Below are 144,179 nucleotides of genomic sequence, written 5' to 3'. Positions count from 1 at the left end.
ATACGGCTAATCTAATTCTCACTAAACGTTACAGCAGTTTTAATATTGGCTCCAGCAGGAGTGGAAACATGGAGTTGTATTTAGCATCTAACCATGACCTAGTGTTCACAAGGTCATGGAGAGTGGAACTGAGAAGGAGCTGCCACTTCTTTAAGTTTACTCTCATGCAAAGAAGCTTCTGGTGTTTTTCAAAGAGCTTCTTTGTGGATGTATTTAACCAGATCCTTGGGAAATCCTCCTAGTGCTAAAATTAGGATTCGAGGAGCCGAAAAGACAAAAGTTTCAGTAAGCCTGGGTAAAAGTTCATGAAACAAAGTTCGTGTTCAGCCCGGTTTAGCAGAGCCCGTCTTTAGCCAACAGCACACTGCCATCGTGTGGTTCGGGCTGCCACCGGCAACTGGTGAAATACTGGGATGTTTTCACAGAGCTTTCCTGGTTTTAATTTCTATTATGTTAACAGTGTACCAACTTTACACTTTCAAGGTATTTATTGACAGGGTTTTTTAAAATTAAGCAATTAATGTGATTCCCTCTTCAGGCTTGAAGAGTCAAAAATGTTCAATGACATTATTCAAAATGAACTGTATTTTGTTTTCTTTACCTTAATAGTGAGCTATTTCTAATGCAGACTGCTGCCATCATTCCATTTCCTTCAACTGATCCAAAAATTGTTATTTAAATAATTATATTATTTTTACAAAAGTGTCTTCACGCACATAACTTTACTGATCTGTTCAGTTGCTCCTCTAAACTGAGAAAGAGCAAATGGCTTTCTCGTCATTCCTTCCATCAATTTGGATCAGTCTTCTAATAATAGCTTGCCACTCCTCTCCCAGTTTATATTCGTGACAGGTTTTTCTACATCCTAGGTGCATGCTCCAGCATTTGGGATTGTCAAATTTCATCCCATTAATCATTGCCTGATGCTCCAATCTATCAAGATCTCTCTACAAGGTGTCTTGCCCTTCAAGAGAGACAACAGCACCTCCCAGTTTGGTATCAGCAAATGTGCTCATGGTGCATTCCACTCTTACATCCAGATCATTGATAATCAACATATTGAACAGAACTGGCCCTAAAACTGAGCTCTGAGGAACACTGATGATATTTTTTTAGGAATTTGAGTTTGAGAGGGTAGGCTGTCCCCAGTTGTCACTCATAACTGTTACTGCACAGTGAACAAGCAACAGCTCACTCCAAAAGGCTGGCTTTATTTTTATTCAGAAGGATTGCAGTAGCACCTCCAAGGGACACTCAGTTGTTACTATCAAAAAAACCAGCTTGCTTGGAGAAGATAGCATTCAAAGCTCATACCAGGTATTTGTTATCACGTGTCCATGAAAAAAGGTCTTCCTGATTCAGTCACTACCACGATTACACGGCATCCTGGAATATATTAACGAATATTTTTCTGAGCTGAAATTAATAAAAAGTCAAATCTGCTTTCCTTCTGGCACTTCTATATTCAAACGTGTAAAACTCATTTATATGCATGCAGTTATGTATATATAAACAAACACATTTACATTACCTTTGTATATTCAGTTTCTTTTTTTTTATAGTGTCCCCCTGAGGTGTTGTACTGGGAGGAGAGATACACTGGAATACCCCCCAGGTTGTTCGGTATGTTATGCCGTACACTGTATGACATAATTTCCCGTTATGCTCCAGAAAACAGAGTTTATTAAGAAGTCTCTATAAAGACTTTCTAAGGACATACTGCGCCCTTCCCACCGGCGCTGTCCCGCTGTCTGCGCTCGCTGTGTGACGGACGCGCCGCCGGACACGGCGATCCAGAGGAGGGCGTGCTGTGGCTTCGGAACGTGGCCGAGTCCCCGGAGCCCAGCGCTGGCACAGAGCAGGGTGAACAGCCCCAAATCAGCAGCCAGGAGAGCGCATTTCCCTCTCCTGGGCACACCGAGTGCCCGCTGTGGGCCGGGCTCTGGGGGATGGCTGCGCTCCCGCATCCCCGCTCTCCCCGGCAGCTCAGAGCTCTCCGGCTCTCCCAGCCCTTCCCTTGCTCTTCCTCGGACTTCTCCAACCAAATCATCACACGACCCCTGGATTTCCAGTGAAAGGTGAAGGTTTTAATCCTGGTCAGCTGTCTGAGCTGCTAAACACCAATGGTTTCACTGAATTTTGGGCTGAACTCGCTGAAAACACATATTTAATATTGAACTCGAGCCAGTTCCTATCAGAAAAGAGGTCCCATATCCCTTTACGAAAAAGACTGTTCAAAATTGGACACTCATCCTGTCGTACAAGCATTAAAAAGATCTCTTTTGCAGAAACAGCAAAAAGAACATCCCAAAGATGAGCTGAGGCGGTCAGAGCGTGGTGCTGATAACACCAAGGTTGTGGGTTCAATCCATGTAGGGGCCATTCATTTAAGAGCTGGACTTGATGATCCTTGTGAGCTACTTCCAACTCAGAATATTTTCTGTAAAATGTTATGAAATTTTGGGACAGGAACCAACATAAAAAGCTTATCAGAGGATTTGGATCCCTGAATTCCAAAGAAAATATCTGTACACTCTGTCTTCCCCAACAATTTATGAGATTTACTTTATCAATCCTATGCCTTTGGAAACCCTTAAGAATCATAAAGAAAAGAAATCCTGGCTTTGAGTAAAAATTCTATTTTAAGTTTAACACCTTTTCTACAGTAAAAGAATATTTTTAAATGGAAGAAGCTAGACTTGTTAGAAAAACTTCACTAACAGCTGGCAGGAGCTGTTTTGCTTAAAAGATATATAGATAAAAGATATATATATTTCAAACCATTCAGTGATGAAAATAAAAGAAAACATACAAGAATAGTATATTTAAAGAAAATTATAATGTAGATGAATGTTGCATTTTTAAAGTATGAAGTATTTTTAACATTATCAACTTAACAATATAACTGTATTATGCAGAAATAACTATTATAGGCATTTTTAATGTTTAAATTCTATTACTTTTCAATTATTTGATTTGGATTTTTATTAAGTGAAAGCTAGGATAGCTTTCATGTCTTCTATTGCATTTTGCTGTTGTATAATTGAAGTTAATGGCAGCTTTTTCCACGGACTTGAGTAAGAATTGAACTTTACAGTTCTAGTCAGTGAGAGGGATCTTAGTTCATCTTGATGAAAGGTCGGTACTTTGAATTGCTAAGTATAGTTTTTGATAACTTTTGGACAAATGAATATCTTGAGGCACTTATCAAAAGACTAGACAATATCATACTTCGTTGCCCTGAAAATATGCACTTTTACCTTTTCAAGGTCTTTTAAATCTGGATTTCCTGTCTTGACCTGTGAACTGTTATGATACATAGTTAAACAGTCACGAGCTTTTATTTCTGTGATGTTTCATTCCATAAAACCTGCATTTCAACACCTCACATGCTGGTGCTGTGTCTGTAGCACAGTTTGCAAAATGCTCTGAGTTCCTTTCAAATGAAATATAGTGTGGATTTAAGATGGTCAAGCTGACCACTGTAACACATCAGAGAGCTGGCATAGTCCATGACATTTGACCAATGAAAAATCCTCATTCTTTCCACAATATTCAGCAGGTCCTGCAATTTTTCTCTCAACAGGAGACAAAATGTTAGGTTACAGAACCCTTAAAATTCCCTGCTGGATCTCACAGAATCTGCAAGTCCCACCCCGCGGAGAATGCCACTTTGTGGCAGTCTCTGCACATTCCCTGAAAGAGTTCAAATTCTTTACACCAATTGAACGCATTTCTGTCTCGTTTGAATGGCAGAGTGAATGGAGACACTTGAGAGTTCTTGGTTGCAGACATTCTAATTGATCTCTTGGCTGCAGTATACTGTAATTTGTATGGAAATATGCATTTCTCTCTGGAGGCTGTCCTGCAGTGGACTAAGCATAGCCATGTCACCTAACAAGAGCACTTTATGAACCATAATTTTCTCTGTTCAAATTATATCTCTCAACTTAGGACGTGCATGAAGAACCTTTCCATATACACACACACACACAGGAGAGAACCTGTCAAAACATGTAGCTTTGATAACATTGACTCAAAACCTGAACGCTTAACAAGAGCTCTCCACGAAATAAATGCAGAAGAGACTAAAAATCATGTTCTCTTAGGCTAAACTGCTTTCCACACTATCCACAAGACAGCCTCAGCTGTGGTGTCCCTGGTGCAAATCTCATTAGATAGGCTGGTAAGTTATGCACGCAGAAACAGACTTCTAAGGATTGCTCTGCCAAGAGGGGGAATTGGCAGCACACAGAGCACTTCCCTTCCCACTCCCCATGCTGTGGGATCTGGTGAATCCCCAGCTGTGCTCTAAAGCAGACCTGTCAGGTCTCATGCACTGACGCACTCTTTTGTATCACACTCTGTCACCGCCGGCATTGCACATTTCTCCACGGCGGTACCGCGGCTTCTCTGCCGCTTTTGGATCCCACACATCAGATGCAGGTGGTCAGTGTGCTCCGTGATTATCTGACCAGCTGCATCTGAGGTGAGGGTCAAGGAGCAGAAGAAAGGTCACAGTCCTGGCACTGCAGCTGGGGAATGTGCTCTTTAGCAGGACCCAGTGCTGACAGGAGCCCTGCTAGAAGGCATGCTCCCCTCTCAGGGCTGTGTGCTGCAGGATTTGGCTCTTTAATGACTGGACAGATGCTTGGCACCTAACCTTGCACTGCCCCAGCACATGGAATCTCATGTCTGAAAACCAGAGACTTAACAGGTTTGTTTCACAGGCTTAGCTTTCCCATAAAATTTCTGCAAGAGACACGACGAGACCCCAGAGATCTGGCTGGTATTTCCACAAGAAACCTTTTGCTGACCTTACCTTTACCCTTGTGCTATTACTGATCAGCTATTGGAGACACAGAAACAGCAACATGAATTCTGTTGTTTTGTTTTGCTTCATTTTAATTTTATAATAAAAAGGCAATAAAGAAGTACTTACGGTAAGGTAACTGTTGTGGACTGATTTATGCCCACTTCTGAGCCTCCTTTGGTGGCAATCAAAAATTACATTTCATAAATACATGTTTGTATACAGTTACTTAAAATGAAAAAGGCAAGTTTTCCATTCCTGAGCTTTTAAATGTCATCCACCCAAAAAAAGAACTGTTAACATTTTAGCTGCCCTCAGTAGAGGAGGCCAGTGACTGACATATGAAAAGCCTCTAGGCTATAGTTATTTACAAATTTTGATTTTCTAGATTCTTCCACATGTTTAATTCTGGTCCTCACCATAAACCTTCCCACTGTATTTCACTGACTGACATTTTAACAATAATTTTATTTATTCCTAACATTTCTTTTTCTGGCCTGATTTTTCATCTCCTTCAGTACTATGTCGAGGAACAACAAGAGCTGGGAAATGTCTTTATGCAGAAAACTTCAATTTGGTCTTGTGTACCATTTATTCCACACTGATGGATGCAGCAGCTTTTCACTGCTGCACATGACCCTCTGTGGTATTTCCATAAAAACAGGAAGAGCACTGCCTAAAAAGAGGCATAATAAATTAGCAGAATTTAACAATTTTGCTCACAAATGTAGCTCCAAAATCCAGTAAAATAAGACTGAGGAAAAAATTAGATAGGCTGTGCTTTACATTAATTAGAATCTTATGTTTCATTTGTCAGAAGAATTCTCTTTGGCCGAATTTCCATTGACAACCACATGTTGTTCAGGGTATCATATTTGTTGGAACATAGATATCTGTTCTTAAAGGCATTGAATCTTACATAATACATGAAAACTACAGTCCTCACATGTAAGGATCAAATCTGATCTTAAAGATTTATAATTTCTATTACATTTCCTGAATTTCAACTAGTAATGTGCAATTGCATTTATTTTTATGTACTGAGCCCTAAACATCTGCGAGGCTGGAAAATCTTAGTGCATTTTTTAAATTTCATTTCATCTAGAGGTGCAAACACAAAAAAACTCATAAGAAACAATAAACAGGCCACCTTACCCAAATAATCAAGTCTACTTAAAATAATCATATTATTTTGTATGGACCAATGGATAAATCCCAAGCAGACAATCTGTTTAAAACTTAAAAATAGTAATTCATGGTAAAAGAAACTTTTAAATGGAATGAATGTTTGCCATCCATCTTATAAGGTAAAAAGCAGTGGCAAAGCAACGTAGAAAAGATTTAAAAACTGTCAAATACTCCAAGAATTTAGAGTTGTTTCAAAGACAGGTGTATTAATAACCCCCTTGGTGTGTAAGAAACATGTATCTGTATTCATAGAAGTCATTAATTATGCTTAACCTTCTATAGCAAATAGAATAAATATTAGCCCCTGCAGATATCATTCACCCTCCTTTTTCCTGTGGACAAATGAATCCAGAGATTCAAGAGGAAAAGCAGCAATCAGAATTCCACACAAGATCTAAATCCTCAGTTGTCAGGTTCCACCCAAGAGCTTGAACCTTCCTCTTCCCATACCCGTATTTGCCATATTTCACCCATTATATTCCACTTGCTGCCTTTCCATGTGCTACCACCAGCTATAAGTGGGTTTGCTATTGTCATTTCACTAACCCTAAAGAAACTCAATTCTATCTTCAAAGTCGTTGTATGGGTGGAGTCTGAGGCAGCTCCCACAACGTGGCTTCAGTAAAATAAAGTAGAAGCAGATGGGAACTTGCTGGGCATTTTTTCTGTGTGTAAAGTTGTAACCTACTTGCAAGAAGATCTCAAGAAACCTTAAATTCTCCAGAGCCAAGCAACCCTTCTAAAAAAATCCCCACCAGTTCACTTCTTCTTTCTTAATTTTGCTCACAGTTTCAACAATAGTTGATCTTACACATCTACTTTAACACCAGTGGAAGAAAGAATGGGATCTACATTTCCCAGGCATTACTCAGCTTTGGAAAGGTTTGGCAGATGAGCCACCCTATGCAAAAGTCAAAATTTTAAATATCTTGTTGTCTTAGTGTTCCCTGCACTGCACACATTGGAACTAAACCCAAAGGAGCAGCCTCACTTCCCAGCCCTCAGCAATCTTCTCTCCCCTTCCTCCCTTCTCCCCCCAGTATTCCTAGTGAGTTAATCAGCTCTTCCACACATGCACAAAGGACAGCTTTTAAAAAAATCTCATTATTACACTGTGCAGTACATTTCAATGGTGATAAAAGGAGCATCTTTATATTTAGCCTTAACTGGCTTCTAGATTTCAGTCAAAAAACAGCTTAATTTTAAGGGTGATTCTTGCTACCTTCTCATTATTACATAAGATTCAGATATTACATTTCTGTCTTTATTAACTGATAATCTATGGTGTTCTGGATGTCCAGTACTTTATTTTCCCAAAGAGAGAATAAACTATTTAATTCCTGAAAGCTTTCTGATTTTTCCCTCCCCAATTTCTGTGTTTGTTTTATTGTGCTATTGAACGTGAAAGAGATGGACAAGAAAAAACGAGAATGGAAAGAGTGTTCTAGTGGCCAGGATTAATTAATCAAAGAAAGATGAGAATAATGTTTCCTGCTGGCAGGTTTGCAGCTCTGTATTTTGCTTCAGTGGATCCTTAGCAAAATCTGGAAATAAACACAAGACAAGGAAATGAAAAGAATGCAGAAGCTTCTCTGTGTTTGGGATATTGATTCTACTTCCTGCTATTTATTTGCTCTACTCTTTGAAAATAAAGAAAGAAAAGATGCACACCCCATGACTTTATATTTATTTCCAATTAAAAGAAGATTTGCTCTTCTTTTTTTTTTTTGAACACTCAACTAAGCCACTGTGTTTAGGTTGCCCTGAGTGCTCCACAGAGATTTGTTAAAGATATAAAATAGCACACCAAACAATGAAAGAGCCTGTTTCCCCAATCATTTCTGTTGAAAGCTACTTTGTATTTGTTCCTATGCAACAAAAATTAAGTTTATGTGTAGGTGTTCCATGTTTTTACAAACTCGACACTCCTTAGTTGTTATAAGATTAAAACAATTTTCTCCCTCAGTAAATGCTTCCCTTGAAAACCACTGGAAGCACATAATTCATCTGTCCATTTATAGCTTCTATTTTCTTCTAGGCACTGAGAAACTACTGATTGTGATTGTTGTTTTCCCTTTTAAGAAGCTGATGTTGAACAAGTGACAGATAAGACAATTTAATGTTTTGGTGACCATACAGATCGATTTTTCATTTATTCTGAAGTTTAAAAGACAAAAAAGACAAGCAACTAAGGTATGATTGCAGAGATTTTGTTTAGCAAATTACTCTTCTATACCCAGAAAACTTAACAGGCACTCTCATTAAACCTGCAGGGAGTTTTAAGGTAGCTTTAGTACCAATATTTTTCAAAAAATGCAGTCAAAAGATTTTTTTCCCTGAACCATTTTCTTCTTTATGGAATCTCTCAGAACGGTTTGGAGATACAGTAGGAGTCTTTAGGTGTGAATAATAGAAAAAGAGAAGGAAAAAAGAAATTTATTACCACAGGCTGCAGAAGGTCTCAATAAAAAGATAAGTGGAAAGGGAACATTTTGGGGTTTCTGAATTGGACAGAGAAATGGAAACGCCATACAAATCTGGGAAGGTGTTTACGTGGAAAAGACAGGGATTGGTATCACACTTCACATGGTTTCAAGCACTAAACACTGCTGAAATCTGCTGTTCTGCATGAAGAAATCCTTCCAAGGAGAGCAGGGGGCCTTGGGTATCTGACCTGGCTGTCCTCAAGAAGTTTAAGAATGAAGAACACCTAAGTCAAATCTTGTTTTTCCATTTGTTCTTCAGGAGACTAAACTCGGATGCCAGAACTGTTAATCTGTATCCAGTCCTGATGTCAGGTAAGGTGGCACTTGCAGGAACTTAGGCAGTTTTCGTATTACACAAAAATAAAAACTGGGATGACTCATCAACACTGAGTAGTCAACAGAGACATTTAAATTGCTGTCAGTAATATCCTAAATAGCTTTCAGTCGTATTTCAGTAGTAGCCACCATTTTCAGCTTACTGGATATTTGCAAGAAATTTTAAAATTATGTCAAGGATTTGACAGTGATGTCCCAAGCACTTCTAGAAATGTTCTTATTGCTTTCACAGTGTTGAACATCAGGGAACCACAAGAAAAACCCCAGAATTTTAGAGTCAGAAATCCCATAAGTAATCCTAGGACAAGCCCAGTTCCATCTATCTATCGATAGATAAGGTATAAAAAACATGAAGCTACTAAAAATAGCAGAAAATTCCCATCTTCGTTCTTATGAAGCAATTATTTTCCGTCTGCTCATTTTACTGGTGGGAAGTAGAATTTTACATCCCAGGGATCAATATCTGTGTGAATAATTTAGAACATGTGTCTATAGATAGTAATTTTGCACAAGTATTCATTATGTGGATTTTCCATGGCTTTTAACTGTTATTCTCATTATTAAAAATATTACAAATCTTAAACCACGTTAACTTCTATGCAAGTTTTGCAGTACAATAGAATTACATCACTATCAGTATCCTAAAAATAACCATTGGCTCTGCTAAATGCTAGAAGCAGATTTTATTGCCTCATATACTACTCTTGACCACTTAATTAACTACCACAAAAGCTAATTAATTAGACATCACAGTCTCTAATCATTCTGGAATTTGCTCTATTATGTTCAGCTGGAATATCCTCTTTCCTCAACAGACCCCCTAAAGTTTAGATGAACACAATAAAGCACTATGGGGTTTTTATTTTCATCTTTCCAGATACTCAAGATCAGGATTGAATATTTAGACTGATTCTTTTTTTTTACATTTTCCCTATTTAACTCTGTCTTTATTACAGCGGATGCTTTTGTGAGCTTTAAAGGCTTCAGCCTGTTTTGGTGTTAGTGTTCCAGCATTTTAATCTAACATTGCCAAAAAATGATTCTTAACAAGGCAAGAATTTCATCAGCTTAACTCAATGACTGCCTACTGCTTCTCTATCACAACATGCATGTCACATGCACAGGTATTTTATCAAGTGACTTATCAATTAAACTCAAAAGCTGTACCTCCAAGACTCTAAACTGTTTTGTCAACAAGATGCAGCCGCTCTTGGTAAAGTCAGCCAGTGTATCGTGCTGGAATGAAAGTACCAATGAGAAACAAGCTGATAAATTGGTTTGACTAATCATTAAAACCCATCCAGTATAATCGTTTTAGCTGATCTCGTTTAAGTCATTCCGTGGAGCTGCCAAGAGAGTTCAGGGACAGGTCGATCTTCTATTCGCATCATGCAAGGATCAGGCAGATAAAATCCGATCAGTTACCTGACCATTCTTGCATTTATTTGTAATTATTCCCTGTTGTTTTAAAGCTTCCATCTGGAGGAAAGAAATCTGTTCTGCTCCTGACCTTTTCAGACCTCATGTCACTGTATTTAGCTTTAACAGATGGATTCTACTGATCTGATATGAAAATAGAAATAAGAGATTGAAAACATGAAAAGAGCGGAAAAATATAGAATCATTAAAGCCCTGATTCACTGCTAAGTGCAGGTCAGTGGGTGAATCTTCACTGGATTCATGGGTCATTGGTCAGGCCTCACAGCTTGTTCCTGCCCTAAACTGCAAAAGAATTAAAGAGACTCTATTAAGAAGGTGACTGGCACTACCTTCCTCTGAGTGGGAGAGAGCAGCAAGGACTGTTAGCACACACCATATCCCCAAGGTCATGACTACTTCTAACACACAGCTCCAGTCTAAAGTGCCAGTGCTGAACAACACTCAGATCTACCTTGTGGCCGTGAGAGTAACTGCACAGCAGATTTCTGCACAAAAGCAGAATTCTTCCTGCCCATGCATGTCTTTTTGTCAATTCCTTCAATTTCTTATTCAGTTTTGCTGAATGCAAGAGAAGAGTATTTGTTGTCTCCAGAGTGGAATGTTTTTTGAGTTGTCTCTCGGATCAGAGATAAGGGCAAATAAAATAAATAAATAAAATTTAAAAAGGAAGTGTTTAACATCATTAATAAGAAGGGATGCAACTGTTTCCTATTTTAGTCTTCCTGTTTAAAAAACCCTACACACCCTATCATTACAATATGGCTACAACTCTCAAGTGATATGATTTCCTTTATTGTTTCCTGCCCTTAATATTATTGAGCATTATTAACCTGTTGTCTGTTATTATGTAACTGCTGCCTTTTACTGCAGTAGTGGTTTCACTCCATAGAGGCCAAAGCAATTCCTGCATGTAGTGACTTTTATGTAAATGGGGAATGGTTAAATTCATCAGCCTAAGTTTAGGAGTAACAAATCTTAGTTGCAAGTTCTATAAACCAGACACTTTCTGGAAATTATATTCACCTCACATTGAAGAAATACAGTAAATTATTTCACCCTTCATCAGTCTAATGCTTTGCGCCATTTCTGGGTGAACCAGTTTGAAAATCTTGACTTACTTTTACAATGGTCAGCAATGTGTTTATGTTTTAAGGGTTATTTTATCAGTTAACATAAACTAGCATAACTCAGCTGAAGTCAAAGTGCTACTGACTAACTAAGTGAAGATTTATGCTTTAAAAAGCTAATGCTCCAATAAGTTTTTGATCCAATTTTCAAGACTCCTAAAACTGGCCAACTGTTCCAAAGCATGTGGCCACATAGGAAGACAGTCAGTGTTCCACTAAGAAGCAGGTGAGGTCAAAGGAAAACCATTTATTCTATTTTTGTTGCTATTTTTAAGAAACTTTTTCTCCTATAGCAGTGATGACATAAAATTTTAAACATGTTCTGGGCTTTTGATTGTGACTGCAGAAGGATTTAATGTTTTTAAGTCTTATTCAAGGTGTTTATTTAATATACATTAATAATAAGGAATAGGTTTGCAACAAAGAAATAGGAGGGATATTATTTATGCAAGGATCTGCATTTATTTCTTTTCCTTTCCATATCTGGACTGCTCAGTGTCTGGCTTCTGGAACCTGTCCTGTTTCTGCACCAGTGCCTAAGGTTTATTTGGGGAGGGGAGAAAGAAGGGCTGCTAATGGTCTCCCAGAGATAAATGAAATTGCTGATTTAGTCAAGCTCATTCTTGACCTTGACACAAGATGGGACAGGCAAAGGGAAGAGCTCAAAACAGAGCAAGTGTAAGGAAGGAAGATCAAACGAATGCTCAGGTCTGGCCAAGACCCCCCCTACATTCAGCTAACACCTGGCTGAGTTAGAAAACATGACCAGCCCAACCTTCCTGTAGGAGCCGATTGAAGCTGTCAGCTCCCGGCTTGTCACCCACTGCATCAGGAGGCCCCTGGGCTGCCACAAGAGCCCTAATTAGGCAGAAATGGCACTTCGGCAACTGACCCGCCAGGACCTTTGGCAAAGCATTTAACATCATTAGTTAACATTTTTATTAAAAAAAGTGTGAATGTAAATGAACAGCCAATGCATTTCAATAGGGTTTGTCGGTGGCATTGCACGCCCCCCCACTCTCCCAACCACACACACACTTTTTTGCATGAATAGTTCACTTGTTTTCTCTAAAGGGGGATGGGGAGGTAGAGACTGTTTTTCAAAGGGAACGAGACATGTTCAAAGCAGAAGCAAGGCCTTAAACAATCAGACACAAACTCTTGCCTTTTGGGAAGCGTGTTGGGGAGTGAACAGCTAAATGCAATCCTACCTGCAACATGCCTAAGGGGACATCTGAAAGGGAAAGCAGGCATAACCCACACCTGAGCACAGAGATACAAAATCACATGTCCACCTGATTGTTCTAAGGGTATTCATTGTGTTCTTGTTCTTTTCTGTTACATCCAAGAATAGGTGCCTAATCCAGTAAGCCTGCAACCCTTTGCCACAGCTATCAAATACTACAGCAGCGTAAAAGAATGAACATCTAAGAATATACTGTCCTCCTCTTTCTTTGTAATTCCTTTATTCATTGCACATTACCTTTGACAGATTACCAAAAAATACCACTCAAGCACATTAGCAACCTACCTTAATTAAGTCCCCCCTAGCAGCAGTTTATCTGTGTAAAGTTTTTTGTTAATGCAGAAAAGTATGCAGCCTTGAGGCAGTTAATCAATGCTCCATTTTTTCTCCAGGTTCTTTAACTGAAGAGTTTCCATAATTTATGAATACCTGCCAAAAATCCTGGGACAGATTTTGGAAATAAGAGAGATGAAAATTAAATTATTAAAAATATACTTGCTAATAAAGAACTGGACAGGACTGGGAAATGTGTACTGCCCTGTGATATTTTATGTCTGCTTCCTATGAACATCCCCCAGTCCAGGTAACTTTTATTTTCTCTGAACCTATTATCTCCTTCTTCCTCCAATGGAAGTGACAAAATTAAGCACTAGGGCTGATTCCTTAGCCCAGATAAAGACCATATTACCCCAGATTTTGGAATTTTCTCCCTCAGCCTATAACAGCTATATGTTGCCAGCAACACTTTTTTCCCACAAAAGAAAATATTTTTTTCATTTGTTAGGAAGTCATTCCATTACATTCTATGTACATTCCATCTACATTCTAGCTACATGGCCTCTTATTTATGCTTTCTAAATAAAGCACCAATGTAAGAAGAGATTAAAATAGATCTCTCACAATTTTGGACTCAGGTACTGAAGATACTGCTTCCAAACCCAACTCCTCCTTGGTCTGAAGCCCATGGAAGTTTGTCCTTTTTCTCAGCACCTAATTTTAAAAAATGAAATAATAATATTATCATTTTATCACACACTGGCCTACCCAGAGATTCCAGTCCCTGACTGTTTCCAAGTCATGCACATACCATATCAGGATAAAAAAAACCAAACCCAAAACTTGGCTATGCATCTCTCCTGCTCTTGGCTGGGATAGAGCTCGTTTTCTTCCTAGTAGCTGGCACAGTGCTGGGTTTTGGATTTAGCATGAGAATGATGCTGATAATAAACTGATGTGTTTAGTTGTTGCTAAGTAGTGTTTAAGTCAAGGACTTTCAGTTTCCCATGCTCTGCCAGTGAGGAGGTGATCAAGAAGTTGTGAGGAAGCACAGCCAGGAAAATGAGCCCAACTTGCCCAAGGGATATTCCACATCACAGAACTGAAGGGAGTTGGCCAAGAGCCACTGGTCACTGCAGGAGGATGGGCTGGGTATGGCTCAATGGATGGCAGGAAATTGCATTGTATCACTTGTTTCTTTCATAAATGCTCTGGGATCTATAGATTATGTCATGTAAATTCTTACTCTCTTTGTGTGTCTATCTATACACAAACACGTGTTTGCATTCTCTTTTCAAACAAATGTGTGTAGCCTTTGAAACAACATGGAATTCTAGATATACATTTTTAAAGCACAATAATGAGTTTAGAAATCCATGTAAGAGGCCTGGTTTGATCTTTTGACTCAGCTGTTGACAGCAAGTGAGCAGATAATTTTGGCAGCAATGAAATAATTTTTACCGGTGAATTAACAAAACCAAAATCCATATCTTTCCTTCTAGAGCAGAAATAAGATGAGATAGATATTTCATAAAAATATTTGCTAATGATATTCATCTGGTGACTTCTCTGTCCCCTTGATGCAGGTTTTTAGCTTGAAAGCAGTATCAGAAAAAAAAACAACCAAAAACCAAACCAAAAACCAAAACCAAAACCAAACAAAAACAAACAAACAAAAAAACCCCACACCAAAAAAAACCCCCACGCCACCCAAAAAAACAAGAAACAAAACCTGGGAATTGCCCAAAAAGAGGAATCATCCAAGCCTCAGAAAGTTGGTAACTGTAAGGACTCTATCTGTGACCCCTTTTCCCATCACATGACTGTTTTCCAGTCTAGTTCTTCAGTATGGCTTCTCCTCTCCCGCTGGGAACTCGAGCGGTGGCTGAAGGGAGAGAGAGAGGTGACAGCTTATTGAAAAGCCAGTGCTCCCTGCCTAGTTTTGGCACATTTTCTGCAGGTGCCTCGCGCTATAGCCACAATAGGCTCTGGAAGAGAGGATTCAGACCTGTCAACAGCTACAGGAGGCAACTGCACGGCTTTGTCTTCCAGGCTAACTTCATTGTCTGCCGTTCTGAGGCCGGCAGCACAGGCACCCGTTAATGAGATGAGCCCCTTTTCCCTCCATTTGTCCTTCCCTCTGTTTCTCCTGCCTTGCTGTAATGATTTAACTTGATCGCATTGGTTGCTTTCTAGTGGGGATTGCTCCAACAATCAGATAAGATAATTGCCTGTAGAATACTGCTCAGCAACAACTATTACTTCCTTTGCTGAAAATGTCAGAGCAATTGAAAGCTCTTAGTGAAGTTCAAGAACGAGGAGGCAAAGAAGAGGCAGCTCCTATATAGGTGCCTATCTGGGTGCATTTAGCGAGTTTGCAGTGGCCAGCTCTCCTGGGTGAACTTACTTTATAAGCAACATTTTGAGCGTACTTTATATTTTCATGACTTTTAAAACAACCTAAACAATGTAGGCATACACACTTAGTGTTTCTCACGTTTACTTCAGCTTTGGAAGACTATAATGTAGAATTGCCTGGTTTGCATTTCCCCCAATCCCTATTCCATTTCTAGAGCTCAAACGAATGCAATTTCTTTGTAATCTTAAAATTTAATCTTAAATTATTTTCTTCATACAAAAGTTTCTGAGCTGAAACGACAGCTGACAGAAAAGTGACATACCAAAAGAAAGTAATTTAACTATTTCGCTCCAAATTTAAGTACAATTAAAATACCAGAAATAGTTTGGGCCACTATTTAATTCACTTCTTCACCTGAAACACACACTGTCACTGCCAAAACCCACGTGATGTTACGCCCTGATGAACAATTCAAGAGCACACCCACAGACATAATGCTTTTTATCACTAAAGTATACAGGCTCTAGAGATTTTGTATGACATCAAGATCTCCATTTATTTGACTGACAGGGCAAATAAGCAAGGGAAAAAACCCACACATGCAAAAATTTACTCAGAGCACACCTGGAAAAACTGCACAAAAACTCATCCTTTATCCTTTTCCATTTCCCACTTTTCCCATACTGCATGTGCACTGTCAACAATAATACACCATCACATAGCCATAGCCATCAATTCTTTTTACTGTGAATTTCATAAAGAAAAAAATAGCTTTTGAAAGCTTCTTAGAGTTCTGTGAAAAGAGTTGAGAGCTGAATCAGCAGCTGGATCATTACAGGCCATTCATATGCTGAATTGCTGAGGAACCAACATAGGGAAATTCCTTATTCTTTGGAAAGGAACTCCAACATAGGCAACTATATGACTTGTTTTTTGTAGCATCACAGGATTACACCACCCAAATCAGTGACTGATATCTGGAGAGATAAAGGCCTCAGTCTTGCAATATTATTCAACCAAACTTACACCAGTTTAACTATGCAGAGAGCTAGATGTACAACTTGTTTATACATTGGATGTTTCAGGAACTGAACACTATTTTAGACCTATCTTCATGGTTATGTTTTGCTATATAAAGCCATGTGCTGTAGGTGTTACTCCTTGAAAATCTGAATTAATCATAGTGTGAGTATCCAACTAAACTCAGCAATGATTTCTGAAGTCCATTTTATAACTTCTTAATTACTTAGAGGCTTTTGCTGGATAAGTTTTGCAATAGTGAAATAAAAGGATTCTGTAGATATATGAAATATAATTTCCTCTTATTATTTTTATGAATATAGTTTGAAAAATTGATCATTGCAAGGGGAACTTTTTTTTTTTCAATAACATCATAACTTGTTTATCAAAATTGAAGTTGAAATTCTACCTAAAACTTCAACATGAGGAACTGTCATATAGGAAACTGAGAGTGACTGATCTCTCTTTGTGTCTGAAGCTTAGGTTAGCAGTCTGACTCTGGAGCCCTTGACAAAAACTCACACTTCTGGAGAAAAGCTGGAAGTGGTAATTGCTACTGATGCTTGTCCTGAAACAACTTGGCCTTTGAATGAACTCTCATTACAGGGCAGACTAGTGCAGGAGCTTCACAAACACTTCATGATGATCCTGAAAAAATGATCCTTTTTAAGCAGGAAACACAAAAGAAAAGCTCTGCTATCTTCTGACAAGGAGCCAGGGAATTTAAGATGTTCCTGTGCTCTTTTTCTTGATTCTTATCCTCACAGAATATGGGTAGAATTAAAACAAAATTGAGAGCCATGTTTATTAAGATGTTTTGCTGCAAGCAGGCAGTAATCCATCTTAGATTTAAGCCTAAAAGCCTTTCAACTTGTAGATCATATGCTTGATAAACACATGAGATGAGGAGTAGATGATCCAATAGCCTTTTGTGGATTCCAGCTTGTAAGTGCCAGGATACCATTTAACTTTTAAAACAGAGCAATAGTAAGCACTTCTCAAAATAATTTCAGTGTGTCACCTACTTATACACAGAATGTTCTAGTCTGTGTGTGATGGACTGCTTCTCTCCCCATGCATGGAGCAGGTAACTGAGAATTAATAAACTGGCACAGTCAAAATACCTGAAGGTTTTACACTCAAAGGCAACTATGTACATTTGGTACTACTCTTGGCTTAATCACTAAACATCAGCGAAAAAACCCAAAAAATATATATCCTTTTTCTTTGCTGAGGAAAATGATGAATTTTATGATGGCTATTTGGGCACATTAGGTGTAGTGATTATTTGCTGGTTGAAGCCTGATGAGTTTTACATACAGTTCTCCTCACTGATTTAGGTGCATTTCACAAAACATACAAATGCAAATTTACCATCTCCTTCCTGTTCTGCAAAGTCTTCTGTCAAAAACCTCTTTTTCTCACTTCTCCCCTCATGTTGTTTCATCAGCTATTTGTAAGAAATGGAGATTAGAAAGGAGCAGATCTGTATAAAATTAAAGGTACATTCCTATCAGTGCAACAGACAGGGAGTAGACAATATTTTTTCAGTGGATAGCAAGCAGATTTTCTAATAAACAATACATCCTGACAGAAATCTGACACTGAATTCTATTCTTCAGCACAATTCCACTTATTCTCCATTGAACCATAACTTTTCTTACGCTAATATAATGAAATACACTGTATCAATACACCACAACCAAACAGGGCTGTGCAATTCCATCAGTGCAATTAATGCAAGAAAGAGAAGGACTTACTGGAGTGAGTCCTGTGCAGGGCACAAAGATGATTAAGGGGCTGCAGTGTCCCATAATGGCAGAAGCTGAGACAGCTGGAACCCTTCAGTGGGGGAAGGAGAAGGCTCAGGGGGCTGTCAGCAATGTGTGTAAATACTTGATGGGAGGGAATGAAGAGGAAAAATTCAGAGTCCTCTCAGTAGATCTCATTGGCAAAACAAGAAGCAATAGGCACAAATCAAAAATCAGCACATTCAGTGTAAGACAAGAAACTAAATTTTACCATGAGTGCAGTCAAACACTGGAGCAAGTGGCCCAGAGAGGTTAAGGAGTCTCCCTCTGGGGACATTCCAAACCTGACTGCACATGATCCTGGGAACCCTGCCTGAGCAGGTCCTGAGCAGGACCCTGCCTGAGATGGAGTAGCTGATCTCAGAAGGACTCTTCCAGCCTAAATGGTTGTGAGTCTGTAATTTACATCATAGCATAGAAAGAAAGATCAAGTTTTGTGAAAATTCATTTGAAAGCTGCACCCTTGTGCTCTAGGAATCTGAAATGCTAATATTAAACAGCATTTTCTTTATATATTGGAAATTGATGCTGTTCTTGTTTATTTTACCTGCTGTGGAAAGTCATCATGTTAATTACCCAATTTATTTCATAGAGCTTTCGACTGTTCAGTTGAACCAAAAATATTTTCTAAAACCAAGCCACATTCAAGATTAGAATATTTCTACATTGGTTCATATGTGTTTGAATTTTGAAGCATTTTTATCAGTGTCTGAGGACAATGAATGCAGGTTTTGTGTTAGAAACATTCACTATCTTCATGTTTGTATCAGCCACTGCTTAATTTTAGAAAACAGAGATACTTGAAATCTGAACTAATCCCTTCTGTGGAAATGCACCATGCCTGGTTATTGCACCAAGAGTCACATCTCTTCCAAAACACTACAAACCCACCAGACTGACCTCATGGTCATGGAACTCTTTAATTTCCAGCCTTTCTGTCAGAAATGCTATGCATTTACAAGTGTCATCGATTTTCAATGGAAGTCAAAGGTGCACAGGCTCACTCAAAATCTACTGCTTTGAGACAAGCCACACAACGAGCTTCTAATGGGATTCTCTCAGTACAAAAAATTTATAAAACCAGTATTTCATGGATGAGTACACCCCAAGCACTAATGCCAGTCAATAGATTCTTTTCCTACAAAATAAGGTATATTTCATTGCATGAGCTGGATGTCATTCAAACATATGTCTGAGTGTCTTATATGAAACTGTTAATATTATGTATCCTTCAGAAGTCAGACTTGGAAAAGCTTTTCAGTTTACAATCACATCTCACTTCAAAAATTTATTTCCTTTTTTTTTTTTTTTTTTTTTTAATTAACTAAATGAGTCTTGAAGTGAAGAAAACAATTAAAGATAACAACAGAAATAGGGGAACATAGGGAATTTTGCCTCCACAGCTCACACAGCATTTCCCTAGCCCCAGGGGAGCTATTTAAAATTTGTTTGTAGCAAAAAAGGGACTAAAATGGTTATAAATGTCATGTGACTTTCATAAGAGAAATGAAAATTTTGCAGAGTTGTGTAAAAATACCACAATGGGAGGCAAGTTTTTTGAAACAAAGCCAAACAAACAAACAAACATTTTTTTTAATTAAAGAAACTTGAATTAGTGAAATGGAAGAAATTAAGTCAGTTATAAATTCATATGATCTTATGGGCTTATCATGAAATGATAGTCAAGCTTTTGCTCCAGATGGTGCAATAGTGCTTGTGACATCCACTTTGAACTGCAATCTAGTTATGTGTCAAGCAGGAGAGTCCATTATTCACTGCATCAGTGCTGGGGAAAGAAGGTTAAAAGTTCAAGACATGCCCCAAGTGATTAAGGTTGTAAAAATCAGGAGATATACCATGGGGAAAAAAATGTCACTCTTCCTCTTCTTCCATATTCAGTTTGCTCCCAAAATAAATGTGTTTAAGCAAAAACAAAAACAAGAAAACCAACCAAATAAAAAAAAAACACCAAAAACAAACAAACCCAAACCAAACCAAACAACCAAAGCAAACAAACAAAAACAACCAACCAAAACCCCCTAAACCAAACAAAACACCAAAACCCCAAAACAACAACAACAAAATAACAAGATGCAGGAATACGACAATTCCCTACAGTAATGTACAAATTATCTTTTTCATTTGAACTCCTTAAACCATTCTACTACCAGCTTCATTTTAACTAGAAAGAAGCATAAAAGCTTCTCTTAAAATCTGTCCACAAGTTACAGAATTTGAGAACTCAGTAAACACTTTCTCCCTCATTGTGATATTCTTTTCTGCTATTACATATTTGTAACTAACACAGATTTCAAACTTTATTTTTCATGTATCCCATAGATCACCAGTTCTTCTGCACTAGTCAGGCTTCACTTCTCAGTCACATAAACCTTTGCTCTGATAAGCAGTAATATAACCTACAAATTGCTTCCCATCACCCCAAAAGTTTCTGCATTTCGAACTGCAGGCGCCACTTCTCCAGTGCCTGAGCAAATTTAGATTTCTAATTCAATATAAAAAAAGAAGATGCAAAACATGAAAGGTGAAGCTAATAAAATTTCAATTAAAAAAAATCTGCAAAATTCAAATTTTTCATAGAGAGAGTAATGAATGGAAAGTATTAAAAAAAAAAAAAAGTGCTTTAGTGCTCAGAACCTTTGGAAAGGTATGAAGTAATTCTTTCTAGGAAGATTTCTTCTTTCAACAAACAGGTAGAAAAGAGTAATTCCATTGTAACAAATTTTCTGTCTGTCATTCTCTAACTCTGTTTATGTCTAAGTTTGATTGCACTTTTGTATAAATTGTATTATGTACTATGAATGTATTATTGCTGCGTCCTCTTTGAAATTAAGTCAATACCTCATATGCAGTAACTGGTGTATTAACACACATTTTCATCTAAAAGAAAACACTGATTATGAATTTCACAAAGCCTGATGACATTCAGACTCTGTATATATTTGTAAGTGTGTTAACATTTCGGAGTAGCATATTGACAGTGCAGACAAAACTCCCTGTAATCCATCCCGTCAGGGTCCTTGAATGATGTAGGATTTAGTAATGGCCTAAAGTTCACAACAGTTACTTCAAAATGCACACACAGAGAAATCCTGTAGCAAACTCCTGACATCCAAGAGTAAACCTAACATTCATCAATAACCTGTGCATTAGATTAAAAAAACCCCACACACTACAAAACCCACCTAATACCCCACAAATCTGAGGATGACCTTCTGTAAACTCAAAACTGGGCTCAAAACTTGTCTTTAAATACTGTGTGTTCCAAATCCCCTTTGGAGTCAGAGTGATAAATCAAAGCCTGTGAGCTCTCACCCTGCAGTTCAGCAGGCTCCTTCGGACACGGCCAGGCTCACCCCTCGCACAGCAGGAGCTGAACAGACCCACAGGAAGGATCCTCAAAGTTTAGAAAGAAATTAGTACGAAAGCCCACTCAACTTGAAGTAACCATTGGAGCGGAGAATGATTACTCAAGGCAAGTGAACTCTAATATGAGTACTTGGGAAATTAAAATAATAGTGCTGGGGGAGTTGGGGGAAGTCTTAAATAATTATTAGACATTTCCAAATATGCAATATATATATATATATATAACTTAAGTACTTGTAAGTTTTAATCTAGATTAAAAGTCTAATCTAAATGTTGTGTTCAGCCATGTCCAAGGACAGAATGTTTTGTTTAATCTTATACATAAAGCTTTATTTAGCTTTGTTACTTCAGGGAGTTTTTTCTTTAGAGGATATAGAATATTTAGAATAAAAAGAAACACTACAGAAGCATTTTACGTATAAAAAGAAAAATCATTAAAAAGGCTTTTGTTAAAAAAAATGAAATGTCTCAAAAGCAGTAACATATCTGTAGAAGAAAATTTATATCACCAAGGTAAAAAGAGAATCCTGATTTTATTGGAAATGTCATGCAGTTTTATGTACTGAGAGCTGACTTCAAAGAAGCCCTTGTTGGTGGAACAAACACACATTACTCCTCTGTGAAATCCTACAAGAACACAGATGGCAGTGAGACCATGATCTTAATTGATTTAAGGGTCAAGTTTATATCTTTAAAGATGCATTTTAGAACAGCAAAAACCAAATCCTTCGTGGAACCCTTAAGCATGCGGTATTGTACTTGAGTTTAGAGTGTGCCTGATTAGCACCACGTATTTATATCCAAAGGAGATGCATGTGAAAAAGGGAACACGCACAACACATCATAAATATCATAAACAAGGAAAAGCTGATGGCAATTTGTTTCCTGGCACAAGAGTTATAATAGGGGCTTGAGCTGAGAAAAAACTGTAGTTGCTCTCAAAAGAAGCACAACACATTTATCTCTGAAACCAAAAGAAGAGGTAGTCTAGAAGATTTGGGGTAAAATCTGTTGAGAAAACATCAAAATATGATGTCACCCCCAGCTATGTCATGATTGCAATTACACAGATGGGGTTTTAATGTATGTGTTGATATAAGTGAAGTATCTTCACAGTTTAAAAACAAATAAAAAGAACTACTACAAATAAAAAGAATTTGTACCCAGTCATTTTTCTAAGGCCAGTGTTACACCAATCACAGGCTTTTCCTCACTGGGTTTGTTCCTTGGCTCTTGCTGCATATAGTTTGATTAGAGAGTTTTTAATTACACTTTAGCCTGTTAGCACCATGGGGCCAATAAAACTAAGAGAAATAGAACTAAATTCTTTTCATTCAACACAACTGGTAACTAAACACCAATTAATTACACCCACACAAGCCTAATGAAGATAATGGGGTTGCAGAGAGTTCAGGGATGGTATGAAGTGGCTTGTGGTATCCTAACCTTAATCAGTTAACTACTTTTTAATAGGGAAGATCACAGGATAAGCCACCCTCTTTCTACATGCTTACAATTACTATTACTGTTAATGGAAATTACATGGCTACACAGAAAATTCATGTAACATTTACTTGATCAGGAAACAAAAATGATAAATACTTGAGAGGACTCCCTACTAGTATCTCCAACAGTTTATTGGAAACAAGAGTGCAGGGTTAATAAATGAGTATCATTCTGCTTCATCTCATTGCTCCACTTAAGACAAACCTGAAGGATTTCTTCCTTTCCAGGGAGGGGGCATCTACAGTGTCTCTGGGAAAGCTGTGCCAAAGCCTCACCAGCCTCACAGTAAAGAATTTCTTCCTAATATTTCATCTGTATCTGTTTCAGTTGAAGTCCATTACCCTTTCTTCTATCACTACACAGTCTCTTTCCATCATTCTTGTGGGGGGCCCTTTTACTGGCAGGGGTCTAGAGTTCCCCTGGAGTCTTCTCTTCTCTAGGCTAAACAATGCCAACACTCAGCCTGTCTTCAAAGCAGTGGTTCTCCAACCCTTCGAGGATCTTAATTGCTCTCCTCTGAACTCACTGTAACAGGCCCACGTCCTTCTTATGCTGGGGCCCCCAGACAGGGATGTAGTGTTCCAGGTGGGGTCTCAAACAATGGACTAGAGGGTCAAAATTACCTCCCTTGACCTGCTGCTCCTCACTCCTCTCCATGCAGCCCAGCCCATGGGTGGCTTTCTGGGCTGGCAGCACAGATTGCCAGCTCACAATGAGCTTCTCCTCAGCCCCTGCCACGCTCAGCTTCCTGCTTCCTGCCCGTGCTGAGGGGGAGCTCCAGCCACTCTCTGCATCACTGGCAAAGCCATTCAAAAACCCCAGGGCCAAGGGCAGAGCCCTGAGGGACACCCTTCAAAATAACCTCCACCTGGCCATGGAGCCACTGACCACAATGCCCTGGCTGGATCCATCTGGCAATTCCTCATGCCCTGCATAGCCCACCCTCCAAAGCCAGGGCTCTGCAGCGTGGGGCTCAAGGTGTCATGTGGCACTATGTCCAAAGCCTCACAGGGGCTCTGGACACATCAGCACAGCCAGAGACTGAAGTGTTACCGGTAATGACTTAAACACTGTTATGAAGCAGTTTTGCCCATAATGGCAAAATTATATAAAGAGGCTGAGACCTCCCAAGCCCACCCCTCCTCCACCTGACTGCAACTTTAGCTGCCTAACAGAACTTGAGACACGATAAATGTGACACTATTGTTCAATTACCTCTGGTCTAGGGACAAGGAAACAAGACTAAGGGAGAAGAATGAATCTACAAGAAAGCCAAACCCAGCAGCTGTCCTGAAAATAAGCTCGGGCCAGGCTTGGCCTGGGGCAGGCCATAGGCCACAGGCTCATCTGATGAGGCCACGTTTGCACACACTCCCCCAAAACCAAGAAGGGAGGAGGAGAGTTTTGGGGCTGAGGCTGGTCAGAGACAGTGAACACCCATCCTCCCTCACACACACTGGCTAAGCTGTCAAACCCCCCACCCCAGGAAGGCCACATCCATGGGACATTCACGAGAGAGGCAGCTGAGGAGGTGCCATATTCCATCAAAGACCCCCAAAGCACTCCCCAGACTCATTGGGAAGGGTCCCAAGGGGAAGCCAGCATTGAACAGGAGCTGTCCCTAGAAGAAATTTATAGGTTCCAGGAAGGGAATAAGAATAAGAATAAGAATAAGAATAAGAATAAGAATAAGAATAAGAATAAGAATAAGAATAAGAATAAGAATAGGAGAAGGAAAAAGAATAATAAAAAGAAAAAGAAAAATAAGAAGAAAAAGAAAAAAAGATGTGTCTAGCATCACAGAATGGTTTAGTTTGGGAAGGACCTCAAAGATCATCTAGTTCCAACAGATTCTCTTCTGTTCTCTTTCTCTCTGAGATCTCTCCTACTTCTTTCTATCTCCTACACATTTCTAGTTAAATAAAACCCATGTTAAATAAAATCTATACCTTGTCATCATATGGTCTCATTTGCACCTTCATGTGGGCAGAGGCATCTCTCCCTAATCTGATCATAACACATTCTCTGTCCAGCCTGTGTTTGTGCTTGGGATTGTCCCAACCCAGATGCAGGATGCTGCACTTCCCTTTTGGAACTTCATGAAGTTGATATGGGTCCACTTCTCAAGCATGTCCAGGTCATTCTGGAGACATCTCTTCCCTCCAGCACGTTGACTGCACCAGTCAGCTCAGGGTCATTGGCAAACTTGCTGAAGGTGCCTCAGTCTCACTGTCAGTGTCACTGACAAAGGTGGAGAACAGCTCCAGTCCCAGCACTGACCCCTGAGGTTGCCTCTTGTCACTGCTCTCGCCTTGGACATTGAGCCATTTGACCACAAACCTTTCCGTGTGACCATCCAGGCAATTCCTTATCTACCAAGTGGTCCATCGTAAATTCACCTCTCCAGTTTAGAGAAAAGGATGTTGTGCTGGCAATGTCAAATGCTTTGCACAGGTACAGCCAGATGACATCAGTTACTCTTCCCTCATGTACCAACACTGTTACTCCTTTGTTCTCTCAGTCCTTGACTTCTCCTTTTGTGACTGGGCTGGTGTAGATGCAGCACTTGCCAGTGAACAGAGGCACAGTAGTCACTGAGCAGATCAGCCTTCCTCATAATCCTATGTTCCATCAGTTCTCCCACTTCCTTCCAGAGAAGTTTGACATTTCCCCCAGTCTCCCTTTTATCTCCAACATGTTCCTTCATGATGCATTTTGTTTAGAGCCTGTGAAAGGGCAGAAGCTGGGACACTGATATAGAGGCACTAAAACATATCAGAAGGCACAGCTCTCATATATGATCATGCTCAGGCCACTGCACCAGCACCATTTACCTCCAGAAGCCTGTTCTTCCAGGAATACTAAATTAAACTGCAGCTTTCTGGGGCAATCCTGTGCATGTGGCAAGTATCTGGCACAATTTGACCACTGCCACCCAGGCTCTGACTGCACAAGCCCCTCCTGAAGCATTTCTGTGCCCAAAGGAGCAGCCACCCACCACATCAACTCCTCCTGAAGTAAGAAAATCTAAAGAGGCATTCACTACCCACTCTCCTCAAGGAACAGGTAGTGTCACTTTAGGAACTTCTTCAGAGGAAACGGCTTTTAAAAAGGAGGGTTCAAATCTCTGGAGAGGTACCATAGTATTTCTAAAGGATGTGAAAGGGAAAGAAAATGATTCCTTGGGGATTTTTCTTCATTATCACCCCACCTGGAGAAGTGCGCACACAATGAGCAAAGGTCCACACATATTGATTTTAGAGCTGGGGAAGTGTGCAGCTAACAGCTTTTAAGTATCTCCATTTTCATTTACTTCAACAAAATTACCAGCGAACAGTGCAAGGAAGTGAAAGTTTTTGTAGGAAATTGCGGGCTAAAAATGATCATTTAGGTCGCGAAATGTTTCTTTTCACTGAAAGTGGACGGCTTTCAAACGTAGGAGTTACCGTGGGCGTTTTGCAGCGCCGCCTTCAGCAGACATTTCCCAAAGCACAGCCTGTCCTTTTTCAGGACCATCATCTCACACAGTTTTGTTGCACGGAGGCTTTTAAAACCGAGGAGCGCCCGGTCGGGGCGTCCCGGCTCTGGGGACCGTGGCCGGGCTCGGAGGGCCGTGGCCGGGCTCTGAGGGGCATGGCGGGGCTCGGGGGGCCGTGGCCGGGCTCTGAGGGCCGTGGCCGGGCTCGGAGGGGCATGGCCGGGCTCGGAGGGGCACGGCCGGGCTCTGAGGGCCGTGGCCGGGCTCGGAGGAGCATGGCGGGGCTCGGGGGGCCGTGGCCGGGCTCTGAGGGGCCGTGGCCGGGCTCTGAGGGGCACGGCCGGGCTCGGAGGGCAGTGTGAGCACCGCGCGGCGCTGAGGGACCGAACCGAACCGACCCACAGCGAACCACCTCTGCTCGTAACCCGGGAATGTGCCCGGGGGCTCTGAGGGAGCAGAGCCCGGGAATGTGCCCCGAGGGGCCGCAGCCCAGGCCGGGGCCGGCGGGCGGCGGGGGAAGGAAGGGGCGGGCGCTCCCCGGCTGCGTTGCCCGGCAGCGGCCCCGCCATGGAGGCGGCGGCGCGGCTGCGGCGGCGGCGGCGGGAGGCGGCGGAGTATTACCGAGGGCACCGAGTGCCGGAGCGGATGGAGGAGGCGCTGAACGCCCTGTTCCCGCTGTGCCCCGAGGATCTCTACGGGGAGCTGGTAGCGCGGGGTGGGAAGCAGCGGGGCGCGGCCGGAGCCGCCTCTCCAGGCCCCGCGTCCCCAGGGGCCGTGAGGGTGCCCGCCGTGCCCGTGCCGCCTCCCGGCCATTGCCCTCAGCCAGGGGGTCGGCGTCTCCCTGGTGACAGTTCAGGGGTTGTGCCCTGGCCCGGGCAAGGATTGCCATAGTTTTGTGTTCGTGGCCAGTGACACCTGGGTGCTGCGCTAAGCACCTGTCCGCAGCAGCCCGGCGTCTTGTCCTCTGCTGGTTGCTTTTGTTGACACAAAACCAGAGTAGTCCACAGATGGACTAATGTTCGTCCCTAACAAAAATGCTGCTCAGCAGCGGTGATGTCCCGGGCCAGCAGCGACAAGAAGCTGGGTGCCCTTCATGCTGCAGCTGCTCATGAAAGGCAAAGAGGCCCCAATGGCAGGGTCAAGAATCAGACCAATTTTATCTGTTCTCACTTGGCAAAATATTGTTGATGGTAGTCGTTATGAAATTTCAATTAGTGGTGATACTGGAATTGCCAATACTAGAATAGTGAGCAAAAAAATAATGATTTCCACTATGGTCTTTGATGGGAGAGTGGCTGTGGAATTGAAACATTTCATTCCCTTTTATTGGTTCCCATATCCAAGTGTTCTGCCATCATCAGTGGAAGGGACTGAACTGGTAAAACCTTTCCTTGCTTTGCTTGGTAGCTGGCATGTTCCTCTTCTTTCTAGCCCCGAGTGTTTTGTAGTTTTCCTGTTTAGTAAGCTGAGGTTTGGTGACTCTCCAATACCAGATTAAATAATGAAAGCAGTAAGGAAGGATGTAGAAACCTCAGGTAAAAACGTAATCCTTTTTCTAAACCAACGTTAGTGTTTATTAACTGTGAACAGAGACCAAAATATATTGAATTATGATAGTTCACCAGGCCCATTAAAGACCATGTTGAAAGAAGAATGAGGACTGCCTACAAGAAATCATGGTTTTCACCTTTCTCACAGGGCTCAAAGCTTGCTGGAATGTATAAATCATAGAATGATAGAATATGCTGAGTTGGAAGAGACCTGTAATGGATTTTTTCAGTGGTGGATTTGATTGTAAGGTATTTCATGCAATAAAAGCCTCATTGTCTGGAAATTGACTTTTGATTCAGTTCTTTCTCTTTCATTTAAGGCTAACTACCTTTCTAAATTTTCAAAAGCTGCAGTAATATGCAAATTAGTTGGAAGAAAAGTTTTCGATGGAGTTGGTCAGCCAACATTAGAAGTGGAAATATACTGTACAGTTAAAAACTATGAGAAGGTATGAGCTGCTTCTTCTTGTTTTATTTATTTTACTAGGACTATATCTGGGGGGGTACTATTCTTCTCACATCCCAAGAAATGTTTTTATTTTCCATCTTTATGACAAGATATAAATCCCCGTGCCTGAACAGTTGAGTGTTGTAACTTGGGAAAAAAAAGGGGGTGTGAAAAGTTAGACAGTGGCAGCAGCTATGAAAACTTTATTTTCTAGGAATTAGGCAGTATTTTGTGAGTGCAATCTGATAGCATGCCTTTGTATATTAAATTTTTTTCTGTCTTAATGATCACGTAGGTTTTTCTTACACCCCATACTAACCTTATGTGTTCACTTTAATTTCACCTTTTTCTTTAATTTTCAGACCTTTATGTGTCTCTTTGTGTGACACTTTCAGAAAAATACAGTACAGGTGGAGGCACTTCTTTCACACTGAGCTAATTGGTTGATGTGGGTGACAGGAAAGTCATTTAGCACTTGCAATGCAGAATTGATGGCTCATCTCTCCCCCAACCTGAAATATTCAAATTACATATTCACAGCTCTTATTGTGGAGTAATTATTTCTACTTACCCTCAGTAAAACTCTGGTTTGCTTAATTCTTGAATTACATGTAACCTCATAGGATGTAAAGTTAATACTGTTAGTGCAGGCAACTGTGGAAAATTTGTAAATTGTCTTCCTTAAGTGAATTTTCTTAATATGATTTGTTCTTCATCAGTACAGAAAGGTTTGAATTATCTAAGACAAAAGGAACTGATCATGAGGGATGGAATTAAACATGAATGCTGCTGAATCATGGTACAACAGGCTACCAACAGCTGCAATAAAAGGTGTCCTATTGACTGTATGGTCCTTAAAATAACTCCATTCTATTCTGATAGCATAATATATGTATAAGGCAGATCTGTCCGAGGGGATTTGCCTATCTAGTTATAATTTTAGGTCAGAAAACTTGAGTAATGTCTGCAATTACCAAAGTTTTAAGAGCCTAAAAAGAAGGTGCTGGATGAGAAAAGACAATTGGAGCAAATAGGTTTGAAGATAGGTACTTGTAGAGTTGGTAAGGACATACTTAGTCTTTCAAATGACATTTTCAAGTTAGAAATTAAATAGTGCTTTAAACGTTTTTTACATTGTTTTGGGTTTTGTTTGGGTTTTTTGCTTCGTTTGTTTGTTTGTTTTCAGAGGATTTGTTCCGCTGTAATGGCTACTCATTCTCAAATACCTGAAAATGCTTTACCCGAAACAATTGAAGCTGATGAGAAAGAAAGAAATGTCTCTGTTCATACTGCTGTGGAATGGGTGAATGAATCACTGAGCACAATTTTAAGGGACTTGGATCCTACTGACCAGTGTCAAGCTGATAAGATGCTTGGGTAGGTCTTGCATATTATGAAACTTATTGCAGTTGAATATTTGATATATTCACCATTAATTTGTATTGTAATGAAAGTTGTAGAATAGGCAATGTTTTCTATGTTTTGAAAATGTTTTTAGGATCTATTGTCTGTCTCAGACCAATTTCTCTGCATTATCTCCTGCTTTGTTATAATTATACAATGATATAAAAAGCATTCTGTTTTGGGCTGCAACACTGAACAGAGGCTGTGGCAAACAGACCTAATTGCCTTCCACATGGACTACATTTGGGAAAACCTTGATAAGGGCAGTAATCAAGGACTTAGTTGGAAAGTGAGTCTAAATAGGATTTTAATGCATTGTTTGCACTACTTTATATATCTCACATACTCAGTTTGCCTGAATTGGCTTTCTGTGACCCATGGGTGAAGATTTCACTTCATGCATGTAGCTGAAATTCAGCCACCTCTGAGTTTGCAGCCCACAATAAGCAGTGTACAACTCACCTACTGCCTTAATCTAGGCCAGGCTGATGTATGTCATGAGGTCCTGACAGGATCTGTTACTACCCATGCAGAGGAAATAAATCCTTCATGCTCGGGCTGTCTGCTCAGAGCTGACTTTCAAACCAGAGTGATGTACAAAGCATGTGCTAAGGTTTGCAATGCTTGCTTGTCATCCTTTTTGTTCAATCAGTGTTGCAGATGACTACCAAAAAAGAACAATATGATAAATTTATAGACTTCTCCAGCTTCACACAGGTTATCTATGGCACAAGCTCAAGTAGAAGCACTTAATCTACCTCCTAACATGTTCTTTACCTTGCATCTCATCTGTCTACTTGTCACATGTCTAACAATATTTTGACCCAGTAATTTTTATGCCTCTTCCCTCAGTGAATACTTTGCAAACAAGGTAGAAGAAAAAAAGGAAATTGAAAAGCAAGAAGAAGGACAAGAGGGAGAAAAAAAAAAAGAAGAAGCAGCAAAAGTCGCTCCTGCCCCTGCTTTGCGCCCTTCAGCCCCTGCATCTAAGCCAAAAAAGGGAGGAAAAGGTTTTACTTAATTTAATTTTATTATATTCTGCAATACCGATATTGATAAAGGTCCTAAAAGACACCCTGTCTCTTCGTCAAATGGTTTAGTTACTCTCTCCTGACCTTTTTGATCACAGCAGTTTCTGCAGCAAGATGAGGGAGGGGAAAATGCAGTTTCCTCATCATTCACATGCATTGGTTGAACAGAGTTTCTGCCTTTGTTTTACAGTTGGTTTAGACAGGAGGTTATTATTCTTCAGTGAGGAATAAGAATGGAGGAGGATGCAAATGAAGAATAAAAATTAAAATGATAAGGAGAGAAAAGGAAATCACAGAACTGAGTGGTAAAAAGGAAATAGCATTAAGATAGAAGCTGAAAACAATTGAAAGAGGAAGGAAAGTTTCCTTCTAACACTGAGAAAAGGAGGAAATACAGAGGAAAGCAAAAGACAAAGAAAGAAGAGAGTGAGATGGGAGTGAAGAGTAGTATAGAGTAAATGGAAGTAAGCAAACATACTACTATAGGAAAAGGGAAAAAATGGTGTGAGACTAGTAAAACAAGGTAAGAATACATGGCCAAAACCAAACAACCCAAAGGAAAAAGCCACCATATGTTATTTCCTTCTATACATTAAACTCAGACAAAAAAAGGGTTGTTGTCATTTGTTGAAAGGGCAGAAAATTTTGGCAAATTATTATTTCTTATCAGTTTAGTTGCAATTTTAATATACTGTGAGTAAAAAACCTCCCACTTCGTATGTTGGATGTGTGCACAGTAAATTCACCTTTGTCCTGAAATTTAACTTCTGCAGTTGTCAGGTCCATCCAGATACCATTGTGGTGTATTTGATACTTCAGTCAGGCTTCTGCTGATCCATCTGTTAGGTGTTTTCAGTAATTGTGACATTGACTGTAATATTATTATGAGTCTCAGTGCCTGAGTATTTGGAGCCAATACCAAACAGTCCCCAATGCAATGGTTCTTGGGAATCAGATGATTTATTACAGCTTCAGCAGGTCCTCCCTGGAAGTGTTCCTGTAAGCACTACAAGCAATAAATAAGGTAGTGGGAACTGCTTGGTTTAAAGCATTTTGGACAAAGTTATTGTATCTGAAAGGGAAATAAATTCTTATGGAAATTTAATGTGTAATATTTAAAAGACCTGTTTCTCCTTGGGAATTCCAATTATAATAGGCCTGATTTTTTTTTTAAACAGTCAGAAGAAATCAAGTATTTGTATTCCCAGTCCGGTTATAGTGTAATCTTCCCTTTTTTATGCAAAATCTGAGTATTTAAGGAGCACAATAAAGAAGTTTGAAAACATGCTTTTGAAAGGAACCTGAAAAATGTTATTGGATTCAAACACAGATAAATAAAAATTTATATTTCAGTGGCTGAGACATCTCCAAAAGAAACAGACTTGAAATGCATTTGAAAGCAGAGTGAGGACAAATACTCTGCTTACTTGTAAGGTCGTTCCATATAAAACAGCTGACAGAATGAGGTTTTTAAAAAATAAATTATTGTGTTTTAGTACACGGAGTGCACACCGAAATGACAATACTGTATTTTTGCACATAACTCCGATCCATAAGCATTTATTTATAACCAAGGAAATATTTAGCTACTGCTCTGTGTGTTGTAGGGAAGAAGGGGTTGGTGGAAGTGAAGCCCATCCCACCTGCAGAACCTGCAGAGGCAGTGCTGTGTGGCAGCTTGGCCATTGGGGGAACGTCACTTGCCATAGCAAAGGCTGGGGCCGCCCTTCGCCACGTCCCCTTGTACTTACACACTGCACTGCTGAAACACACTCAGGTACTCGTGGCTTTTGGAATTCCCTTTGGTTTGTCCCTCTTACCATAATCATTGCAGCCGGTTGTGATAGTGTTATTAAATTTGCCGCCTAGAGTACACCCTTAACACCATTGCTTGTGTTCACAGATTTTGAACTCTGTACCATAACTAAAATATATCAGAATTTACTCTGATTTTTATGTTTTACTGACACTCCCAATTACAGGAGACACCTAAAGAAATGACTCTACCACTCCCAATGGTTACTCTGTTGAACTGTGAAAAAAATTCACCTACGAAACTGAAATTGGTCAAAGAAGTTATGCTTATACCACCAGCTGAGTTGTCATTCAAACAGGTACTGTTTGCTTTTTTTAATAAATGTATTCTATAGACATCATACTAACATATATACATAAGTATGTAGGTGTTTTCAATATAGTCCTTGCAAACAATAGTTTTAGATTTTTTGTTAGCTTACAAGGCCAAAGTTTTAACAGATGTTAGGCATAATTCTAACACTAATAACATTAAATTAAGTAAAAAGATTATTTAAAAGAAGAACCATGAAGATATAAGTTAAAAATGGATTTTTGTATAGAGGGAAAAATCAGTGCACTGATGAAGATGTCAAGGAATTGTGTTACACAATAATAAATTTTGCAGTAGTAGATTATAAATATTGCCAGTTGTTTGATATAGCATACAAAACAACAAGACCCATAACAAATTCACAGGAAAGCATAATATATTTGAGAATAAGTTGCTTTAAAATGAAATTGTGACACTAGAAGGGAATACAAAGAGCAAGAAGGATGGGTGAGACAGATGGGATCAGCCCTCTCTTTTTTTGTTTAGCCATGTGTTGCATTTAAGAATGTATCTGCACAAGATGCCTCCATCAGGGCTGTGATTCCTACTTTGTGTGCTGGTGACCTGAACAAATAGCTGAGCTCGATTCTCTTTCTTTTTGCTTTTCCTTTAACTTCTCTGGATTGTCCCCCCGAGCTGTTAACAAGGTCACTAATTCTGCACCATTCAAAGGCAGGATGCCTCCCAGGGCCCATGGGAGAGGAGGAAGGTGTTTGCTGCAGTGCAGAGCACGAAGCTGTTTGTCCTGTGTTGTTGGCAGCTGTGACTGACTTCTGCCCCCTTCAGTATTCCTTTACTGGCACAGTTTGAGAGAATCTGAAATCCCCTTTGCACTCAACATTTACTGGCTCAGCTGAAAAGGAAAAAGAGCCTTGCATTAAAAGCAATGAATTAGTTTAAATGGAGTGTTCCCCAATGTTTAAAATCAAGACAGTGATTTTTTTTCCTGCTTCTTGGAAGTATTCTGAAGGTAAATGCACTCTGTCTTGTTAGAGTTTAGGAAGTCTTGGGCAGAGTCACAGTTTGGAACAGTGGGAACTTTCCCACTTCTCAGATATAAATGCAGTCCCAGATATTTTTTACTTGTTAGATATCTGAAGGGCTACTTTCGGGGAGGAGACTGCTTTCCATGACATCCCATAATCAAATATTCCTGCTCATTGCACTGCTACCAACCCTTTATCGTTGGACTTGATTGCCTTTTGTGGATGGAGTTGTGGTTGTGTTAAGGAGTCTGTAATAGTTTGGATTTTTTTGAAGACTTTACATTAAAATTTGCATTTAAAATAAGTGTTGTCTGTCTTCTGATTTAAGCTGCTAAAATGAATTAATACAACTTTCTTTTGAAGATTACTGGTGTTTAATTTCAGGGCATAGAAAGAGTTCTGGATATTCAGAAAGAAATGACAAGACTGTTGGAGTCCCCAAGCAAAACGGTACAATAAAAATTGTGTTCTTCCAGTGAGATGTGCTTCATCGGATCTTTTCACTACCATTGTCCTTTTAAACATCCCCATGGAACACTTAACCTGTTACAGGCTCATGACACAGAGTAAAGGATGTGTTTCTCTGACAGAGCAATCAAACATTGGCTGTTTGGTGATACTAAATTAGAAAATTTAGAACAAAACATTGTTCTAAGCATAAAGCTTTCTGTTTACCTGAAGAAATATACTGGGAGTGAATGGTATCAGAGAGCATTTACAATATATATTCTGACCTTGCTACACCTCTCACACACATGTTTTATTCCAGGTACTATTACTGTAGCAGTAAATCAGTCTCAGTGTGTGCATGTGCTTTTTGGAAAGTAATGTTGTGTTTCTCCAAGTACAGTCTAGATTCTCATTTCTGAGATCCCCTGTATTTTTGATGGGCTGGCTGAGAATGTTTTGAAAAACAAATGATGGTTGGACAGATGTCCACAAAGAAATAAATATTTTAAATGAGTAACCACCACAAAATAAAACTATTAAATAAAGCTATTTCCTAACTGAAATATTTATAATCTCTTTTGACCAAAATTTAGTCAATTCTTTTTCTCTTTTTCTCTTTTTCTCTTTTTCTCTTTTTCTCTTTTTCTCTTTTTCTCTTTTTCTCTTTTTTCTCCTTTCTCCTTTCTCCTTTCCTTTCCTCTCCTCTCCTTTCCTTTCCTTTCCTTTCCTTTCCTTTCCTTTCCTTTCCTTTCCTTTCCTTTCCTTTCCTTTCCTTTCCTTTCCTTTCCTTTCCTTTCCTTTCCTTTCCTTTCCTTTCCTTTCCTTTCCTTTCCTTTCCTTTCCTTTCCTTTCCTTTCCTTTCCTTTCCTTTCCTTTCCTTTCCTTTCCTTTCCTTTCCTTTCCTTTCCTTTCCTTTCCTTTCCTTTCCTTTCCTTTCCTTTCCTTTCCTTTCCTTTCCATTCCATTCCATTCCATTCCATTCCATTCCATTCCATTCCATTCCATTTTCCCATAGAATTGATTTCTATCTGCTTTTACTCCAACAGCCTGGTTCACAAACAGACAGTAAGAGAGGAAAAGCACAAAAATTTCTGGTAAGAAAAGAGATTTTAACTCTTAAGCCTTCCACAAGGTATTAGCAGCAGCAGGGAACTTAAAATGTTCTTTAAAAAGGAAGCATCAATCCACATTGCCATTTTGGAAAGGTCAAGGCAAGACTTAAATATTCCAAATGCTTATATTTTACATAACAAATTAGATTCTTCTGACTATACCTTCCCTTTCTGGAGGACGGTAGAGGAAATAGGGGGAAATTCCTGGGATCTGGTAATTTTTCTCATATAGAAATCCTGGCAATTTATCCAAATGAGCATTTTGCAGGCCTGTAGCAGCAGCAGAGAACTTTTGATCATGTAGACCATAAAACTGTTACCTGTAAGACTTGTGGACTGTGCTGTTTCCTATCCCTGGGAGCATAACTCCCCTCTTCATCCTGCTGCACTCAGTGCCCAGGCCCAGTCTGAGCTTATAGATAATGGCAAATACAAACCAGTAACTAAAGGGCAGCACTCACAGTATTGCACAGGACATTGCTTTATATGGCTCAAATGATCTTTTTTACCCCTTCAAAAGCAGTAGTTTGTCGATGAGTTTTCCAAATAGTGGGATGGAAATGCCATGCAGGTTTTGCTCTTCATTCTGAGATGATTTAAGTATTATGAAGTGAGAATTGTTATTGTTGTGCAGTATAAAAAACAAAGGATGAACAAAAGCTTTCCTATTTTATTGTTGCTTAAACAACAACAAAAAAATCATCCTCATTAAGATGCTGGCCATTGTTTTCCTGGTGGGAATTTTCCATATTAGTACCACAATATGTACTGCAGTCATAAGGTAAACTATTTCTGTAAAAGATAGACAAGGAAACAATGCATTAGATTCTCTGGGGAAGAAATCCATTTGTTTCAGTAGGAGAAAACTAAAGGAGACAGTAGTGAAACTGAATTTAAAACTGACAAAAGCATCATGTTAGTTTGAACTTTCGTGGGGGGAGAAAAGGAGAAATGGCAAAGTGGGCAGTGAAAAAGAAGTTATTTGGATTAAGAAAGTAAAAACTAGACAGAGAAAAAATGTTTTTATACAGATAAACAATGCTTTTAATAGAATGTAACAAGCCACATCATATGGACATCTTGAAAACCACCTGAAACTGCAGATTTAACCTCTATCTGTAGTGCTGGAACAACTGCAGCTTTGTGGGGATTTTTGTCGTTTTTTGTGGGGTTTTTTTTGTTGTTGTTGTTGTTGTTGTTGTTGTCTACTGCTGCACCTTTATAATCCAGTTAAAAAATCAGTATTTGGAAAACCTACAGAAAAACTGACAATAGAAGGAAATAGGTGAAATTTTTGCTTAATATAACTCTGCTTGTGGCTGATGTCCAGCAATACTGTCCCTGAAGCAGCTGGGCTGGAGGTATTTCCCCTCTATGAAATTTGTTCCTTCCAGAAGTCTTGGGAGATTCTTGAGGTTTCTCGAACACTCCCCGGAGTCAATATCAATGTTGTAGTTGAGGATTAATGATAAAAGCTCTTTAAAAGTGGAGCATATGTTTTTGAGGCAAAGAGTTTGATTTTTAATTGATCCATAGCACCAAAGTATTTATGGCATTATGGTTGTTAAGAGTGCCTTTAAAATAATTTTTTTAACCAGTGCTAGCCATACAAGACTGAGACCTGCATGACTAGACAGATTTCCAATGACTACTGCTCTCTACTCATCAGCACTTGATAATCCCTCTTTCCTTGAGACTTGTCCTTAAAGCTGCCAAGGAGATTTCCAAGAACAAATTGATAATTTGATGACTAAATGCAGACTGAAATGACAAAAAAAACCAACCCATAAATATATATAATATATATGTGTGTAAATAAAGTGATTATTTTTGTTTTGCTTTCAGGCACCAACCGTAAAAGGACTATCACGCTTAGGCTGCCTGACAACAGGATATGATAGTCTAGAACAACTGCTACTCCAAATGCAAATAGCTTGCAATAATATAGGTCTGGAGCTAGGAACAGACATGTACTTAGCATTAAATTGTGCTGCTCATGAATTAATGGATTATGTAAGTTATTTTTCAATTCCAATTTTCTTGGGTTTTAAAATAAATGCAGCTGTTTGTTAACGTTATTTATTTTTATGTTCAAACTCACCTACAAGCTCCTAACTCCATTTTTAAAGGTAATAATCAAGCAAATGGAAAGAATTATCTCTGCATTTATAAATTCTGGTCAAATCTGCTTGTTTTTCCATTATATTAAGCTACATCTCTTGTTTTCTTCAAACTGTCCTAACATTTGCATGTATTTTTACTATGGTATGTATATATATACATTAGTGCCCATCTCATCGTGCATCAACATTAACTTTTTGACATCAGTTTTTATTTGACAAAATTTATTTATCTCCTAATGAAGTCTTACAGTTCTTGCCCCTTATTCCAAGATCAATCAGGTTTTTCTCTAAGCAGAAAAAGAAACTTCCAATTCCATTCAGTACCTCATGAGCTTTTGTGTGTTTGGCTGTTCTGTAGTGCCAAAGCTTCCATTACCAGTATCTTTTGTGAAAGCAGTTGCTCTCCTGCCTGTGGTATCTGTGTCCTATACCAGAATGTGTAAAATCTTAACCATTGAATTACCAGTAATTCTGTAACTTTCTGTGCTGAACTGTTAAAGCCACTAAATCAGTGGATATCCTGGCACAGTTTCACAGTGTGCCCTTAAAATTCCTCCCAGGCTGCAGTTTGTGCTTCCCAGAATGATGAGACTGGTTTTAACATGTCTATTTTTTTTTTTTTTTTAGTTTTTGAAAGGGGAAAGAAGCAGGGAAAGGCAGTATTTTGGTTTTGAGCACTGAGGGTGCACTCCTTGCCGCAGTGATATTTTCTTTATGAAAATGAGGAAAAAAATCACCTTTATTTTTGGAAGAGAAAAACGAGATTTTCTTTTATATGATATTCAATAAAAATCTCAAATATTGCTAACTTTATGCTATAATTCTGTCAAGCTGGCGGCGTTGCCTATAAAATGCTGCAACAGATCTCTCTTCCTTTGGCAGTGGCATTGTTCAGAGACTTTGGCATGAGCCCACTGGAGCCCACGGTGTCATTTTAGGCAGAGTTTTCTGTAACAATGTGCTAACAACTCAGACACAGAGTGAAGCAAATGAGTGAAATGCCTCCTGATCGAAGCATACACAGCCCACTGCCTTAAGAGAGATGTGTACACTCTGCTTTTCAGGGTGCTGCTTTCTTTATCTTTTATGCTTTTTACTTTCTTTTCTAGGGTAAAGAAAAATATGAAATACTCACTGGAACATTCAAAAGCCCTGATGAAATGGTTGCCATGTATGTGGAAATGATTAATAAGTTTCCTTTTATTATTGCATTAATAGATCCCTTAAGGAAAGAGGTAAGATACCTCAGTGCAGTCCTTTAAAAACTGATGGTGCTGTTCAGTGGCATATCATTGACCTTTTCTCATTTTTACAAAACACGCAAAGTACAAAGCTGCTGATTTTTAAGTTTGTAAGCACAAAAATATCACTAGAAAATGCATCTAACAGATTCTTAGAATATATTTTATTGGCAATATCCAAATTTTTCAGTACTTTTGAGATAATTTCTGATGGAAAATCCTGGCATGAACAGAATACAGTCAGTACACATAACTTCAAGAATTACAAGAATTTGCTTTTTTATCTGATTCGAGTTGCTGAACTGCTATTCTTTTGATTACATGTTCCTCTTTATGTATACTATTCAAATTATAAGGTGAAATTGTAAAATTTGAGTGTATTACAAAAATTGATGTGTAATGCAATATTATATTGGGCTGGAAAAGCAAAAATTTAAACATTGATATATATTCAGCCAAAAACTCAGCAGAATATATTATTGCTGCAGTTCTTTGTGATGGATATTTATAAGCAAAGTCCTGTCACTGGTAGTATTGCTGGGCAGAATTTTTCAAGGGGGAGTAGGACAGCCTATATTTACCTCTGTGATCAAAATTAGAGTAATTAATTAGTGTGGCAAATCAACTACAACAATAAATCATATTAAGCATGTTATCAAGCTATAGATGGATAAAAGAGATTGTATTTATACATAAGGTTAAATTTCCATGTGTTACATAAAAGAATAAAAACCTAATTGCTGCAGAACCTACAATTGTAGGAGATTCTGCAGTTACACAACTTCATAAAAATTTGCTCTTGGTGTCAAATTTCACTTTATCTTCTTCAAAATAGATACAGGGAGTTCATTTTCATGAACAAAACACAAAGACTGTGATTGAAGAGAGAAGCAAAATTATGTTGGCTCTGTGAATCTGCCCAGTGCCTGAATCAATAATTCTAAAACTGATGAACTGCAAAATCCATCTGATTTTGTCCTTAACTAGAACTTTAAATGTTCATTTTCTGAATAACTGTGTTCAGTATTACCTCACTCTGGATGTGAGTAGCCTTGTCTCCCTGTGTTGTTTCAGTCTGACTCTCTGAATTACCATATTCCAAAACACCAGGTTATTCCCCTCTGTCAGGGCTGCCAACTTCTTTGAGAATTCTTAGTAAGGAAAATATTTGCAAGATGAGGATCAGCAGGTGAATTACAGGAGACAGTGAAGTGCAGTTGGGAACTGAGTACAGAGTTAAGGGAAATCCCTTTTCTTCTCCTCCTCCTCCTCTTCCTCCTCTTCCTTCTCCTCCTCCTCTCAAGTCTCCAAGGTTTACCCATGACACATCTTTGCCCCTGATAATTAGATCCTTGAGGATTAGTTCTGGTACCAATTCAATAATTCTTTGGCAGACACCAGACCACTTTGGTGCTTAAATTTAAACATTTGTTCAGGTGTCAAAAACTTCATTTTCTCTTATGCACAGTCTTGCAATCCATACAGGAATGGCCCCTGATGTTGATTGCAAGTAGATAAGTACAAAAAACTGATCCAAGAACAGACCAAGAATAACCACTGGCAGAATTAGGATGTAGAGACGTTTTTAATGTGAGAACTTTGCATTCTGTGGGCACAAAGCAAGCAAATTAATTCGTCAATTTCTTCTTTCAAATTCTTTACGTATCCTTGTCCTTTATTTAGCCTGGACCATGTACCATGTGGACAATGCATTAAAATAAAGAAACAAAGACCCTGAAAAGTGGAGCTTTGCTAGAAAAGAGAGCATTGTATTCTGCTGTTCCCTATGGGTCCTGCCATTGAGTCTATCTCTCCTGTTCATTATTTTATGTTCAAACAACTACGACACTTGAAATATTAACAGAAAAATTAGTCCTTTGAATAAACCAATGAAAAATTATTCTATGCTCCGTCAAAACGAAATAAATTTCAGGATAGAAATTAAAATAGCAGACCTCTACACTTAATTTAAATATTTAACTGTATTTTGTGCAAACAATGTTGATTAATTTCAGATTAAAATTTGTGTTTTCTAGCAAGGTCTTAAAACCCAAGGAAAATCCAAGTGGTATGTTTTTCTTAGGCAGACATTTAAAATACAGTATAAAAATGTAATATGTTTAAATAAAGGGCATAATTAGGATTAAACCTAAATTAATAATTTTTTTTACCTCCTCAGAGTTTTCATTCAGTTTAGTTTTTTTAACTCCAGTTGTTTGCTCCATTTGTTTATGCAGGACAGAGAACAGTGGAGTAGCATCTGTTGTGCCCTTGGTTCCAAATGCTACCTGATTGCTGAAGATGCTGCCACGCAGATTTCCAAACTCAAAACTGACCAAAACATAAACACAGCAATGTGCAGTGGCATAGTCCTAAAATACATTAACCAAACCAAGGTGTCAGACCTCATAGAACTTACTGGAATTCTGGATGGTGAGTACAAGGGAGGGGAAAGGCTGAAACCAAATTTGTACATGTTTTTATTTAATTATTGACACTTCTTATTTAGAAAGCACTTGTCAGAAGAAACTGAAATTCAAGTTTTGATTCACAAATCCCTGTCAAGGGCCGTAAAACAGCAGTCAAGGCTTCAGCTATTGTCAGTTAATACACTGTGAATGTTTTGAACGTGGGTGCCCTTTGACACTGCAGCTAAGTGTCATGCAGTTAGATTCAGAATTAAAGAAAATAAAAGAGATGTGATCGATTCATCTCAATTTTGAATAATTTTAGCATTAGTAATTATAAAATTGTGACACGTACAAAATGTTTAAAAATGCATTTAGACAGATTATTGACTACGTATTATTGAGCCTTTGTGGTAAGTGTTAAGAACCTGTGCAGCTTTTGTAAAAAAGTAAAAAAAAAATGTAAGATTTTTCTTTGTATCACATTTTCTTTATTCATTTCTATACCCAAGGAATAGACGGACAAATTTAATATGGCTTAGTTTTTTTTCTTGTTCCTTCAAAACACCCAGAATCGCTGTATCAATGCAAGTAAACAGCAACTAAAAGATTCCATTCAGTCAGGATGGTGAATTCTCTTTTGAACAGAAGTCATTAATATTGTGAGTAAGACATTTAAAGTAAATAGCACAGCCTGATCAGTGAGAGACAGAGACCAGAACAGGATGTTAGATGTTCCCTTTTCCATCTGAAAATAAAACAGAATGCTAATGTAGCAAACTAATCCCGTTTACATTTTTATCAGATGGGGTTTACTCCTGTTTGTATTATACCCTTGGATAGCCCAAGGGTAAAAAAATGAATGAGAAGTCCAAACAATTTCTGTGTCAAATATATAAAATACACTCTAATGAAGGTGTTCCCTCCCGTTATATATAGGTCAAAGACATATTACCATATTAGGAAGTCCAGATGGAGAATCTTCAGATGAGAGCCTCGTGGATCTGGTAAGTATTGAAAGCTGTTCAATTGCAGAATTGCAAAAATACTGCTTTTCACATGTACTATTTTTTAAGGAGAAAGCCTTTTTGTGCTTGAGAAAGAAACAACATTTTACAAAATGGGCTTTTTCTGGAGGGTTGTGGTTGGTTTTTTTTTTCCCCCCACAGAGAGTGGTTATTCTTTTGAATTTAAAGAGAGCACACAGGAAATTTGCCAAAGCAGGGAGTATATTCGAAAGTGTGTATGATCCATTTGCTTACATTAGTTTATAAAAAACCGTGAGTTACTTAAAACATTCCTGCGTTGTAACAACATTTTAAGCAAATATTCTTAACACTACTATATTTAATCTTTTGCAAATAAAATTCCCTTTCAGATGCCAGCGAAAATTACTGTTTGCATCCGGCAAACCTTTCAACGGAGCGGTTTTATTTCCCCGTTTCTCTCCGCGGAGAGATGAGGGGTGTTGAATTAGACTTAGGATACGGTGTTTAATTACGGGGGATGACTTCACTCGCCCAAGTGAGGAGTTTTACCACTGTCGTTGCAGGCTGTGGGCCTGGGTGCCAGGTTCCTCAAGTTGGGAGGTCTGTCCCGCGGAGAAAGGGTGGCCAAATACAACCGGCTGCTGGCTATAGAGGAGGAACTGGCCGCGAATGGAGCGCTGCGTACGAGCTTCTTTCTTACTTTGTTTTCAGCCTGCCATGAATACGGGCACAAAGATTGGAGGGAGAATGATTGAAACTGCACCCCAGGAGGGAAGCGGAATCAAAAGGCTATAAATAAGGGCTGACAAAAAAAACCTAGGATAGCACTTGCCACAATGTATATTGTTGTCCTAATGGATTATCTGTTTACTGAATGTTAAAATGGACCCCTTCTTGAGGAGTAGCCTACATTAAGTTGTATTTTTTTTTCCCCCAGAATTAATTGGTTGTAGTCTTGAAGCCCACGGTGCAAAAGGAACAAAACAAAAAACCATGCATATAATGTGTCGAAAAGCTGCCAAAATGGAATTTTAGGCCAAATACCCCACCTCCCTCGAGGCCTGAAACATATATCGCTAACAAAACTTCATTTCACAACCCTCTTTTGTATGTTACATTTTCCAGCAAAATGTGTTTGGAAAGCTATAATTGCGTGGGTAAGCCTTAAATAAAACCCAAGAAAACCCCAAGCTGACGATGCACATTCAGCCTTAGCCACTTGTATGCATCTGCCCGCCTGTTTCAGGATCTGCATCTTCTTTTTACACTGTACCCAGGCACTGTTAAATGCTTAACAGTTCATTAGGGCCACTTCTCACTTGCTCAGGTATCAATCAAGGCAGGATAAAGACATGCAGTCTTTATGGGGAGGCAGAGAGACAAGGAGAGAAAGAAAGGAAGGGGTTTGCAGGAATTGTATTATGCTTAAGAAAAGGAAACACGAAGCAGAATTAAGTCATTTTACCCTCTTGTTTGTAATAATTTCCAATATTCTACCCATAGGGTAGCAGCACTTGACATGCACACTATAAAACAAAGTTTTTAGTTGCATTTCTTTTTATTGAAAATATTTTGAGCTTTTTGAAATCTCCCCCTTTGCTCATAAATAACCATTGTAAAAAACAGAAACATAGAAAATTTTTTTGCTAATAAAGTAGTTTCACTGAAGGCACTTTTCAAAAATAAGACAGATAATTACAGAACTATGAATTTTAACTGCCTCAGCAGTATCAATATATTCCCTCCTCAAATCGTATAGTCTAAACAAAGGCTCTCGAGTCTGACAAATATTTAGACCTATATCTGATGAAACGAAACAGCAACAGTCCCCGACACCGTTAATCATTTGGCAGAAATAGGATCCAGTACCTAAATCAACAGCAGGGCACTGGTGAGAGCAGGTCTGAGCTGCATACCAAGCTCCTCATTTGGCCGGGCTGGAGCCGGGGATTCCCGGGAGAGCCGAGCCGAGGGGCTCACGGCGGCCAGGTGACACTGGCCATGGCAGTCCCCAGGGTGTGTGCGGGGCTGCAGCGGGCTCCGGGGACCCTCAGGGCTCTCCTCTCCCATCGCCTGCCCCTCTCCTGGGGGGAGTTTCGAGCGGCCCCGCTGGCGATGCTGTGCCACCAGCACTGCTCCTCCTGCCCCATCGCCTGGCAGTGACACGGCGCTGGGACATCGTGTCACCCCGTGAGACAGCCCAGTGAGACAGCCCATCGCGTGTGCGGCACAGCAGGGAGCTGGTGAGGAGGGCAGCGCGGAGAAGGAGTCACGGAGCTGGGAGAAACGTGTCGGGAGAAACCGAAATTCGAGTTTTGATTCACAAATGCCTGTCCAGGGGCGTAAAACAGCAGTCAAGGCTTCAGCTATTGTCAGTTAATACACCGTGAATTGTTTTGAACGTGGGTGTCCTTTAACTGTTACGCAGTTAGGTATCAGAATTAAAGAAAATAAGAGATGTGATCAATTCATCTCAATTTTGAATCATCTTAGCATTAATAATTAAAAAATTGAGACACATGCAAAGTGTTTAGATTTGCATTGAGATAGATTATCGACTATGTATTATTGAGCCTTTGTGGTAAGTGAACTGCTGGCTATGGGATGGACACTGGGACCGGGCTTTTAGGAGGTAGGGATAAGGCAGAGTCAGCTGATGGAACTGGCAAGAGCACCAGTGCAAGGGGGAAAAAGTAAGGCAGCAAGGTGAAATGATCAGTGAAGAAAGGAATGCAATAAATATCCCAGGTCAGGCTGCCGTGGTTCATGTCCTGATCCTGTACTCGGAGTGTTCCTTCTTTACTAGGGAAGGACCAGACGTTTAGAGGTGTTTCAAGTCTTGTAAGCATCATGTGGCATTTTCAAAACATCTATGTGCACCAGAGAATATAACAACAAACCCCATTACAGCAAACATAAGCTGATGTTTTTTTCTTCTATTTCAGGTGAAGCAAAACTTGAATTCGTTGATTTTGCTGAAGAATCACAGCCAGAACAACCTCCTGATGTGCTTCCTGCCCCACAGGAGGATTAGTTGCCTCCTCAGTTCTCAGCCAGCCCTGCAGCTTCACAGCCTGCCTGCCCAGCTCCCAGAGAAAAGTACACTACCCTAGGCTGTCAACATTAACTTTGGGATAAATTTCTAAGAAAAAAAAAATTATTAAGAAACTCATATATTAACTGTTCCTAAATCCATTTATTTTCAAGCATTTCAACCAAACATCTCTAAGAGATTTCAAATACTGGCTTCCCTTTTCCCAGGAACCATTGCCTTCAGCTGAAACTAAATTAACTGAGCAGTGACTGTAGTCTGAAAATACCACAAAATTCTGTGCTGTATTTACAAACTGACAGAACAAATACTGCTGTGTTAAGTCCAAAAGTAAATGTTTGTTTTGAGAAAATCAGAATCTTCCTCCATATAAAGAGCAAGCTGTTGACAAACAGTAAAAAAAAAAAACCCAAACACAAACAGAACACATTTTACAAAAAAAGAAAGGCCTTGACTGTTATGCTGCTCCATCCCCCCCTATCCCCTCAATGTTGCTCTGAGATCCAGCCTGCAAAGGAGATTTTGCTCCAGTTGTAGCCCTCAAGGCAAGTACATCAGTGCAAACCCCAAATGCTGGGCACAGAGCTGTGACTGGCATCAGTAGGAAGCCTGCTCCAGTCGGCAGCAGTGAGTAACAAGTCAATTCCACAAGGTCTGGGAAACTTGTCAGGAGTCTTTTTAATAAGCAACAATGAAAAGTTAAAGAAATAATTTATGTCTGAGGTAACAAAACAGTTTAAGTAAAAGAAATGCTTCTTGAAAAACTTCTGTGTTTTGTATAATTTGAAAATCTGAACATATAATACAGCAGCAATAATTTGAGGAAAAAGTACATATATGAAAATTTGCATTTTAAGTTCAGTGTAACAGACAAGTAAGTGAAAAAGTAACAACCAGAACCAGCTGCCCCCAAGAAATGAAAATATGATGAGACAAATTTCCGCAAGTTTATGAACTGTATGTAATTCAGTAATTAGATCAAGTCCAAGATTTTCGTAGCAAACATGCAAAAACCACCAAAATAGATGTGAAACCACCACACTCATTACTATCATTTTATTTTTAGGAAAAGCACCAGACAGTTGCATGCAGAGCCAAACCAACAAACTCAGAACATTCATCCTTCAATACTATCACTGTTTCAAATAATTAAATAAAAAAGAATCCAAGTGCATTCAAGTACGTGCCCACCCAATTTCAGTTACACCAATCTTTAGGTAAATCCCTGATTCCATTTGTTCATTACAAAAGAATAAGATGCTGTGTTGAATTTAAGGAGACTACAATGGAATGTGAATTGGCAGTGGAGCAAATCAATGATGTTCCTATCTCACCATCATCATAGGAAATAAAGGCTGAGGGAAACTGGGATTTGTGTTATCAAATACAGACACCTGAAGTGTCACCTGCTAAAGAAATTAATGCCAGCAGTGTGTGCCAGGTTCAAAGCAAGGGCTCATTTGTTAGCACTGTGAGCTTTCAGCTGGGAGTTCTCAGAATGTTGATGATTCCCAATAACTTGCAGTCCTAGAACGAATCCCAAAGGCAGCCCATACATACCCACCGGAGCCTAAGGCAAGTTATTTTTGTGCAGCAGTAAAAACAGACTCCAGCTGCAGCAGGTCCAAAAGCTGCTGTGTAACATTGAAACAAAACCCAGGAGCAAGTCCTCCTCTGCAGAGCTTTTAACCTGAATGAGCACCAGTCCCAGCCCACAAAGCCCTGACTCTGGCTATCACTGCCAAAAGTCTTGGTACCACAGTGAGATGCTGCACTGCCTCTGCATTTCAGTCCCTGTCCCCTGACAATGTCAGACAGAAGGGTTGTGCTTGTGCTTTTCATTTCCTCTCTGTGTGGGGACAGCAGGCAGGGGACCAACAAGATCTTGGTCTAAGTGGGTATCAAAACATTTTTCAAGCAGTGTGTCTAAACATTTTAATTAATAATGAGTAACACCCCCCATACTGAAGCTGATGAGGGTGTACTTACTTACAGGGTCTAACCCAAACCTGTCCAGCTCAAGAGGGATGCAAGGGGCTTCTGGCAAGCTTTGGAACAGACCTTAACAAGGCATCTTCTCAATAAAAGAAGAGTTTTAAAAGCCTCTTCAAATCCATTTTTAAAGGTAACTAACACTATCTAAGAAATTAATAACCATACCTGCAAAATTAAAATGGGAAAGGGATTTTGAGTGACACACAGTTATTTAACACTTCAGTGCATGTAACAAAAACTGCATACAAAAGACCATTTCAATCTGTATTATTTCTGTCTGGAGTACAGACCGTGGCCCCTAGTAACACACCTAAGCAATTCACATGTCCAGATAATGATTCCCAAAAGGTACAGCCTTGCAGAGTAACAATTAACAGCTAGAACTATCTGTTTCTTTTATTTTCCCAACGTTAGTTTCTTTATGAGGTGGCTTGCTCTTTTCCTCTTTCACTTTGTCCTGGTTCTGGGCGTTTTCAGACATTTGATCCCCAGTGGTGGACACAGGATCTAAAACTACCACAGATTCTGTCTCTTTTTCGCTGCTAGAAGCTTTCCTTGTCAATTCTGTGTGACTGGTTGATCTGGAGGAAAAAGAGTAAATGTATCAATACAAATGACAAGTTGACATATTCAGAACAGCATAAAAAGCACAAAAAAGCATTTCTATTAGTAGCACATATAACCAAGATAGGCCTGCTAAGCTAATAAATAAATCTATGGATTTAACAGCTGTTATGTACAGATAGCAGCGCACAAAATGCAACAGTCACATTCTCCCTCCTGATCATTTGCTAAGCCAGGCATGGAAGATGAAAAACGAACTCACAAGGCACTGAAAAATGGCTTCTGCACATCTCTGTCCCAGAGCCACCTGCCTGGGGCTGCATGACTGAGGCACAGCATAACCAGGTGCTCCCTTGGCTGCTGCTGGTCTCTCTGGGAGCAAGCACTAATCATTTCTGGAAATTCACCTACTGGCTTTGCTGAACTATCAAGGGCATTTGACCCACGCTCTGTGCTGCAAAAATGGGGTGACACCACCATTGTCTGCAGTGCAGGATTTGTGTGGATAAAAAGCTTCTGAGCAGGGAGGAAGGAAAGGTCAGAGACACCCGGGTTGTCAAAGCTGGCATCAGCCTATGAATACTAAAAGCACTTATCTGTATTCAGAAGCTTTGTACTGGTATTGAAAACATGGAGGCAAATCCTTAGATTAGATGGAATGCAACAGCAGAGAACATGACAAACACTGGGAATGCCCGACCTGAACAAGTGACAGACTGAGGTGTTCTCACTGCCACCTTAACCCTGCTGGGTGAGTGCACAGCCTGAGAGAGCACAGGCTTGTGCCTCCTGCACGCTGCATTCCAGAGCCTGATCTCCCAGGGCCTGTCAGCCCAAAGCCTGAGCCTTCCAGAGCTGAGTCCCCAGAGCCTGATCCCCCAGTGCCTGAGCCTTCCAGAGCTGATCCCCCAGAGCCTGAGCATTCCAGAGCCATCCTGCCAGTGCCTTGTGCTCGGAGCCAGGCAGGCTCAGGGATGGCAGCCACATTGTATCGGCCCATCCTTAGGCAGGGCATTACCTGCCACTATGGATGCACAGTCCACACGCACAGAGCCCAAACTGGGCAGGTGCTGAAATCCCTCAAGCTGAGGACATGCACTGCAGGCTTGTCCAGAGCCTTCCTTCCCCACCCTCCCCCTCCCACCCCTTTTTTTCTCCAAATTTTCATGCTTATTTACAAGGAACAGTCTTCCATACTGGTAAGGTAACAACATCCTTGAGAGGAAAAGGTAGAATCAACTGGAGGCCAGAGAAAGAAATTCAGCTAAAGAATCCATCTGCCATGAACTGCCCTTTATTGCAACAGTCTTTGTCCTAAAGAAAATGCCGAAGAAGAAAGAGGTCACCCCACTCAACAATTAGAACTTTGGGTGGGGACTGCATCAGCTCCCACCTGATGGGGAGAGAGTAAATGAGCAGGTTAAAACTGAAAAGATAATCACAGAAACAACAGTTGCTGCACTTTCTATTTCAGAAAGAATTTACTCAGCTTGCTGCTGCAGCACTGGATAGAGCAAATGAAATCCCATGTTTGAGCTTTAATTACAAGAATTGTCTCTAACATTAGAATTTTGGTATAAGTTAATTAATGCAGAAATTGGCACTAATAGATACAGTTTCAGACTCATTTGATTATCATCAGAAGCTAGTGATTTCAAAAGGAAAATAATGCTTATTTTATGCAAAATTGTCAATCATCTCAGAGAAATACAAGATGGAGTATTTTGAATGTTACAGCAAATTAAACTTTTTAAAGCAGTGTAACCAGAAGAGGGTTATTTTTAAAAGTGCTACTTTTGAAAAGCTGATTGCCCAACACTATAAAGATGGTCAAAGCCATAAATGCCAAGTTCATTTTTATTTCACTTTAGAGGTAACTATCTTTCAAATCCCAACAGCTGGACTATTTAATACAATCTGGTGAATCAAAGTATAATTCTTCACTGGGCTCACAGTGGGGAGTCTGCATTAGTGTATGGCAGCATTCCAGCAACTGATGCACAGCCAAACGCTCTGAAGTCTGTTTCATTTATAACAAAAATGGATAAAATGGCAATCATATTTACCACCTTCAAAGGACAGAAAAATGAAAGATGTCGATATAAAGTAGTTTAATGGAGAAACCCGGTGATTAAATCAGTGTTTGCAGCATAAAAATAAGAATTACTATCCGACTTTGTTGTACCAGTATTGCCTTCTTCAAATCCTTCACACTGGTGCAGCACCAGCCTGACAATGCTGCTGTTACAGCTGAGGCATTGTTACAAATTATTAACCCTATTTATCACTTATTCACAGCTTACTTTCAACAGTTTGTCAAGAGCAGAATGTTTCAGTGGGAAGAATGAACATAATTTTGGTGCTCCTTTTCAGAAAGCAGCATCTACTCGTACAAATAAAGCTGGGAAAAGCAGAGAGTAAAGACAGTTTGCCACAGTTCTGAAAAACTCAATTTTGTTCTGCCAAGGTATTTGCATTTAATTCTATGCAAAGCTCTTCCCTCACTGAGATTGTTAATGCTGTTAATCAATGTTCTTGTTATTTGTCCAACTATATATTTAAACCAGAAATTGAGACTCTAGTTCTACTGCACTCATTCACACACAGTTGTTCACAGGTCTTTTTGTATGTATTTTTTGATCACTAAACACATCAAATCTGCACTGTGAAATATGGATTTAGATGATAAATGCATTTGAGATTAATGCTTTGGGATATGCAATGTTCTGTGCTTTGTTATGTAAGAGAGAAGGTGTAAATACTAAAGGGTTACTAAAGTCTGTGAAGTAGCTCTGCTGTGACCTTTGCATAAAATTTACAGTAGGAGTACAAAAGGACAAACTAAGGATCAGATTGTCAACTGAGACTTGGATTTTCTTTGTTTCCTCTCGTTATATTAGAACCTTGGCATTATTTAACCTGGGTTGGTGTTCTATTTATGAAATCATTGTAAAATCACTGTGATACATATCCATTAGATAACAGAATTTTATATCAAAATTCACTGAGAATAAAAGCAAAAACTGCAGACATGTCTATTATTTCAGAATTCTTTACAAAGTAGGAGAATAAACCAGAGAAGACCACAGGCTAATACTGAGCAACAGCAAAAAATACACCAATTCCAAGGTTTGAAAGCCTTGGAACAAAGAATTCCACCACAGTACGACAAGTATTTGTCCAACAGTGATTCCATGGAATATAAACAGTGGAACTGGTGAATAAGTTGCCCTGTTCCTTACTGATAGTACCAGTGCTACCTGCAACACCAGACACCTGTGAAAGAAGTGCAAGAAACCTCCTCCATTTCAGAATGCCCCTGCTAAATCCAGCTGAGTACAAAGGTGGTCAGCACAGCAGCCAGCAGAACAGAGCTGCAGTGAATCTTTAGCGTGGAGATTGTTCCCATTTTCAGGTGCTTCTTTTGTAAAAGCTCAAAAATATCACCAAATTTGCTTAAATGAAGAATCTTGGAGAGCTTCTGCCTGCACTGAGAGGGCACACAAAAGGGTACAAGCTTAAAAAAAACCCAACTCTGTAATGTCTCAGTTAAAACTGAGGAGACCTCCAACTTCCAGAACATCCCATTGTTTTCTTCATCTGTTGTTTAAACTAAATTGCCCATGCTCAAGCTGCACTGGAAAACCTTTGCAGCTCATTCCAGCTGAGGCTGAGCTGCTCCCTGCAGAGCTGGTACATGATTTGGGGTACTAAGATTACAGCCCGGAGAGGGAGGACAAATCCTTTAATTGTATAAAATCATCAGATTAAGACTAACCCTCTCTGTAGTGCACTCTGTCAGCAGAGAACTCTGCACCCCAGAAACACAGTGTTTACCAAGTGCTGAAAAAACCCTCACCAAACAACCAAAAACCCGGAGGCAGAGCCAGACACACCTCTCCCTTCTGTGCCTACACACTGCAGGGGGTCACGGGAACTCCCTTTGCTCCCAAGGAAAATAAATCCTCACCTCTTCTAAGCAGCTGTCCCAGAATTACACTCACGCTGGGTTAAACACTGGGGAAGAGATCTGCAGAGGAAGTTACCTGCACAACTGAGGTAAGGCCTCAGTTTCTCTACAGGACACATTATTGATGTCTCCCCCCTGAAGCACCACCTCAGCAAAATTTCACGCATTCCAAACCATCTCCTTTAATGGCTTCAGACACTCAAGAACCTCTTGCACTGAAATCACACCTCACCTAGAGGTTCTAAACTCAGGTTTTCTGTAGCAAGCTGAATATTAAAATGGAGGTGAAGAAAAAATAATAAACCTTGCCCTGCAAGAGGGATAACCCGGCAATTAGGAGACAGGCAGTCCTCCCCTGTGATGTGAAAGGTTTGCTGGGCTGCTGCAAACAGACTAAGAAGTCACCCCTTGGTTAGATTTCAAGAAATTGCAAATAATGAAGGAGCTGCATCCTTTAATCTCAGGTGGGAATAAGGAGAAGAGGATTTCTCATGCAGGCTATGCAGTCCAGGCAGGGCACCGTTTGTTTTTAAGCTCCTTTAGGGAATGGAGTGGTGCAATAGGAGCAGTGTGGAGGGAAGCAGCCCCTGGTGCAGAGCACACGGTTCAGGGTGAGTCACTGAACCTCAGGACATCCAAAAAGGCTGGATCACATGCCCTGGTTTAGCTTCACTCATGCAATGAATCCAGGGATGCTCTAAGGGCACTCCAGAATACAAATCAAAGCACAGCAAACACAGGCCATAGTGAGATTTGCTTCAGAAGTGCTCTGCTGGTCCAAACTAAGCTGCTTCCAGGGAAGGCCAGAGAACTGCCTTATTGCAGAGCCCCTTTGTCAGACCTGCTGGCCAGAAGAACTCCCCTCTGCTGCCTGCTTCCAAGGAGCCCTGTTCCCAACAGTGCTTTCAACACCTGGGAGTCTGGAGGCGGCTTCTACCAACCTCTGCTGCAAACAGGACCCAGGAGAGAAAAGAAAAGTAATAATTGCTCTGCCAGGTGGTGTGGGACCTGCAGGTTATCCCTGCTCCTCCTGCCAGCCTGGCCACACAAGAGTAGGACAGCCCCAGCACGTTCTCTCCCACTGGAAATCCATCCCTAAGGATGAGTGTTCCCAATTAAGCAGGTTTACTACACCAGTGACTCAGTGCAAGGAAGCCCTGCAGCACTCAGGACTCTGGCCCACCACATTTGTTTTAATGCTTTAAACAGATAAATTAAAGTGAAATGTGTCTTTCAGGATGTCACTGAATAGGCAAGCTGAGAAATAAATTGAGCTTCACATATGCTTTTATAACACATAACAACTGTGACTGTCAACACAAGATCCTTTTCACTGTCAATTCACCACGCATTCTGCGAGACCTTGGGGCCTGCAATTATTTCATTTCCTTTCTTGTAAATGCAATTTCCACTTAGTTGGGTGGAATAAAAGTACACAAAAGGTGGCAGGAGTTGCTTGTATTTTCTGGTTTGCTCAAAATCGTAGAAATCCACAAACTACAAACACAATTTTCAGGAACAACCTCACCTTTCTGTCAGGGTAGGCGTTCAAGAAAATGCGATGGCATTATTCATGTCAAAACAACTGTTGAAAATATCTTCGTCTTTCTGATTAAACTAAAATGAAGACCATTTCTCTTCTAAGGATACTTAAATGAAATAAAAGGGGAAAATACATACGATTGAAAATGGCATTCTGCTTTTAATCCTCTGTGGGAATTAAATACAACTGTAGAGCACAAAAGAAAATTGGGCTCTTAATCCACTCAAAAATAAAAGATGAAAGTACCTGCATAAGAGTGAAGGATCAGTTCATAAAAATAGATGTAAACTCAACATTCAGCTCATTTGTCATGACTTCCTCCTCTGAACAAAGCAATGGAGACTTGCTAGAATTGGTACTGGTGGTATTTTCTAACTGACAGAGCAGGAAATCAGAAGTTTAATTAGCCATAACTACAGTATTTTTCCAATCTGATTTGTCTCATCTCTTTTCTTTTCTTGAAATGACAAACTGACAAGCAAACTGGCAAGGCAACCAAAGCAAGTGCACAGCCTAATTCCAAAAGGAGCCTGGTATTGTTGGAGAACAAACCAATCCTCCAGGGAATCTGAAATAAACATTGCTGAAGTAGTTTTAACTCTGATGCTGGTTTCAGGTCTTCAGTTTGCTGTGATGAAAGATTTTGCTGCCCATTTGTGTAAATGCATTTCTGTTTTTTTTTTTTTACACTTGAGATTTCAAGGTAAAAGAGATTTTTACCAAGAGATTTTTAAGAGTAATAGTGAGGACTTGTTTTGGTTCAACAGAAACTGCTCTGCACGCCAGCATGTGGACCAAGATGATTCACGTGATTGTATTTTCTAAAGCCAGAACTACCTTTAATCAAGAGTTAACAATATAACTACCATCCCTCTTCAGGACATGTTAAAAACTCTCAACCTTGTTACTCTTCAAAACCTCTTGAGAGCTTTTTTTGGACAGGTAAGATGAACTTTTTATTGAAGAATGTTCACAGGTTTTAGAGGGAAAGAACTTTATTACAGAGAGTTTGATTTCTCCTTTCACATGAGACTGCAAATTATTTGGGGAGTCAGTGGTAAACAGCTGCAGAGTGTACATTTATCTTTTTAACCAAAACTGATGTTAAATCACTTTCCAAACACACCAGCTAAACACATCTTGTATACAATATATCTAGAAACCCATATTCTACTTACTGTAAAGAAGGCTTGCAGCCTGTAGCACCCTTAGGCTGGCTGGGAACAGGACCTGAGTTGGGTACTTTGGAAGTGAATTCTGTCTCCACATCCTTCTTGTTCAGTGCTGCCTGTGGGGCACTGGCTCCTGAACCCAGCACAGGCAGAGACTTTGATTCTGATGTGGCCAAGATTCCAGTGGGACCTAAAATCCAAAGAAAGTTTAATGCTTTTTTTAATCCAGATTGGTCTAGAAACAACACAAGAGCAGAGCAGAACTCAAGCTAACTGCAAAAATCAAAATGGAATTTTAATAAACAGCATCCTGTGCAAGAGAGTATCAAAATACTGCATTTGCAGCTTCTGCTCTCCCCACCAAGATTTTTCCCTTTCCTGTAGCACAGGCAGCACTTGCTGTGTTGATCTTCCTGCCTTGTGGGGTGGTGATAAGTCCTGCTGCCCACACAGCCCTGCCCAGGCACAACTTTGGTGCTCTCCCAGCCTGACTGCAGAAAAGCCTGTTCTCAATACTAGTGAGGAGCCAGTGAACTGTCTGCAAAGTCCAAGATAAAACTCTGCAGTGACATTCAAACCAGCCACCCTTACATCAGCTATGGCATGGACTTACACTTGCATAAATTGTGTTTGTAGCCAGCAGAACATGAACTGTTTCTTACAGAAAATGACAGTAAAGCACAGCCTAAAAACTGAGACCCCTGGTCTGCAGAAGAGGTTAATTCAAGTCACCAGTCCTAAATCTCATTTCTCTGGCTAGCATTACTTTCAAGAGGATTTTCACAGTAGGTTCAAGCAATAACATCTGAGCTCCAGGCTGGAAAGAGGAATCTGAGGGTATCTGTGTGTGCAGAAAATCCTGACAGAAGCATCTCTTGGAGAAAATGGGATGAAAAGCAACAGGTAAGACAGGGAAAGGAGTCACTGTAGAAAAAGGTGAAGTTCTCCATAATGGCTGCAATGGCAGTGGTCTGGAAGAGAATGTAAAGCTTCAAGGGTCACTGAGTGCAGGGAGAGGAAGAGGAGTCCTTTGAAGGGCAGCACTTACTGCCACTGTCCTGGTCAGTGGTCACTTTCCGGCGCCGCAGGACTCGCTCCAGCTCTGTTTCACCACTGTCTGTCTCAAGGGACTTCAAGCTTCGGGAACTGGTGGATTTATTCAGTGTTTCCTACAGCAAGAAAAAGGCATGAGAAACTCTCTGAGGACAGGTTATGCCTTTGCCAGGCAGCTCATGTGCACAAGTTCAGAACCTTTTACACTGCAGTTCTAGAGCTGCATGCTGAGGTCTTCCACTGGTACAACAGGAGCATCTGGGATGTGCTCACCATCCCACCCTTACCTGGGCTAATGATACAGGGATAAAACTTACCACACACTAGGGGTTGATACCAGGCTTAAGAGAGATGCCCTGGCCCTGCCACCAATGAACAAATTCCAAGTTTGTGAGAAACTGTCAACTTCCTCCATCTTAACATTTGAATGATCTTAGGAAACCGCTAGAGAGTTATGCACATAATTAACCTCTGTTAGCAAAGAGCCAAAGATCCATCTTTTACTGCTCCAGTGGGTTTTATATTTTAGCATGGTCCTGTATGGCTGCATCCTGGTGTACACATGTACCTGCAGAAGTCAGAATTTATCAGCTATAACTGCAGCATATTATATTTCATAATGCAGCTGATCTGCCATAAACCTGACCCTACGTCTATATACTTCAAGGTTCCTCTTTCACACACAGTCAGATCTCAAGCTGAGATTTTTATACATACAGAATAGAAATAAATGCTGTTACTGCCTTATGCCAAGGCTAGCATCAGTGAAGCTGCAAGTCCAGGAGCACTTTTATTAAAGTGGGAGGAAAAGAGGCTTTAAGCAAACCTGACCCCTCCCAAACTTGCCCACAGGAATTTAAAAACACATTTAGTGCATATTGCACGCACTTCTCAACTCAAAACAATCAGCTGCTGGATCAGAACCTACTCGATTGTAAAATTTGCCCAAAATATTTATAATGCAACTGGAAATTTGGTACCCATATACTATTTCATTCTCCCTCTGAGCCTTCCCATAAATTCTTGTTTATTGAGCCTTCCAAAACATGTCAGATTCATACAGCACTTTTCCAGACCATAAATAACATTCTGTTGACATCTTTTGTTTATAAACACGTAACTTTTGAGCAGAAATAGCCAAGAACAAAAGGAAATAGCAAGCTGCAAGAGCTGTGCTATTTTCAGGAGCCCTGCAAAGAAGCTCTTAATTCTTCACTCCTGCCTAGAAGTTAAAAAAATTTCTTTCAAAACTATTGGAAATTTAACTGAGCAGGTTATTCATTAGTAGTATGCTCCAGATCTGTACAAATGTATGTGTACAAAAGCAACTTAAAAAAGGGAGTCACTCAAACTCTAGAATTTGCACAACATAAATGTGTTTTGTTTGTAACCATTATATGGAGGTCTAAACAAAATGCATAATTAGCATAGTAGCAACAAATGTTTACTCCATCACATTCCACCCCCATGTTTGTTGTCTGACTGTGCATAATCACTGCTCTCAAGGATAGACTGGAGTTGCATTTTATACAGTTTGTCTTGCACTGCAAATACCCTGGAAGGCTCAAAAGCAAGGAGCCCCGGCCAGGAGTGCAGTCAGTGCCTGCAGGTTTCTCTCTGCTCCCCCTGAGGGGCACAGTGCAGTCTCCCCTGATGCCAGTGACACAGAGCTGAAGAAATAAAACAGCTATTAGAGAACGAAGGGATCCTGGGCAGGACAGCTCTGTGCAACCCTCACTGCTCCAAACAGCATCCCACTGTTCCTGTAATTATGGAATTCTGCTTAAAGCACACTCTCAGCATTGCATTTTATTCCTTCCCTATTTACCTCTGCATTTAATTATGCGTCCCTCTAATTAGGGCTCAGCATTAGGGGCTGGTGACTTTCTAGACCATTTCTTCCCTTCTTCCCCTGCTTTCACATGAGTGGAGAACAGCAACTTTGCCACATCACTGGTGCCCCACTGGTGATTTTAAATCACAGCAAAGGCTGTGGCTACACTCTGCTGTACCATCTTGCATCCCTCAAAACACCACTGAACTGTTCTTTGTAAGGCCAGTTTGACCACAGGGAATGATCCCACTCACCTTCTGTAGAGGCATTTTGCTTCAATACTGCCAGAATTTCACCTGACCTGCCAAAGTGGCCCTGCCAAAGCTTCAGGGTTACAGAAGTCAGGGAGCAAGAACTACAGCTCCTTCTGACTGATACAATTTTAGCTCTTGTGCAAAAGAAGCAACCAGTTAAAAATAAGCAATGCAACACTTGAGTAAAGGACACAGGAGCAAACCCAGCACATTGCTCTCAGCTGGACCAAACATGCTTAATGTTTTTATTTTGTGATAAGGGGTTATGTGAACAGCTATTCAGAATCTATTTTTTTCTACATGTAAATGCAGACAGACCAGATCTATTGCTTTATTTAAACTTTGCCTACACTAACAGAAAATCTGGTGCCACAGGAAAGACACCAGTTGATGAGGACAACTACATCTACTACATGTGCACTCCAGGGGCTTTACTTTGGACTAGGTACAGATACTCAGCTGCCTCTCCATCCCTAAGCATCCCCACTGTGAGTATTTGGAAAGTTTCCAAGGAATCTATGGCAGACACAGACCACAAAATCCCCTCTAGTGGCAGGAGCACACAAACTCAGAGCAGAGTGCAAAGGCAAATTCTCCCAGAAAGACCAAAACCAATCCTTAAATCAAACCAAAGTCAAAGGTGGAATTGGGGGACTTACTCCCAAACTGTTCTGTGGCTTCAAACCAAAATGCATAAGTTTCACAGTTTGCACAGAAGGCCCTGTCAGCTCCATGAGAAGAAAATTAAATATAATATGAAAGTTCCCTTACCAGAATCCCTTTTAGCTCTTTCATTGCACTTTCAGAGGGCTTTGGTGTTTCTGGCTGTAAACAAACACAACACACAAATGTTAAAAGCCACATGAAATGGCCCAGGACAGAGTCTGTACCTGCAGACAGACCTCACACAGGGGCTGCTGCCCAGGCCTGGGGGTGTGTGACACTCCTCTGTCCCCTCCTCCCCTGGGCACAGGGTTAACATTCCATCCATTTCCTTGCTCAGATGGAGAGAAGAGCCTCAGCTCTCAGCACTGTGAACCACAAACTATACATAAAGATTTTGTGAAGGAGGTAAGCAATGTTCTACAGTGGCCACATTCAGGTATTAGGTGTAAGTGTTGCATATAAGAAAAATAAAAGTGCTAATGCAGCCTACTTGTTGATCATCCTCTCTAACCACTTCAGGTATTCTCTCTGTGCTTTTTGTTTCTCAGCAGCTCTTTGTTTACAAGCTTCTTTTCTGTGTCAAAGAAACTGGCCTTTACTTGCTGCTGCTTTCATTTTCTTTGTTCTTCAGGTATATGCTGCTCTAATTCATTTCATCCAAAATCAAGCTAAGTAAATGAGGGGAGGAAAATGTATTCTGAATATTAAACAGGAAAGTTTATTTTCCGTGTAAATTACTGTACTTAGCTAAAATGATTGGTCTGCTGCTTATTCCAAACCTTTGTTTTAGGCCTGCTTGACTGGTTGACTGGTCTCAGGTGAACTCCCTTTTTAATCCTGTCCATCATTTCTTCCACAGCTTGCCTCTTCAGATCTGTGACTTCTTCACCTGCTAAAAAAGTCAAAGAGCAGATCACATTTCAGACAGGAACTGCAGAGAAATGGTACCAAATAAAAAACATGTTCTCATTCTGGATACAGGGATCTTTGCTATCAGCTCAACTCCTCAAGGATAAAATGCCAATCTACATTGAGGATCCTGACTTTGCAAATGCCCAGCTGCAGAAGTTTGCACAGAAGCAGGGTTCACATCCTGAAAAAAGCAAAGCTCCTGGAACAAGTTTGGGAATTGGAAAAGCTCAGTGCTCTAAGTTGAAGCACTAGGGACTGAAAGAACAGAGCTCTGCTTCCACTGTGGCTCAGCAGCAATTTCCACAGCTCCACTGACACAGGAGAAGCTGAAAATGCCCCATGACAATGTCTCCCAACCACGTCTCCCATTTCACATGGTGTTGAGGACCTGGCTGGAACAACACACCAACAGCTCAGCCTGAACTAAACCCACCCCTTCAAAATCACTGCATCAAGATAAATGGAAAAACTGAAATTATGTGAAAGGAAACGGCTGCTTTTTCAAGAGATTTGGTGTCAGGACTGCAAAATATTCAGATGACATGGGAAGCTCTGTGATGAACCTAAATAATACCTGTTAACTTATCAGCACTCTGGATAACAAAAAAAACCCCCTTAACATACCAGAAAGGGGAGGGGGGAAGAGCATTTAAAGCAAATACTTGGAGAAATAGGGTTGATCCTATTCAAAGCTGCAACCTTGTACCTTATGTAACAGGAATTTTAAAAAGACTTCTGCTCTCTCACTTGTCAGGGTACTATTGATGATTCATAGAGATGTGGTTTCTGTATTCTAAGCCCATTTAATGTCAGGCTTTAATTTCACAAACAGGCTGTTTCAAATATAAAAGCTTAATTGGTGGTATGGGACAGAAACCACTCATTCTAAGTCCTTAAAAGGGGTCAAAATAAGCCTCAAGTTTGATATAATAACTAGATCAAGAAAGAACTTTTTCCCTTTTTTTTAATTTTTATTTTAAGAACAGCTCAACTATTAAGATGAAAAGCAGTTTATATGTAATTGAAGAAAGGTCAGAACTGTTAGTTTACTAATAAATAATGAAAGAATGGGGAGTAGAGAATTTCATAGAATTTCCTGCAATCACTGTGTGACAATCTCAACAAAAAGATGGAATCTAAACATCCAGGATGCTTCAAGGTAAGGAACCCAAATCAAGACACCATAACTGGACTTCTACTGAAAGATGACACTGACTCTTCATCAGAGATCTTGGTACAAGGTCATCTCTCTAACTATTCTATCCAGACCAACAACCTTGTTTCTCTCAGACTGGTAACCAGTTCCCAGAAATTCCCCTAAGGAATTTCTGTCCAAGTCACTCCATTCCTCACCTCCTCACCTGAAAATGGGAGGAGTAATACTTTTTTCCTCCCACTTCCTGCCTGTTGGTTCCATGCAACAATCCAGCCTGACTTACATACCATTAGTCTGTTAACAGCAGGGGGGGTTTTAACAGTTATATCCTATAATTTCAGCCAGGTTCCCTTCTTTGTTTAAGTGGCAGCAAATGAATTAAGCAATTCACTACAAACAAACTCCTGCTGTTTCAGAAGGAAGAGAGAAACAGCAAGAAAACCCTTGGTTATTTAGCTGGCAATGCCTGTCTAACTAGCTCTGACTCTTCAGGCACTCACAGTCATTTGTAAATCTGTACTTAACTCCTGTTCTCAACCTACCAAGTTTCCAGCTTCCATTAACAACAATAAAATGCAATTTCAGCTGTTACTTTGCATGCAGAGCCACCTTAGTGCAAGACTGTTTTGTTTTAGGTTTTCAGTGTTATTAAAGGATTAGAATTACAGTCAACTCCGAGTGGTAATTTCAGAAGATATGAATTGAGGGATGAAAACTGAAGTATTTAGCAAACAAGCTCTGTGGAGAGGCTCTGGACAGAAGAAATTGCCATGTGGAAGTTCAGAAATTTCTCTGTATCATGCTGAATATAAGCTGCTCTCTGTTTAATGCTCAGAGGTTTGGTCCTCTGCCTCTTCCAGAGGTTTTGTGGAAGCACAAAGCTCTGCACATGCTGCAGCTCAAGCAGGAAGATCAGAATTTTTCTCCAGTTACAGCAAGTGCTAGGTCTTCCCTTGAGTTTTTTGTCCTGCAGCCTCGAAGACTGCTCATCCTCAAATTCTTTTGGAAGAAGTAAATTGGATGCTGATGATCAGTTCAGTTGTGGAGGCAGGGATGGCTGTGAGTGCCACACAAATTGGCTTGGGATCTCGAGGAAGTTTGCAGTAGAATACAACAGAATGTTTCTGTTGGAAGGGCCCTGCAGTGACCATCTGGTCTGACAGCCTGGCCACTTCAGGGCTGACCAAAAGTTACAGCATGCTCCTAAGGACCTCAAACACTTACAAGCTAGGGATATCAACCACCTCTCTCGAGGAAGCCTGTTCTAGTGTCTGACCATTCTCACCATAAACAAATTCTTCCTTATGTCCAGGCTAAGCATTCCTTGATGCAGTTTTAAACACTCCCATGTGCTCTGTCACGGGATCTCAGAGCTCAGCACTTCCCTGTCCCTTCCTCAGGAGCTGTAGAGAGCAGTAAAGTCACTCCTCAGCCTCCTTTTCTCTGAACCAGACAAGCCCAGAGTCTTCAGCCACCCCTCATAGCAATACCAAAGCTACAGTACCAAAGCCACCACTTCCCATCTTGGTGCACATATTCCTGGGCTGCAATCCCACTTCTGGGCTGCAAGGCAGAGGAATGTGCTGGCACATGGACAGCTGTAGTTGACAATCTGAACCAACTTTACCCCCAGCTCCTTCCAGCTGCTTTTCCTGCAGTACCAGTGGATAACCCACATGGCTGAGAAGGGATGAGCCATACCTGACTCCTGCTGTGGAGGTTTCTCCTTCTTGCTCACGTTGGTGTTGGAGTGAGATCTCTTGCGAATCATTGACATGAGGGACCTTGGAGGGAAAATGAAACTGCACATTGTCACTCTGTCTTGGGTCACCCACTGCCAGAATGAGTCTGAGCGTGGCACACCACCAGCTTGATTACACCTGATTATACAGCCACTTACAGAAGACTCATTTGATGGTTTTTGAATGCAGATACACTGAATTACCCCCCACAATGCCTCCCATCAAAATGCACCAGAGGAATTTATTTCTTTTTAACAGACATTAGGCACAAATCAAAACACTCCAGATTTGAATATTAAAAGCCAGTGTCTCATTGTGACACATGACAAACAGAAGCTGCTCTGGCATAATAAACAGAAAGAAGAGCTGTAGATGTTGAAGTATTGTTCTCCAGAGGACACTTAAATATGGTGATCAGTATCTCACCATTTCCAAGTTTGTAATCTCCTTACAGTGTCAAATAATTATCCCCTCACTATATTCACAATGTAAAAGTCCACATCAGCAAATGATTCATCTTCAAGAACAAGTACAAGCTCCTGTGCACATCTGATGTGTCAGGAAGGCCAGTCACTGCCTACTGAACATCATTCCTTACACAGCACAGTGACATCCCTGCTGAAAAGGTCAAAACTCTGTCCCAAAAATGCAGCATCCAGTGCCTATGTCCTGCTATCCACACACATGTCACAGTGCAGGAGGAAATAGTCTGACTGTGCTACTACAGGGCTTAAAATTAATTTCCAAACAGTAAAGGGCACAAATTTAAACCAAAAATCCCACAACATCCCTACATCATTAATTCATGCTATCCATCAGTAAGAAAGGAGCAAGCAGGCCAAATGAGTTAATGGACATAAAAGAAGCAAAAGGCCAAACACAATCTTTCTGACCACATTTGGTTTCTAAAAACAATGCAAGATGCACAAAGAAATGAATTCTCCCCAATAATCACACCTATTCCTATGTTTAACACAGTAGTTAAAAAGACTCCTGGATGTATTTCTATTCCAGAGGGCTGCAAACTGTCATCAAAGTCCATTTATTTTTAAAACCAAGCAGACAACAAGATTAGCTAAGTTTTTAAAATTAACTAAGCACCCTTTAGCATTTAGTTAATTCATTTGGGTCTAATGCCTGATACATCAGCATAGACTGGTCCTTTATAGTCCTTTGCAGAAATCAAGCCAAATTTTGGTAATTTTGCCCAAAACCTGCTTGATGACTGGGTGGCTGGGTAGTGATTTTCTTTTATTTTCTTTTTTTTTTTCTTCCTTTTTAAATTATGAAAGTGATTGTGGGAACTCAATGGAGTCTGCATTTTCATCATCAGTATCTGACATGAAGGGACACACAATAATCTAACATATCCTTTGGTTCAAAGGAGTTTTCTTGGCAATAGAAAGCATTTCACAAGTCTGTAATTACAGCTATCAGGTGAATAGAAAAAAAAATAATCTCCTAAATTTAGAGGAGACAGGTATTCCTCCTCCTCCAAAGTCACAGTCTAGACGATTTGTTAGGCTTGGCAAGGCAGAATTGGCAGCTCAGAATTGGTCAGGGTGTTAAGTCTGGGGACACTGCGCGTGTCCTGCTGCTCAGGAGCCCCAGACAGGTGCAGAAAGCCTTTTTTTCCTTTAAAAACACTCTTCCTGCTCAGATAGCAGCTGCTGTAAGGAACTGTGCTTGTGCAGAGCAGCACTGCCTGCCCGGGGTGTGAGCACTCACCGGATGGGGTTGGGAGGAGGAGGAGGAGGCAGAGGCGGCGGCGGAGGCGGCGGCGGAGGCGGGGCAGGGTTTGCAGATTGCTGGACTCGCTTCTGGAGTTCATCAACTGCAAGGACACAAACCACAGTGAGTTCTTGGGCTCTCTCATCTCCTCTGAAAACCAGCTTCGAAGGTTTAGGGAAAAAACTCTACTAATTAAGTAAAGAACAAACAAGACTAAACCGCTCCAATGCCAGAAGTCCAGTTTTTGACATTTTCTACCAAGAGCAATGCACAGGATTCCCATGAAAACAGCTTCCTTCCACGCTGAGCTTGGAGATTTCAAACAGAAGCTGTAGGTCAAGAAAATGCAATAATTCCACATCTAAGCACATGCTGAAGTTAAATGTTTGTCTCAAAATTCAATGCAGCTACTGCATCAAGCTCAGATCAGGTAGAGCCATGAACCGAAGCCACATCTATCTGAAAAACTGAGGAGTAATAAATTATCCCCAGAAACACATCACTTGTTTGCCAACAATCTTATCTAAATTGAAGTAAGTTCAAAGACAAAACACGGTCCACATACAAAACGTGGATATAATTATTTCAATAGTCCAGGTTTTTGAGAGGTCTCAAGAAAAGAAAAAAAAAGGAAGTCTTTAAAAATGCTCCCTCCAACCTGAGTTACTACTGAAACTGAAACTCTCCCTCACACAGGATTCTTCAGATGAAATGACAGAGCAGGGAAAACTTGATCCCATTGCTGCAATGGCCTAACTGAGGTTGTATTTGAGAATGAACTAACAAGAGATAAAAGAAATTGACAATTTCAACCTCCAGACTTATCCGTGTCTAGCTGATGGTGTGGGCTTTCCCCATAAAAATGGTCAAAATTGTGTTGTGGCAGAATGGATTTTTTGTCTCTTGTTTCCATGTCAGACCTAAAATGTGGAAATTACTTTTCTGCACCTGAAATGCTGTCAAATATAATTAACTAGGGAAGAACAGAAACAGAGAAAAAAAAGTGTCTTGAATTTATTTTAGATACAAAAATCCTTAGTAATTGTTCTGTGTACAGTAGGTTACAGCAGAAGTAAGAATATGATTTCCATAGCGAATATGAGTCTTTGTTCTTGCAATGATAGATTAAAATTACAGTATTTTAAACTTGTTTTTACATTTTAAAAGGTAAAAAAATTAAAAATCAACTGAGTGACTTTAAAGTCCAGGTATCATCTTTTGTGTCTTTCACACAGACACTCATTCCCTTATTTTTATTTGTAAGACTCGGGGCAACCTAACAACAGGATTTTTGCTCCTTTCAGGAGTTTTACAAGGTTATTCCTTCACACACATTAGGACACAGCTGTTCTGCAGCTGAAGGCAGTTGCTGTACTTGGTCTAATGAAGCAAAGATCTGGATCACAGCTACACAAAAACTTCTGGGGTCTCAAATGTGGATGTGCACCAATCACCCCACACACGCTTTACCCCTAAAATGAAAGTTATTACACAACTTTACCTGAATGCTTTAGGTCTCTAGCTTTTTCTTCTGCATGCTGACACTTCAGCTCCAGTTCTTTTTTATCTTCCTCCAAAAGTTCTAGTTGCTGTTTAAGGCGACTAATCTCCTTATGCAGTGACTGATTCTCTAGCTGCTCTTCTAATTCTTTAATCTGCAGTTGGCAAACAAGAGCATTCATCACAAGAAAAGGCATTTTCTGTCCCTCCCATTGGCAAATAACCCACTAGGCACACTTATGCCTGAAAATGTCATGTTATAGTATAGGAGTGAAGCACAAATCCCTAAAAAAGGAAAATTTTTGAATGAGAGCTGGACAGATTCCTCTGAGAGATGTCAGAATTTTCTGTTATGATCCCAACTTGCTTTATCCCTTCTTTAAAATATGTCTTTAGCTACAAAGTACTTAAGCTTTACGTTGCTCCCTTTTCTTTTTATAGAGTTTTTATCACATAATTAGAATTTCATTTCAGAACATTTCCTCATTTGAAGCACGAGAACATTGACATTTTTGTTCTCTTACTGCTTCCACTGACAGGCTCATTATTTAAACTCCCTTGTCTCAACTCATGCAGATGCCAGTGGGGGAATTATGGAATATCTGATTCAGAGGCAGCATTCATCTGATTCAGATGAAGAGCAGCAGTAACTTCACACCTCCCTAAATAACAGACATTTTGCTCTAGACTTCAAAGTAGCCAAAGATGCAGAGATTTTCTATGAACTGGCAATTATTCTTCCAAAATACTCATGAAGAGCATTTGAGATTGCACAGTCTTAGTATTGCTGCATTGAGGAAAGGACAGGAACTGTTCACCTATCCCTAGAGTTATTCTGCTAACAGACTTTTAGGAACAGGCTTCAGGGCTAAAGCAAAGCTCATTTTCAGGCTTTCCTGGGAGGCAATGGTGATTTCTTCCAGTGAAGAGATTGACCTAGTCCAATTTCAGAGAATATATTTGTTCATATCCTATCAGTTTAGATCCTCTCACACTTCCCTGCTCCAGTATGTCTGTTTTTCCCCCATCCATTTGTTCAGCAAGACCCAGACCTGTGGGTGCCCTGCCTACCTCTCACCTCCTGTCCTTTCCTTATACTCCCAAGACACCCTTTGTATTACTCAATGTCCAAAACATTCTCTTGTCATCTCTTCACTTGATGGAACCTGAGCCACTGCTTGTAACTGCAATTTACTAACACCCAGAATAAAATACTTGTCTAAACCAGAGCCTTCAGGCTCAGGAGCCTTCCAGTTCTGTACCCATATCTGCCCAGTGATTCAGAAGAAGGGAATCACAACCTTCTCTGAAATTCAGTTCTTAAACTCAAAGCTCTTACCAGAGGATATGATCTCAAGTGATTCTCAACGTAATTAAGACACAGCACTCCTTAAATTCAGAAGGTTTTTAAAGACTTCTGGATGAGATGAAAAGAAATTTTGTTTTACCTTTTGCTGGTGTTGAAGCCTCTCTTCTTCTAATGTGTGGGTTAGCTTAGCATTGTCATCCAAAGCCTTCAAAAGCTGTTGATCAGGAGCAGAATTTTGCAGAAGCAACTGGCTCTGCCTTTTCATCTTGTTTTGTTCAATAAACATCTGCCAAAACAAGCCCACCCCCAACAAAAACAACAGTCAGGCAGGCACAGTCTAATGCTAAAATGGCAACTGGAAAGAAAATGAGGTATTAACATTGTGTTAATGTGGCAGGAATAATGAGGAAGAAGCTGAGAAGGAAGGGGAAAGGAAGGGGAAAGGAAGTTTGAGAGCAAAATCCACAAGAGCTAAGCTCACACTGAAAGGAACCAGGTGTTTGCTCAGAACCACCCATTGCTGCACCTCCATTACCCACACGTTGGCAGCAGTCAGAATGCAAACACATCTCTTAATTCTGCTTCCTGGAAATGGGAACAATCTGAGCCCCAGTCTGGGAGCTCTGGAAACACTAAAAAGAACTCTAGGTGGAAGATAAAATATCTATGAATTCACAGGCACATTGGCGAGTCTTGGCATAAAGCCCCTTACTTGAGGGTAAGCTGGATACGTGAATGATGGAAATTCAGTTCTTCAGGAAACAAATTTCAGCCCATGTCTGTGTAATCAGTGTAGACACTTGCCCTGGGAAAAGGCTTTTTAGGACAATTTCAGCCTTTTAGTTCTGATCTTTGTGTTTCTTCCTCTTCCCAAGTTTTATTTTTGATGTGGCAAATGAATGCGTTGCAGGGGCCAGACAAAAATCAGAAGGTCTAGAGACCTGATGACGTTGATAAAAAAATCACACACTCTTCACTTCAGGGGTGCAGAAGTTGTTAGCATATGCAGTTTCCCTAAGAGATCTCTTCCTCCCAGATTGTTTAGGAAGTAGGAAAAAAAAAAAAAGATTGCTTCCTGACAAAAAAATTCCTGGTAAATTTATTCTGCACCTTGACATCTCTTTCAGGTAGAGGTTTTCCCCCAGGCAACAAAGGCTTCCACTCGACAAACTCAGCTGTGCCTGTTCTTAGAGCAGAAACAGGGACTGGGTCATGCTGAGGTTTCACTGAGTGTGCACAGGTCAGCAGAGCACTTCTGGCAGCAGAACAGAGAACAGCCTGAGAATGCAGGTACTCCCTCAGACTGCAAAAACACTGTTGCAGAGCTCAGCAAAAGCAAGGAGATATTTTAAAAGTATTAGAAATATGAAAGTGCCATGACATCTTTTCAGATTCCCATCCTGTTTATTCACAAACCAGAATTACAGACAGGACATATAGTTTCTTCCCCTCTGGTGCCACTGCAATGCTCTGTGATTTATTTCTTTTAATACAATTAGATCTTAAGTATGAGCTGATGCTTGTGGCAAGCATTCTTTGCACAGACACTTCAGCTGAGCCTTCCCAGCAAGCAGCTCTGTGCAGACTGACGAGAAAACCACTGACCGTGCTGAACCTTTCCCTGCCCTCGCAGCCTGTCTGACCCTGCATGCCAGGAGGAGTCAGTTGATGCAGCCCTAAGACCAATAAAACCTGCAGTGAACACTCCACTGGGCAGAGCTGTGCCATGGGGGCAGCCAGCAAAGGACTGGAAGCATTTGATGGAGAGGAAATGATGAACGTAGGCTCTGCTGCTGCTGCTGCACTTTGTTATAAAGCAAACAGGAACAAATTGCTGACAGTGCAAAGTCAAATGTGCACTGGACATCAGCTCTCTGTCCACAAATCCTGCCACTCAAACCAATTTATGCTTAAGTTACCTTATACTAGTAGGCCTGTGGCAAAAACAATTCAAGGGCAAGAGAATTTCCCACAACAATCCATAAAGGTTTGCCTACGTATTGCAACTCACTCATTTAACTTCATATTCTTAAAAGAAACAGCACCTTTGAACACTGTATTTGAGAGAGGCCTCTAAATCACTGCAAAACAACTCAATATTGTCTCAAAGTTTTCTGTGTTCCTATTAAAGTCACTCACAAAAGTTATTTAACCCTGACAGAAAAGAACCTCTCTCCAGAAGCCAACTTCAGCAAACATCACAGTTCACCCACTGTGAACTTTCAAAGCAAAGTGAAAACCTGGAATTTTTCTTTTTCTTTTTTTTTTTTTTTTAATTTTTAAGATTTTTTTAAATCTGAAAAATAGTTTAAGGTGATTAATTCAAGATTTTTATTCACCAAGTTTCTGCCACTATATCCAACCAGAGTTGTTGCAGCCTGAGGGAGCAGAAAGCTGCCAAAACAAGAAGAAATCAAGTAGAGCAGCTTGATTTCTTCAACTTGAGCAGATACTTCACCAAGTGTAGAAAATTCATATTCACTTTGTTTCATGTTCTTCTGCAACGAAATGATAAAAATCCTTTTCAAGACCTGGATGAAAACCTTTGCATTCAGAAGTTTTCACATCAAGCCCTGCATTTTCAAATAGCTTTATAAATTGTTTTTGTGATATTGCAAATATGTTCCTGCTCACAAATATGAAAGTGTCTTCAACATCACAGAAAAAAAAAATTGATTATAAGGTAATGCTGCAATCAGAAACATGGGAATGAAATTCTCACGGGGAGTCCCATCCATCTCAGAAGTTACTTACACAATTTCTCTAAGTGCCAACATATTCTAAGTGGAAGGGATAAAACCAGACAGGACAGTTGTGTCAATCAAGCTGGTGATACTTATTCCAAGTTTTTGAGAGGCTGCAGTGTTTGACATAGGACAAAAAAGACCCTTCCAAATTAATTCTAACTTAAAATTTAAGAAAATCAATTCTTGCTTCAGCAGGGCAGAAACCTGACCGTCTGCACAACCCTGAATATTAATTAAAGTGACTGCTGAAAGGGCAAAACAGCTACTAACAAGATTATTTGGACTAGGTGGAATTTAACCAATTGATGGATTAGTTCCGACTTTGCCACCTGCTAGACAATTATCTGCAGAGCATCCCAATCAACGCTGCAAACACAGGTCGATAGTGCAGGAATCCACTGAAAACCACGCCTGCACTGAAGGCAGACCACAAAGGAAAACAGTTTGCTTACACCTCTCAGTCTAATTTTTAAAATCACCCATTGTTGTGCGAACCAGCTGTAGATCTTCCTCTCCCTGAGTTTACAAAGAGAAGCTGCAAAGTACAGGAAATGTGGGAGCTGGCCACTTTCCATCAGCAGTTTCCACAAGAACTAGGGAGGTGGAAAGAAGAGGGTGAAAATAAAAGAAGTTTTTCCCTTGACCTCAGTGAGGCCATACCTCATTCTCAGCCCCTTACCCGACAGAGCGTTCACTGCAGCTGTTTTTTGTTTACAGCAGGGCTGAAAAAGGAATTCTTCCTCATTAAAAAAGTTAGAAAGCAACTCTGTTAGTGTCAAATCCCTGGGAACACACACCCTCGTTCATGTAAGGTTCAGGACAAAACTGGATGCTTTCCAACCAACTCTTCTCCCAGGAGCAAAACAATGACAAAGGAAATTCTTTAATATCCATGTGTGGCTACACTTCCATCTACCATACATCCTTTGGGTATTTGCTGTGAGCAATAACCTGTCTTAGTTATAGTTTGAAGGAGAAAAATGTCCCAATACAGCAGGTGTTGTTCTAATAAGCTAATCAACGGTTGCATAAAGTAAAATAAAAATCAGTGATACGCTGTGCATTATAAATAGATTAACAAAAAGTTAGTAGCACAGCAGAATCAAGTTTGGGAAGTGTCAAACAGAAGAGAAGATCACTCAGCTCAGCAGCTGATCCTTTTCTCAGTGCTCAGCAGCAGTGCCCCATCCCCTCCACAGCCTGGTGAGGAATCTGTGGGTCACAGAAGGGTAACCCATTCACTTTTGGCACAGGAGCTGATGCCTTTTGCATTACGTGCACCCCAAAGCCTTACAGCTTGTGTTCAGACCTCAAAGAAGTCCCAAGAGAGGAAGGATCCAGGCATTTGTATCTCCCCAAAAGAACAGGCTGTTTGAAGGATTTTATGTGATGAGGAGGACAGAGTGATCATGTCTAATTATGGCTCTAAAGTTAGGATTAAAATACAACTCCAGGTATGGTTTTTAGTTCACTGGCTAGTCAGGAAAACAAAAATATATATAAACTCCTTGAGTGGAGTCAAAGTCTAATCTAGTTGTATTAAGTGAGCAGTGTGACCATGAAAAAGGACATATGCATAATATGGACAGCCAGGAGTCACTCACAGATGATTCATAATACTTCTGACCAATAAAGATACAATCCAGATGATTTTAGTTACCTGGCTAATTTCCAGACAGCTTCTGAAGGGACTGTTCCTAAAGAGCTACAAGCTGCAGCATTAGGAAGTTTTGTGGCTCAAAAGAAGAGGTCTAATTCAGTCAGAATGGGACAACTGGAGTAGATGAGTTAATCCTATCTTTTGCCCATCATTTGCTTCTCACCACAGAGGTGAGAGGTGTACTTTTGAGTGTGAGCAGACTGTATTCCCATCAACAATGTACTTCCTTAAAAACATTATTTATTTTTGGGCATTATTTATTTTACCAGCCTGTTCTGTACAAAGGGGGTTCTCAAACTACAGCACTCATTCTTCACTTATGAGGCATAACTGCACAAAATGCAGGGGAAAAAGTAATCTCTATTGTTATTTATTTCTTCATTTCCTACAGTTTTCTTTTTGTCATGACAGAAGCATAGTGATACATTCTGTAATGCTCACAGCCTTGCAGCATTTAGACACCATCTAAGAGATTCAGAAGTAGACCTACACAAAAAAGGAAGAAACATCTGCACTTTGGTTCCCCCCCCCCACAGACTAATTGCCTGAATAAAAAGAGAGGGGGTGGAAAGAGAAAGAGACCAAAGAGTTTCCTAGAGCATCTGTTACCATTCCCCAAGCCTCTTCCTGGGAAAAAGCTTGATGAAACACATTAGCATTACATCATGCTTCACAAAAGTGGTAACATCCAAGCTCAGGAGAATTCCAGTACTAACTACTTATGTCTCTTTAATTATTAAATCCAGTACAGTCAGCTGGACTGCAAATTAATTATCTTCAGATACCAGTTGCAGCTGAGCTGTCCTCAGTAAAGCACAAAGTGTGGCACTTGCAAGCACAGAGTTGCTTTGCCAGTGCTGGTTTTGCAGTATCCACTGACAGATGTAATATGTTACTGCCAAAGTCCTCTCAAATTAACCCCAAAGGTCACAACTTCATCTGAGGAAAAGGTCTTTGGGAGCTCGTGTCACCAAGATAACCAAACCCATTGCATGCAACCTCATGAGTAGGGCAGACACCTGCCAAGAGTGACAGTGATTTTCCCCATGTCGACAGCCACCTTTTATCTTTCAATATGGGAAGATTCAGTCCCAGGGTAAGTAAAGTCACCCATGCACTGGCCCAGGTATGGGATGCAGGTATTTTGAGGAAAAACAAGTTAAATACACACATTTTGTTGTGCAATAGTTACTTAAAAGCACAAACAGCTATAGGATGGTGTAAGCATTGAGGAGGGGAAGTCAATGAAAAGATGAACGACGCACATTAGAGATTCACTGAATTGTTTTAATTCATCTGGATCACAGTTCCTTTGAACACAGCCTTCCAACTTCTCAACTGCAAACTGTTTTACAGTTTACCATAAACACTTGGGAAACCTCTCTTTTCTTTTTCTAATTGCGCATTTTGAGCGAAAGCCTGTGCAAGCCTCAGAAGATTATCAGCCTTGAGAGTACGCTGTTCCTTCTCCATGAGGCCCCCAGAGCACTTCTGGTGCAGGGATTATCTTTCCACCAGCATACACTAATAATAAACTGTTCATTTGTGCTGGTTTTGACTGAAGAGTTAATTTTCTTCACAGTAGCTGGTATGGGACTGTGTTTTGGATCTGTGATGGAAACAGCATTGATAATAGAAAGGTATTTTCATTAATGTTGGGCAGTGCTTGCATGGAGTAAAGGCCTTTTCTACTCCTCACCACAGTGAGTGAGCTGTGGGTGCACAAGGAGCTGGGGGGGACACAGCCAGGACAGCTGACCCCAACTGACCACAGGGATAGCTCAGACCATGTGGCATCATGCCCTGCCTGTAAAGCTGGGGGAAGCAGAAGGCAGAGGGGGACACTCAGAGTGATGGTGTTGGTCTTCCCAAGTGGCTGTTGTACCTAATGGAACCAGGCTTTCCTGGAGAAGGCTGAGCATCTGTCTGCCCATGGGAAGAAGCAGTGCATGAATTTGTTTTGCTTCGCTTCTGGGTGCAGCTTTAGCTTTACTTAGGAAACTGGCTTTATCACAACCCATGAGTTATCTTATTTTTAACTTCCAGTTTTCTCCTCCATCCTATCAGGAGAAGGTGAGTTTCCAAGTTGGGCTTAAACCCCAACATCACTTTACAAAATATTGCTGCAAGGCAGGATGTATGTTTAATAAACCACTTATGCAAGATTATTTTGTTAAATTCATGAGATTCTTACATTGCTAAGAGTTTCTATTTGCTTCTCACACTGTGTTCTTCCACTTTTGGCTTGCTTTGGCTGCATGTATTGTATTTTGCTCATCTTTGTGGTAGAGTGCTTTTCAGGGCTACCTCTGCATTATTGCAATGGCCTTCAAGATACTCTCTGCCTTCCTTTGTTTTCTTATAAACTACTCCACAAACAGCTGAGAGATCTTAAAGTGTCTCTTAAAACCTGACACTAGAATTCTGGTTAAGCTTGCCAAGATTCCTGTGTTAACAACCCTGTTTTATTCAGGTAGGTACAGATTTTTCCATGCCTCCGCCCCTTACACACTCTATTTATTTAGTTCTTTTATGCAGATTCCTGTACCTTTCACAATGGATTGTGACTCACTTCAAAACCTTTCTCCTTTTCCTTCCCCCTCTCCACACCACGGCTGACAATATTTACTCAGTTTCTTTAGAACCTCTAAAGAGCATGAATTCTAATGTTTGAAGTTGGATCGCTTTTGATTAATTAAATATATATTATGGTGGTGCCAGCAGCATGACTATAATTAAAGCTGTATTGGGTTTTTTTTTTATTTTATTTTAATCAAAAGCTCTGATTTTCAAGTGTTCCCTCACTCCTATATGTGCCTGCTCCCTCCCTCTCTTGCTCCATGTCTCTCCTCTCCCCCATCTGTGCTCCCTTCTGCTCACACACGCTCACCTGCCCGTAATCTCTCACACCTGCATTCCCAAGTGCTCGTGTTTTGTGGAGAATCCTCCCCACCTGGCAGGAGGCCAAGGGCATCCTTTTGAAAAGCAGCCCCCACCAGCCACTTCCCTGGTCCCTCCCAGGGCAGCCATAATGCAAAGACAGAAGATGAAGCTGTGCCATGGAGAAAGGCAAAGAACTGAGTCTGAATGCGTGGGCTAACCACACCATGGAGGCAAACTGAAGGCAACGTGCCCACCACCAAACAGTCACCTCCACAGGCAGTAGTTCCATATTTTACTGAGCTAAAACACCCATGTGGCTGTTTGAGACATCACAAACACTGATACAGAACACTAAGATGTGCCATTTTTCAGCTGTAGTGATAGCCACATTACTTGGAGCCTTTTTCCTTCCTCCAAGTGCTCCAAACAAATCAGGAACAAAGCACTGAATGTGCAGTGTTGCCCTTTACTCAAAAGCTCTTCCTTCTCCCAATGCTGCACAGCTTATCACAACCAACTACTGTGGCTTTTACAAAATCCAAGAGAAAATCCAGCAGACATTTTAAGGTTTAAAAGACATATTTTATAGAGACAGAGAAAACAGGCAGCTAATGAAAGCAAGCAGAAAATCCCTGAACATCCTTAGCATAATCCAAACACAGCTACTGTAAGCACATCCTAGAAAACTCAGCTCTCCAAACACAGCTGTGACCTTGCCACAGGATCCCTGAGAGAGGATCCCTGTGAGAAGCTCACACAGCCTCACTCGAGCAGAAAGCTGCTGTGGATGCAGTTGTGGGCCAGAACCTGTCTAATGTCTGAGGTCACTCACAGGGCACCATCAGTGTGAAACCAGGCCAGTGAGAACGGGTTTTTAAAGTAATTTTCAATACTGGTCCCCCAAACGTGAATCAGCAATGCCTTTGTTGTCACATGGACAATTTTAAAAACTGTTCTATTTTAAAAACTGTTCTAAAAATCTTTCTGAACAGCACAATACCACAGGAAGACAAGCAGGTACAGAAAGGGAAGAATAATGCAGGCCTGAAGTTCACTGTTGTAGCGTTTCCATTTTGGATAAGAAAACTTTATGGAATAAACTTGAAAAAAATCTTCAAGTGAACAGCTGCTCTGACAGTCTGCACCAACAGGAGCCCATATTCTGGATGAGAAAACAACTAAATAATGACAAAACCCAAGAAATACCTGTCTGTAAATAATCAGCATTTCTTTGGCATTGTACATAAGTTGCCTGTCAGCTCATTAGTCAATTACATAAAGTACTTTCAATATAATCTTTCCAAATGTGTCCCTCAATTGATGCTGCAGTTTTGCAACACCTTTTTTAGGAGTCCACAGATTTTTTTCAGGAAAAAACACAGTCCTTCAAATTATGTCACTAGGAAGACAGCTAATCCCTCCAGGTTCCAACCACATCTTCCACATTGGGATGTTGTCACAAACTAAGCCCATGATAAATTCAAAGCCTTGCCTTGAAAGGGGACATAGGTAAGACAGCATGAATAATTCCAAAGTGCTTTATAAATGCGTGTTGAAACAGTAAACTCGTTTTTATGGATGAAACACAGATGTTATCTAAGTAGTATCTGGGGCTGGAAGAGAGCTGGGAATTGAAATCCAAGTCATCTAGGTTTTTAAGGTTTTGCCCACTTGCAATTTCTTCATTTTTTCCTTGACTACTCACCTCTTGTGCAAATGACTCTGCTTTCTTCCGCAGGTTCTTTTCCAGCTCAAAGTTTTCATGAAGCTCTTCATATTCCTCTACTGCCAGCACAGACACTGTTTATGAGAATAAAACAAGATCAGAAGGAAAAGTGGAACAGATCAAAAGAAGCAGAACTGTTTGATTTACCCAGATAAGCTGCTATTCCCTAGTACCATGGATCCTTGACTGACAGCATGACCTAGTTTTACATTTCTATATACAGTCTTCTTTGCAGTATTTGTCCTAAACCTCACCACATACATGCACAATTACTAATCTTCTGAACAGTGTAATACTCCTCCTCTTCAGACTCAAAATCTCCAGTAACAGGCATCGAGTATCACAGACCATATTTTGCCCCTCTTTGCCTCAAAAGAGCTTTGCTGAATTATCAAAGATTACATCATTTTTGAGGAATCTGTATTTGTTTACCTGTTCTGGAGATGAGCATAACAGGTTTTAAAGGTAGGTAAGTGGTAATTTAGACAGTGGGATACACATCCCAGGATACCTGATTCTCAAAGTGATGCTAACTTAAAAAAGCAAATTAAAAAACCCCAACCATACACACAAAAAATACCCAACAAAAACCCCACATACTTAAAAAGATTTAAGATAATTTCATCAACTCTGACTGAAATGCACTGAGTACACAGCTCCAACACAGTGCCACAGAGACACGGGATACAGGAGGCATTGAATACTTTGATAGCTCATTTCATGCATACAAAAAAAAAATCTTTCTTTAATTAAACTCTTCCTTCCAGGAACACAGGCAAATGTGAAACCAGGGGTTGTTCTTTTGATAATGCTTATAAAAAAGAAAAAATTTCAGAAAATGTTCATCTGCCATCCCATCCCATCAAAAGCTTCAAGCTAATCTGTTCAATCAACTGTTCTGGAGTTTGGTATTTTAAGAGCCTTCAAGTACTCCCTGTCATAGGTTTAAGAGATGCAGACACATGGAGGGGTAAGAGATGGATACCTCAAGAAAGCTTACAGGATATGCTCTACTATATCTCAGCCAGACCCACTGTCTTCCACTTCAGGAAAATGGGAAACACACAATGAGGCTTTTTACCAAACCATTTTTAATTTCTTAAGGCTTAGTAAGCAACAAGAGGAAAAGGGCAGAGTAATCTAAGGCACTAAAAACTTTCTCCTCTCCTCTAAACTTCTTTGGAATGAACTATTACTCACATAGAAGCACTCACCTTCATTAAGCAAATGTTTTCCTTTTCTCAGCCATATCTCTTTTTAGACTTTTCCTATCTTGGCTTTATCTCTCTTCTCTTTCCAGTAAAGCAAAATTTGTGATTTTCTTCCATCATTTGGAAATCTTATTTCTCACATTATAGTCCTCCTGCCTTTTTCTCATTATCCTCTGAACATAAAACAAGTTGCTCCCAAGACTTTAGACATTCAGAATTAAAAGCTAACTAAAAGGAAGAGGGGTGTAATGGTTTAAGAAAGCAGGAGCTTAAGGTTCAAACTCCATCTCTGTGAAGGACTGTGCCCCTTGTCTTAGTCTGCCACTTGTGCGACACAGGAAAAGGTTTCTCTGTTCTCACCTACCACCTGCTATTTACATTGTCACATTTTCCTGGAGTACAGAGAGTCTGGAGCAGTCCATGAGTTGATGCAGTGCCTGCAGCAGGAGGGTCAAGTGTCAGATCTGGACCACAGTCACTGTTCTGTAACCTATTCTTCGTACTGCAACAAAAAAACCCTCTGCAGCTTCTGCAAAAGATGTAGCAAACCCTTAAAGAACCCACTGAGACTACACACCTCTGTTACATTTCTCCAACAGTTTTTGTTGCTTATTAACTTCGGTTGTCAAAACAGCCTTTTCTTCTTTCAACTTATTTACCTAGGAAAGTATAAAGAACACATCAAAACCAAGAGCATTTTAGTTAATAAGGCATACAGCACATACATAATGCAAGCAGTATTTTGCTGTCAGTAGCTCAGTTTCCTAGGTTTGGCTTGACGCTGGGGTTTCCAGTGGGATGGAAAGCACTTTTACATACCTTACAGATGTTCTAAAAGGGTTATGAAATAATCTTCCTATGGGACATTCCAGTCACAGCTGCAAATATATGATCTTTGCAACCTTTCAGGATAAGGAGCCATAGCACCTGGTTGAAAAGTTACTTGACTGTTTGCAGTATAGTCAGACTCCTGTTTTGTTTTCTTTCCTGGCTCTGTTTATTGTCCAAGTGCTGTCAGCTGTGTCTTTCTGAATGCAAGTGTTGCACAGACAGGAAGAGCCACTAAGTCCTGATTTGCATCAGTACATGGCTTTTCCAGTTTTCAAGCAGGAATGAAACTCTGCTGGCTTGAAAAGCCAATTTGCTGGTCTAATTAATCATGACACAGCACTGCCAATAGCTAAACTTAGGAATATACTCAGTGAAGTAGCACCAGTGATTAAACTACAAAAGTATTTCTTACACATCTATGGGTTTAAGGAAATCCAAAAAAATGCAGTGACAGACTGTGACATAGAGGGTCCCTTCCAGGGACATGATCCATCACTGGCAGGACTTGAGATTAGGCAGTATTCAATTAACTTCACAACTGAGCGTTTTTAGCAAAATAAGGTACAGAAAGTACCGACTCCACGCTAACATGGTCTCGCCTTCCATGGTACAATACATACTTCTTCAATTACTTCTGCAAGTTTGCACCTCAGGTTTTCCAGTTCAATGGCCAAGGTCTTCTTTTCCTCATGAACAGATACGATCTGATCTCGCAGCTCTACGGTTGGAGCGAGGAAATGAAGAATATATTTTATTCGAAAAACAACAACAAAGGAAATGTCACAGCAATGCAGGTACAGCTGAGTATGAAATACCCGAACTACGGATCAAGCATCAGTTGTAATCAAGGAACTTGCTCAATAATTTATGAGCTTTGCATAAGTGTCAAGTAACAGATCTATAACTGGGCCACAGTTTCAGATTTACTCTGTTGAGGTAAGCTCCTTGTTCAGTCCTGCTGTCTTTATTTGCATTCTGAATGATTCATTTCCTGCTATAACAGGGCCAACCCTGCCACCACAGAGGGTCCTCAGTCCTGCTCTTGAGACTGTCATATCACAGAGACTCTGGTATGGAGGCAGCAGAAAGCAATGTTTAAGAAGCATCCTTTAGAACACATTAATGCACTTCAGTTCGTTTTGGATTGTGAGTTCTTGTCACAAGGGAAATAAACAAAACAACAGGCAGTTAATACTTGGGAGGTTTTCACAGAAGAAATTGTCCTGAACAGCTGCCAATTTATAGTCTTTGTAACATTATGTGAACAGAGTCAGAATGTAACCTTTACTGATGGAAGAGCTAATGCTTGTAATTTTCCCCTCAGAATTTTTGTTCCTTAATTATTAAAATATGAAATAAATTAAATTCACAATGGAATAAAACATTTGATTATAATCACTTCTTAACAGGAGATCAGTTTGCATACATAATATATCAAGGTTTAGGTTAACATAAAATCACCACAAAAATCAAAATTTATTGATATATATTAGCTTTCAGTAAGTGCTCTCACTCCCCACCTGCTTCCAGTATTTCACAGCACTGCTGTTCATTGAATACCAGCCACAAGTTGAAGAAATTGTGGGTAATCAGTTGCACACGATGATGACATGCTGGATTGTCATTCTGTTTGGTCTCACATCTTAAAAATGTCCATTCTACACCAGCATCTCCCCTCCCACTTCTGGAGACTCAGATTTATTGTCCTCTAAATTAAAAGCATGCACTTTCTAAAGTAAATGAAAAGACCTGTTTTCTGGATACACATTACCATTTTACAGATCTGTGCTCTCCAGAGAAATTAATGGGGAAAAAGTCTCACTGAATTTATGGGACTTGGATTAATTCTGGTTTTACAATACATATATCAACCTCACTATGCAGAGAAGAAAGCATATCCACATACCACAGTGAGCCTCAGGTTTTACTACCTTATTTGTGTATCCTTACAGAAAATTGTTGGGAGGGAAGAAATCATTCTAAGAAGCATCCAATACTTTCTTGAATGGTGAGAAGGCTAAAGGACTTAGAAGATCCTCAAAATACCACTTTTCATGCTTTAATTAATTGTTCATCATGACAGAAAGCAGATACCTCAAAACCTTTCTTCAATATTTCTCTATTTTGACTCTGCCACTCTCCTAACAGTGCTCCCATCTGATCTGCAGCCAGTGTTTGCTCAATAAATGTATTTTTGGCACCTTCCTCCAGGAAAGGCAGGAGATATTCCGAAGTCTTATTTCCCATTCAGATGGGTTGCACGGTGTGCACCACACCATTTGCTGCCTTTTCCTACATCTAGAGGATGGAAAACTGATTATGGAAGGGTACTATGACACCTTATTTGTTCGGTGGGGATTGTTTCACAAGCATTTTTACAACACACATCATTTTCCCTAGTGATATTTGTACCACTTCACTGCGGCTGCTGCATTGAAAAAGACAAGATCATAGTGAAAGTTCAAAAAAGTTGTACTTGAACATTATTTGCTGCTCCAAGTTACAATGAAAAAAAAAGTGAAAGCCTATTTTTAAAGAAGTTAAACACTTAACCTCTCTTGTCACATAATCCAGAATGTAGTACTTTTTTCAGTACTATGACACAAAAATATAAAAATCACGATGACTTCATCACAGGGATGAGAAATGAGGCTGATTTTGGACAATAGAAATATTAACTGCCTTTTTTTCAAAAAAGAACTAGAAATTTCTGAGAAAAAAAAAAAAAAAAAAAAAAAAAAAAAAGCCAAAACATATATTTCCATGTTCTCCACTTCTGCTGTTTTACCCCATACAACAGCTCCTCTTTAGGCTGCTTGTTTGGTAATAGCTCATGAACATGAATGGAGTTTGTGCATACAAAGGTACATAATGGAAACAGAAATGCAGAGTTCTGCCTGACAAGCTCTGAAATAATGATATTGCAGTTGAAGGTGACCTTGTCCTTCTGCTTAACTTTTATTTTGTTAAGGATTTTAGGAAATGTTTATTTTACTTATTCAGTAGCACTGAGCTCTTTCAGCTGGGTGGATCTCATTTTCCTATTGCATTTAACTTCCTGTGCAGGCTGTACATCCCCCAGCATTTGTGTTACACACCACCATCCCACCATGCTCTTAGTCATTCCTGGAAATCCTCAGATTCTCACCACTCCCAGAAGCAGGAACGGAACAAGACCAGTCTCTGCCCCAAACCAACAATGCTGTTCCTCAGACTACTTCTGCCTTGCATGGTGATGTAGGATCAGCAACAATGCTCACCTTTTATTTGCTGCTGACAGTGCACAGAATTGCATGATCCAGAGGTAGCTTCTGTATCCGTGGATGATTCATCCTCATCAATGTTAATCTCTTCAGTGATAATTTCTGGGCCCAGTTTGGCCATATAAAGCATACTAATTCTTTTCAAGGTTTTGTTTTCCTTGTTCAGCTGAAAGGTGAGAAGTACAAACAGTAAGAAGCTAGTTAATCTATCTTTAAGCTGCTGGGCAAGGAAAAAAAAAAGTCGACTGTTTTTTGTCATTTATCATTAATAGATCAAACAAAGATGACAAAAGTAACATTAGATTAAGTTCCATTCAGCATTAGAATGGTCTGAAGACGGGGTGCTTGCCCACTTTTTCCTCTGAGAGGCTTGAATTCAACATGATGCTTTACCTATGCCCTTTTTTCCTCTCTAGTACTTATGTTTAATAAATACTGTGTAGCTTTGAATCAATCAAATCAACTATCAAGCTGACTTAATGCTACACATGCTTTGTGACAGCTGCTTCAGCTCCTCACCTTTAAACATGTACCAGGAGTCCCAGCTGAATTATTTGGTTTTCATCTGGTTTTCCAAGTTGAATCAATTGGTTAAATAAAAAAAAAATTACCTTCTCCTATGCCCTATTTTGCTTATAAACTACAAATACTGCCTCTACTATATTCCTAGTCACAACAGAATTATCTCAAAATTCTTTTGAGTTATTACTGCAGAGTCAACACACATAAGATGAGAGCCATCCCATGAATCAGCTCTTTATGGGTGAGACCACAAGTCAGAAACCACTTTGGGCTGGATGCTTAAACACATGACTGGTTGCTGGATGATACAGAAGAGATTCTACAAGGCATCTCTGTCTTGATCAAGAGAAACTGAACAGGAGTCACTGCAAATGTTTAATTCTCATCATTTCTTTCACTCTCCTGCATCCAGACACCCCAGAGCAGCATTTCTGTGCAGGTGCAGCACAGCCCCAGGCATGTTCAGGTAAACGTCAGGGTGACTGCCCATCAGCCAAGTACTCCCTGTGCTCAGGTTTAAGACTGAGACTCAATTTCCTACTAATGACACACCACATGCCAAAGTCAACACAGACTTCAGAAGTCCAATCTGTATCAAAGGAAACATACACAGGCTCATCTGACCCTGAATTTTTACCTCAGCAATCATCTCTGATCCTCTTTATCCTCAGCCCTTTGACTACGGGAAATTTATTCAAGAATTTCTTATCTTGTTCCCAAAGAATGGAAGTGAGAAAGTGGGGAGAGTGGTGTGAGGAACCCTACACAGCTCACAGACAGCCAGCCCCATGGAGCAAAGTGAGTCTTTGAACTGCCCTTGTATGTGCATTACAGGGGAAGTGCAGAGAAGAAGACAAGTTGCATAAATGTGTTCATTTTCTTACTTATATGCTGATTGTCTATCTTATGAATTCTAATATAGTGTCATTATGCAAACAATTAAGTAAATACCTCCAGAAAGTACATTGCTAATGCATCTAAATTAAAGTGATTTCTTGCTGGTGTGATTTTTACCATATCTAAGGATGTACTTTGGGCAGGGAATGGGGAGGGAGGGAAAAAAAGAAAGAAAGAAAAAAAAAAAAAAAAGGCAGTCAGCATTGCTAATGAAATTTGGTTCAAAATTGCTGTAATCCATTTTCTGATGAAGTGGCTCAGATGCATTTTACACAACCAAAAATATATAAGAGAGATAAAAACATTCTTTAATAATAATGCACTTCTGATGAGATGGAATATAGAAAATTACACACTTGCTAAATTCATCAGACTAGACGCAATCAACAGAGCAGTGGAGGTCACCTTTCCCCTGCCCTTGCTTTGCTTTCATAAACAATCACCTGAAATGTAATGCAGTGGTTGACTTTTTCCATTTGATTTAGACACTGAAATGCTCATTATTGTTTTCACACAGAGGAGTTCTAAGACTTATTTTCCATTTAACCTAAATGCATATGAAAACTAGAGATCAGGATGCTGGTCCATGAAAATAGAAACTACATTAAAATGGGTATTTTTTTTCTTTAAATGCAGGAATGGTATTTTGCATCTCACATCTGGCTATTAGTTTTTTTTCCACTTCCAAACTATTTCACAACTCCACGAGATTATACAGAAACATATAAGGGTCAATACAATCTTGAGTTTTAAATAAATATATAGATAAACACGTGAAGGAATAGATTAGAAAAAACAGCATCACCATAATTCTTCTCACCTTAGAAGCCAAAGCCTCAGCACTTTCACGGCATGTCTTCTCAATTTCAAGACTGTTCTGAATACAGTTCACTTCCTCAATAACCATGTGAGAAACTAAGGGAAGAGTCCAAAAATTAGTCAGTATTTTCCTGAGATTGACACATGCCTCCCATGATCAGAAGCAGCATATCTTCTTTTGCTAACTTTCATTGTAAGCATTTCCAACACAGGGAAGTACATACTCAGATAATCTCCATAGACAGGAACTGTTCTGAACATTGAATATTCGGGTTGTTCCTCCAAGCAATTCTCTCAAGCCATGTTTGCAGCATTAGAGGGGCAGCTGTAGAACTGAGCATAAACTTATGGAAGCAGAAGACCAGCAGCAGCCTCCTTGACCATCCTCATTCATCATCTTTATTTCACTAACACTTGAGGAATCAGAATGACCTCTTAAGATTGCCATCATGACATTTTCAGAACACTGGCACCTCTGTATTTTCAAACAGAAAGTTTAACTCAGATATATTACAAGGTTTCTTTTCACTTTTTGGTCTGTTTCTTATTCTAAGTCTCTCTGTGCTTCAGCAGGCCCTAAAATGAGCACCTTGGTCTCTCCTACCTTCACTGTTCACAACACAGACTCCAACACACTCACAAAATCTTCCCTGAGACCATGGCCAAGACTGGGCTGGCTGACTACACCTGGAATGCATGGCTGGATGCCACAGCTGGAGGAGCAAGAGACACCTCTGTCCTCTTACACTTAGAGAATCCCTATTACAATTGTGGGTACACATCACTCTGTCAAAGGCAGGCAAAAGAGTGACCAGAAAGTTCTGGAACAAATCTTGGTTTGTAACACAGGAGATCAATGTGAATCAGAAAGAATTTAAAAGTACAGATACACTTTGGCTTGCAATTCCAGTCAGCTTCCAGCAGTACATAAGTACTTTGGTAGTGTTCAAAGTTTAAGAGATAGGTTCAAGGTTGCACAGGGGAGCAGGAAAGCCAAGAATGGTTCTCCATTTCTCAGGCTCATTGATGCAATTCCCCCTTAGTTCCTGGCACTCTCATCCAATCCTAAACAGCAACCTGGATGCTAATTCTGCAAGTCACTGCATGGCACAAATTTCTTCTCAGCCCAGTGCCAGGATTTCAGGGCACAGAAAGGAACTACTTGCAGCTGAACAATACTTTGGAGCAGGAACAAGGCTGGAAAATACAGAGGATTTTTTTTTTTCTATTTTTTCCTTTCCTTTTCATCAAGATAAACTTTAAAACCTAGAGATTTTATACCACTGGGTAGAAAATCCCTCTTCCAAGAGTTTTGACCAAATACTGAATGAGATATTTAAGCCCTCTTTCATACAGAGGTCATCTTAATGACTACCAAACAGGACTTCATGAAACAAAAAAGGCCATTAACAAATGTTATTTATGCAGCTTTATACTTAATATCAACTGAAGTTTTCATTATTGAAGTGTTGTTGTTACCAGAGGAAACTAGGAACACACTGGTTTGCTGAGTAGCTGCACAAAAAACACAAAATGTAAAATAGAAAAGGCAGGGAAGTGTACTGGTCTAAAAACTACATTCACATGAGGTCTTCTACCAGCAGAGCAACCAGACCTCTCTCTTTGATTGCCTTTTTATTTCCATTTCTCCTGACTATGGAGAAATTATCTGCTCCAAATGTGCCGTACCAGCCACTATATTTAATTTGAGAGAGGGAAAGTTTCAGGTAGTACATTTCCCTCTCTCTTCTGGCTTTATTCTGCTGAGCCCTGGGAGCTTTGAGCAGTGAGATGCTTTGGGCTGGATGAGGAAGCAGTGGAGACACAGAGCTGCTCCCATTTTACAGGCAGGAATCTAAGGGCCTCAAGCAAGGCTAAAGTTAGGAAACAAGGATCGGGCTCTCATGGCAGAACTAGGGATTACTCTTGGTTCATTTAAACTTAATTAACCTGCAATTATGATTAACACAGGGGAAAAAAGTCTTTCCAAATTAAATACAAAAAATATATTATTTCCTAAGTCTGTCCAAAGTTCTTATTATGTTAATATTAATATTCATAAAGAAGCACTAAGTGGCCTGAAACATCTCTAACCTTGACAGTTTTTTCAGGGGTAATAATAATCCGCAGCAAATGCAGGCCAACCAAAAACCACTTAACTAATTAGTAGTTGCAGTCACCGAGAAAACATGAATCAACACTGTTATTACAAGTGGCACATTTGAGTGGCATCTAATTATGACTTGATGAGCACGATACTTGCATTATCAACATTACTACTGCATCCCATCAGGGACTAAAAGCCGCTGATGGCATTGACTGCGAGAAACTCCCCCTCAATGGTACTGCAGCACCCAACAATCTCCTTGGCAGGGGCACCCTCACTAAATGACATGTTAAGCATAATTACTGGTAGACATTGTAAATAAACAGGATTGGAAGTGAAAATTGTACCAAGTGCATAAGACACAATCTGACACATTGGAAGTGGCAGCCTTAATTGAGAGTTTCTTTGACTGCTCAAGATCATTTCAACTGCATTTCTCAGAGGACAGTGATTATAACTGTGGAGACAGACGGCATAATGGTATCAGCACTGCTGACAGAGCAGTGAATTAAATTGTATCTGCTGTTGTGTGAAAGCCTTGATGAGAGGTACAGATCCTTAGTGGTCTTATCATTATAACACAATGGTCATGTTGTCATCAACCTTGCTGGCTCCAATTGAAAAGAAATGATTGTGTGTTGAAGCTTTCCCCCCCCACCACCACCTTCTATCTCTTGTGCTCAATAGAACCAATTTTCAGAGAGCTATGAAATCACGCAATAGGGCCTAAAATGCAGCTGCTTGGCATACAAACGGGGCCCCATTAAACTGGAATCACACACAATATGTGTTTATGCCAGGAGAACAAATAGAAGCTGAGTACAGGCCAAGTTTATTCACAGACACAAAGCCAATGTAGCTCTTCATCAATATAATTGCCTTTTATATTGTCGTTTAAATAATGGGCTCTATTATTGCTTTAAAATCCTAATATTCCTGGCATTTTATCACTATGTTTACAAGGTATGTCCTTTAAAAATGTGAAAGGAAGATAAAAGAAACCTATAAAATCTTACAACATCAAATATTACCTCAAATTTTAAGTCTTAACTACTTGACATTTTCTGCCACACTCCAGTATTCCTCATATCATAACAAAAACAAAACCGGCAGCCGTTTTTCCGGAGGAATTATACTTCTTAGAGAATGTTCTTGCTTCAAAGAATAGTTACCTAAGATCATTCAAGGCAGTAGACAATTCCTGTTGATTTTCAGATTATTTGCCATAATTGTATCACGTGAACTATTATAAAACAGAAGTGAGCAAATTCTTCTATTAACACAGTCACACAAAAGTACAGACCATGTGATTTCCTCCTTCTGCATTAACTTCATCCACATTTCTGATGCTTCATCGTGCAGCTCACTGTACTGGCACAAACCAGACATAACAGACCACAATCCCATTGTAATTGTCTCTTCTAAGGAGCTATTCCACTAGGATACTTCCACTCCCATTAGATGTGCTTTGTTGCTTCCAGACACCACACGGTTTCAATAGAACCATTACCATAAAAGTGTAAAACTGAATATTGACGTTCTTACAGCCCAGACAAGATAGAACTTGCTCTAAAAATTACCACGTGAGAGCAGTTCATTCTAAAAACCTTTCCTGGTGTGTCTGTGCTTAAAGTAGTATCACTCCTCCATGAGAAAAAAATTGCCATTATTATTATTATTATTATTATTATTATTATTATTATTATTATTCTGAATTGCAGCCAACAGCATCAAATCCCACTCACTTCAAGCATGCATCATTCCAGAAGTCACTTGCAGAATCCAGGTGAGATAAAGCCACATTTGCACCACTGTGTTTTTACCACTTTGCACCTTGAGAATGACTACCTGTGCCAGAGAGTACAAACGCCCTAACAGCTTTTATTCTGACTGTGGGTAAAGTCACCCTGGATTAGCTCCTTAAACTCAGCTTTCAAGGAGAAAGAGCAAGTGGACCTGAATCTCTCAGCATTCTTAACACTGCTGTAGAGTGTGCAGAACTATGTTCATAATTGTCTACATCAAGAAAATCCCACTGACATTATCAGCTTACTTTTCTGAAACTCCTCCAGCTTTTTGACAGCTTCATCTCGTTCTTGCTTGATTTTGTCACACTGTAGGAGAAGAGAAAATTGAAATGAAACACTGATCCCAGTTATTTAATTAGCAGTCAGTCACAACACGCAAAATCAACCAAGATCAATTGCCAGTGCAGTAATATACTGAAGCCTATCAAAGCATTTCTTTTTCTTTTCAGCCATGTGTATGATCGATGGAAATTACGCATAAAAAATTCATTACTCAGAGTATTTCCTAGCCAAACTGGCATGCTGTACTTGATTTAGGTTCTGATTCAGAGCTACTCTGGAAATATTTTAAAGAGGCACATTACCCAAAACTGATATAAACAGCTATCCATGTTGAACCAAGAGCAGAAGCAACACTCTGCATGTCAAAAATAGGCTTTAGGTCTAGTTTCTTTAACACAAATAGACTCAGAAAAGAGGCCTACATTTCTGTGCAAGGAAAATCTCTAAGCCAATCGTCAGGGACGTGCTGTTTAATTTCATTACATCATGAGCAAAGTTTCAGCATTGTGGAGAGAAAGGCATTAATTTCCACACTTTAAGGAGTTCCCATCACCCCAGTTTTATTAATTTTGTGGCTATTGCTAACATTATACAGGCCTGCAATCACTGATCTTATGATGGAACAGTTTCTTCAAAAAGAAAGAACAAAACGGACGTTAAATAGAATTCTCTAAGAAAACCCATTCTGTAAGTGAATGAAAAAACTCAAAGAAATGAGTAAAATTCACAAGAGACACAGTCAGTGATTAACCACAGCATGAAAAACACATGACCCAGGGGGAAGTATGACTGGCACACAAGGTGCCTTACACACACATCCTTCCTCACATGCGGCTGGGCATGTTCACAGCAATGAATCAACCTAAGACCATGAGTTAACTTCTGGAAGAGATCTGTGTGACTGAGCTCCTTACAAGTGCAACTCCAATTACAAGGATGCTGGCCACTGGAACAGAACAGGGTTAAAAAAAAAACAAAAACAACAAAACCAACCAAAGAAAACCAACCCTGAAATGATTTTGCTCGATTTTCAGTTTTTCCACATGAGGAGCCACTTTGAGTTAGCTGGGAAAGGAGCCTGCTGTTAAGCAACAAGAAAGGGGAGAGTCTGATTCAAAGGCAGCCAAATTCAAGAGAACTCTTCTGTCAGCTACAGAGGACCTTGGATGAGTCCCAACGAAGGATCTGCTCTCAGGCAAGGATGCCACTGGTGTTGGTTCAGAGGCAGCTGACGGCTACCTGTAGGAGCAAAAGGAGCTGCACACAACAAGCAATCTCTCTTCTCATGGCACTGGGATGATGAGGCTTCAAGGGACAGGGGCTGAGTAGAGGACAGGTCAGTCACCAGCTGCTGTAAGGACTGTGGAACAATGCAGAGCTGCAGAAGGAGCAAAGACGTGCTGAGCAAGCAGCGCCGGCCCAAGACTCACCATTTCCTGGGGCCTTATTAAGGTTAACAAAGAACCTGCTCAGAGAATCCTGCAGAGGAGAGGTGAAAGGGAAATCTGTGCGTGAATGTCGCTGCCCTCCCTCTGTTTCCTCAGCAAAACTTTTTGTTACCTGCGGGGCAGAAGAGCAGTCCAAAAGCAGAAGTCAGTGAAAGATGCAGAAGGTGTTTCTGGCCGTTCTGCAGAGCACGGTTCTGCCGCAAAAGGGGAATTGGTGTGAGCTGCTGCCTCCTCAGATTTCCCAAGAAAGACACTGGAGCCACGCTGACATACTTCACCCACGGATTTTTCTGCACACTGCAAGCTTTCAGCCCACTGCACATTAAGTGAGCAAATGTCTTTAGTGCTCATTTAAAAACCGGGAACATTAGCATTTTAAGGATCTCATCTGTTGCCTGTGGAAGTCAACAACTTTCCTACTGATGGAAGCCTCGATGTAGAGGACACAGCACACTCCCTTATCCCAGCGACAGGAAAAATTCCTTTTAAAATCCTCCAGGCAGCGCGCTGTAAGGCAAAGCAGCTTTCCCTGTGCAGTGAAAGGGGAAGTTAAATGACCTATTCCACTTCACCTCGAGTGCTATTTGCAGAGAGAGCTCCATTTGGACCACGGCAAGCTGACTATTCTCCTCATAACTGCGACATTTCTCTGCACAATCAGGGTCTCTAGGCTTGGGTCTCTGCAGAGCAATTCCTGCTCCCAGTTGCAGTTTTCTCAATACCTTCCTTTTGCTGCTACTGTGCTTCAGAATGAAAGAGGAGGAAGAAAAGGAGAGCGGGAGATTGCTGCCCTTGCTGAAATGATCAATGGAAAGCACTTTGCCTTCTCTCTTGCAATCAGAGCCATGCCAGCAGAGCTGTTACAGGTCCTTCCAAAAAATACCCTAGTTTATCTTCTAAGAACTAGAAAAATTTGAGATTTTCTTTAACTACTTAAACTGTTTCAAATTCGAAATTTACACAAAAGTAAAAAGCCCATAAACTCTGTTTCATAATAAAAAAAACTATCGCCCTTTAAAATAAATCGAGCTTATCTTTAAAGCTGAAAGTTTAAAATCAAAATTTAGATGCATGAGGTGCTCATACATCTTAAGTCTTAAAAGTTCATAATCATCTCACTTTTCAAAAAAGCAAATTGAGGCATACACAACAGTATCATTAATGGACAAAAGTATCACTATTCCTAAATATTAAAAGGCAAATAGTGTAACATTACTATAACATTTACTGTTCACTTTCCACATTCAAGCACATGCAACTGCTGAGGAGAAACAGTTTTCATTTATTTACTAAGTTTCCCCTTTTCAGTGTTAAGGGATAGCTCCAAACCAAAAAGTACCCTTGAATAAAAATGAAGAAGTTTGTAGCTCGTGGATTGCCAGTCAATTTTCTGGTTTTAATTTTCTGGTTTTAATTAAGAGTTCCAGCTTCTCTGCAAAGTAAAATAAGCATTTATTCTACTCTATTTAATATATCTAGTATTAGTAATCTAATATTTATACCATCACTTGTAAAAACCCCAACAATGTAAACAGACAATACTGCATTCCTGAACTGGCTACAGGAATCTGTAATCATCTCCTAGCAGTAAAAATACATTGTAACTGTATTTTTAGAAATTAACAGTCCAGTTGGCAAAATTAATTTTATGAATAACTCCATATATTCTTCATCTTTGCAGGCACAAGTTCGGAAGATTTGTTGATCCCACTTCTTTCAGATTTTAGCCTTCTAGGTACCCAACACACAAGGCAATACTTTAATTTCTAGTTTCTTGTCTATTCTCTACTAACAGGCTTCTTTTTTGCCAAATATTTTGCACATAAGCTCCTACAGACTTCAGTAAAAGGTCTTCAAAGGGCAAAAACAACAGGGAGATTGTTCAGTCCAGATATTACAATGCAAGAAGTTCACGTAGTAGTCACAGAGTCAATTAAACCATTGCTAAGCAACACAAGACACAATTCTTTCCCATTTACACAGATTGTGAAATGCATGCAGATTTAATGCTTGTTCTAAAATTGTGAGTTTGGTGTAGTGCTCAAAAGCATCCAATGATATTTGCAATTCTTGGAGAAACAACGAGCATGTCATCAAGGCAGGATCCCTTCCCCATTCCTGCTTGGTGACAAAACATATAATCCACTCCATCCATGTGCTTTACCAGAGCAAACACCATGAATGATGTATCAGAGACACAGTATTACACCTAATGTTTTGGATAGCTGTCTTGCTTTTTTTCTTCCCTACTGGCAGCATGACAAAACACTGTCAAAACCAGCGTTCAGAGTCATTTCTGTCTGATTAGCAAGTAGTCAAATATTTATTCATGATCTGACTCTGAATATGTCAGAACTGCATATTAAGTTACCCACATTTGTGAGCAGCTGACCATTAGTTATCCATTTTTGAGGGGCTGGTACAAATGTTTTGTTGGCTACATCAATAAAAAGGGTGACCTAAGAGATATAATATGCCAATATAATTTTGGCTCCATTGTTTCTAAAAGTATTTAAAAGCACTAACAAAAAATGTCTGGGGAAATGTTGTCAGAGACTCCACCACTGGTCTCCAAATTGGCAGTTTTGCAAGGCAATGAGGAAGAGACACTGTGGATCAAAGATCATGTATTTTACGCCTGAATTTTCATGGCTATTAGCATCCCTTTAAACCAGCACTGCTTTGAACAAAGTAACCCATGTAAAAGTCAACTTACTTCCTAATTTTGAGAAAAAATATGGAACAAAGAGCATAAGTTTCAAAAATAAAAATTGTATCCTAAATTAGCTGCTCATTATCCACTAAGTTCCGTGCGTCTAATGGAAACTAGGACAATTTCTGCATGCACAGCTCATCTTTCACAGTCATACCAGTACAGCAGAGTTAGGAAAGTATTCCACCAAGTGTACCAAAAGTACATACACACAGACTGCTATTTAATTCCTCTGTGGCACTTTCCACACACAGTCTTACAAGTCACCTGCTAAAAAAATTAACTTCTCATTCTCCTGTCGACGCAATTATGTGACCACAGTTGATACAGAGGAAGCCATTTGCTGACATTCCCAGTGACAGACAGTGGAAGAAACGGGAACAGAAGTCACCCACAACTTGCCAGACCCAGAGAAAATCTGTGCTACATTTTTGCAGTAGCAGGTCTGATCCTGCAAAGCACAAACTAAGATACAAAGCAAGAGATGCGAAGGATCTTTAGAATTACTCTGCCCTGCCATAACACGAGGAATACTTTCTTCCAGTATTGGCACTGGAAGCAAATGTAACCATGAACTCTGTATCAGATTTTTTTTTTTTTTTTTTTTTTTTTTTTTTTTTGGTGTAAGAAATGCACTTAGAGCCGCACACTCAACCACTTGAGTCCAAGCACTTGAAAAATGAACCATGACTGCTTACACAAGCACACCAATTTGAGGATGGAGCTTTTGGAAAGAGAAAACTTGCATAACAACTGAAAATCCAGCCCTGAGCACGTGTTTAACTGATTTGCTCAGCTGGGAATGCAATCCCCATGAGCTCAGGCTTGGAGGATTTTTGGGTGTTACGCAAGTATGTTCAAAAAGTTCCAAGCAGCCTCCAGATGAAACACACAGAAGTAGCTAGAGATATGCAGCTACAGGAAAGAAGTCTTGTGAGAGAGAGGAGCGAGGAGGCAAGAAAAGCAGAATAAAAGAAACTACCTCAGAACATCTCACTCCATCTCAATTTGAGAAATAAAAATTTTCACTGAAATTCCCTTTGAAGAAAATAAAATTAAATAAAAATGTAGCTCAGGGAAGTCTCCCCATTCCTCCCTGCCCAAGCTAAACAAAGCTTTGCTGAAGAAACACCAAAGCTGATATGACTTGGGCTCAGGGCAAAGCTGGGGAGTCTGTTTTTCATGGGTCTATACATGTCCTGGCATGTGACAGAACAGCCAGCATGGGACAAAATAAAGGAAGAGAGCAGTGCAGGGCAAGATGCTGAAATCACTCCCAGGCTGCAAATGGTTTGGAGACTGCAAGAGAAACTTGTCCAGGTGTTACACATGCTCCTACATGCCTCCCTTCCTGCTGTCAGAGACAGCATTCTGGGCTGGATGGAATCTTGGTCTAACTCAGCTTTATTCTCATTTTCTTCTGAGTATTTCCTCCAAACAGCAAAGACAGAGGACAGATTTCCTGGGACATCTGAGATATTGATGAAGGACAGCAGAACAGGAATGCAGCAACAACCAAACTGAAAAGGACAAGGACATCAGAGGATAGGAGGGAACAAAGCACAATATGCTGGCCTCAGAAGAAATACACACAATCTTTGCTGAATCATAACTGAACATAAGTTTCAAATTTTCTTTAACAATAAGAAAAGAGTTAAGGACAAGGTCTTCTCAATACAGCCTCAAATTGAAACATTTGCAACTAAAAATGACCCTTCCAAAATTATTTCAGAAGAAGCTGAATTAAACCTACTTGTCTTGGCAGCTGACAGGGATTTGAAAACAAACAGGTTTCTTACATCTTCAGCTCACTCACACTGGAGACAGAATTTTGCTTACCATATGGTGTAGCACTGACTCCCCTGCATTCCTCCCTACCTTCAGAAATCATATTCCTACATTCTGAATGTTCAGAGGCTGAGGGAAGCTGTTCTCTTTTTTCTTTTCAGTAATTAAGTCCCCTGTGCAAATAAAGTTGTAATATGACAAGACTTAGATCAAAGGGAAACAATTCTATCTGAACACTTGACTTGGTCTATGCTCCCACTATAATCACAGGCAAACCTGGTAAAGCAGCAATCATTTAAAACAGATTTACAGGAACTTTTCTGGAGTGGGACAGCCAGAATAGTTGTGAGAGTCGCACTCATTGCTCCTTAGCACATATAGATACAAGTAACACTTATTAACAGTAAGTAACAGTGAACTCAAAAAAGCAGTCAACAATCTGCCACAGTGTACAAGGTATTCTGGTATTTAGCATTTTAGTATTAAATGAATAATTGACATATACAAACCTCTTCCTTTGTTTTCTTATTTTCTGCTCTAAGCTCTTCATATTCGCCAATAGCTACAGAAAGAAAAAAAGAATGAAAAAAGTTAATGTAGCAGTTTCCAAATTAGCTCTCCATTTGATTAAAGTGAAAACTCTTCTGTCTGCCTACATAGACTCCTTACATAACATGGGTCATAAACTTCATTAATAGCCTATTAATATCCTATGAACTGGACAGCCTTCCAGAATTGAAGCAATTAGGAAGTGTCTGAAAAAGATGGTAGCTCCCAAAACAATCAATTTTTGATCAATGTAGAGTTAAACAGTCTTATTGACTGAGTTCAAAAATTACAAGGTGAATACACTGGTTTGTAGTGACCACTTTAAACCCTCACTGGCTCAGGTTACAGATCAATCCTAGAAAGAATGGTTGGTGCAATACATGGGTACCTGCAGAGTAGCTGATCTGTGCACCAGAAAAACCTATGGTCTCCCATCCATCACTTTACTTCATCTTCACTTCTCCTTATGCACCCAAAATTCTTACCCATGACCCATGCTCAAGAAGCAGGGAAAAAAAAAAACAACCCAAAACCAAAACCAACCAACCAACCAAAAAAAAAACAACAACAAAAAAAAACCTACAGGTAGATGAACAAACAAGAAACCACACTGGTGAAACAATGTATTTCTTGCACAGGAGCACAAAGTCTTGGTCACTGCTCCACTGCCAAGTTATTCCCTGTTCCCTCCAGGAAAATAAGAGATTCCTACCAGCAAGAAGAGCAATGAAAACTGTACCAACAGATACAATTCGAGTTTCTTCATACTTGGTAACTGCTCATGTTTGCTCACCTATAAGGCAAAGTTATTCTTGCCATTCGACACTTTATGAATGACTGAAATATGTAAATACAGATTTGCCCCACCCTCGACAGCTCTTCACAGGCTCCATGAACAGAGAACTCTGAATCAGTAGCCCTGAAGGAGAAAACAACAGAATATTCTGGGCGGTAGCTCTTAACCCACCCAAAACATTTTCCCAGCCTACCCTGCTCTTTCTTACAGTAAAAGAATAAAACCCCAAAACAGCCAACATGAGTGAACACAGCACGTCCCCTCACAACAGTGACCTCACTTATTCACCAACTACTCACACCACAGCTCAGCTGGACAGAAGGGTCTGTCCTGTAAACATATTAATGCCCTTTATCAGTATTAAATTAAGTAGGTAACTTCGTATGCAGAAGCTCCTTTAATTATAACTTAGTATTTTCATTTTCAGTAGTGAATCTGTGTCTCCTGAACCTGAATTTGCTAACAAAATGTAAGTATTATCTAAATTAGATGTTTTATATATTAGGTACTTATTGTGGCTGAAAAGGACCTATTACTAAAACAAGGCTGTAAGGGTAAAAGTATATAATGACTATTATTCACAATGAACAACAGGAAAGACACCTTCATTTACAGAGTGAAGTGGTCTCTTCCTACTCTTTTTATTAAAAAATTAATCAACCCCTTTCCTGCATATTAAAAAACACAAATCAAAGAAAAAAACACCCCAAACTTTAAAAATGTTACATGCATATACTTTTGTATTTATATTGCAAATCAGGGTGGCCTTCAAGTCAATTGAGAGCCATTCCATGCCAAATCAGTAAGTAATGCCACTTCAGGATTTCAAATCTACTTATTTACTCAACAAGTAAGTAGAGCTGTCAAAGGAAGCAAGTGTCACTTCACTTTTGCTTCCACACCATGGACCAGGCATGTCCTTACTGGTACAGGCAAGAGAAAGAGCTGATGGTGCAAAAGCCCTCTGCTCAGGACAAGCTATCCTAATTAAGTCATATTTTGTTGGTAGAAGTAAACCAATACCTGGCTTTTTGGATATATCATTAGGGACAGAATTACCTCTGTCAGCACCAGAAGCTTTAATGGAATTAAATGCCACCACATTGCTCTTCCCAGTGTACATGGAATAGGAAGACTGAGGCCAAGAATGTGGTGGAAACTACTGAACAACAATGGCCTGTTACACGTACAGTATGCACAAGAATGTGAAGTGCTGTCAAAAGGATAAAAAAATACCCAAAAGGGATCAATTTTTCCCTTGTTCACCATATTAGGCTCAAAGATCTCTTCCACTAAATCCAACTAATCCGTATTTCAGCAGGATGCAGCAAGGCACCAGCAGCAGCAGCCAGGTGCAAACTATTTTCAAATAGTGCCTGGGCAGCATTTTTAACACCTCCTTGTGTTAAGGGGAATGTATGGGACAACATTACACTCATCACTTTACAATGACTCCAGATCTTGACTCATAGTACACAAACCTATTACCAGGCCTAAAAGTTTCATGGGCAAACCAAGCTTTTGGTCAGATATCAGTTGCATTTGTAGGCGAAACCTACACGGTTCAATTACCTAGCAGCTGTTAAAAAAATAAACCAATAAAAATCACCTGTGTAAGTACACCAAGATAAGTGTTAGGTACTAACACCGTACAAAGTCAGCTCCTGCATCTGTGTTCCCATATGCCTTGATTTGACTCAAATCTCTGAAGGTGTATACATGGAAATTTAGTTGAACCCTGAATTTGCATCTTGCAGTCTTGTAGCTTCCTTGAAAAAACAGGGCAGGAAAACTAAACACACCACTGCCTGATAAAGACCAATCACTAAGTTGACACCCTCACAAGTTTCTGGGGGGAAAAAAAAAAAAAAAAAAAAGATAGGGTTTAATACAAGAAACTGAAGTGAGAAAAACATTTGTATTCTAATGCATTTAAGCAGGCTGGGTTCTGCTGGGGAATGATGGCTGCTCTGTATGAAGATAAACACACAGGTACATGCGGAAAAAATAAATTATATAGAGCAGGTGACTACAGAGGGGAAGACAGCAGCCAACAAGGTGTCCTAAGAAATTCCTCTAGCCATAAAAATTATTCATGTGCCATAAAGAAGAATAAATTTGGCAGACCACATTAGGAGCTTGTCAATAGCAAACATTTAAAATATACTGCTCTGAGATGCTGCTGTCAGATTGGCAGTCTAGTCTGTTTCTGAGAAGATACATATATGATGTTCCCTTATTCAAAGCTGCTGACGTTATAAGAAAAAATTTAAGAGATCAAACAGATCATGATTTTTAATAAAGTAAACACAGCCATAGTGCTTAGCATAGAGACTGGAAATCATCACACTTCATCAAATCCAGCCAACAAGCACAGAGCAAAGTTAGACCTTTTGAAGATGAAGAAAAGAAAAAAATCCAGGCAGTATAAATACCTTTAGTATATGTGTGGTTAACAGCAGTTGTTAACCACTGTAATTTAGCAAAGTGACCAGAAATGTGGCTATGACAGTGGCAGTGCTTCAAGTGTAATTTTACCTAGTTTATAACTCCAGACACTTTGATCACTGACTCCTGTTTCCAACTGGAAAAAAAGGGACTATTGCAGAAGATTACTCTGTCTTTAAGAGCAAGGTACCAGCAGTGCCAATAAAACCAAAGGCAAACAAGGCAATCTTCCAGGCAGGTAATCAACTACTGTTATGATTCAGCTATTAGTCAAGTTTCCTAACATTCCTCAGGTTCTGCAATTAATAACACTAACAAAACAAAGTTTGCCAAACTGCTTTTTTGTTGTTGTTGTTTTAAGTCTTACCCACAGGAACACGAGGGCCAGTTAAACAGAAGTATGCACCACTGGAAATATCACTAAAAGTACAGTTAGGCAATAGTAATACTTATAGTGAAACTTATTTATTAAATAATGACATTTCAGAAAACTATTTGAGGATTAAAACTCAAACACCACTTCAGAAAACTATTTGAGGATTAAAACTCAAACAACACTTTTAAGTCCAAAATAGCATCAACACAGAGATCTTGTTTCCTCATGATGCACACCTTAAACTTGGTAATGGAGCAAGCTGAAGAATGATCAGTATCAGGTATCTGAGTCTAACACACAGGACTTGGAAAATTCAGCACGGGTGAAAGATAAGAGTATCCTGCACACAGACGGCTTCAGTGTCCTTGTTGCTGCTCAGAGCTCTGCCAAACAGCCAAGCAAATCTGCCCAAACCCCAGAGAGCTTCACAGCCGCCACTGAGAATTGACTGGGCAGCTACAAAACACCTGCCTCAGGTTCAGTCTCCTGACCTTGGTTAGAAGTGCAGGCAGCAGTGGAGATGTGACAGCAGCCAGCCACAGACGCTGCCACTCTGCCTTCCCCTCCACCTACAGCAGCACTTCTCAGACAGGTCATTCACCTGGTGCCAGGCAAGTCTCTGAGGACTAGAAAAACACACCCCAAAAAAGAAACCAAGGCAGCAGCCACTGAATGAACGTTCTCTGAAACCCCTCCAAATCCACTTGCGTTTTTCAGAAATTTGACTGCACATCAAAATGTTACAAGAACCTGAAGCACGGAGTACACCACTCTGAACAAAAAAAAAAAATAGGCCAAGTCTGTGTACCCATTACCCCAAATATTCAGATCCAGCAGATCCTTCCACCAACTGCATTTATTTCCAAAATAACACTGTTATCTACATTTGGAAGCAGTAAATGAGAAAATTAAGAGACTGTTTAACAGACCATCCTAAAATTACTTGAGGGAAGTTGGTGGTATCTAAAATAGTCTTGTTTTATTATCAGTAAGAATGGAAGGGATACTACATACTCCAAATTACAGTGCATAAACAGTAAGCAAATTTACTTATCTACAGTAACAACATATTTTATTTTACTATTAGTATAATTTCATTAATCTCATTACCTTTTCACTGGTTGAGTTTTTCACTCTAGGCACCAGACTTACCAGTTAACACAACTTAACTACTGATTTAACTGTGTGCTACCATATTTTTTGCATAGTTTAAGATGTAAAACAGAAGACTATTTTAATTTTTTTACATAAAAATTGAAGCCTACATAAAGCAACTTTCTCACCAGCCACATAATTGCAAAAGTGTATGTTAGCCTAACAACACCACACTAAAACTCCTGTGTTTAATGATGGACATCCACCAAGAACAGAGCCTTACAGGACTGGGTCTGCCAAGTACAGCTTCTATTTCAACAGCTCAGGTGGATCTGGGACAGCCAGTCCTCAAGTTACAGTAACTTTCCCTTGAACTAATTCCTCTAGTCCTGTAAAATTTCCTTAGACATTGAATGGTACCCAGCTCACTTCAGGAGAAGACTTTCAGTGAGCAGAACTGAAGCCTTGCTCAAAACAATTTCAACAGGCTCAGTTTTCTCCAAAGAATAACACAAACTTGTATTTTTTGCAACTGATTATTATCTTTTTAACAAATGCTCTCTTGGAGGAAACAGTCCTGGAGGGAAGCAGTCAGTCACCAAGAGAACCAGATTGTGAGCCTTCTTTTTTGATCTCAGATTATCAAAACACACAGCTGTAAGATTATAATTTTACACCTAATAAATCCTTCCAAAGCAGAATCTATCTTGTGCTGATGGTAACCGTGAATTTCCAAAGCTGAGTGTACAGGAAAAACCCAAAAAGTGACAAAGCAGGTCATAAATAGTCCATTGATATCCAAATGAAACTTGGCTAAGAAAAGCATCTGCTATACAAAAGTGATGGAGAACATTTATGGTGAGAATGACTGAAAAATGGACATTGATTACACCCTTGTAATTTTACTCATTTACACAACTTTGTCCAAGAGGTCCTTTGCTGCAAATTGCCCCTCCCCGGATTGCAGGAGACCAGGAGAGCTCAGCTGTGGGAGTTACCAGCTGTGAATTCCAGCCTGGCTCCTTCACACCTCCTGCACATGAAGCTGTGGCACAGGAGGCAACATTTGGTGCACGGGAAGATGTTCACAACTCAAACATTTGAACGTTCAAACGTTTGAACGTGCCTATCTCACCACCTAAGACTGGAACTTCACTGGATCAGCCTGGCTCAGGGACAGACTGACCGCAAGGGAGTTAAAACATGGCTCATGAGCACCCAAAATCTTTTCCCATGTGCCCTCTTGCAGAACATTAAATATTACAGTGTTCTAGTTTCTGAGTCAGACTATGCACTCATGAAACTGCACACGCTGAAATTCCGCCCTTTTCTACTAAAGCACCGAAAGTGACGCACAAACCAGCCCAGGATGGAACTACTCAAGCTCTACAGAAATCGACAGCGCATCAGGACGAGTCCTGAGCTACCAGCGGCAACCTTGCTGGCTGACGGGGACTGCGATGGCAGGTGTTTGATGGGTCGGATCCTGCAGCACGGAGCGGGAGATGGGACACGCTGCCAGGTTAGGCACAGCCGGCCTCAGCTCCTCGGAGGCTCAGCTCCTCCGAGGGAGGCTCGGCGCCCCGGACGGAGGCTCGGCGCCCCGGACGGAGGCTCGGCTCCCCGGACGGGGGCTCGGCTCCCCGGACGGGGGCTCGGCTCCCCGGACGGAGGCTCGGCGCCCCGGAGGGGCTGTCCCGCCCGGAGCTGTCCGGCCCTGCGGGCTCTGAGGCGCCGGCTCCGGGCCAGGGACGCAGCCACGGCCCATGTGCTGCGGCACCACCGCCATCGGGCCCCGCGACGGCCGCGCTCCAGAGCCACTCAACCAACCAGCTGCGCTGGAAAAGCCCTCACATCATCGGGGCCAACCCATCTTCAGCCACAGCGGGCAGCTGCGGGGCGGCCAGGCGGCCGCGGCGGGGGCAGAGCCAACACCTTCCACTCCCCTGCTTTATTTCATTAAGGCTTTTATTATTTCCCTCGGCGTGGGCTGGGCAAGGGGCCTGGGAGCGCGGCCGGGGGACGCCCAGGCCGAGCCCGCCCCGCCGCGCCCCGTGCCCCCGCCGGGCGCCGAGCCCTCGCCCCGCGCTCCCGCCGGCCGAGCCCGGGCCCGCGGCGGAGCGGGGGGAGCCGCTTTCTCCAGCGCCGGAGGCGGCGCCGCCCGCTCCTACCTTGGTCCTTCAGGCTGGCGAGGAGCTCCAGCTGCTTCTCCTCGTCGGAGCTGTTCATCTTGCCCCGCCGCCGCCGCCGCCACGGGCCGGCGGCTGCCCCGCTGCGCTCCGCCCCAGCGAGCGCGGCTTCACCTGGCAGCGGGCGGGCGGCGGCGGCCGCAGCCCCGGGGCGCGGCGGGCGCGGCGAGCGGCCCGGCCCGCTCCGCTCTGCACATGCCCAGACTCCCGCGGCGCCACAGTGAGCATGTGCGGGTGCGGGCACGGCGGCTCCGCGGGGCGGCCGCCAGCCGAGCGGGGTCCCGGCCGCCAGCCGAGCGGGGTCCCGGCACCGGCCCGCCGCGAACGGAATGGCGGATCGGCTCGGCTGGGATAGGCTTCTGAGGTCATGGAGCCCAACCTGTGACCGAACACATCCATGTCAGCCACACCTTGGCTCCAGGTGCTGCGTTCAGTCTGTCCTTGAACACCTTCGGGGATGGTGACTCCACCGCATCCCCGGGCAACTCATTACAATGTTTAATTAGTTTTTCTGTGGAGAAATTCTTCCTAATGTCCAACCTAAACCTCCCCTGCCTGAAGACTGTGTCCCCTTGTGCTGTCGCTGGTGTCCTGGGAGCAGAACCTCACCCCCATTTGGCTCCAACCTCTTTTCAGGGAATTGCAGAGTGAGAAGGGCTCCCCGGAGCATCCTCCGGGCTGAACGCCCCCAGCTGCCTCAGCTTCTCACAGACCATGTGCTTCAGACCCTCCGCCAGCTTTTGCCCTTTCCTGGACTCACTCCATCGTATCAGTGTCCTTCCTGATTTGAGGGGCCCAGAACTGGACACAGCACTTACGGTGTGGCCTCAGCAGGGCAAGAATCACTTCCCTGGTCCTGCTGCCACACTATTCCTGATAGAGACCAGGATGCCTTCTTGGCTGTTGACCAGCACCCCCAGGTCCATTTCCCGGGCTGCTTTCCAGCCACTCTTCCCCAGCGTGTACTGCTGTGGGGTTGCTGTGGCCAAAGTGCAGGACTCTGTGCTTGGCCTTACTGAACCTGCCTGACTGCTCTTGGTCTTGGTCCATTCATCCAGCCTGTCCCGGTCCTCCTGCAGACCCCAGGCAGGGTCTCCCACAGTGTCAGTGTCCCATAGGCTGGGATTAAGCCCTCCTGCCCCACAGTGGCAGTGTCCCATAGGCTGGGATTAAGCCCTCCTGCTCCACAATGTCAGTGTCCCGTAGGCTGGGATTTAGCTCTCCTGCCCCACAATGTCAATGTCCCATGAGCTGGGATTAGCCCTCCCACTGTTCTCCCCACACAGCTACCGGTGTGTTGCTGCATTTTTAATACATCCTTTTGCACAGGTTGCATAACACAGCTTCCCATTGAGGATCCCTTGCCCAGAGGAGTAGTGGGGACGTAAAACAGTTGTCTGACTGCATTTGTACAAAGGAAGCTAAAAGGTTTTAAAGAACCCTGGAAGGTTGCATTATTGTTTGTGAGGATCCAAAGGAAATAACTGTATGCTTCCAGCACTTAAAGTTTGCAGCACTTAAAGGAAACTTTGGAACAGCATTAGGGCAGAGGGCTTTGACAGAGATCTGCTGTGTTCACCTCAGAAGAACACACTTCTCTCTGCTATTCTCTGATGATCCCTTCCCAAAAAAAGGAAGGGATCCAGTGATAATGTCTGTATTAAAATGGTTACCTTACCCCAAGGCTGACAGTAAGTGCAGTGCAGAGTTAGTTTCTGTTTACACATTTTGCTGAGCTCCAGCAGCAGTCAGCTGAGCAGCAGCTATCTCCAGACTGGCTTGGCCAAAGGTACAGTTCATACACCTCCCTCCCTCCTTCTTTGGCAAACACCCACTAATCCCTGTGGCAGGCAGGTCAGAACACATAGATGTGGCAACATTAGTTACAAATACCAGCCAGTGAAAGGAAAACGACCCCGCACGAACAGTTGCTCAGCCCTCCTGCCTCCCTCCTCCCATACAGTATCCTCTAATTTTCCCATTTTTACCTGGTAAACTTTTAAAACATGAAGAGACTCTTTACAGCACTTTCTGTCCTACAGGTAGTTAATGACACGTGTGACATCCTGGAAAGAAGCCATAAGAACCAAGGGAGCTGTGCTGGTGTCTCAGAATCTTGGTATGCCCCATGTAAAGCAAAGGAGGCAAGTTCATAAACTAGTCAGCTTATTTTGAGCTAGTCAGCACAAAACACCTTTAACTGTACCAAATGCAAAGTTATGAACTCATGCTCCTAGCTGTATGAAAAGAATGGGAAATGACCTTGGAAAACAAAGGCTCTGTAGAGGAAGTAGGAGGCAAAGTACAAGTAATTATGTAAGTGCTGTCTGTAAGGTACTGCAGTGAAAGAATGGGGGTATGCTGACAGCAGGGTAAAAGTTTCTTTTATAACCCTGACAAGACCAAAATAAATTTTCTGTGTCCAGTTTTTCAAAAAATGGTGCAAAAAACATATGGAGAAAGCACAAGAGAAAAAAATATGGCCTAAAGTTTGAGGAGAGTGCTTTGCAATGGGAGACCTCAAATCCTTGATCTTCTTAATTGAGAAAAAAGGAAACAAATTATTTGGTTATGGCAATTTCAATACTTCAGGCTTTTCAGCCTAGTGGAAAAGAGTCAACCAGAATCTGTGTCTGTAACCAGAAGCTGAACATAAAAGCTACAAATAAAGCCACGTATCAACAAATGCCTCCATTTGAAGGAGCACAGAGGTCCTATTTAGGTCCCTGGAGTTCTGGGATGACCTTGGTTTTGAATAGCCTCCACTTTAAGTCAGAGCAGTTTTGCCAGTGTTTTACTTTTTAGTGTCCTCTCTTGAGCTGCCTTGTTGGCTTCCCTTCAGCAACAGGTCTCATTCCAAGTCCCTCTTCCCATTGCCGATATCATTCCCTTTCATTTCCAAACCAATTTCCTTTATGCAGTGTAATAGCAGGATTTGCAAAAGAGTCATTGTAGGGTTGCTTATCCCTGCACGGTGCCAAGGCACCGGACATTTTCATCCTCCAACAATGTTCTGTCTGTTGCATGCAGCCAGAACAGGGCATAAAATCCCTTTGATATCTGCAAAGACAGCAAGCCAATTCTTCCATTATTTTATTTATTTACTCAAGTTAAAGTTATATGTCCACATCCAAAGAATTCACTCCCATAATTTCTGACTTAGGGCTTCATAATTTTTGTTTTTGTTTTTATTCACTTACATTTACATCCAATCACAATACCTTGAAAAGTCAGCACCTAAAACAAGGATCTCCTTGTTTCAGACCATGTTGGTTGCAAGAATAGGATGGCAATAGTATTATTACATAGTAGTAGTAATAGTAATACTCCTACTAATATATTAATCTATTGTTGTAGTATTTTTCTAAGTTAGGAGATAGCTAAAAAGTTAACTCTATTACTAATGATTGATGTCCTTTGGGAGAACAAAATTCAGATGGATTCATCATACCTCTAGATTCCACCAACTCGTAGCTGCAATGGATGAGAATCAGTCTGGTGTTCTCAATTACACAGTAGCCATCAATCAATTACATAAAGTAGAGTAATTACAAAAAAAAAAAAAAAAAAAAAAAAAAAAGAAGAAAGAAAGAAAATAAAAAATACCAGAAGTTCTAACTTTGTCTTACTTTGGGATAGATCTTAGTGAGATTTTGGACAGCTGTTATTTTGACTTGTGCTTGAACCTGATGCAAATGATCAGTTCCCAACATGTGTGTAACTCAGGGTGTTGTACCTGCTTGCATATAATTTTTTCAACTTTTTCATGGTTCACCTTTTGGGTGGGACTTAAACATTCATCAAATTATGAACTTGGCAAATTGGAAATATCACAGAATAGCAAACTGGAGCAAGTTGCAGTGATTAATCACATAACTCCTAAATTCATAGGATCTGGAATGGAGACCTAGGAATTCATAGTATAATAGATTTTTTTCATTTTGAAATTTTGAATAATAAAATTTGAAACAATTATCATGTGTATGCATTTTGTCCTGGGACCACCTAGAGACAGTAAAGTCTGAACTTTATCTATAAATCCTTAAATATTTTTTTTAAATCATAAATTAGCTATTTTGCATAACAACACTCACAACTGAGCATACAGAAGTAAAGATTTTGGTATCCTGTCAAATCGGTACAACAGTCAGGAATTTGATGTGGTTTTTTATCTATCTATCTATCTATCTATCTATCTATCTATCTATCTATCTAAAATATGCATATTCCCACTGCTCATTTTGGGATAAAATTTACTTGGACCTTTTAATTGATTTACCTCTGGCACATAAATAAACCCCCAACATCTCCAAGAACTAAGAGCAAGGAAGGGAGCAGTGGACCCCTCTGGCTGGGAGAGAAAGGCATTCCCTTGGGAAGCAGTGCAGTCCATCAGTCCCTGCAAAGCCCGAATGGGCTCCTGAGGATTCATCACCCTCCTGTTGAGGAGAGCTACCTGGTGGAAAGAGCCGTGCCTGCAGGCTGAGCCTGCCCTCAGGGCAAGGCTACAGCCATATGTTTACTGCTTTCAGAACAGATTTTATGAGCAGTGGGGAGGACAAGATAAAATAAACTACATAATCACTGCACGGATAAACAACTATCAATAAAGTGAAAAAAAAAGAAAAAAAGAAAAAAAGAAATGGCAATGGCTTTTTGAGCATCTAATTAACACGATGAATAAGACTAAGCAGCTTGTCTTGCTGAGGTAATGTATATTATTCCATCAAACCAATCAGTGCTGAATAATGACCGGCATAATATATCAGGGTAAATATAAGCACTTCTTGTCTCCCTAGGACAGGAACTAACTAATCAGCACCCATTCAGACTGGAGTATAAGTATGATTAAAGGTAAAAAAAAAACCTCAGATAATACAGATTCATTTGAAAAACTTTAACCATTTGATTAGAGACACTAGCCTGATGTTTGCTAGTCATCTCCGTCTAGGGTGGCAAATACGTCTGTCTCTTTGCACAGCAAAAAGACACAAATTGATTTGGGGATAAATCAGAGGAAGATGAAGTAATTATCATGGCACTTTTAAATGCTCTAATTGTACCATAATTGATAATCCTGGATATTAAATTTGCAACTGTAAAATATAACTAGGCAAATTTAATCTACTCACCCTTCCTAGCAGTTCATCGTACTTTATGGATGCTCACCTCACATAATTTGGTTGAAATGGGTACCTCCTCTATCTTCAAGCACAGGCAGGTGGTGGATTTCACCCACTGAGGTGTGAACATCTGCCAACACCTGCATGGACACATATTTATAGATAACAAATAGCTAACTAGTGAGATCTCCCATGCTTCCAGCCTTTCAGAGACAAATCCCACCCTTCTGGAGAATCAGAAATTGAGTTACTTTCCAGATCTCTTTCCTGAAGTGGGGTACCCTGTTTCAGCGGTATCACTGGGGAGGCTGTTGTTGCAGTGGCATTTTGTGCTCCTCTGGGGTTCTTTGCTTTGTTCTGCAGCAATTTGGATAACTGGGCTGCCAGAGCAAAGAAGAAGAGAGGTTGTGTAGGAATCCTTAAACAACTAAGTGTTATGTGATGGTAAATGACAAAAGCAAAAAAGGTGTTTTTTTTTGTTGTTGTTGTTGTTGTTTTTCCTTAGGAGGAAAGGATGATCTATTAAAAAAAGAAGAAAAAAATAAAGGAACAAACAAACCAAAACCCGCACCTTACCCATATAGGATCAAATATATCTGTGCTCATAATTTCATGGTGAAAAATGGACATAGTCTGAGTTTGGTGTGGACAGATGCTCATGATGGGAGAAATCTTAGGGAACCACCACACTGCAAGCTGATGAAATGTCACCAAATGCAAAAACTTATTCCTTGGTAAGTTATTCCTGGAGCCTGCAGTGCTATTTCATACCTTGTTCTTTGATAAACAACTAACATTATGTCAAACTAAAGAATAAAATCAGTTAGTTAGGAACTTAAATACGTTACTATACAGCAGTCAAGGTCTTTTAGTACTGATCATAAGCGTCTTAATAGACCATTCATTATGCATAGCTTTCAAATTCAATGCCACTGTTATTTTGCCTACATCTTTATTGTGCTGCTCTGCAAAGTTGCCGTTATAATTAATTTCTACAGAAAGGGCAAGTCAATTCACTTTTATTAAGCAATTTTGCAGCTTATGAAAAATAACCCATTGCCCTGCTTCCTCAACACACTTTCCATCTAGTACTTATGTGCAACTGGAGCCACTTTGTCTGTCTCTCTCTCCCTCTCAGTTGAACTTTGCATACAGCTCAGCAGCAGTTGATGCTTTTGTTCCTGTTGCAGACTTGTCCCTTTTCTGGTGCTTGCACTACCTCCATTTTTCACATAATTAGGGTCAGATGCTAGTTCCCTGAATTAAAAGGCATTTGGGCTCTCCTTCCAACAAGCCTTTCTACTCCCTTCTTGCAAAACAAAGCTGTCACATGCATTCTTTAGCTGGTGTTGGATTACATTACACCACTTGACCACACTTACTACACTAAGATAATTATGCCAGGTATTTTGCTGATAAAAATCACCATGGCGTTATTGTGTGCTGTGGAACTCTATCAGTTCATGTCAGCAGAAAATTGGGTTCTTTGTAAGAATTTAGGGACAAAACTCAAGGTTGCCATAAAGATTCTCACCAGCCTAACCGCATTTCTGGAAGTCCTTCAACAAAGCAGAGGTAAAGGGACCAAGGAGTAAGCAAATTTATTTGCATAAAAATATCACACAAACTTTCTGCCACTTGTCCAGCTCTACATCATCAGGTGGCAGAGAAATACATCCTTTGCAACAGTTGGTTTTGATTTGAACACTTTGGTTTGCAGTGCCACAGGCCAGCTTTTACAGCTCACACAAGCACTGCTCCTGGCTGTGCTGAAAACAGAGATAAAGAAATTGCATAATGACTCTTGAACTAGAAAGTCTGAGAAGCTTATAAAGGGCTACTCAGGAAGGATAAAAAAACCTGCTCTCAGTGGAGTTTTACTGGTACTAAACTTGGCCCAAAATGTTAAAATTTAAGACAACTCCCTGCTCTTGGAGCCCATGCTGGACAACCCATTTGGGTGAGGCTGATGGGTCAGCTGGAACTGGGGTTTGCTCTGTGTCTTCTCAGCATTGAAAGGCCATTGCTTTTCAAAAAGCTGCAAGTTCCCACCAGAGTTTGAAACCAGGAATCACAGACAGTGAAAATGGAATAAGTGTACCCACAAGGGATTGCTCCCACAGAGCCTTTTGGTCAACAGGACACTCCAGTGTGTCTTGTCTATTGAAGCAGGTCATACAATGCCTCCTAAGAGTGACATTGAGGTAAAAATCCTGCTTGTCATGCTGGTTCCCTGTAACCATCTTGAGTTTAAAATTATTCTCAGTTCACCCCATTTTAACAAAACAAATTCCTTGGATGAGAATATATACTATTGCTATCACCAGAAGGAGTATATATAATATTCTCACTCTGCCAGTGCTTTTGATTTGTATTATGTTTCTACATCAAGGTTTTTAAATTAAAGTAAGTGACAAATTAGACATTAGCCTCATCTCCGGGTCTGATCTGTCAGTTATGTGCTGGCTTAATGGCATTACTTTTAACTGACTTCCTTCGCATTCCAAATATCAAGCATATCATTACTCATATATAATAAATATACAATAAATATACAACAAATATACAATAAATAAATATAAATATATAAATACCCTAAAACTATGTGAAAATCCTGCTTTTATGCAAAAAAAAAAATAGGGAGGAAGTGTCAGAGAAGAAAATAATTTCCTACATTGTAAAAACTAGTGCAGTAAAACAATCTAATAAATCAGAGTGTTCTCACAAGGTGAGTTGTTTTGTCAGTTGAGTGCTTGAAATGCTATCTAATGTCTCTGTGGAAATGGCTGAAAGAAACAACAGATGTCTCAGATTTTTTGCCTTTCATGTCTTATTAAAATCAAGAGAAGATGGAAGGGCAAACAAGGGGTTACTCATCATTTTTCTCTGCCTGGAAGAAGTTCCTCTGAACACCGCCTACAAGAAGAGGCAGTGATAACTGAGAGACAAAAAGCAATTTAGATAATGATGAACATTTATAGAAGAAAAGATTCATTAAGAACACTATTCCCAAGGATAAAAGGTGGAAAGGAGACAAGAAATTCTGCAAGCAGCTCATGTGAATAACGTGGCAGTGCCACTGCAGCCTTCAGCAGAGCCATCTTGTGTTGTTCCCTGCCACTCGCATTCAGCCGAGGAGCCCTGAATGAGAGGCTTGTGATCTGATTTGTGCTGGGTATTTTTGACTTCACTCCCTCATTCAGACTTGCAGCTCTGGCCTCTGAGCCACATCCCTGCTCTGCAGGGACTGAGAAGCTCTTACCTAAGTAAGGCTCAAGTGATTTGGAGCGTCTCTCGCTGGATGTTTACGTCTCCAACTCCTACTTTCATCAGCTCCCCACGCTGCCTTGCATGTGAAGCAGCAATGTTTGCCATTGTTGATTATCTGCTAAACTACAAGAAATATTAAAATCTGCTTCACATTGCTATGGTAGCCACTTACACTTTGCACTAGAAGCCAAAGTAAACACCCAATCCCTTATTCTGTTATTTTCTCCTTCTGTTGCTGCAGGAAGATGAGTATGTAATTTGCATCGGCTCTACCGAGTAGCTCCTGATAAGATGAAAATCTTATCAGGCTATCTTAGAGGAAATGCATATGCAAAATGTGACCCAAAGCAGCGTTTCTGAGCCGGTGTTTCAGCACAGCCTGGGGAGCACACATCCAAGCACCAAACCCTGTGTGTGTCACTGTGTGCTGGGTGTCACACAGCCCACCGGGATGGTTGGACAGTCCCTGAGGACACCTCTCCTGCCACACCCACACCTCCACAGGCAAAGTTCTGAGTCAATCCAGGCTGTGAAGGGCAGCACTTGATGAAGCCTTAGAGAAAAGGTGCCAGAGAATGGATCAGACTGTTCTGCAGTAAAAGCCACTTACACGAGATGTGCAAAAATCCAGCTGAGATACTTAAAAAATAAAATAATAATCCTGCTTTTGCATTCCTGAGCCAAAATACTGTAGAGGAGTTCACACAGAATAGGTTGGCTTTGATCCTAGAAATTTTACACTTCAAATAAGGAAACTGAAGAGACGGTGTTTTTTTCTTTAGTTATTTTCATTTAAGGTCTAAATCCCAAGGTGTTGATACCAATGGGACATGCTGATGCTAAGTGCCACTGAAAACTGACAACAACCAGTTTTTAAACTATTCAGTGAATTATCTCATACATAATGCCAAAGGTTTCAGGCACTGGAAAAGATTGGGCTGATGGGTGGTATTTGTGAACTTGTTTTTAGAGAAGGCTGTCCTCAATTAGAGAGACATAGAATAATTTAAAAACTCCCAAACCCTGTAATTAACTAGTTTTTGGACACTCCCTACAAAGATTCAGACCTTTTATTTATATGCAGATGCATAAGAGGCAAAACACTTCTGTACCTACTATAAAAATTTTTAGATTAACTGTAAAGTTGTGTCACATACATGTCTTTATAAATGTTTACTTTTGTTTATAGAATTGCCAAATATATAATGATGTGGACTAAAGCATTCAGTGGCAAGTTTCTGAGTAAAACCAAATTTTGGGTTTGTTTCAGTGGTTACACTGCCACTAATTTTTGGTTCCTTGAGGAAAAAATAAAATCAAACCTAAACCAAAACAAATTATTGCTGCTTGATTGGGAAGCTGTAGCACCTCACCACCTTGTGGCAGCTCTAAAAACCCAGCCAGGGATCCCTGTGGTGGCCAGGACACTTCTTGGCCACACGGTTTGGTTTTGCCAAGGCAGGACACGGGGAGAGGTGGGGCAGAGGCATCCTGGAAAGCACAGCCTCTGCACTGCCTGAGTCAGAACAGCCCGGAGATGGGCTCTGGAAAATTCATCCTAAATGATCCCTCATGTTGGGGGGAAGCTGAAGACTATCCTTACCTGCCTCCCGTCCCTCCCCTCCCTAGCTTTTAATATGTTATAAATTAGGAAATACCTCTAGGTGATGTTATAAGACAAACCCAAAACAACTACCCTTTAGAAGATGACCTGTCAGGTGCTCCACTTTCCAAAGAAAAGATTCGGGCATGTGTGCCCTGAACAAAGGTTCTAATCTTGACAATTCTTTGCTGGAGCAGGAATTTACAGCTGCAGGTGCAGGATGAAGGACGGGAAAAGGGAATGCTGTGAAGGGGGCACTAACACCTCTATTAGGCCAGGCTGCTGTAACACGCATTCCTGTCTCAGGACAGGATTACAGCTGCAAGTCCAAGCAGCTGCATCCCCTCCAGAGAGGGGAAGATTCAGAATCATTTAATTCTCTGCTGTTATTGAAATCTAATCTACCATACCTATGGCACTGCTCATGAGAGGCAGGAGATTCATCCCTACAGTTTATGCAACACCACCAGCTCCAAGATGTTCCCAGACTAGCTGTTGAAATAGGTATAGAATGGCTTTGTGGCAAAAATGTCACAGCAACACAGTTCCACTCTGGCTCTGAGTCCTTGCCCCAAATAACCTGACCTACAGCCACAGGTCTGTATTTAAAGAAACCACTCTCTCTTCCACCAAAGGCATCCACAGGCTCTCCAAGCCACTCCAGAGGCATCAGAAGAGCCAGAACCAGGCAGTCTGTATTGAACAGCAGATTTCTTTGGAACAAATGCTTGGCAAAAAAAAATGCTTTTACATTTTTGCTTCCTACGGTGCCTCAGGATGGTGTCTGTTTAACTAGCATGTGCTTATTAATCTGGTAAGGAAGGCATTCTGGTGTGGTTAGTGAAAAACACAGGCAATTGTGTTTTGTGTGGGAGACAGTCCAGATTGCCAAGCTTGTCTAAACAGCCCGTTCTGCCCTATCATTTATGAATAACTATTTTACTTCTGAAAGGAAGCAGCTCTATTTTATGGAAGTAAGGGTGTTCCTCTGACCAAATCCATTGGTAGAAAGGGTCTGAAAAAGAAGGCAGCTTGCCGAAGTGAGAATTGCTGCCCATCTGGGGAGAGCTGGCACTGCAGGTCTATGAGATCTCCAGTCCTGGCTCTGGTGCAAGCCTCAGAGTCAGTAATGAGTCTCAGGCCCATCCAGATCTGATAAAGTGCTTGGCAAGCACCAATGGTGATTTAGTCTCTGTTCTTTCTGCTGAAGAACAACAGACTGCAGTCAAAAAATGCTCTAAATTGTCCCACTCACAAGTCATTCATACAATTTACCAGTGCTGATGGATGTTAATACCTTTCTGTCTCTGTCTAGAAGCTAGATTTATTTATCAACAAATAAATCCTGACCCAGTCTGAGCTGGCAACCTAAAGATGAACGGTTTGAATTTCAATTTCGTCTCTTATGCACTCTCACCAGAACACATTTCTGTGTATCCAGAGCTACTGAAAGCCAGCCACACTTTCAGTTAATATAAATTCAGTAAATACAAGTTTTCTATACTCTGCTGTTTCTAATGCTTTAATGTCTTTGTCTCTGGTCTCTTAGTATCTCACTAATACTTTTGAAATATATCTTAGCCTTGAGTTCCAGGTTAAGAACCAACTGGATTTTGTCAAACAACAGAAAATCATCCTTCCACCAGAAGCTCAGGAGGAAATATCTTCAGAATACCAATTGCTTTCCAGTTCTCTGATGTGTGGGAGGAAGCCTACTGGCTCAGTGGAGCTGCAGCAAGTTCAAGGGGTGTGAAAATGGTCAAACAATGCAAGTTGCACAGAAGTGTATGAAAAAAGGAGTAGCAGGGGAAATATCAAACACACAAAAGACTAGGTCAAATCCCAGTAGAACGAGAGTTCAACGGGGTGGGCAGTATTACCATAGGAAATCAACCTCCTGGTGTGTACTTTGTCTCCCCCTGCCTTTCTGCCCTCCTCATTTCTTGCAGCTGCTCAGCCAATGAAGAACATTGCACTGATCAGGTATTTTCCAGGTCCCTCCAGGTTCCAGTTTCCCTCTGCTCATAAAGCCCCCCATTCACTCTTTGGAGCTATGGGATTACATACCTGGAACTGCTCAAGGTTGTGTTCAGTCTGTTTGCACCACAATGGCAGGTGACCAACTCTAGCTGAACCCTGTGCTCCTCATCCTGACTGCTGTAAAAACTCTCACAGACACTATACAGGCTAAACCTCTCCACCCTTATTCCACCCCCCAAAAAATCAGTCAGTTCCAATAGATAATGCAGAGACTGGTATGGAGGAAGCAATACCAGTGCTGTCATTAGACTGCCTCTGTTGCCGTTTTTCCTGTTTCCTTTTGCCTGTCAGCAGACCTTGAGCTCATGACTCTGGCCCTTTTGTCCTTGCTTTGGCATATTCAACATGTGGGATTCATCACCCTCGTAAGGGTAGCATCTGCTTTTAACTATGCAGGAATTCTATAAAGCATTGTTATCATTGGTCCAAGAGAGGAAAGCTATCAGCACAAATATCACAGATGAACTGAAAGAAGATTTTCAGGATATATAGGTCTGAAATATTTCTGACAGGTCAGCTAAAAGATGCATTAAGGCAGAATATAACACTCATCCATCTCAAGAAATGCTTTTCTTTCCTTGACTTCTACCCATTGGAGCAAATCCTGAGCCTCTAAGTCAGCTTGTTGACATACTGGGGCAGAAACTACTGAAACACACTTGTAAAAAAATATTGCAAAAGCTCTGGAATAAACCTCTGTATCTTAACTCAACATTACTGATATACACAGCAATCATTCTTCATAGGTTTGCTCAGTGTCCTGGACAGCCAGGAACCACAGTGATTTTAGATTATTCTTGCTTGAAGTGCATCTCTATTAACATAAACTTGGGGAACTATATCTAAGGAACAAAAACCAGATCTTACCTCCCATGAAATTAAATCAAGAGATGAGTGCAGTAAAGGACAGTGACAGAGAACCTGCTATTGAAACACTGATGCTATAACCAGCTCGATTGCCTTCCCATTTTCTTTTGAAGTGAATCAGGAGAGAATCTAACACTGTGTTTTCAAGGGATTAGTGGACACCTTGGAGGAGCCACCAAGAAGCCAAACATGGCCAGCAGTGGTGGAGGAATTGTTCACAGCTCCTGGGCATTGTATGCATCAGGGAGGTTTGGACTCTCAGCCCTCAGCCCCTGAGCTGCAGGGCTGCCTAAAGAGGCTGGAGCAATGCAGCCCCAGGAGAGGCTTTTGGGCTGGTAGAGTCTTGCCTGACTGGAGTCAGATTTGTGTCTGATTGATTAAATAAAGGGGATCTTTATGTCTGTAGACCAGCAGGGATGTCTGAGTGGAAGATCTTCCTACCTGAGGACAGGGAATGACCCCAAAATGCCTCAAATAAGACCACAGCCCAGAGCTCAGAGCAGGAGCCACCTCTTAGCAGGTGTCTCTAGGTGGGCAGGGACACTGCAGTGCTCCATCCTCCCTCTGCTCATAGACAGACCACAGTGAAGTTCTCAACACTTCAGCTGCCCTCAATACCATTTATCCCATGCTGCTGAGTTTACTGTTACAGAATTATGGAGTTATGGAAGCCTGGACACTCACAAATATGAAGGCTGCATTGACTACTGCCTCAGCCAATATTACATGAAATATAGTTTAAAGTTATCTACGTTACTGATTCATACTGAGGGATGGCCTAACCCATCCTGGGGATAAATGTAACTTCTGCATATACTCACTTAGCTGCCAAATACAAACTGGAATATGACTTTATTCTTATATGAATAAAATACCAACTCTCTCCCACGATGGTAAACAGGAACAATATTTAAAGGACCTAAAGTACATGATGAGCAGTCTCAACCATTTTACAAAAGCAAATGTAATAATAGAGGAAGAGAGGGGTCTTATAAAAATATTATAATGAAAATGGCATTCAGAAATCCATTAGCAAGTGGCTGTGCTTCATCACAGCACCAGGAAAGTATTTCAAATGTAAGTAAGGATTTTTGCTTTTAAAATCCTTAATGAAGATGTGAAGTACTAAAAGCCACTGGGATAACTTAAAAAATGAAAGCAAGACCCTGCAGCAAAGCTAACACCTTGGTTCATAATGGATTATGAGTTGATACTGTTGTTCTTGCATACATTATTGCAGACCACCATTATCTAACTGAATGAAACTGCAAAAACTCACCTATGTTTTTTTTCCTTGGCCTCCTCATTTCTACTATTTGCTTCATTTATTGATCTCCCTGATGGGTACCATAGCAATGGATGAAACAGGGCCATTTATTGAAACTTCCTTTTATTAAGTTAAACAAACTGCATTCAGGTGAAAAACTGGATGGAAAGATAAAATAGGCACTGAAAACAGGTAAAGGGAGTACTTGTGGAAGATTGGGTTTTGAAACAGAGCTTAAAGTTTGTTCTTTTGGTAGGAAGTTTGGTGTAATCTGTACATTGCAAAGATCCCAATGGTTTTTAAGGAGAACATTAGGATTTATTAGGTGCAGAAGCTCTTAGTTGCTGTATCCTGCAGCAACATCTAGAGATCAGAGCCTTCTAAAGCAGCTGGTGAAGACACTGCTAAAGACTTCTTCAAAATGTCCTGCACTAAAAGGGACCTTTTTCCTGTAGATGTACACTTCAGACCAAACCTGTGATTTTTTATGACCACATTTTTTCCAAGTGCTCATTCCCTGTCATTTTGTTGTCAGGTATGGCAATAGCAGGGTTTGTTGTACAGCCACTGAATGTCTCTGAGGAATGCAAGGATAGTTCATAAAGGCATAATTTCAAGCAAGTCATTCAGTAGTACATTGCTTACTCTGCCACATCAAGGAAGAGAAAATGCACTGGAAGTTGCAAAGCCCTGGAGTTCATCCTTTGCCGGTAAATAAACGGAGGAAAACCAAGCTGATGCCTCGTATTTTTTAATGTAAACCACAATCAAAAGAATCCTGGCTCCTGAGAAAAGGATAATTGGAATGTCTTCTGCAGCAAGAACAAATGTTATGCCTGGGCTGGTAATGCTGGACACCTCTCCTCAGTGAGCTGGTGCCCACTGCTGTGCTTTATGCAGTGCATTTGTGCTTAATCCATGTTTGCTGCACAGGGAGCACTGGGGACATCCCATGGCTGGCCAGCAAGGCACATCCCTCCACATGGGTCAGTACTTCTGCTGTGTGACAAGTTCCAGCTCTCACCACTCTAGTTCCAGCTACAACAAGCGTATCAATTTAATGGGAGTCTTGTATTCACTTACAGATGCAGGGGCACAGCCTCAGCTCCTCTGGACACTCTGTGTTTGCTTTCAGGCACTCTCACCCTGCAGTACACTATACTGTTGGGTGTGTAGAGAAAAGCATCATGCAGACAATAACTGAAAATTACTGCTTGGCTAGGACTGAATTCCAGCACCTTTATAATGAGTAAAAAAAACCCAAATCCCTGAATATGATCAGTTGTAGAACCATCCTCAAAGTCTCACCTTTGGCTGTCATTCCATCAGAAGCCAAACACACCCTGGACTCGCTGGACACTTTCTGCTACAGGCAGCATCTGCTCCTAGTTTGCACTTTCTGAGTAGCTCTGTGAGTATCACAGCCTCCTTGCCTCCACTTTGCAGTGCAGGAAAGGTTCATGCTCAACCCTAGATTGAAGGAACCTGGCTTTGAGCTCTCAATTATCTTAAATACAACCAAGTACACTTTTTTTAAAAAAAGATGCTGTCAGAACACACAGCTGCATAGAGGATGGATGATTCACTTCCTTATGCCTGATGGAAAAGAGAAGTCAATGTCTTAAGTGTAATAAAGTTGATGAATTATGGGCTTTAAGAGGAGGATCTTGCATTGGAATAAAGAGAATGCAGCAGGCAATCAGGGTTGTGAGACTACTGTTTATGCACTTCACAGCTTAACAAATAACATAACAATATATAGAGATTGATTTTATAATAAAACATAATGATTTCATGCACAGTAGCTATTATAAAGTGATGTATTGTTTATTTGTTCTGTTTATACCCAGCAGTAACTGGTTATTTGTCTCCCTGTGCAAGAAGGGAATTGACAGAATCTTACCTTGAAGCCAGTGCTGATTTCTAATGGTTGACCATTCAGAAGGTGTTACAAAGGCTGAATCTATGCTGATAAACAAAGGAAGTCCAGGAATAAATCACTGTCCCCAGGGTCAACAGGCTCAGCTGGTTTATAACCTTTGCTGCTCAGGGTCGTCTTGATGGGCCGTGTTTGCACTACGCTGGAGGTGGCCCTTGGTATTTCTTAGGTACACTGTGGCTTAAGTCAGAAATAATTGCAGTTTTAGGGCTTGTCTGTAACTTTCAAACTACATGAAATAAGGGCTGTGTTGCATCTCACTAGTTTGGTGATTTGGGGGTTTTATGTTGTTTGGTTTGTTCTGGGTTTTTTAATTAGCGCAGACTAGCCTATGTGTTGGGCAGTGGGATTGAGAGATGGGTGTCACCCAGCTATCACCCAGCCTCTGCTCTCTCCTGCACTGAGATTTTAGGCACTCAAGATTTTACTTTGCTGACAAGGGGCTGTGCCTGGTGATTTGGGACCAAATGTGAGGAAAGCTTCTCCCTGCAAAATCAGGGTGGGCACTGAAGGACAGCAGAGTGGGAAAGCAAAGCAGAACTCATTCTGAGCATGAGAGTCTGGACATGCATCTTTTGAATCCTTCACAGGACTTCATGGGCACTTACCACACTGCTATGTGCTCAGGCCTGGTCAGATAGCTGCTTGTTTCTCCTGGGTCTCTCCTGAGTTCTCTCCTGAGCTGGATTATGCAAAATCCCAGTATGGGGTGAAAGTTGTGCAGCTCTCTGAGGACAGTGGCTGTGTGGTGAGACAAAGACAAGGGAGAGATGTAAAGACAATGAACATCCAAAGAAGAAAATGGCTTGTGCAGACTGGTACAGTGAGCATGTGTGTGCAGGTGTGTGTGCAGCACCTCTGTGGGCACATGCACCACCTGGGCTCTCCCTGGTGCCTTTGGTGGGTTGAGTTATACCTTTCAAACCCCAGGCCTGAACCTCCTTCCTTCTTTGGACAATCTATTTCCTTTTTCTTTGAATTTTGCAAAACCCACTACTAGTCCTGGACAGTGGCAGAGAGGACTCACTGTTCCAAAGCATCTTTTTTTTGTATGATTTACTCTATTTCATATGGGGCTGCCTACTCTTGTGGGCACTGGTACAATCAGAGCTGTGTCTGGGCTTCTTCTGTAATATCAGAGAATTAAGATTTCTATGTAAGATCTCAGTGCCAAAAGGCTTTTAGCCACGCTGGTACCAGCAAAGATATTCTGTCTTGTAGCTACTGAATCTTTGGTCTGGTATTACTGGGTCAGCAAGGAGTTTGATGTTGGATCCTCAATGGACCCTTTTTATTCTCATTATTTTTTCTGTAAGAAAATAAAGCTTTGAAACTGTTCAAATGTTGTCGGCCTTGCCTTATTGCATGTAATTTTGAAGCATTTGTTCCAGGCACACTACAATTTTTGCCATTTAGTGATTACCTTTAAATTCCACGAAGCCTTTTCTCATGTGCCCTTGTGCAGTGCTTTGGGAGATTGTCTGATGTGAAAGGCACTATTACACATTGAACTGATTATTGTTGTTTGTTGCTGTTAACACAGACAAGAAACCCTCCTGGCAGGGAAACAACTTCTTTGCTAATAAGTATTCATAATTTGTATCTCAGCAAAAGATGTAAACATATATTATCATTAAATAGGCTGTAATTTTAATTGCCTATAAATGTTATTAATTCTGATTGTGATTATTCAATAGGTAATAAAGATAAAGGCTGTCAAAATTAATTAAGTACATATTCATTAAATTCAAGGTAGCTTCAGTTTCTTTATTGCACAAATACAATTAACACTTAATCTGAATCTCAGTAAGTTACATAATCATGTGACTCAAAATAAAGGGAGGATACAACCTTGGCCTTTTACTTTTTACATGGGAAAACATTAATGATGCTGACATTGGAGACAATTAGACAGTGTCGGCCAATTGTTTTTAGTCAGCTTTCTCTCACATCTGTGGTGTCTACAAGCAAGAAGGGCCATTGTTTCTGCAGGCCTCCGTCGCGCTTTGGCTCTTTGTGCTAACCGTCAATCTCTTGCTGAATATCAAAGCTGTGAGGAAATTAGAACAGACCAGCTCTACTGCACCACACTAAAGCTTAGCAGGGTGCATCCACTATGCTACTAATTAGGCAGTGGCCAACAAAATAACCTGTCAATGTGTGCTTGCCATTTCCCACACACCTGCATTTCATACACTAATAAGCGTACAGCCGTGGAGAGAAAGGAATAACTGCTGAAGTGTGAAAAATGAACAAAATATAACAATGTTTCTCTCCCCACCTATACTACTGCCAATTACCATTTAGCATTAGGTAGAATCAACATGTCGGAAGAAATACAATACAGTATCTGAAACTAAAGAGGGGGTAGGAAGGAGCAAAGCCACACATAGCGAGTGTATTAATGTTTGCTGCAGAACGTCGCGCTCAGTGGAATCTCTCTTTATTTGTATAAACCAGGAGGTTGAAAATGATCGTGATTAGGGTTTTTCTATTCACGTCAGCCCAGAGAGAAATCCATATTTTTGTTGCTTACCAAAAAGATGTGAGTAAAAACAGTGCCAAATGACTGCTCCAGTGCTGTTCTAGCAGACTGCATCATGCTTCGTGTGCACCAGTGCAGCCAAGCCAGCACAGGATGACTGAAGTTCTCATCTCTCTTTGATTTAACTTTCAGCCAGTCAGTTGCAAGCCTCTCTAAAGCTTCTGTGCACCATCCTCCCACCTTACAATTCCTTCATTTGAAATCATATCAATCAGGATGTCAGTACCCGCTTGCCTGGTGAACTTATTACATTTGTGCTGTTATTTCCTGTCACGAATCTTTCCCCTACCACACACAGAGTTAGAAAACTCCTAGAAATTACTTTTCTGTCCAAGTGATGAAAGTAGACAGAAGTGTCGTGTTATTACTGTTATGAAGGTGGGAGGAGGAATGCTTATGCAGCGATTAGAAATATTGTGTTTGAAACGGGCTCATCCTCAAAACACAGAAATTGGTTTTATTACAAGCGTTTCGGCGTCTCTGTGAGTTCACACAACTCCCACTTACAAGCCCTTGTAAATTGCTAGGTTTTGTACCATAGTAATTCTCACACCATATATTTCTTTCCCTTTCCCTTTGCTTTAATGCCTGATCAGATTGCAGGAGTGATGATTTAGAAGTGATATGCGCTGAAAACAAAACAGAGCAGAAGTAAAGATATTAAGTCAGGTGCAAAGCACCCAGGGCCAAGCTGCTAGGGCCATTACCTTTGCCAAGGGTCTGACTCAGCTGAATTCAGCACTCCAGACTTGGAGCTCTTTATTTTTTTCCCTCTTTGCACAAACCCAAGGGTTATAAATGCAAATTTACTCATATGAAACCCTGTGATTCCATGTAGAGCTCCCTCCCCCTCCATCCTGACGCATATACTTAAATTCTCACTTTTTTTCTTTCCATGGACTTGAGCTTTGGTGGATCAGGTAAATAAAGGGCAGAATTCCCTTCAAAAACAGATTTGTGGAAATATATCACTCCTGAGTAGCCATCCTACCAGACGTCTTCAATATAAAGCTGAATTTAAAACCTGAAATGAAAACCAGAAGGGCCAATGCTGTGTGTGGAAGAAGCTGTTTTCCTCTACAAGAAAAATCACTTCATCTCAATATGTAGAAGAAATGACTATATTGTTATGCTATCCTTGATGGAAATCATACAATAAAGGCCAATATTCAAATGGTATTTGTTAGATACTTTTGAACACCACTCTGCCTTTCATTAGACTTTATCCAGGAGCAGCATTTTCAATTATAAATAAAAACTTTCTCCGCCTCTTCCCACTTGAGCTCAAGTACAGAAGGCCCCTATTTAAAATGCAGCTCCCGAGCAGGCCACCAGGCCGCCTGTTCAGCTGCCAGTGGCTTTTGTGTACAAAGATGTTAATTGGTCCTAATCCCCTCCTAGAAGCTGTTTTGGTAGCCTGACCTGGCACCCCAAAGGACACCTTGGTGTGAAAAACTAAAGGGCCCATTGAAAAGAGAGTGAAAAGCAGCACTGAGCATTCCAACACATTTTAATTTCAGGAATTAAAAAAAAAAAAAAAAAAAAAAAAAAAAAAAAAAAAAAAAAAAGGGAGAGAGGAGGGGAGGGTGTAGCCAGAGGGGTTACGGCAGAGGGGGGATGGCACACATCATCTTGCTGATTCTGAATTGGTCATACAAAGCTTTAGTAACCATGAAGTAAGCTCTACAAACACCCTTTACACGCACACACATGCATCCAAAAAGAAAAAAGAAAAAAAAAAAAAAAAAAAAAAAAAAAAAAGCCAAGATCTTCCTTATATTTCAGCTCCAACATTTGAGATCCAACATTTGGATCTTTCTTCCGTTTTATTGTTTCCAATGCACAAACTCTGTTTGGGAGAGCTGAGGGAGCCCAAATGCAACCCAAAGGTCCGACATCCCTTTTTCTGGGAGGAGTTGGGTAAATCCAGACCCAAGTTCGTTTCCCTACAGATTCTGCTGGCCCATTCAGTGGCACAAATAAGCATCCAGGACCTGGAGTAGAGAGGACATTTTTTATTAGGTCCTTACAGAGCAACCCGGGCGGGGGCAGGGGCAGAGGGGGAGGATGGGAAGGACGGGAAAAGGGGAAAAAAGACAGCTATTATGGCAAACTTATAATCAAATGTACACAAGAAATGTTAGATATAAACACTCCCCCTTAGGAAGTTGTAAAATGCTATCTGTCCAGCGTGCCATTGTGCAAAATGTACATTTACAGCTTGGGTGGTAAATTATGCTAATAGAATGCACAAACCTCAACCGTGAGGTTTCGAATTTTTTGACACAGTTCACAGATCAACTTCATAGGTCAAAGGAGTTTGCCTCCCACAGCCTGATAAAGTAGAGAGATGTACAGTCTGTGTGTATTAATATAATCTTGCTGAAGGCAAGTTTTTGAGTAGGATATATTTGGTATGTTTTCATCTCCGAATTTGCTCATTATGATTATTTTTTCATTTGACACTGCTCTAGGCAAGGACAAAACACTTAGGAGACTCTTTTCATGGAAGTGTTTCAAGGTGTTGAATGCAAAAACCCAGTAATAAAAGCTTCCATAGCACACCAATGTACACAGAAAGGAAGCTACAGTAGCAATTCTTTCACCAAAGAACAACTACTCTCATGTACTTTTTCATGAGGTTTTGCAGTACAAGGGGGGGAGAAAAAAAAAGGCATATAAAATGTTAGATTCCTTAATCAGCAGAGATTTTCTGCTCAAAGAACAGGGGCCCATGGTTAGAGTTGGAAGGTAAGACAAAGACACGATTCTTGCACAATTACTGTAAAACAAACAAACCAACCCCCCGAACACAAAGCGCCTAAGAAATGTGGAGTATCCATTTGGAGAGAACAGCAAAAAGTGCTGCATTCTCCTGCCGATCTCCTAAAGCACTTCTGGGCATCTAAAGTTTGCAAATCACACTGTCAGCATTTTCCAGACTTATGTAAAAACGTATGAGTGCCAAATTTAGAGAGGGTAACTATCAGAATTTAATCTTGTTGGGTTATCTCAAGGTACCTTTTTGATTTGAATGCCTGATTCACTGTTCTCACCATGATAAAATTACTCTGCCTCTGGCATGGCATTTCCTGGATCAGCTGCTTAAAAGTGTTATGGTAAGGTATATCTTAGAATTAAAGTGGGACCAAAAAAGCACCTTAAAAATGGAAGAAAATGAAGATGATCAAGAAAAAAAAAAAAAAAAAAAAGAATTCTCTTGGAAGCTGAAAAGATAAATTGAAATGTTAAAACTTCAATGCAAAGGCTGATAACATTCCTTTTCCCAGAATGTATTTGTCTTTTCAAAGTATTTTAATATTTTAATAATTTTGGATGTCTCGTGGGTTTATTTCTGTTTTGAATAGCTTCTTTGCAATGAAAGCAAAGGCAGGAAAGAGCTCAAAAGGACGCAGGGAGACAGGGTTTGGGTGAGTATTTCCTTGTGCACCCCCTAAGATGTGCTGGAGGAGCTGCTCAGCAAGCACAGAGCATCTTCTGGTTGAACAGGTGGCATGTTGGAGGAGTTTTAATAAAAAAAAAAAAATCAGAATCAGTTCTGTAGACCTCAACCTCAGTCTGTGTGTCATCTGCGGGTGAATCACGCTCCGTCTCCTGAACTGAACTGATTATTCACATGAGTAAGGTGAGCAGAGCTTGTTCCAGGGTCATCCATGTAAGTCCTCGTTATAGAACAGCCCTGAGGCTGCCTGAACTGAGGCAGCAGAAAAGACTGAACAAACTAACCCAAAAAATTCTGCTGCAAACCCCACTGTGTCTCCCCCAGCTCTGTGAGCTTCTCTGGCATTGCACAGGCTCAGAGCAGAAGACGAACCTCATCTCAAAGCAAGGGCTGTCCCTGGAAACCCACAGCAGGTCATTAAAAATGTAAAAAACTAGTATCTATTTTCAAGGGGTTTGAAAAGTAACTGCTCCAGAGCCCCAAGTGGCTCCTGTTTTTCACTGGACTGCTCAGAGAAAGCTTTCAGATGAAGCCTTGCTTTTGAGCTGCTGCTGATGTGTGGATCTGTACTTCCTCTTCAGTATTCCCGCACTTAAAAAAACCCCAAAACCAGGGAGAGAAGCAGCCTCTGAAAACTACTCCAACCTCTTTTGGGAGGTGAGTGTATGGGGAATGTGTCAAACTTTTTCTCCTTTCTTTCTCCCCATTCCAATCATTTCCCTCCACTCCCCCTCACATTTACAGCTCTAGTGGTATTTCAATCCAGTTAATGTTGTAATCCAGTGTTGTAAATGTCACAGAGGTTAATCTCCACCAGGCTTTTAAGAAAATAAATCAGCATTTTGGCTGATTTGATACTTTAAAAAAGTTTCCACCCACTCCTCTTTTCTTTTCCTGATGTGGCAGGAGAGGTATTAAACTCTGGGTGAGCCTATAAGAAACTGTTGGATGTTTTCTGTTATCCCTGCCAGGTGGCAGAGAACCACAAGTGTATTCAACTCCTTTTTGCAGGAGATGAGTAAAATAGGAGGATTCCTAAATGAGGGCCTGATTCTGATGGGCACCCATCTGTCCCCCTTGAATTCTGTGGCAACTGGGGGAAGAAAATAAAGATGAAGCAAAGAATTTGAGCAAAAGGGAAAAAAAAGAAAAAGGAGTGAGAGCGTGCAGTGGCATGTTGGTGCACCCATGAAACTTTGAGCTGTCTGCTGCACAGCTTCCAGGAATTTCTAAAGTTGCAGCTTTTGCTTTTGAATTTACATCTGAGGCTTTTGAGGGGGGTTGGTGGAAATCACAAGCACACTCACACCTGTCTACATCTGCACTCAAGGGATGTTACTCACTCTAAACACCTCTCTGGCATCGAGGCTTGCTGGGGCAGCCGGCAGAACAGAGCTGGGGAGGGCAGCACTTCTCCAGGGTGCAAAAAACGTCCTTGTTCCTCTTTTTGTGAATGTCAGCAAGCAGCAAAGGCAGCCTGGGAAGGAGGGGCCGTGCTGTGCATGGTGCCAGCTGCTGTGCTGGGGGAAGAAAAGCTCACCAGGACCAGCAGCCAGAGAGAATCAGCAGCACAGAGCATCCAGGGTCCTGCCCCAGCCCCAGCCAGGTACACAGGGACCCCCCCGTCCCCAGCCCTCGGGCCAGCTTTGGAGAGCAATGGCATCAAAACTGAGGCAGCAGGGCTGCAAAGCTCACCTGATCTCCTCAGAAGGATGCAGAATATTGCTGCCATGGTTTGGTTGTCAGAAATGCCTAGAAGGATGAAGCAATTAAATATTACAGGTGGTGTTCTCTGCACATTCTGGGTATATCAACGTGATAAACTTGTATTGTCCTATTCCAAATGGAGAACGCTGGTATCTGTGTTTTAGAAATGAGGGGGTTTAATACAAAGGCTGGCACATGGCTTTCAGAGGTGATCTGTCACATAATCAGGAACAGAACATAAACGTAATGCTTAAAAATCTCAAGGGGTGCTGGGGTGGCTTGACCCTGCAGGACACCCTCTGAAACCTGCTGGCCTTGAACTCAAGGCTAAGAAACCTCCTAAAAGAGGTCTTACAAAACTCCAGAATGTTTAACCTCTCACATGGGATACACAGTCCCTCAGCTCAGATTCAGATGATAACAGCAGTTTTGTGAATCAATCAATTCCTTCTCCAAAAATCTCTATTCACTTTACCTTTTTCTGCAAAAGTCTGGCAGCATCAAAATGTGTAGTTTTTCTAAAACTGCTTCACAATGACAAACCAAAAAAAACCCTCACTCTTGTTCTCTCTAAATAACCTACATGCCTAGAAAACAGTGAACACCCAGTGAATACACAATTTAAGGAAAATCAATCTACATCTCTCCCCAAAGGAACAGCAAAGGTAACAGATGTGGATTGGCTTCCTGTATTTGCATTTCCGTCACACAATGAGTGGATCTAGTTACATTTGTTTCACCTTTCAGCTATTTCTCCAATTTTCCTTTCTGAATGGAGGAATTTATCCCTTTTTTTTCTCCCAGAGTCAATGCTGGGGAGGGAAGCAAGGAAGTTATCAAAGGGGGGAGGGTGGGGAGAACAGCCTAGCCAGAGCTAAGGCTGTAATTACCTTAGAAACATAAAGGTCTATTCTCTCATTGCTGAAAAAGGGGAATTACACACATAACTTCCATTAACATTAATGGGGCTCACCTACATAAATCCCTGGCACATCAATGGCAGAATAGATCCTGTATAACTATAGGTACTGTTTACTCAAAGGAAGTGTGTACCAAAGCATGCTGCCTAAATCAGGATAGAGTGGGTGAAAGCTCTACCTTACTCATTTCATTGTCATTTGCTCTTGAAGGGCAATTATCAAGAAATTATTAGGTAGTGGCATCTTAATATCATGCTCTCCTGCCTTTTTACTTCTTCCCTGACAAAGGCAAAAGCTGACAGAATGTAAAATATTTTCATAATGGATTTTTTCCTGGTTGTTTTTCTGGTACTCCCCCTTTTCTACAAATAGAGACACACAGCACTTGTGTTTATCCCCCTCTGCTCTGTCTCTGAGTGTGATGATGAAGGCTGGGCCAGTTTATAGCCAGTAACATCAAATAAAAGGACTTTATCTCTCTTTCTTTTCATGGATATAGGAAAGAAAGTATTTGCCTTTCTTTTTTTCAAGTTGATCTGCTGTTCAGGATGGCTATTGCATGAATGTCACTCCAGATACTGCATGCAGCAAGGGATTTAGTGTTCACCATCATGTTAAACACAGTGCAACAACATCTCATTGAGTCAGTGCAATCGTAAGGAAGAAAAATGGGAGCTCCAGCTACCTGCAATGCTTTGAATTGCTCCAGATTTTGGAGTGGTGGGACAAGAATAAAGAATATTTAGAGCAATCCTGGAACCACAAATCACCATCTGACACAAAAGTTAAGCTCCAGTAATTGTGCAGGCTTACCTTGGCAGGCTGTCCCCAGGCACTGCCAGCACCAGCACGGTGACAGGGGGTTAAATGCAGTTCAGGCAGTCTTGTTACTGAACACAATGTCCCATTCCCCATATTCCTAAAATACAGGCCTCAAAGTACTGAATGGTTAGTTCTGATTTAAATCTCATATAAATTGCTGTTGGTTCTGGGTGGTTTTTTTTTGGGAGGTTTTTATTTGTTTGGTTTTGGTTTGGGGGAGTTTGTTTGTGGGTGGGTTTTTTTTGTTGGTTGGTTTGTTTTTAATTCAGAAAGTGTAAAATTCATCCACAGAAAAGCATTGATCTTTGGGAGAGGCAGGTATCACCCTCAGGGAAGAATTGAGTGAAAGGGAAATATCCTCCAGGCTGTGCTCCCCAGACCTGCCCTACCACTGAGCTGCCTGCTCTGATCCACTCCTCTCCTTCCAGGTTTGCTCTTCCCTGTTTATAGGAGGCTCTCTGACTGCTCAGGTTTGGGAGGGAATGCCTTTCCCTACTGTTCCAAGGGGAATTTCTCCCTTTAAGGAGCTCTTTAGCCAGCTTGTGGTGCTCTGCATCTCCTGCATTGCCAACAAAAAAAACTAGAATGAGAGCAAAATATTGTGTAGCAGAATGTAACTGAGAAAAACGTAGTTTAATCAGAACGCCCAGTTTAAATTACAATATATACAATAAATGACAATATATACCAGGGACATAAAATGGGAAGATTGGATTTGTGAAGAAACACAGTTAATGTGAGTGACATGAGTCCGCTCAATATATCACATTCAGAGAGGGAAATCACTTGTGATGGTCTTGCAGCTCTTCTGGCATCTGCAGAGATCATATCAAATCTATTTAAAATGTGAAATTTCTGGTTCTATATGCCAAAGTCAATTACGTCCCTGGCTTTGAAGAGGGCAGAGTATCACCCTCTATAAACACAGAAGGATAGAAGTTCTCATTGCTGGCTTCTTTGGAGCAGCTCCTGCAGTGATTCCCCTTTTAATGAGACATATTACTCTGGCTGTGAGGGAAGGCCGGGTTCTGCAGACCTTATTTCTGTGAAGTGTGGGTGAGCCAATATGAGCTTTGCTTGAGTTGGGGTTGCAGATGTGACCCTGTGTTTTGAGAAGCCAACCCCCAGGAGAATTGCTTTATAAGCAGCAAAGGTAGGCAGAGCTGGATCAGCCAGTCAGTACCAGGGAATAATTTTGGAAAACTTGTGAAAACAGGGGAGAGATTTTAAAACCAAAAAGCTATTTCAATTCAAACAGCTGTCCTGTAAAGCTCTTAAAATTTACCTGTTCAGCACTGTATGCTGCTTGTTGAAGTACAATGTATTGACTTTTCTTGTAAAAATTAACTTCCTTTTTGTACTTAGCTGCCAATTTTTATATTGAACTTTTTCCTTTCCTGGAAGTTCTTCATATAAGTCCTTGTAACCCGATTTTACCCAGCTGTGCAAGGATCAGACAGGAAGAATACACTAGGCAGGCTGTTTTCATCTTCTCATGTTTTAAGCATGGAAGACTTCTGTATCAGTCAAGCCTGATAATAGGCCCTGGATACAAAATAAAATAAAGTAAATAACTCAGCATCTTCTAAATGAACTTCCTCATAAAAAAGCAGCAGTGCCCTGGACCACTTGGCCTTCCTGACCTGCTGCCATCTAGCAAATGCTATTGATAGAAATAAACCTTGAATAGAGCTGCGAACACATCTGTTCTCTGAGAATAGCTCCTGACACCATGGCTATCACTGGTGCCAGCTTGGGGCCTTTGATTCCTCCTCAAAATGCTTGTTTGCACCCTGTGCATGCTCTAACTTCTTAATCTTTCTTCCAAGAGAGCACAACCACCTTGATTTGGGGGTTTAACTTTCGCAGGCAAAGAAATGCTGCCACATTTCAGCAATATTTCTCAGTCAACAAAGACTGTGATGCCAGTTGCTGATCTCAGCCATAATTATTGAACTTCTTTTTTTTTTTTTTTTTTTTTTTTTTCCTTTGGAAACACACAATTATCGAATTCATTGTAGACATACTGTATGCACTAACTTAATTTTAGCTGTATAATCTTATAATGGACATCAATGAATAGAGGATTAGTCAAAACCTATTAATAAAGAGATAAAAGAGGCCCTCAGATATTTCCTTTCAAAAGACACAGTAAGCTTCAAGTTCTGCTTCTAGAGCCAAGCCCAAGTACCCAGCTTGCACAGTGGGCAGCACAGTAGGGGTAAGAGGGAGAAATCACTCCTTTTAAATTGTGGATTAGAAGCAAATCTACCTTGCAGGTCTGAGTTTAGTTTCGTTCAGCAGTAAATGCCTTGTCTCAACATCTCTCTCCTTTGAGGTCCGTGAGACCTCAAGGAGTGGAGGTCTGTACAGTGTCCCAAGCCCAGGAGTGATTCTGGTTGCTTTTGCATAAAATCTAGGCTCTATAGGGTTGCAAGGCCTGTAATGGTATGGACCTGAGCAAGGCATACCACAGCAAAGGGAGCAGCAGGGCAAGCTCCATCCCACACTGCTTCAGCTCTGAGCTTGCATTGCTAATTGCAGCAGAGCAAGGATACCCCAGTGTGCAAAATATCCAAATGTGATCTGTTCTAAGGTGGAGCAGACAGAGAGAGGATACTTTTTTCTGCATGTGTGAGCACACGCTTACTTGTTTCAACCTTAGGAGGAATAAAAGCTTCAAGTGCTTCACATGGTCGTAACTTCTTGCAGTTGGCCTGATTCCATGCATCTGAAGTTGATAGAAACTTTCTGCTGCCAGCAGTGGAGGCTGGAGTGAAGTTTAGGTGAGCTGTATTTAAAAATTTATTTCAACACACATTGGAAAATTGTTTGGAAAATGTGGACTAGGAATAGAAAAGTAACTAGAAGGAGAGGTTAGATGAACATCATCTCTGTGCTACTTGGATGACTTTAGCTGCCTGGCTTTTAGAAATTTGGTCAGGAGAGCGTGACACATCCTGAAAACTATCCAGTTCAATAGATCATTGTCATTTCTTTTACTGCCTGGAGGGCAGACTGTCCCAAGGTTGTTCCTGCGGGGTTTATAATTTCCTTCTCAGGACCCAGAGAAGTAATGGATAATGTCACCAAAAATAAAAACAATATTACCATTCCCCCCAGAAAACCCCAAAACCATGACGATATACCTGTATTGTCTGAAATTTCAAGGGCATTTTTCAGGACACCCCAGTCTGCTTTTTAGCCCCATTTTCAGTTTCAAAGCTCTGTCAAAGTATTGCTCTCCTGCAAAAGGTATGAGCACACCAAGATTGTGCTATTACTGTTGTTGCTTTCATATTACAGCAGGTCCTAGTGAGACTGGATATAGGAATCTTAAAAACCCTGCATGGTGTTAGAGCAGATGGACTGTGCTGTTCCCCAGAGTCCAGTGGCAGTGTAGCAACAAGGAGTGCTGGCTGGACCGTACAAACTGTTGGCAGAGCTGAGGGGCAATAGCTGTCACTTTATTCTGCACACTTAACTCCTATTAGTATTAATGGAGCAGCACATAAACAGTTGAGAGCAGATCATGGCCTGTAGCTATTTATGTATTTCTGCCTCATGTCTTGCATTTTATGGCATTGTTCAGTGGTGTCACCCATAAGCTTGCAGTCACTGGGTTTCTATTTTGACATATATAGGAGTGTGCATGTGAAATTTATAATGGCAAAAAAAGGGGATATGCATTTTGAATTGAAGTGTATCTTTCAACGAGGGAAGTGAATTTCCTTATGTAAACGCTCCTGCTGCACAGCCCCCCACTCCAAGCCTTCGTGTGGCCCCCAAGAGCTGCTTTTTGTAGGCTGCTGGTGCCCTCACCATCTTGTGCAGGACTTGTTTATTTGTATTTCAGTGGCACTTAGAGCTTCCCGAGGAGTGAGGTCCATTGTGTTATGTGCTGGGCACACAGCTGAATTGGAGCGAGCACAGCTTTCTCTGTGAGTGCTCTAGAGAGAGAATAGATCATTAAGGTCACTTGTTTTCCTTACAGAGGCCAAGGCAGGATTGATTCCTACATTATATTCTATCCGTGTATGTATTTTTCCTTCCCAGTTTCGAACAGCCAAGGTGCCAAGATATTACTCACTTCCCTTAGGAGAGTCTTCTGCAACCCAGACATCTTGTTCAGACAAAGTTATGCCTGAATTTTTTTTTTAAGCCCACAGTTTTTAAAAAATTTCATTCTGTTATTTTCAAATGGGGATTTTCATGCAGAGAAGGACACTTGTCACAGAGGGAAAGGGGAAGGAAACCGTGGCCCCTGCCAGGGCAAAGAAAGGGTTGGAGGAGGCAGCCTGAGTCAACCATAAGAAGAGTCCTACTAGCTCTTTCTACCTCCACCCACTTCCAGACACTCCTGGCCGTGTTTGAGACAGCACTATTGAATCCATTCAGCACCACAGCATTGTATCTGCTCAGAGAAATGCACTTCAACAGGCCAACCACCCTTAAAACCAGCCCCATTGTTTCTCCTAAAAGCCTCATTGAAATCTGTATATATAACTGGCTGCTGTGCTGTGAGTTAGCCATACTTGTGTGTTACTGATTTGAAAAGGAATGCTCCTTGGAGGGTTATTTTCCTTGAAACATCTCTTCTCAAAAAAACATTCCTCCTTCCTTCAACACTATCACTGTGGAAATGCCACCCTTTAGAAAGATGATCAATATTGCTTTGTGGACTGGGATCTGATAGGAACTGGTGTTGGCAAGGGCATCAGAGCAGTGGTTTAACAAATCTGTGTCTTTGTTTGCTGAGGAGCAGTGTTACCTGCCTTGCCCACCAGAGAGACACAATCTCTTACACACACCTCAAAGTGCTCCTCTTGCATGCTGTCAATGAGGCAGTAAAAGCAGCTGGACTAGCAGGAGCTGGGAGGAGTTATTCTACAGACTGCATTTTTCACTGTCAAGGTATCCTACATTTGTTTGAATTCCTAACAACACAAGCAGAGACTGGGAGCACTGGCAGATCCTGCAGGCAGACCCTGTGACACCTATTCCTCCAGGTGATGGTATAAAGCAGCCCAGGGTGAAAAGCATGATACATCTGTGAAGCACCCTTCACATTTGGCTTTGACAAAATTCTGGTTTGTTTCATTAATCACACCTAGAAACCCCTCAAAACTATAAAAATGCGTTGTCAGATGTTCCAAATGAAAACCAGCAAATACATCTGATGTCTAAATATCTAAAATGGTGTGCCAGCCTTCATCCCTTTTGTGAGCCCCCTATTGGTAATCAGCAACTTAGCAGCTTGCTTGGAGTTTTGTTGAGGTAGGTGCCTCTTTCAAGATACAGCTGTAGTTACCTGCCCACCAATGCACTCAGCAGTCACAGAACCAGAGATTGGTTTGTGTTGGAAGGGCTTTTTAAAGGCCATCTAGTCCAACCCCCTTGGAATTAAGAATACTTTCCATTGAACCAGGTTGCTCACAGCCTCGTCCAACCCAGCCTTGAATGTTTCCAGGGACAAGGTATCCACCATCCCTCATGGGCAACCTGTGCCACTGTGTGACCATCCTCATTGTAAAAAAATTATTCAGTGTATTTAAAATAATTACCCCTTGCTGTGCACTATGAAAAAGTCTGTCCTCACCTCTCTTTTAAACCCCCTTTAAGATCAGGTGCACCTGCAGCCCCACTTCATTCAGCTCCTGGCTGGATGAGGTTTTCTCCTGCAGTTGCCTGTGTGCAGCATGCTAAGACTGGCTTCCAGGTGCATTAAGGCACATTCAGCTCTGGGTGAGGGGGAAAAAAAAAATCTCCATCTCCACTTTGAAATGAGGGGTTAAACAAACCTGTGGAAAATTGGACTGCTTCACAGAGTGTGGTAATGGGGTTGATGCCATGTGGATGGCAGAAAGTGTACACGATATTGGCCAGTTGTTTGATACTGCCACTCTAAAGGCCCCAAGAATTAGACCAATTTCACACTAGAAGAGGTGCTTGTTTCTCACATTTTCTTTCACAGTTGGAGTTCTGGTCACTTGTTGATCTTCTGTCCTCATAAAATCTTTCCAGTTCATTTAAAAGTTGGCTCTCTTGTGCATTTCTTAAATTCTTTCTGAAGCTCAAGGTTTGAAATGCTTCCTTACTTCTGAGACTCCAAGGGCAAAACTGTAAAGTGAGCACCCTGACCCCAAAGGCCTTATGCTGCCAAATACAGTCAGCAAGAATTTGTGGTAAATGGGGCCATGAGATCACGCTCCAGTATTAAGTAGTGACTAAATCTTGTACTTGAAGGCTTCAAAATCCTTTGTTTTGTCTCCAGCCTTCTCCAGTGCATCTCTGTGATACAGGGCAGAAGTTCTCCACTGAGAGATTTTCAAACCTCTCTTTTTAAAATTTTACTCTCCTCATTAAAAACAGATGGTCATATAAGGCTGGTAAGTTATTTCCTTGAATTTAAGGACATCTCTTCTTTCTCTGTAATTTTATAAAATACTACTGTTGAGTAGTATGGTTGTTTGCAAGATAACTCATGGAAACGTGGAGCTGCCTGTGCTATTCCCTTTCCCTCTCTCAAAGCACATTATGTACATGAAGATGAATATTTCTTACATAACAACATAGAACAAGTAGCATTATATCAATTAGCAATCATACAGAGTTCTAGCTGTGGAAAGAACCGAATTCAAGTCCTGCATTGCTTTGTGATGCAAAACTCACCAGTTCTAGAAAATTACTGCAGATTCACCAGTAGATTAACACTTGAACTAATCAAGACTGAAAATGTTGCCTACTAGCATTGTTGCAAAATGTGCTTTTGGTTCCTCTCCAATCCCAGACTACCAGGAGTTAATACACTCAATATTAACCCATTCACACTTGGGTAATCCCCACAATACTACCACCCACCAAAGCACACCTTGAAAGTACAGAACTCCTTTGTCCTGTTATTATGATGCAGACCTATTTATTTTACATAAGTTGTATTGTTTTTTCTTCTTTTTCTGGTACTTGTCACCTCTTGATTTTTACACATCGAGAACTTGCAATGAAACACCTGATAGTTCTTTATGAAAATGTCATAAACCCCCTGATCTGGATGTTCAGATTAGTCTCTTCTTTTAAATCTTATGCAATAAATTTCAGAGTAACGAAGCAAGAAAGATTCAGCTTTACAGTGAAGTTTGTTTCCTGGATTTGCTCTTCTGTTGGGATACTCGCTGTTTTAGCCTGCTCAAACAGACACTGCAAAATCTTCTCTGCCACTGAATTTTTTTTCTGTGTTATCTGTATATCCACACCAATTACTTGTGGAGTGCAGGCTGCTTCAAGGGTTGTTCTTAGCAGAAGCATACTTGTGTTTGCATATTGCCAGATATTAAACTTCTTGGAAGCTCTCAGATAGGTGAACTCTGGAATTTTCTTGTTCAATAAGTAGTCACACAGGTACTAGCAGGAGTATTTTATAGTCCTAATGTACTCACATGCATCTAGAGAGGGGTATATCTGCCCTCTAAACTGTGAAAACAACTGATCAGGTAGAAAATGATCACTTATCTTGAGTTTAATGTAAACTAGCATTACCGTTCTTTAAAGGGTTTCAACTTGTGGTTGTAAACTTTCCACTGTTTACTGCATTCTTAAGGACTGAAAAAGCTACTTATTATTGTTATTCATATGAAAGAAGTGCTTATTGACTGGCCTAATTATGCAAATGCACAGCAGGGGAGAATTTCCACCTGCAAATCTTCCTGCATAAACTAAATACGAGTGGGAGCAGAATGGAAAGGGAAAGCAAATGAACAAAGTGGTACAACTGGAGCTCTCTGATTACCAGTCAAGGTCTGCACATTCTGTCCTCACTGGATTTCTGTAGTGTTGTACTCATAGAAGTTTCCCAGACACGCAACCACAGTTCTGGAAAGAGCATTTTATGTTTTTAAGTAAAGATCCTGATCTCCTACAGATCTAAGAAATATTGTTTAGGTGATGCCAATGAAATAATCTTGCTCCTGTTAACTGTGACGAGACAAAATTTTGTTTCATGTACATATGGATTATGTGGAGGTTATGAAACATGGTGTGCTGATTTTGGCTGTGGTAGACTCAATTTTCTTCACGGTAGCTGCTGTGGGGCTCGGTTTTGGATGTGTGATGAAAACAGTGTTTGTAATTTGGGGATGTTTTTGTTACTGCTGAGCAGTGCATGCAGAGAATCAAGGCCTTTTCTGCTCCTCACCCCACACCACCAGTGAGCTGGCTGGGGGACAGCTGGGAGATCTGATCCAAACTTCCCACAGGGGTTTTTCCTACCTGTGGCATCATGCTCAGCATACAAAGCTGCAGGAAGAAGAAGATCACTCTGTTAGAGTTGCAGGGCTGAACCGAGCAGGCAAACCTGCCAAATGATGTGCACTGTGCTATCAAAAGGGAGTTGCAGCAACCAAGTCTTTAATTTGAAACAATTTTGCCTTTCCTAAATTCCCTTTCCTGATTAAAGAAATTCACGACACGGCGCCTCATCCCTGATCTGTCGTTTTGGTTTTGTCAAGAGCTGCCTTAGTATCACCGACGCGTTTTGCGAGACGTGCAGATCTTTTCATTTCAACTCCTTGCTGTGTAAGCGTTGGTGCCGGAGCTGCCCTGCAGAGGTGGGAGCGATTCCCTGCGGGTCCCGTTCCCGGAGCCCAGCCCGGGTTCTCCATCCCGGCCCCGCGGTGGGGCCGCCGCTGTCCGCGGTGCTGAGCGGCCCCGGCTCTCAGCCCTGCCTTGGGAAAGGGCTCTGCCTCCATCGGGCACATGGTGGAGACAAGGTGAGGGCCCGCATCAGCCCACCTGGCACGTTCCTCTCTGAACACGAGCAGTTGCGCATAAAGGGATCCGAGGGATTGTATTGATATTTCTATTAATTAGTTTTTGTAGCACCATTGGTGCTTAGGGCAGTTGTGCAGAAAAAGACCATTTGTTTGAAACTTTCCTGCCTTGAGGCCTCTTTGGCCGAGCTTGCATTGTATTTTTCCTCTTTGATTCGTGTGTCTGATTGTCCAAAAGCAAGGTGCTGAAATTTAGCTAGAACGTTAGAATGATTCCCTTAATTGTGGATAAAAAGGTAAAGGTAAAGCTCACACCTAATATTTCATACTAATTATATCCAGAGGGATGCAAGGTTTGGCTCATGGAGAATTTTTGGGACAGTAACACCATCTCATCACAGAAACAGTACTTACTGGCCTACAGAGCCTGTAGAAGGTAAATGCATGCTCAAAACTCCTATTTCAGGGAGAGATTTCTGTAGATATATTCTGGGCAGCTGGATTGGAACATCTTCCAGTGGAGTGAAAATATTGGTTCTTCTCTACTTGGTTCCTTTTTTTATGACTGTACTTCATAATAAACACTATATTCATTGATTTTTTTTTTTTCATCTTTTCCCCACTTACCCACTCTTCTCAAATAACCTTCACGTAGTTGTTCTCAGCATTGAACATACTTCAAAGAAACTTGAGATGTGCCATAGAAGAGTTTTTACTACGTGATTAGAGATGCCCATTTCTTCTTTTATATACCCAACTTAGCCCTTGCTTCTATGAAAGTCTGTGCACAGAGTACAAGGCATTTCCCTGAGGAGCCCTAAGTCAGGCTGCCACATTTCTACTTAGAAACTTCAGGAGCTCAAATTTATAATGAAATACAGACTAACAGATCAAATGCAATTTACAAGTCTGGTGCTTTCCCTTTGCAACAGACAAATTCCATGTATAAAAGTTTAAATCAATTTCTCTGGTTTTTTTCCCCATTTGGCTCTTCTGATAAAAGAGAAAAGTTATTCTGAACACAAATTACCAATACTAAGACTGAAGGCTGTCCCTCCATGGTGATGATCTTCTCACAAAATACCATTTAAACTCTACATGACAAAGGATCTGATTTCATCAGGTAAAGGCAGTAGGACACTTGGCAAGTGGAGGAGAAGAAAACTCACTAAGTTTCTTAGGATCTAAATCTTAACAAAGGACAACTATTTCATGTATCTTGTGTTATTTTCCCTACAACCACATTCAAATTACACCCATGGAAAAAGGTGTTAAATACACACGTAGACATGGTTCAGCATGTGTATGTATCAATCAACTTGGTAAATAATGATAATGACAGTAAAAAATATCCAAGAAAACACAATGCACTAAGAAATAATAAGCATAATCCCTTGCATTAAAAATGTTTCACTTCATGAGGCCAGTAATCCAAGACTGTTTCCATACGACTCTGCTGTTTTAACAGCTGTGACATGGGATAAGGTTTCCTATTTGGAGCCTGAGCACAATTAAAGTCCTCCTCAACACCTGATGTAATGGGCTCTTATTTGCTAATTCATCTCAGTAATCAGCTGATCTTGAGGATGTTCACAATGCTGTGTCCAGAGAAATATAGAGATTATCTTGGAGCATGCACTCAGGACGCCTTGGATTGCCTATTTATCCCTCTTTAGCTCTTTATGGCAACAGACACTTCATTCTCCTGCCTTTTTCTAATTTCCATTTAGGATTTGGTTTATGAAATTGTTTAGAGGCCTCAAGGAGATTATGACCATCTAGTGGCAGACACCCTTTGGAGGTTTAAATTAGAGACCAGGCAAGAAAATAAAGAAAGGAAGAAAGATCAGGGCTAACAAGAGGCAACAACTGCAAACATTGAATTGGAGTCAACTATGGTGGCTGTTTAATTTTTGATCACAATTTTGCCTCAACTTTATTTCAGTACAAGTATACACCCATACCTCCTTCTGAATAGGTTTAGATGAGCATCAGCATCCCCATTTCAGAGGAAGAGCAGATAGAAACTCACCAGCCAATGACTAACTGTGCTCTCAGAATCAGACAAATTCTGGCAAAAATGAGAATTTGTCTTCTTAATGTTCTTCTTAATTTTTCTTCTTAATTTTCATGGCTTTTTAATTAAGCCATGAGGACATCCTTCCATGCTTCTGTACACACACTAGGTTGTCCTTCACTTACATCTCTCTCTAACAGCATTTTTGTAGCCAGGTGTGACCTCAGTAACTCTTTTTTCTCTTTTGTGTCCTGGCTGGCTTTCTTCCCAATATCCAATCTGAATCCCTGGAGCCACAGTTTATGACTTGCCAACTTGTCACTTGCCAGGATGAGTTCCTTTCTACTTTTTTTTTCCCACTAAAATAAGAGAAAAAGAATGTAGAAGGAAATTTAAAAGAACAAGAAATCCACGAGGTTTCCCTTGCAAATATTTTGCTGGATTGATCTCTGTGCACTTAAACTAATAGAAATTTTTTAATACATAAAGGATAGCAACCTTAGGAAAAATTTAAATTCATGTTAGTATATGGGGTTTTTTTTTTTAATTTTGGAGGCAAAAATTAGAAAATCAGTTTTCTTTTCGTTTTCCACTCATCTTACAGATTGTTTTTCATGCACCTTCATTGATGTGCTTTTGGATTGTTGTGGTGGTGCATCTGCCATCCTCCTCATCCTTGGGCCTCCTCTGTGATCTCTGAAGCTCCTGATAAACCTTGATGGAACCAGCTGAGGGATGAAGTGTCCCTTGACCAGCCCACTCCATCCATAACACACTCCCTGGTGGTACCAGGAGCTCTTGTATGGCAGAGAGGTGGAAAGTTCCAGAAAGATCAGCTTCCCAAACAAAGTGGGAAACAAAAGATAAGCAATTCCCCTTTGTAACTTTGGTAAACCACTTACCTGAACTGTGGCCTGAGTGGAGTGGCACCACTGGGAATTGTAGCCTGGGTGGAAGGGTATCATTGTTACAGCACTCTGAGAAGCTACAAACAAACAAAACCAACAAAACAAAACAAAACAAAAAGCCCAGTAGTTATTGACTTCGGTTATGGTCAGGAGGGAAACTGACTGATGGCTGAAGTCAGTCATCTTGTGACCCTATAAATGGTGGTCCTAAGTGAGACCCTTTCCCTATAAATGATGGTCCTAAGTGAGACACTTTGAGTTCTCCTGGACTGCAGCAGCTGCACCAGCAGCTCCCTCTGACTGGGACACCTCTCAGAGCTCCCAGGCCAATCTTGTGATACCCCAGGAGCTGTGTCTGACAACAAGGCTGAGGCTGATTCTCCAACACACACACATCTCTACATTCCTCGGAGTGAAACCCTTGCCTGTCAGGAAATACAAAGGGATTCGGTGTGAGTATTCCACTGAACCTGAGGGGAATTTTTGACAGGTACCTTTACACCCATAGAAATAGGTATTCACATCATTTTACCTGTGTGCCTATGAATTGATTATGGTATGAATGTTACTATCTTAAATCTATGGTTAAGTCATTGTTATAACTGCAGTGAGCCGTACTGAATCACGCTGTAAATGTTAGAGAATTCAATGATAAAGTGCTGCTAAACCCTTTTCACCCTTTGCATCCATATCCTTTACACCTTTACCTGCTTTTGCGTTCCCAGATTCCATACAAATCATTTCAAATTGCTTCTAATTTGATCTCCCTTTTTACACTTCTACCTGTGAGGTAAATAGTAGAGTGAACCTCACCATCACACTCTGTCAAGTTGGATTTCCACAAATTCATATTAAACCCTGCTTTTGTCCGTAGCTTTGATGGTGTTTCTTTAAGCAGCCAGACCCCTCATTTGTGAGAGTTGAAAGAAGAGGTTTCTGCAGGTACACGTGCCTGGTTCTGTGACAAACTTTGTGCCTTTGTGGATTGAACTGTTTCATTTGCCCTCTGCTACATCTGGTTCCTTGGTTTTCTGCTTCAGCTAAAACATGAAAAACCAATTTATTTGCCCAGGCTGTGGCATCTCATCAGATGAGGCCTGTGATCCAGTTTTCTTGCATTGGCAATGACACCAAGTGCCAAGTAAAGGTTTGTGTTCTGGGCAAATCCTTACACTGGTGTGATGTTTTCATTCTTGCTCACAGCAGGGAGATCTAACAGAAGAATGGGTTGCAGATAACTGAGAAGAAAAAAAAGCTCTGGGAATTTATTACTTTATTTTTTCCACAGGGAGAATAAGAGAAGAAAAAAAAAAGGCAGCACCTCTTGGCAAATAGTTATATTAAGTACAGTTTGCAAGAACTGTGAATGAAAAAAAGTTTAAATTATTTTGTTATTTCATGTAGAAAGGAGAAAAAGAAAAGGTAACATGGTAAAAGAATTTAAAAGAATGTGGTTGCAGAAGGTGGGAACATTTGTTCTGCTACTTCTAATGACAGAACTTGGGACTATTCACATTACCAAAAAGTAGAAAACATACAAAATATATTTTTTTCTGTGTGTGATTGACTGTAGAACTCACTAGAAAAGTTTAAGACAATATACAAACTAGTATCAGCCACACAGAGATGAAGAACAGCATGAACATTAACAACTACATATAGAAAGATAATAAATTAATACTGTGCTTAAGTTGCTCAGCAATTATGAGAAGCAGAAAGATGGGGACTAAAGTGCTTGTTAGAGGGTTCTTACACCTGAGTGAAAAATGTTTCATGTCAGCCCCTGGCAGCCAGCACTTTGGCCACAGCTATGGTCCAGGGTCACAGTTTATATTATGACTGTTCCTTAGACAGCATCACATCGATTGATTTCATTTTAGCTTCCCTGGTAATTTTGTTAAACATTTGCTGGTGGCTGTGACTTGACTCTATTCGAGGGTTATTCTTTGGGAGTGTTTTTCTTGCCTTAAAAGAAATTAAATACTCTGAAGTTAATCAGAGACCTCGTGTGCTTTTTTTACACGTCACAAGATCATGTTTCTTGGGCTGATGACAGGATTGAAAATGGAGTCAAAGTGGTCAGAGGCTGCACTAATCCCTGGCATGAGGGATATGGAGGAGCAGCAAATAAAGCAGGGTCTATGTGAAGTGGGTGGGCAAATGCTTTTGAAAAAATCCTCTAAATAGACTGATTCCTCTTTTCCCTATGTGTACTTGGCTAACACTGTTTTGTGTTTTCCCTGGGTTCTCTGGAGCTGACCCTGGGAGTTTTGCCTTCCTGAGAGCCACAGGAAGAGAGATATTGTCCATGTACCTGTGAAATTATTCCTTGAGTTCAGATGAACAAATTAAAATAACCCATGCTGCACTCCATCTTTTTAAATCCTCACTGACTCTAAGCCCTGTGTGTAGTTGCTGCTAAGGGAAAGTTTGGCCAAGTCTGCCTGCCACAGAAATCCTTTTCTGATTTCCTTTAAGAATTCATACCAGATATAGATTTATACTTGGTTTATTTGCTTTCCTACTAGATATTCCTGCCCCTCACACTCAGACAAGCTCCCTCTGCATAAGCCAAATATTTCTGTGTTTGAGCTCTAATGCCCCTGTGATGGCCACAAATAAAAATAGAGCACAAAACCTTTCAGCAGGAAATAGCTTCAGGAAGGTGGCTTGTGTTCATGGCTCCAGTAGGATGAAGCTCAGCATCTCAGTGCAAACAAGCAAGCAGTGTCTCTGGGCAGCACACAGCTTCAGAACAGCTTTGGTGTAGTTGGAAAACAAATAAAAACAAACAAACAAAAAAAAAAACAACCCACCACAGCAACCGAACAAAAAACCAAACCAGTTTTTGTATTCAGACTCACTGTATATGTAGATGTGTGTATGAATGATTTTTAACTTGTCCTATGCAATGACACAGGGGATATTCCCTCTTTTTTTTTTTTTTTTTTTTTTTTTTTTTTTAACAGAAATGCAGATATTTTAGTCTGTTTGGTAGAAAGCAGGGTGGTTTTGGCTCTCAGGAACCCCTTGCTTTTGAAATGCTGAAAATTTCAAAGGAAATGACAAATTGCCTCCCTCCCTGTGGTGCTCCAAGGTTTTGGTCTGAGCCACAAGCAGAGACTGAAACAGGACTGTGATAGCCCTGCATGGGACTGGAGAGCCTCTGGCTTTTGCTCTGACCCCAGCCCAGAAGCAGCCCCTGATACAGGTGTGGGACAGATGGAATTTGAAGGAGACAAGGGAAAAAAAAATAGAAGGAAGATTTCCAATTTCTTGAATATTTATTTTACCTGAATGCTTAGACAAGACTCCTTCACAGTTCAAGACACATCCCATTTTTTTAAATATTCAGAAAGAATTGATAATTATAGTAATAAGAACAAAAATGTCTAGGTCTTCATGTGCATACTGAGAGCTGCAAAGCTGTAAAACAAGGACTTCTGCTATTGTGTCAGCAATTTAGCCTAATGCTGGCTTATACTGCCTTACAAGAGGAGCAAAGAGCTTACCCTGACCACAGCTCCAACCCTGAGACTGCAGATCAGTCCAGCAACCAGGGAAAAACCTCCTGGCACCTGTGTGAGGGGACAGGAACCTGCAATCTCTGGTTCAATAGAGTAGCAGGGCAATCATCTTTTTAGACGAGGGTACCTGAGACATCTCTGTCAGAACACATTTGTGCTGCTGTTCCCATGGCTCACAACACAGCAGCAAATTTGGGCACTGAAACGGCCCCAGCTCAGCTGCAGGAATGTCCTGAGAGACAGAGCAAAATCATCACACGGCTCAGCCCCACGTTTGGCAGGGGAGCCCAGGGAGGTTTGGAGAGGTGATAATTCCCTCCTTAGCAAAGGCAGCCCAGGCCAGGGCTCCCCTCTTTGTCTGGGGCTATGGGTGATGCTGTGCAGCCCAGGCAGGGCAGAAACTGAAAACTATCCTCTCCCTCCAAGCAGATCTGTTTTGTCACACTCAGATCTTTTCTCTTTTTTAACAACACTTTTCTCTCCCCTCGCCTTGAAGTTTTCCAGTCTTGACCAGCAGTTTCAATGTCAGCTCTTCAAATGTCACCTGTGGTCGCCTCCTTCACCCCGGTTGCCCTTCCCCAGATCATTTCTACACACTTTTTAAAAAAAACCCAACCAAATCAGCATCACCACCACATCCTTCCCTCCTCATCTGGAGCAGTGTATCTGCCCTGGCTGGGATGGGCTCAGGGGAGGCCACACCAGGGACCCGTGGGCAGGGCAAAGGCGTGTGGAGAGCAGGTGCCACCGTGCTTGGCCTGGGGAGCCAGGGCTTTGAGGGGGCTCCTGGAAACCAGGGGTTCTGCCCAGAGCAAAAACCCTCAGGGCTGGGCTGCCCTTCAGAACGAAAGCAAGAGCTGTTCAGAAAACACCTGTAAATGCCTGTATCTGCAGGCACAAGCTGTGCATGTGTATTTAGATATTTCCGTGTGTTGTCACACACGCGCGGATGCGCATCCAGAAATAATTAATATCTGCCAGCCCCAGCACCCGGCTGTGGCAGGAGAGGTTTGGAGGTGAGCAGTGCCCTGGCCGGGGTGGCACCAGGCGGGCTGGGCACCCCCGGGGCACCACCACGGACCCGGATCCGGGTGAGGATCACCCAGGGAGAGCTTCACGGGCTGGGTCAGAGCCGAGCACGGGACTGGGAACAGCCCAAACCGCCCCAGGAGGGGAATCACCCTCTAGGAAGTGGACCTCACAGCCCCCCCGCTCAAAATGAAACATTAAATTTAATTTTTAAAAAAATAAGAAAAAAAATGGGGAAGGTTGAGTAGGGATAGGGGTTTGTTTCTCTTTTTTTTTTTTCTTTTTTTTTTTTTTTCTTTTTTTTTTTCAGTGCACGTATGAATGAAGGCAGTTTGGGTGCTACAAATATAAGACGAAAATACACCTAATTCCGTCATCATATAGATATAATATATTTCACTCTCACCACATAAATACAAAACATCCAAATATCCAAAACATTCAGAACAAAAGTTAGTAGCAAGGGCTCAGCGCTCGATTCATTCATTATTTTTTCGACTAGTTGCCTAGAAACTTCAGACGTAAATAATTTACAATAAAATTACTATTTTCTTTCCATCCAGCTCCTTCTGTCCAGTTCTGATCTATAGTTAATTCTATATTCTACAGCAACCATTCCACTTTTTGTAATTTTTTTTTTCTTTTTTGGTTACAGTTTGGTGGCACATATTTATACAGTTTGTAAACGCCATGTGTTAAAGTTCAAAGAAAGAAAAGAAACTTAAAACCAAAGTAAATAATTTTTTCCCCCAAAGAACTACCTAAGTACAGCATCCCTTTTGTGGCAAATTCAAGTACCGAAATTGAACAGAAAATATTCGATCCAGAATACTAGAAGGTGGAATACATATGTTTGTGGAGAAAATAGCAGTCAGAATTACGGGGAAAAAAAAAAGTTTGTTACATAGATGTATTTTAAAGTACAAAAATAACAATAAAAGATACGCTTTTTATATTTTACGTTCGTTTTAAATGAAGTGTGAGCAATATGCGAGAGGGTTATTTTAGGAGGAAGGAAGGCTACAGGGTTTTTTTGTGTTTAGGTGAACATTGAAATTATTTGGAAAAATCAAATAGAGCAGTAAAAATTAAAATTACGATTGCAACAAATCTAGATACAAATAGATTCACGAGTTCCACGATTTATCTGCAGACTTGTTTTTGCAGATAAGCTCCGCGGGACTGGCCCGTGGGAATTCAAATGAAAAGAAAAAAAAAGAAAAAAAAAAAAAAAAAAAAAAGGAAAAAATGAAAAAGGGTGGGACGTTGTCTTATCTCGAAGGAAGAGACAATTTTATTCAAAATTTCTGCAGCCACTGATTTCTGTCTCCCCTATTCGTGACTGTGCGTTCAGTCCGTTTCGGCCCTTCCCACATTCAAGATTTACCGTGAAAACAGAAAAGTTGCTGGAGG

At 40.9% G+C, this 144,179-nt stretch overlaps 2 protein-coding genes across 4 annotated transcripts; one reads left to right on the top strand and one right to left on the bottom strand.

The window, feature by feature from the left end:
• Positions 1-27,040: 27,040 nt before the first annotated feature.
• Positions 27,041-46,349, top strand: ENO4 (enolase 4). Its single transcript, XM_066323520.1, has 14 exons — positions 27,041-27,178; positions 28,344-28,472; positions 29,658-29,848; positions 30,728-30,885; positions 32,514-32,683; positions 32,889-33,020; positions 34,405-34,470; positions 35,517-35,564; positions 37,428-37,595; positions 38,815-38,940; positions 41,184-41,379; positions 42,294-42,361; positions 42,907-43,024; positions 45,289-46,349. Exons 1-14 carry the CDS (start codon positions 27,041-27,043, stop codon positions 45,375-45,377), a joined length of 1,797 nt encoding a protein of 598 aa, XP_066179617.1. The 3' UTR covers positions 45,378-46,349.
• Positions 46,350-46,436: 87 nt separating this feature from the next.
• On the bottom strand, positions 46,437-101,107 carry SHTN1 (shootin 1). Of its 3 annotated transcripts, none has more exons than XM_066323517.1 (17): positions 100,937-101,106; positions 94,011-94,063; positions 87,516-87,576; positions 83,357-83,451; positions 81,115-81,283; positions 78,475-78,572; positions 77,601-77,682; positions 75,792-75,886; positions 66,936-67,082; positions 65,489-65,642; positions 63,985-64,090; positions 62,216-62,298; positions 59,226-59,335; positions 58,552-58,605; positions 55,688-55,808; positions 54,646-54,829; positions 46,437-47,971 (listed from the first exon to the last, which is right to left on the bottom strand). In XM_066323517.1, exons 1-17 carry the CDS (start codon positions 100,992-100,994, stop codon positions 47,761-47,763), a joined length of 1,881 nt encoding a protein of 626 aa, XP_066179614.1. In that variant the 5' UTR covers positions 100,995-101,106; the 3' UTR covers positions 46,437-47,760. The 3 variants fall into 3 exon arrangements, with proteins under 3 accessions (XP_066179614.1, XP_066179613.1, XP_066179615.1); XM_066323516.1 differs by having other exon boundaries at positions 59,226-59,338; positions 100,937-101,105; XM_066323518.1 differs by lacking the exons at positions 81,115-81,283; positions 83,357-83,451 and having other exon boundaries at positions 59,226-59,338; positions 100,937-101,107.
• Positions 101,108-144,179: the final 43,072 nt, after the last annotated feature.

This window comes from Sylvia atricapilla, chromosome 8 (genome assembly GCF_009819655.1).
Source record: "Sylvia atricapilla isolate bSylAtr1 chromosome 8, bSylAtr1.pri, whole genome shotgun sequence".
NCBI classification, from domain to species: domain Eukaryota; kingdom Metazoa; phylum Chordata; class Aves; order Passeriformes; family Sylviidae; genus Sylvia; species Sylvia atricapilla.
The sequence above is the reverse complement of the archived record's forward strand: the minus strand, read 5'-3'. Positions and strand labels throughout refer to the sequence as shown.

Excerpts from the sequence above, each read along its gene's own strand:
- SHTN1 (XM_066323516.1), bottom strand. The coding sequence starts at position 100,994 with ATGAACAGCTCCGACGAGGAGAAGCAGCTGGAGCTCCTCGCCAGCCTG. Across the intron at positions 77,683-78,474 it reads TTGCAGAAGTAATTGAAGAA|GTAAATAAGTTGAAAGAAGA; the intron begins GTATGTATTGTA and ends ATACTTTCCTAG. Across the intron at positions 64,091-65,488 it reads TAGAGACCTAAAGCATTCAG|TTGATGAACTCCAGAAGCGA; the intron begins GTAAAGTTGTGT and ends GTGTCCTTGCAG.
- ENO4 (XM_066323520.1), top strand. The coding sequence starts at position 27,041 with ATGGAGGCGGCGGCGCGGCTGCGGCGGCGGCGGCGGGAGGCGGCGGAG. Across the intron at positions 33,021-34,404 it reads CTGAGTTGTCATTCAAACAG|GGCATAGAAAGAGTTCTGGA; the intron begins GTACTGTTTGCT and ends GTTTAATTTCAG. Across the intron at positions 41,380-42,293 it reads ACTTACTGGAATTCTGGATG|GTCAAAGACATATTACCATA; the intron begins GTGAGTACAAGG and ends CGTTATATATAG.